This window comes from Hippoglossus stenolepis, chromosome 18, assembly GCF_022539355.2.
Source record: "Hippoglossus stenolepis isolate QCI-W04-F060 chromosome 18, HSTE1.2, whole genome shotgun sequence".
NCBI lineage: Eukaryota > Metazoa > Chordata > Actinopteri > Pleuronectiformes > Pleuronectidae > Hippoglossus > Hippoglossus stenolepis.
The window spans coordinates 14,544,650-14,688,828 of NC_061500.1; the positions used below are offsets into that span (position 1 = coordinate 14,544,650).

Genomic DNA, 144,179 nt, shown 5'->3' on the forward strand with positions numbered 1-144,179 from the left:
TTCTGTTTTGAATGTCCTCCGTCCACTGCTCTGGACACAGCCTCGTCTTAGGGCCAGTATACATTCTCTTTTTATTGAATATGTCCACTCACTAATGTTCTGAACTCACCAGTTTTCCTGGACTTGTTGTGCAGAACTTTGCACACGTACCTCTGAAGCCACTTTTTAGCTAACATATTTCACTCCGAAATGAAAAGAACAAAACAATAAAAGGTCTTTATGCGTGCATTTTATTTATCAACCTATTTAGAAGACTCTTGTCCCAATACGTGCATTAAATTAACATTAAAATAATTTGTATTGATTATTTATCCACATAAATTCAAAAGCAGCTTCTCTATTCAAAATAGAGTACATATTTTGAATGCGGCTGTTGTGATATTACTACCACACCAACGTGAGTTTTTATGACAACTGAAGGCTGCCACTTGTTCTCTCTCATGTTTGGAAGGGGAGGGTGAGGGTGAGGGGTATTCAGCTGCAACGTGCAACTTCACCACTAGATGTCACTCAATTCTACACATTACATTCAAGCATGATTTCACTGTATTATATTAGTATTGATTTGAAGTTTGCTTCGATTACTTTGAAGAGTTTTTCATATGCAGTCCATTGTTTTTCAGGACGAGGCTCCAGAGTTTCTTTCCTCTCACTGACAATGTGTGCAGCCTGAAGTTCACAGACAAGAACCTGAAGGCTGTTTAGGTTGTTTGTATTTTTACTTTATTTTTTAAATCTTTTTCTTGTGAGGCACACATTTGTATCTCAGCCCTGCTCGCTCTCCATCACCCTTCTCGTTGGTCTGCTGTCGGAAAGTTCACCACCTGAGAGGAAGACTGAGGTGGAAGGTATGAAATCAATTCCTGTGTGAAAACAGTCATGATGAAGAACAGAGGGGGTGTCACACAGTGGACTGCAGGGGCTCCGAGCTGACACCGTAGGGACAGAGTTCGATGACTCACGGAGTTTTTGATTCTCTTCTTTATCGACATCTTGGGCGGATGTGGAATCGGCTGCTGTAAATGATAAATGTCAGTCGGGTGTTGATTGAGAATGTTGAATGTTGGACAGAATAGAAAGTGTCACAGGCCAGATGATTATCAGATAATCAATCGTCAATCAAGTTTGTCAAATCAACCGACATTTTATCACTTCACTTGTTTACATTTTTCTTTTTATGTTGCTCTCAGCCTGAAGGCCAATTTCCTGAGATGATAAATGGCAATTTTAGCTTTATGAATTATGAACGACAAACGTAAGATGGAGAAAATGATGAAACACGGCTGTGTTTTCATACTACGAGTGTTCTGATCAAATCAGCTTCAAATTACTCAATAATTCATCACTCCATTTTCTTCCATTAAACACGTTTCACTGCTCTATTTTTCAATTCACACACATTTTATCACATCGATTCTAATCGGTTAGTTTTTGTTACTTCCACAACACATCTTTTTCTCATACAAATCCAGGGATCAAGGTTTGGTGCACATGGTTTTGGTTCAGCCACAGAGACCAGACAGTCACCAGTCATGTGCAGCCTCAGGTTCAGATCTGTGGAGACTCTATCTTTGCTGTCAGGACTCCCCATCTTGGGAATGACTGAGGTCAAGCCAAATCAATATAGTGCTTTGATTCACTATTTAAAAGATATTTTCAATTATTAAATTTAATGAATGATGCTTGATATGTTGGTTTTGTTCTACTGTTTCAAGTGTTATTTATTCATTTATTTTGAAGTCCAAACCTTGCCAAAATTCCATACAAAAATTCTGAATGACACTCAGTACAGCACATACCTCAGTCAAGGCCCACATGGAAATTCATTAGAACCTGATATTTATTAAGATCTGCACCAAATTTCACACATTCATAAATATCAGTCCCCTAAACATGCAACATTTTTCATCAAGATACATAAATTATTCTCTGAAAGATCAAGGAAAATTATGAAAAATGCTGTATCTTGCTGTTGCATCCAGAGTAAGGTGAGGACCCAAATGCGGAATCTTAATAAAAAGCAAAGTCAAAGTCCGAAAACTCAAAAACGTGCAAAGCAGCAAAACCAAGCTTCAAAGAAATCAAAGGAAAACTCAAACCAGAAGCACAAGGGATAATAAAAGAAAGTGAAGCACAGAAGGAGACAGGGCTGACTGAACTGTGACACATGAGAACAGGTGCAGGCAAACACAGGAGCAGGAAGTCAAACAAAGACAGGACGAAAAGTGAGAGAGAGACACAAGGAAAGAAGTTTAAAAGTTTAAAAACAGGAAATACTGAAACCGGGATGAATCCAAGCTCCATAACATAAAAATAAAAATGTCCATAGTACAGAATGATTCACAAAGGTAAACCAATAATCCATCAAAAAGTCAGGATACAAGGAGTCTCTTAAAAAGTTCAAAACGGGGCAGAATTCCGACACTTGTTATGTTAAAGAAAGTGAAAAAAAAAATCTTTTGTCCAGATCTGTACCAAAACAGAATCTTAGCCCAAGCATCATCCCTCCAACAAGTTTAAACGTAATCTAAAAAGCAACAACCAACAAACAGACAGGAGTGAAAACACAAGCTGTCATTCCCACACACTCACTGTCAGGTCACAGCTGAAATACAACAGCAACACCCGACTGCATCACATTATATAGTGAGACTCCACTCTGGGAGTTTTTTTTACATTTGTTAATTCAGTGTCAGATCGTTGGGATGCTTGGCTTTAAATAAATTATGACCTGCTTAGTCGACACTGATATGAAATAAAACAGACAGCGAAGCACTTTCAAATTAAAATATGTGGCCCGCCCAGTCGTTTTCCACTTGTGTCATGTTTCCGGTGATGATTAGAAATGCGCGGCCTGCGGATGCATTTAAATATTTTATAGTACATGTTGCCGACACGCGGACTTGTCACGCAAGCATCTCCACGGTATCCTGCTCATACTTTGCTCTCTGGAAAGAACAATATTGATCTCAGTGAGAACCAACACATGTATCTGAGTTATTTGTTGATGAGGTTTAGGAATCTCCAGCAGTTGAACCTGCGACAACTTTCAGGACTAAATGTTTGGAAAAGCTAGCGGCGAACAAGTAATTCAAACTCTCTCTATACCTTTATTTATAGATGGTTATGAGACTTTCCACCTTAGATAAGAAAAAAACAACACTTCAGTTGGACAGAATTCAAATTGAATGTAATATTTCAGCTATTTAAGACTGTTTGAGATCTACAAGTAAAACCAACCAGTCAACAAGTCAATCTTAAGGTGACAGGGCAATTCCACGAGCTCCCAGACGTATGGCAGCCCCTAAAACAACTGGAGCTGCTCTGATAGTAAGATTTTTTTTGCATTGTTAGCCAACAAATAGATTCAAATATATGTTCAAACACAGTGAAAAGGGACATTTTCAGGATATGTCCCCTTTAGATACATTTGAAATACCAAACACAGGTGATAGGCTGTTACAGTAATGTTAATTCTCATCAAGTTTTTGTAAATCTGGTTCAAAAGCTTCATGTATTAATCCAAAGTAAAGCACAACTTCTGTCAAACTTTATCATCATTACAATAAACCTAAAAAAAGCTTCATAAACATCATGTTCCAGTCTGCAAAAAGATTCAAGAGGTAAATAACTGAAAAAGAGGAAACATCTCATTCTTTTTAACAACAGTATATGGACGTTACTAAAAAGCACTTACTGTGTCGAACAAAGCCTTAAAACACACGGCTCACTCCTCTGTCTAATGACCTCCATTGTTGTCCAACCATTTAAACCGTGTCCTCTATTGAAACAACACTAATCAGATTTTGTATGTCACTGGAAAAAGTGACAAAATAAGTGCAGATAGTACAGAGGCTACATGCGACCTGTTTTCTGAGTGCGCTGTTGATGGACAATAATCTCCCACAATTCAGCTCACAAAGGAAATGTAGGAGCTGCTCACAGCTGGAAACATTTCCGACAATTTGCTGCTGCTGCTGTGACAGCTTCAGAGAGGTCCTAGAAATAGCTCAAAGAAATTGAGGCCGGAGACATTTTATTTTCTCATTGTTACGCTCGATAGGGAACTGCGATTCAAACGTCATTTTCATGTATAACGGCTAAATCTGTTTAATATGGAGATTAGTGTAGCACTTTCTATGTAGAATTTGAATGTGGGATCAATTTGCGACATGCTTACGAAAGCGCTACGGTTTAATATGCTAACATTTTGTATAATTACAGTAGTATTTTCCATGTTCAACATTATAGTTTTGCATCTTTACATTTGCATTTAAATCTAACAGTATGTATGTAAGCAAATTTGAAAGATTTACATTCTCAGTTGGAGCAGGTTGAGCGAGTGCCGCCAACAGCACAGCTAAGTAAATACCAAGAGAAAGTGCTTTGTGGTTTTTGCACCAGATTTGTTGACTATAAGAAAACACAGAAGTAGAGTAGAGCACATACCCCCAACAGTCCCCTTAAATTCTATCAAGCTGCACCAAATTGCACACGCTCATAGATATCAGTCCAGTTGATGTGCTAAATTTGTTTTATCAGGATCCAGGAAACAGTGATTCTTGTCTTGAGGTGACAGTAATAACCACTGATCTGCCAGTGATGTGCAAATGGTGTGGAATTATCCAAACAAACAGTTGCTGTAACATCTGAAAACAAGACCCATGCAGTATAATTCAAACTCCAGACTCCAACAAGAGAATACAAGGAGTTGGATATTAAACCTGGATCCTGAGAAATTAGGGAAAATGTTAATAAAAAAAAAAAACACTAACATAATCTCGCAATGTAAATAAAGTGATCTGAGATAAAAAAAATCCCAGATCCAGATCTGCACCAACATTATCTGAGTTCTTCTGTGTCCTATGCCACATCCTTCCAAGAAGTTTCGTCCTAATCCGTCCAGTAGTTTTTTACATAATCCTGCAAACTAACAGACTAACAGGGGGACATACCCTCCTCGCTGGAGGACTTATTAGGACTTCACAGAGTGAGACATGCTCCATCATTGGTGACTTTCAGTTCACATGGCCCCGGTTGTTGTTTATGTTGAACGTCCCCTGAGATCCCCGGGGTCAACAGCGAACATCTGGTGGTTGAAGGAGTCAAAGGTGACTGAGTGCGAGAGCCGAGGAGAATCAAAGAGCTCAAGCAGTGAGGAGAGACGGATCGGAGGGACTGGCTCCGACAGGCGTTAGCACGAGGAGTAATGAGAAAGTGTATTTGTGTCTTCAAATGTTCCAAAAGAAAATCTGCAAATTGATGTTCAGGACGATCTGACTCGTTGATCTGACCGCAAGGTGGAGGAGGGGGGAGGGTGAGGAGGGCAGGCGGCACGTATGATGAAGACGGAAATGAGCTTCCAGGCGACAGAAATGTTAATGCAGAATTCCACGGATTGGAGAAATTTAGGCTGCCCGTGAATTGGGTCAAGGGTCAAAGGGTAATTGCATCCTCGGAGGGTGTCAAACTTCTTCTCAGGGTAGAAGACAGTGAAGAGGGATGAATGGCTTCGGGGAGCTGAGGTGAGGAAAAGGTTTCAGTGTGAATCTAGAGGGAATGTGGTGGAGAAAGTGAGACGGGGAACAGGAGGGAGGGATAGTGTGCGTTTCACTGAGTTCTGATGAGGGGAGACATTAGCAGGGCGGCAGAGAGCAGAATGAGGACAGTGTCCAGCACGTGCATGACACAAAAACCAAGGAAACAGGGCTATTTCGTTGATTATTATATGTTATCATTATTATGTATTACTTTATAAATATATATCTGTTTGTATTATATATAGAGCATAAATAAAGTAAACCACCAAACCACATATATCAAGTCTCGGGGATGCATTGGCAGATGGAAGCAATTTAAAACAGAGTTTTTTTGTTTTTTTATACCTCGTTTCCACCCCTGTGTGTATGTTTGTTTGTTTGTTTATGAGCAAGATTATAGAAACTACAGGACAGATCACCATGATACTTGGTGGAAGTGATGCGGTGTGAGCCGGGATAGGTTCCATTCAATATTGGTGAAGATCTGGATGAGATAGCGGACGCAAGACTTCCTTTTTCATTTTCTTTAATAACGTGAGATAAGGTGTTTTGATTTCTGAGTGTGTGAAATTTAGAGTGGGTTTTACATTAGTAAGTATTACATTAGTAAAGCTTAAAACGTACTTTCATCCGACCACATTCCCTGATTTAACCTTATTGTGACGGGTGATCATGCTTGAATTTCTGACACATGTTTAGCATCTTTTAGTCTTTTATTCTTTTAGGACAGTTTAATGATATTGTTTTTCAACATATTCATTGATTTCCCAGAGAATAACTCATGGATCTTAATGACAGAAAATCAGACAAATTTAGGGGACTGATATTTATGAGTGTTTGCTGTTTGGTGTAGATCGTGATAGAGAAATCTGGGTACAGTGAATTTAAAAGTGGTTTCATAAGGGGACCGCTGGTATATCGATGCTCAAACACACCACATGAGGGCAGCATTGATTCACACTGCTGTTGCCCGTGTAAAAGTGGGGCTGTGTTCACGCTCCCCTGCAGTGATTTGTTTCAAATGTAAAGGAAATGAGACACCAAAAATATTGCAATAGACGCCGACATTACGGTAAAATAGGAATCATGATAACACAGAGGAATAAAGATGAGCAATTCAAACCTGTTTCTATGCGGGAAAAAAACATATTGATGCAAACTTAAACATCCAAGCTCCAGTCCCTTATCTATCACACAGGTCTACAGTGGCAGCCCGGTAGATGAATGTGCAGTTACATATGCTGGATGCTGAATACAGGGGAGGTGGAGAGACAGTGGAATTAGCATCCCGAGTTATTCATAAGGAGCGTAAAGGCCAGCTAAATCTGCGGGAGTCAGCGAGTCGTCTGCTAAGCACATATACTTCATGGAGGGAGCGACTTAGTTTGCTAAGTTTCATGCTGAGCTGCTGAGATGAATGTCAGGGGGGTACACTTTAAATTCTGCCCTAAATCATATACACGGAAATCCACATGGAGCCTATGACACTGTGGCAAAAAAAACCCTCTGCGATAATAATCTTCCTCCCACTGAACCTGTGTAGCAGAAAGATTAGTTTTCGACTGCACTTTAAGGTTCTCTGAGATAATCTGGCTGTATTTATGTTCCACAGCTCATCTGCTGGAGGACTTAGTGTTGAAGTAAGATGTGGAAACTTCACATGTTGGTCCTTAAAGGTCCTGTGTGTATCAATGAGCGGGATTTATCGGCAGGAATTTAATATAATATTCATATGTATGTTTTTATTAGTTGATAATCAAACGGAAATGAGAGTTGTTTTGTTTTCATTACCTTAAAATGAGCCCTTCATCTTTAACACACAGCTCCACTACGTCCTCCATGTTGCACCTCCATGTTTCTACAGTGGCCCCGGAAGGGACAAACCAAATACTGGCTCTACAGATGACGTTTCGCATTTTTTAACGTAAGGAATCAGATGCAATGTACAACTTTACCTCTAGGTGTCACCAAATGCTACACACAGGACCTTTAAATTATTAATACTACTTCCTAAACGCCTGTTAAACTTCAGGGTAACGCTCTCATATTAACTCGTGCTATCAAAAATGACTGGTTTGATTGACTTTAATTACACAAAGCAGATAACTAGGCTAATTAACTTAATATCATGTTAAATAATTACAATTATAATGTACATTGATGACATGAAATAACACAGAAAATGTACTTAATTTGTTCTAAATTAACTATGACACAATGACTGATGCACTGCTTAAAAAGTTATTAGTGTTAACAATAATATAATAGATCACTTTATATCCCTCATCATCATATAATCATTTTGCATAGTCGAAGCATGGAAATAATTAAAATATTGCTAATGATGTTTTTATCACTTATTAAACTAAGCTGGCAATTGTGCCGTTATTAATTAACCTCTCGATCCATCACATTCATTTTGTTAATGTTCGTCCAGGTAAAGGCAATAAAAGCAAAAAGCGGAACAGTCCTGAAAACCTCAATATGTCAGCAACAAAATACAAACTGTTTATTCTGGTTCAACATAATTTATGTGTTAATTTAATTTAATTTCCCACATGCTTCCACACACATCACTGAATATTTGATCATTACAAGGTGACTACTAGCGATTCAGACACTTTTAGGAACATATGGACGGATGAGGAGTGGTGTGATAAGGCAGCAGCTGGACCCGACGTCTTTTTGTACGACGGGACCAATCCAGCAGAGTGATATCAGCCGCCCTCCTGGAAGAATCTTCCCTTTTATCTGCTTACGTGCGCAATCTTTTGGTGGCTTCTGAGAGCCTGTGACTGGAGGTGATTGTCAAACCTGAAGATTAACCTGCAGACGGAGAGTTTGACTTTGTGCCTCGGCCCCCTGCGCATCCCCACGCTCTCCTGCAAAGTTTGTTTTACTGCGGCCGATGCCTTAAACCGAGGTCAGAGTTGTGATCCCCTTCTCCATCGCCAGTGAATAAACTGTTTTTTTGTTTTTGTTCAGACGCTTCTTGAATTGCAACCTTATTGTGACCCTGGGAGCAGTGTTTTCGGGAACAGGAGCTCCTGTTAGGGACACCTGAGGTGAGCTGGTATCAGATAAGGAGTTATTTAAGAGGACTGTGCCCAGAATAAACACACCAGGGGCCATTTTTGGAGCCGGGGTAGCGAACGGTGCTCTGACTGAGGCTGGTGACCCCTGTGGCGTGATCGGACACAGCGGTGTAGTGGTGCCTGGAGAAATGGGTTTGCTTTGAATCTATGCCACAGATTTTTTTTTAAGGGGCCCGTCCAGCAAAGCATAAACGTCACGTGTTATAAACAGTAATATGTAGGACGACTCATGATGACAAACTACATGATAATAGACATTGAATAAAACATATACCTTAGTCCTTCCACACAGGAAAATGTAACAATTATTGTCTCATCTTGCAAGTAATCTGAGGGCCAGTAGTTTCTTTTGTTAACTGTCACCTGGAACCGCTGATTTGTAAGAAATAGTACGGGCCAGAGTGTGCCATCGTTATATAATGAACATTATTTGTCAAGTGGCAGTTTGCAAAAATTACTGTATAAATAATACAGTTTGCAAATATTACATATATTACTATATTTCCGTCAACCAGGAGGTCAAGTGACGGGCAGGTGATATTTTCTCTCAGGAAGACAAAGAGGTATGACCTGCCCTACTCTGCCTCTGATTGGCTTACTCTGATATTATAACTGTCCTAACTGACCAATTAACACTCCTCAAACCTAAACAGACCAACAAAGGCAACGAGTACTAGCCAATCAGAGCGGTCATGCTTTCGCTATTGTAGGAAAAAAAATCTCGCAGTTCACTACTCAATGATTTGCATCAGAGGTGATTTGCAAGTGGGTGTACGCTATGTGTGAAAAATAAGTAAACACCATAAACCCGCGTATACTCTGCACAACACCACTGATTGGACATATTGTTGGAGCAAAATCTTCACCACTGTTGACACATTATCTTTGATTCATGCTCAGATCCGAGCATTTGTCGAATTTGTGACCTTGATTTTTCACTCTTCGCTAATATTACCATTGTAATGTTCCAGTCCTGAGTGAGCTGTCACCCGCGTGAGTAACAGCCACGCCGACCTTGTCTGAGTTTATTCATCAAGTCTCATGAGAGGTGCAGTTTGACAATGACTGAAAAACGCATTAAAAAGGAAAAGTTGACAATGGCAGTCAAACCTTGAATGTAGTTTTTTATTGCAGTTCTTTCGGAAGATTATGTCTGTGTACATGTGTGCACTTGAAAATGTCACCGTACCAAGATCACAAAGCAAAGTCTGAGCTCCAGCTATCATCCCTCTTAAATCTGTTCATTCTTTATGAACCTTTTTTAGCCTTAGTGACGTTGTCCTCCTGTTCTACCAGGATCTGGATATTCAGCCCGCAGAAAGACAATAATCTGAACCTTTGAGGGGCCTCGAGGATCCAGAACATTTTCTTCTTCACATCTGGATAGTGGGAGGAAGTGGAGACTTGTCCATCTTTACATGCAGTCTATGCTTTACACGCACATGTAGCTTTTGCCTCTGTGTTTCAGCATTATATCATGTAGGTAGCCGTCCAGTTCATATTTATGGATCCTTTTTTTACAAGATTCTTATTTAAAAACATCTCCAGGAGTGTTTTCAATCAACTCACGGCGCAAACATCATGGCAGGATGCAGCTGAAAGTTGTAGAAAGTTGTAGGAGCAGAAACAGCAGGGAGGTAATTGTGCTCTCGTCCAAAGAAACACTGAGCTCTAATGTCAAACACCATCATTCCTCAGAAATACCTTTTATCTATTCAACCATTTCACTTGATAATTGTCAGTGGATTACAGTAAATATGGACTTTGACCTAAAGATGAAGCAGCAGCAGCAGCAGCAGCAGCAGCAGCAGCAGCAGCAGCCCACCGCTCTAAGCATCCAACAGTAACTTCAACGCAGCGAGGATCTTCCTCGGTTGTCTGCAGGTGACCTGAGGAGATCTTTTGAGGTTGTGTGGTGATAGATTCTCTGGAGCGGAGGAGACACAGACCTCTGTTCATTTACAAGTAAATATATTTTCCAGGGATTCATAGAAGGGGGCAAAATCTCAGCTCCAGATCAAGCATGTCAGTGGTCGTGAGCATCAAACACTGGCCGGATAAATATTTAATGTAGCGTAGTGTTAGAAGTGCCTGCACATTCACTTGGGTTTCACCATCTAATGCTATTGCTATTTATTTACATGATACAAAACAATTAGAACATTTTCTGATACTTCTCCTTGCTCATTTTAATTTTTTTTTCCTGTAAAGTGCAAATAATAATTACCCAATGCCTCCATGTTCACAGACTGGCCTATAAACTAACGCATTTAGAAGAATTCAAGTAAGTATTAATGCACCTTCCTTCCTTCCCACATTATCATATCTTTTTTTATGTATTCTGTATTTTCTCTCCAAGATTATTAATACGATTATTTTGTAAGATTATTGTTGTACTGATGTGGTTATTGTTGGTAAAACATTATTATCATAGTGGTTAGATTATGATTATCATTAAAAGTAATCATCACGCACACGCACACGCACACACACACACACACACACACACAGCTTTGCGATTTCATCCTGTTAACTGGCCTGTATTCTTTGCTCTTGTCCCCCTTGTGTTGTTCTGTCAGTGTCTTGTCTTGCAAACCTAAATAAGAATAATAAAAAAAAAAAAGAATCCAAGGTTTTATCTTGACAACAGAGAAATGGAGAAATTACAGTTGCGGCATTTGCATCATTCCCCATGATTGTGCTTTCGAATAGACCTTTTACAGCTGGTGATGAGCGAGGCTGGATATTTAGTAGAAGATATTGAAAAGGTGATGACAGCAGGCAGCAGACAGTAGGTCCTGTTAAGCTCTCGTATTGGTGGAAAATGAAATTATTCTGTGCAAAAATACAGACAGCGACTTGTCTCCTTCTTTTTTTCCCCCTCTGAGTAAATGTTCGTCTCCCTCTGCAGTCTCCTGCTCCTCCTCAGTCTGTATCCAGGAAAGCCTGGATGAGCCGGCGTAGTGTCTGTGTCCAGGTGTCAGCGGTGCACTCTCACCGTGAGAAGGCTGAGAGCAGGGAGGGGATTAGCGAGAAGTGGTGTTTGAAGTGGGTGTAACACTCTGTTCACCTCGCGTGTATCTTTTTCGTCAGTTTCCCTGGCGTCCTCAAGCAGCTGGAGACAGAGGCGTGTCGGGTTCACGGCAGGGAGCTGAGATTATTCCCAATTCAAAGCATTAGAGGACCTTATTTCCACTGTGTAATGAAAGACACAAAGAATTCAGCTCACATATTGCAGGTACATTCATTGCTTTATTTTGTAGACCTTCTGGAGAACTGTATTTACACTGAGACTAACTTAATTTGCTAAATTGTTATAATTGTAAACCTGGATTTATATGCAGCGGCGAATGCAACACTGATTAGTATTTAAATTGTGTATCTAGTCCAATATTTTCTCTCAGTTAAAATCTACTTTGGTTTCCACCAGCTCTGGGTCTTTAGCTCCACTATGTTAATGATTATGTCTGTCTGTGGTTTGGTGCTTTTTTAAAGGTTTTTAGAGCTTTTTCTCTGAACAAAGCTTCCTGCTGTGACCAAGTTCACATAGTGTGAACCCTATGGTTCCATCCATCCATCCATTATCTGTAACACTGTGAGGGGGGGGGCTGGAGCCAATCTCAGCTGGACAGGTTGCCGGGGGACCACGGGGCCGAAGTGTCTGCATGGTTGATACAAGGAAGTAAAAGTTTTTCACATTGACAACATGCAAACTCCACATAGAAAGACCACAGATGAACATGTGAGTTCCACCTTAAGTAGAGAAGAGTGTAAAACCAAAATATCCATCCATTCCTACCCTTTATTCAAGCTTGGTCAGCTGACGTAGCCCACCAGGGTATTCTAGACATCCCAGGAGCCTGGACATGCTTTGTTTCAGATATGCCTTGAATGCAGATCCTCCGAATTCTCTCTGGAGGAGGTGCATGTTTGAACACAAATGTCGGAAATGTACGCAAAAATGAAAAAAAACTAAACTAAAAGAAAACAAATATCTCCCTGACGTAAAAAGCGATTACACACACGTAGAAGACACTGAAGAAGATGTCAGGCGAGTTCGTGGTGATAAGAGGCGACGACGATGTCATGGTGCTGTAATCATGATCACGTTATCTCGGCAGCGGGGGTTGATATGTCGCTTCCTGCCTCTGTCTGCTGCACCCGGCTGCTCCACCTCTCGCCTGAATAATACAAAGGATTTGATGCTGTTGTGAACGCGTCTGTGCAGGAAAACCTCCCGCTGTGTTGTGCATGTGTGAAAGGCAAACTCTGAGTAAACTCTGCAGCCAATTCTCCGGATTTTAACCGCAGGTCATGTGTGAAAACGACTGACCCCCCCCTCTAACTGCACACACTGAGTAGGCCAGCCTAAAAGGATGGAGGGAGGGTGGATTCAACAGCTAGATCACGTATAACTGAGCGAAAAACTTAACTCATAACTCAAAGCAACGTTCCGCTACACAAAATCGCTTAAATTGAATGATTACATTACTTTGCAGCCTCGTGAATAACATAAATACAGGTGATGGAAGATTATTTCTATTTCTCCCTTCATGTAGTAAATGATAAAAGTATTTCCAGAATCAAATAAAGAAGGCAGCGTGCAAAGCGTCCTCCATCACAATGAAGCACTGCTACAAACATATATATTGGCTGTGTGGCGCGGGCCTCCACGGCTCCATGCGGGCGGTTTTTTTCTCCAAGTCGAGTTATTGAGGCTGTACAAGTTCCCCTGATGGCAATAAGCGCTAGATAATGTAAACTGCACTTACCTGTCTGGGAGAAAAATAACCCGGCTTCAGTTTCCATTCCTCCTGTCTCCGTCTCAGGCTTCTCTCTCTCTCTCTCTCTCTCTCTCTCTCTCTCTTTCAGCAGGAACCTCCAGAAGTTATACGTTTATGAGCCGACTCTATCATCGCCAATTTGCGAAGCGTGATGGAGATATTATTTGGGGACTCGGAAACCGAACGTCGCTCCATCATATTTTGCATTGCACACCTGTCCCTGGGATGGCTCGCTGAGATAGTCTTGAGGTGGCGGGGAACTTTATGACCCAGTAAAATATACAGAGCTTAAAAGGTAAAGAAAAGAAAAATCACTCCGTTTCCTCAAAAGTTCCAGTCTTTCATCTCTATTTCTCTTTCTTTAGATCTCTTTTCTAAGTCAGAGCCCAAATGTTCTGCACGGCTCCAGAGCCCTATAAGCTTTATTTGGAAAAGATTTGGGCCTGAAGTACAGCACTGAGTCATACCCTCTCCCCATGGCGTCTCATGACTCGCTGAAGACTGTGGACTCTGGTTATTGCGCCACTTCATTGTGTCTGACTGTTCTGGCCAATTTTGACACATGGAAATGCGTGGTCGTTTTCAGATAATTTTCTGTTCCAGCAGAGAACTCCTGATGTTTCTCTTTGTCCACCACCTGAGCAGCAGCAGCCACATCACCTCATTTTAGGACAGAGTTCATTTTATACACGCCTACACTGAGTTTCATTCTCAAAAAGAATAAACCTTTCTTTTGTTATTAAATGAAACAAGAACGATACTTTCAGGACATTTGACTTTTGAATGACAAGCACAGAGACCTCAAGTCTCCTGAATGAGGAACGAACAAATAGAACTCAACTCACTGACTAACTAAATGTATTTTGAAAAGTAGACTGGCACATTCGCCAAGGCCCAAAAGTATTCCTGGTTTTATTCATCAGGACCTCTGCATTATTTCTTAAGAAATTAACAAAAATGTCAAAAACAACTTTACAATGTTAAAGAAAGCGAAGAATATACCTGTATCTACAACCTTACCCGAATCTGCTGGGGTCCTCTTTGGTTCATACTTCACCCTTCCATAAGTTTAAACAAAATCGCGTGATCCTCCAGACAAAAAGCAAAGAAAACACAACTTCCTACATGGTAATCACTACGTGGTATGGCACCAGTGTACATATGCAGCATGCTTTGCCAGGCTCTAAACCATTTTCAAGCTCTGTGGGTGTACAAATGTTAACACAACATGTTTAATCACACATAAGTGAAAGACGTTGTATTAAAAAAGGGATTGCTTTTGGAAAACACGACAATGTGTAGCACATTCAGAATCAATATTTCACAGTGTACTCTTAATGTTAATTAAAAAAAAATATTTGAAGTACTAAAAAGGTATTTACTGTAAGAAAATTAGTAGAATAAAAATTAAGCCCACAATGATATAATTTATCTGGGGAGTTTTAATAGCAGGAATTAAAATGAAAAACAGGTACTTAAATGAACCAGATGTTCAATAACATAATAAATAAAAACAATTTGTTACATCGAATTAGTTTTTTCCAATTAATTGTGTTCATTAGTCTCTAAGATAAGAAAAGTAAATATTGGGCCAACACATTAATATCAATGTGCCTGCTGGATATAAATAATAACTATAAGTTATGATTACTGCTATGTGGATTTCTCAGGGTAATGTTGAGTCAGAGTTGTGTGTTTACTTTCTTGCCTGCAAGTGCACAAGATATCATTTAGCAACAGGCTGAAGTGCATCAACTGTGTCACGCAAGGCAAATTATTAGTCATCTTCCCCATCAATCAACCGTCTTTAATATCCTGATTCATTCACCAGCTATTTTTAGCATATTCGCTGCAGTGAAGAGACACATCAGCATTCAGCAAAACCATAGATTCCATAGTTAATTTGTTTTCTGTCGGAGCTTAAGATTTCCCAACGGGACCCAGGGTTTATCTTCCTCAGTGGGAAATGCAACAGGACTTGAGGCGTAAGGTGTGATTATAAATGAGGTTACAATTATTTCATCATGCAACAAAACCGTTTTTCTTTATGGGTTTATGTCGAATGACTCCACCTGTTGCAATGCTGACAGCAGATTATCACTCTGTCCTCGGTCTGACTTCTCCGTGACAACTTATATAAACTGAATTATACATATTCATAGTAACCGAGGCTGCTGCTGGATATTTGGGGGGGGGGGCCTGAGTGGAAGTGCTTTGTGCTGCCTCCACCACTCACACATATATTAAGCAGTGCAGATGTACACATTCTTTTTCAACGTCAATGTTACAAATCTGAAAACCAGAACTATAAGATAACACATATTACACTAACTGGATCTAGTGAATTTAAATGTGGTTTCATAGGCAGACTGTTAGGACTTCTACTACTCTTCTACGATAAGAACGTACATGTGTAGGATTGTTCAGCCTTATAATTGAACAACATTTAATTTGTCTTTAAATGCTACTACTGTAAAACAAACATGCAAAAACCAAATATGCAATATTCTATAATATTCTATACAGGAATCACTCTGTACCAAAGTTATTTAAGCCTTATAGAATCTATAACCATGTGCTGATAGAAACATGTATAGAATCCTTTTGAAAGACCCAGCAGATAGGTGATAATAACGTAGGTGTGTGATGCTGAGAGAGAGAGAGAGAGAGATCGTAGGTTTTTCAGTAATGAGACAGAACAGACTCACAAACAGGAAAAGGAGCTGCGGGAATCAGAAACACCATATCTACACCATAATGATAAATGAAAAGTGTATATTTGCATATCCCTCTGCAGTCGTCTGCGCAGGGTTTGTTTGAATCGGTGGTCTCTGACATATTTATGAGTCAACTGACATTTATCTCCCTCCCCCCCGTCATGAGCCCGTTTCTTCTGCACACCGTACTTGCAGCGCGCCCTGGCCCCCTCGCTCGATACCAAAAGCAAACAGAAGAGATGAGGAAGACGGCAGCTCTCGGGTTGTATTTTTTTTCTGACAGCGCGCGGGGCAAAGAAAGGGTTTGAGCTGGAAAAAGTGAGAATGTTTTTTTTTGTTTTTTCAGGGGTGGTGTAGGGAGGGGGTGGGGGGTGTTCCCTTTCCTGAACTCATTTGACGACTGGCTGTGAAGTGGGGTGAGAGGCGCAGTAGGGAGGGTGTCAGTAACTATCTTTGATGTTCAGGATTTGCACTCGTGTTGCCTGCTCTGACCATGTCAGCCATCTGCGCTCCGTGCTGCTTTTTTGTGGGTTTATTGGCTTTTCGTGGGTTTTCAAGCAGCTAATTTGACATTGATGTGTTTTTCTTAAAGGAATGTGTGTCCAGTACATTCCAAGAGGTGAATGTGAAGGTAGATGTCAAAGCGGATCTAATAGTTATTTGAAGGGTAAGAGGTTAGTGGATAGAGCTGTGTTTGCCAAGTTGCTCCTCATCCTAAAAGGCTTTTTCATTTGTAAAGTTAAAAGAGAAGCTTGTTGATCTTTCCTCGGAGTTTGTCTTTCACACATGAGCAACACAGCAGGAGATTCTCTGATCTGTAAAATTATGGACTAACTCAAATATTGGGTTTGACTTCACTTCTAAATGGGCTCAGCAAACTATTGGTTGCAAAATGAATTGTTATAAATTATACATCTATTATCAGAAAATGTCCTCTGTCCGAAACTAGTAAAACAGGAGGTTGATGGAAGAAACAGAGGAAGGGTGGTGAGGGGTGGTTCAGGCCAATAATCAAAAACCAAACAGAAGCCTTTATCCCAGAAAAAACAAGACATGGGAAATATGCTTTATAGAAATTATATATATGTACATTGTCAGTTACTTAACAATGTATAAAATTAATAGTGACAAAGAAAAACCTTATCCTTCACATATATGTAAAGGTACACAATTCATTTCACAAGGAGCTACCCATTCTTTACCTTTACTTATTTCAACATAGATTTAGTTTTCAGGCATATTGAAATTTGAGAAAACAAAACATCAATGTCACCAACTAAAATCTTGCGTCATGAAAATATCAGAATTTCACATCTTCTGCATTGATACTAAAATATTTTCTGGTGTTTAGAACAGGGTAATAACACTTTGCTTATTAAAGAAGAAAGGTGAAAGATGAGTTACTCTCCATCACTTGATAGCACTCACTTGATGTCTCGGTTGGTGGTGGGGTAATCCCTCATCGGGGTCATCAGGTGGGTCCCCTACTCCTCTGGTGGTTCCACCTCTGCTCCTCTGTGACATCTTACCTCCTGGGGGAGCACCCGTCTGCTCTAACCCTTTCCCATGAACTAAACATTACCCAATTGCCTAGAAAAAAGTTTTTTATTCGATGTTTCACTTTTTGGCAACCGAATCCCTGCACATTACTTACTCTTTGCACATTCACAAATCACATCTTCAGCAGTGACAGTACAATAGAAATCGCTGCGGTTTACAATAAAACTGTGCTCATTAAAGAAGACAAGCTGAAGGGTTTGGAATTAGCAGGGAGTCACGCGGAAAACAACACATTTCTGGTGCAAGACGGATCGAGGGAGTCAAGCTGATGGGGAAAAACGGTGTGATCACAGGGAAGTGAGCGCTCCTCTCACGCTGCCATCTTTCTTCTCGAACCTTTAAAGTCGAATCACAGTGATTCTCTGTGACAAATAATTGCTTCAGACAGTTCTTTGGTTGACCCCCCCCCCACCCGGCCCCACACCTTTATTACTGAGTGAGAGCTGCACATAGCAGATGTGGTGAAAACATTGTGTCTGACAAAAAAAAAAAACTCCCACTGCAATTCCCATGTACGACACCAGCACAGCTTAAATTATTATGCTTAAAATTAATTAATGCAGAGTTCGTGTGTTTCAAGTTTAATTTGAAACTTTTTAAGACCGATGAGTGAAACTGGATACTTTCCCATAAATGCAGATGACGTGAAGCAGCATTGTGAAGAATATCCCATGACACGACATGTTATCTCTCAAACTACAGACACAGCAAATATCGTTTGCTGCGATAAATTCTGATTGGCTGTCAGTTCCACATTGGTCTTGTTTGTAGTTTTATTACAGCGAGCTAATATCTGTATCACTGAGAATTAACTACAACGGACTGCGACATCACAAACTACCACAAAAACATTTCTCATAAAGAAAAACTCATTTTAAAGCGTGACGGAAGTAGTGTTAAATGAACGTGAACATAATTGAAGCCTATACCTAATATTAAGGTCCCATGTTATGCGAAATCCACTTTCTGTGGTTTTCTGACGTAAATATTTGTCTACAGACCCCCAGAAAATTAGAAAAGCACACTCTCTCTTTCTTTTGCTTGCTTCACCTTTCAGTAAATAGATTCTCAAACAAGCCATTCAGATGTCTCGCCCTGTGTGACGTCTACAATGCTCCAGGTCGAACGCCGAGTTGCACCCACTAAATCCGAGTAAATCTACGTCGCAGGCGCCTTAATTAATTTCACCAGCTCCGGTAAACAGAGATGTCAAAGGTACGGGAAAAGCTCACCCGATGCTCTTCATGTTCGTTGGCTGCACAAACAAAAAACTGAAGTCTCTATAATCTACCGACATCTGACGAATTTGAAGACCCGGAGGATTCCTTTTATTTTGATGGAACTAACTAGCCCTTACCCTAGCATTTAACATGTGAAAGTATTTAAACTATTCCAGGCCTAGAATTCAGATTATTACATTACAGATTATTTAGACCCTCCAGAAACCCTGTTATGTTGATGCTGTTGATGATGCGGCCTGAAAATCAAAAGCAAAGATCGTTTGCAGTCGAGCAGATGTTGCATCCACTCAACGCTGACGTCTGAGTAAAGGGGAAAACTGGGAAATGACAACCATCCTCTGTAAATACCCACTGTTGGTCTACATTAAACTGTTGGTGCCCATTATTTCATGCAGACAACATTGTAATTAGCCCCCCCCCCCGGCTGCTTTTAATGTGGATGAGAGCAGGTGATGACTCCATTATTACTCCTGTTGTGAGCTCGTGCTGTGGTTTTGCTGCACTGGGTAACAAGTTATCACAAATCTAGGTAATATCACATCTGATGTTAAACAATACATTACTTCACATTTTATGCTCTCTAATTGTTCGATATTGATTCAGAAATAAGTATTACAACTTGACAAATAACGCTGCTATATTCACTCCAATATGAAGCATGGATATTGTAAAGACTTTAAAGAACTGTGCGCCGCTCTCTTCGGCTCGTCCTTATGCTCTCAACAGTCATGAATTCTGATTTCATTTTCTAACGGTAATGAAACTCGTCTCAACGCTGCCGCTAAACTGACAGAAAATGACGTCTCTTTAAGTCCTATAAAACCTCCAGCTGCATTCATCCACATGATGGATTTCCATGGATGTCCGCCCCTACGCCATCGCTGCCAGAATACTGGCGGACATTTGTAATTGCGGCTTTTGCTGAAATCAGAATTACATAGATTATCTCAGCGGAGGGTTCAACAGAGCCACATCTGTTTCTTTGACCTCGTGCGACATCAGGTTCATCTCCATGAAGCCGTCACATCACGGGACGAGCAGATTTTATTTAATTGCTGGTGTTTCAAAGGTAAATTGTTTTGTAAAATATTAAATTTGAGTGAAGCTTGACAATCAGTGGGTGAGCCAATATCTGGTACAGCGTTCTGTTGCGTTTAAAGTACTTAAACTTTGGGCCATTGCAATTTACTCAACAGTAAACACAGCACATTACTGAAAGAGCATATTGACTTCATGATTTAACTGCTCAGTGGTGTTACAGGAACAGTTTGACATTTTGGCAAATACACTTCTTTGCTTTCTTGCTAACAGTAGAATGAGAAGATCAATAACACTCTCACAGTTGTCAGTTAAAGTTAACCAAAGCTAAAAACTTTCACCCACCAGCACCTTTAAAGGTGGGAAAATTCACACGTTGTTGCTAACTTTGCTGAGATATAACGTTAAACAGAAAACTGCTCCATTTTTCCATGTCTCTATGCTATGCTAAGCTAACAGTCAGCTCGCTGTCGCTTCAGATTCAATTAAACGACATGACAGCTCTACAAAAGAGACCAGCTTCCTCCATGTTAGCAGATGGGACACAGATCAAAATAAAAGTCAAAGTATACATTATATAATTTTTCTCAAAAATGGTTTCTGTCATTTTGTTTGTGCAAGTGCTATTTTTCTGGTAGGTTTGATATAAAAACAGGGGTGAAACATCATGTTTGACAGCTGAGTCTGACTCATGATTGGTCGAGCATGTGTATCAGTGGGACCTCGCTATTGTGATTCAATCCCCCCCCAGCGCTATGCTGTGCAGACTCTGGCTTCAACTGTGCAAGAAACTTTGGCTTCATTTTTGGGTAGTGGGAGGGTGTGGAGACGTGTCGTCCATCTTCGTAGTCTATGGGTGGATGAAAGGAAAAAAAAATCTTTCCAACATGTTGCAGTTATTCTTTAACAAATCTTGGCTACTTCAGTGTCGCAGCACATAGCACATTAATGTTCTTTACCATTCTGTGAGATGAGTGCTAATAGATGTAAATCCCAACTTCAGCTTCACTAAAGCAAAATTCACAAACAACAGGCAGGTGTTCCAAGCATTGAATACTTCTTTTATTGTTTGTTTTCTGAGACTTCCTGGAACCAAGATCTACAATTTAATGCTTTTTTTATCAGTTAAATGTTCCTTCATTATCGTACAACACTTTCCATAACAAATTACATTTTGGTATGCAAGTAGCCCTCTCAAGTACACTTTACTTTGAAAAGGTTTATAATGATTACAATTAGATGTCGATGCGTAACTGGTAGTTCCTATTCTGATTCCTTATCAGTAATTCAGCTTTTGTAAGAACCGAAAAGTATCTCTCTTACATAATTTCAGTCTGTTACCATTTCACAAGTCTCGTCATCGTGACCAAACGTGACCCACAGGCAGGGGATGTTTGAGCTTTTGACAGAGGCAGAAACATGGAGGAACGATAAAAACAGAGAGGTAGGCACTGTAAGTAAGTAAGTACGACTCCTGAACACGGGTAGTGTGCTGTTGAAGCCTGACCCGAACCCCACAGAGGCCAATAGGACTAATTGTTAATTAAGCCACGCTGATGAAAAAGAGCTCAAGTGTAAATGAACGTGTCAGTCTGGAGGAGCACTCAGACACACCTTTTACCCCCGCAAAGGAAAATCAGCATTATTTTAAACTTGACAGTGCACTCCAGCAGTTCGGAGCGGCGGGTTATTATTGATGGTGAAATTAAAGTTTGGATGTTGTTTGTGCAAAGAGTGAGAGAAAAAGGAGAAGGAACACTCGGTATAAATCATAAGTGACCGTGTAGATGTCTGTAGCTTTCGGTATAAGTGTGTGTCTGTGTGTGTGGATGGCAGTGATAGTAATTGTACCTTTGGGCAAAAGGTGGAAAGAGGGAAGAATATAAAAGGATATCATTGACTTATTTGAAGCTGTATAAAAAAATGACCACAGATCCTTTTATTAACAAAATCCTCCCAGACTTTTCTGATGTTCAGCCGTCTTATCAATAACTAAATCCCCCCATCATCCTCAGCACCTACCCTTTGCCGGCTCCTGAGGCCTGGGGGCAGGACTGAGGCAAGTTTAAAGTAATATCCCTGAGACTGTCTCTCTCCTCCCTGATCTCCTGTAAGTCCTGTTCAATGAGGGACAGCCGGCTCTGCTGCTCCTTAGCAGCCGACTGCAGCTTCTGGATCTTAGAGCCCAGCGTCGGGCTCTCTACGCTTCCGCGGAGCATGCTCAGGCGACGCGCCGTCTCGTTCAGGATCCGGTCGAAGCGTTCCAGCGGCACGTTCGCATCTGGTTCGTCATGCAAGAGAGAGGACAGATGGAAGACACAGGCTTCAAGAGTTTGTTTTTCAGATTGTAATTGGCGATCCTACATCAATGATACATGATACATGATCAATGATACAACCAGTGGGTCATTCTGCCTGATTAAAATGATTCATCATTATTCTTGGTGTCTGATAATAACATATTGACCATAAATCTGTGCCAGAACCTGGTCTCGCCAGTTAATTCTACAAACTGTATAATATTTTATACAAGAAATGTGTCTGAATGAAGAGGTCAGATAATAATAAGCTAAATACACAGCTAAATTCTTTTATTACACTTAAATGTACCCACAAAGAAAATGCTCCTGGGCGCCATGAACTGCAGTTATTCTTGCTCTACCGTGGGGATACAAAATCTGGGAAATATTTCCATGTTAAATGAGGCATTAAAAAGCACAGAACTCTTTAGTGATCTGACATTTAAGGTATAATGAAGATTAATGGGTTTATAGACACATGAGAACCAAAAGGTGGCCACAGTGGAAATCTTCTATGAGAGAGTGACTTACCAATTTTACTGATTAGGTCAGTTAGTGTGACAGAGTAGGCCTCCAACTTGAGCTTGGCTGCTTCCATGTCGTCCCTCATGTTGGTCAGGGACACCTCGGACTAGGAGTAAGAAGACATAACATAGACACTGTGCATTAAGCCGCACACAGGAAGTACAGATCAATACTCAAAGATGAATCATGTGTCTGTGTTCAGTACCTCTGAGGGGATTTGGGACTTCGCTATGCCAGTTAGCATCTCCTGTTCGGCCAGCTGTTGTAAAGCAGAGTCAATATGGGAGCTAAGGTGAGCGGATGCAGTCCTGGTGTGTTTGGCCTTGGTCAAAACGGCCTTGGATTCCTGAACACAAAGAAAAGAGGAATAATTTAGGTGACTATTGACAGTAAACTTACTTAAGGGGAAAAGAGTCTATTCTGATGCTAGCAGCTCTGTCAGGCTGCACAATTTTAGCTAAATGGTAATGCTAATGTAATGTCATTTCATGCTGCTAACATGCTCAATGACAATCCTACAATGCTACTGTTTAGCAAGTTTAGTATTGAGCATGTTCATCTCCATAGTTAGTGTGGCAGCATGCTACTATTTATAATATTATTAATTTACAATATATACTTTGTTTTAAGTGCTAATATTTGCTAATTAGCACTAAAACAACAAAGTACAGTTAAGACTGACATGATTGGCCTGATGATGGCGTTGGATTAAAAATGAAGGAATTACCAATGTTAAACTCAAATAATTCATCCTGCAGGGACATTGATGAATTGAATATGTGTATAAATGTGACCTGCAAGTGGCGTTGCATGAAAAGATCAGGTGATTAGGATTCATCTTCTGGGGACCATAAATGCAAACGTTTCATGTCAACCAGTCTAACATAAACCTCACAGTGGTGAAACCATGAATGTCAGAAATAAATTTAATTGCCACAATTCCAATAATTGGTGAGGTATTTCAGCCTGAACCAAAGTGACCAGCCATGCCACGCCCAAAGCCACTATTAGCATGACTAATAAAAAAAAAACTCTCGTGCCTTTGCTGCATCCTGTGCTGTTTGTTTTGCCTCCTGTGTGATGTTGCTGGAGAGGCTGGAGTTTTCCAGAGCTGGTTTTATCATCTCCTTGATCTGCGAGACCCTTTTCCTGACATCAGCCAGGACCTTTTCCTCCAGGGGTCTCTCCTTCTTCATTGCAGCCTTGGTCTGGGCCTGCCGATGGGGCCACTCCCTCACCATGTCTGAGTTGAGATTGAGAAGAACGCAAATGGTGGAATTAATACAGATTCAGAGATGTATTAGATAAAAAAACATTTAATAGATTGATGGATCATTGTGAAGTCTACTTGCTGAATTTTATGCAGAATGTATTTCATATTTTCATTATCCAACATATACTTATTCTATTGTATGATCTCTAGTATTATTTCAATGAAAGTGTGAGCAGACAAAACTACTTCAGATTTTCTTCATGTTTCATAAACAGCCAACGTTTAACTCAGGAAGTTAATGCTTGAATTCCCTGTCACTCCATTACATTCTTCACATAAGCTGCAGCTGCATTCATGTGGAGCAGGTCAAAACATCACAGTGGGGATGACACATTCATTATAGTGATACTTGAATCTGCGGCCCTGTTTGTTTTCAGTCTCAGTACTTGACATTTACATTTGGACGCTCAACAAAAGCAATAGTGAGAAGGACAGATGAGCTAGATAGAGACTCACTTTCTACTTCTCTGTGAAGGGAAATGGCTTCTGATTCCACCTCCTTCCCGGCCACCACGGACGACAAAGCCAAGACCTTTGCACCTTGAGCGCGAGCCCGAAGCTTCAGAAATAGACACATAGGAGCCAACTGTATTCAAAGCTTATTACAACATACCTACTGTGGTGTAAACTGAAGGGAGGATAGCAAATTATCAAGAATTCTGACGTCATGCTAGTCGCGCTATGAGACTGAAGGGTACTTGGGCATAGCAGTAGTTTGAGCTAAACGTTAGTGTGCTAACATGCTCCCAATGCTATCTAGAGACTAAGGTCAGGTATAACTGTACAAATTACAATTTTGACCCGATCATGTTTTGTAGGAAGTTAAGGGATCATTAAAGCTTTTACAATTTATTCCCAGAGGAACATGAACATCTAAAACAAATCATTCCCATACTCTCAATACATATAGATTCCCTACAATATATAAAGATAGGTATAGGTAGATAGATTCTTTATTTTTCCTAGTAGGGTAAATTGGTTTGAAGCAACAATCCCGGGGCATTTTCCACAAACCCACAAAAAACATCAACAGACATGACCGACACTTAAACTTACATTGCACATTAAGCAGTCCAACATTTGATCCCAACCAGCTGGAGAACCTAACTTTGTGCACGTTTAAAAACATAACAGCTTTATGAATAAATTACATTTTTGATCGTTTTTTGTAAAGAGAGGGGGCAATAACATCGTCCAGATAGGAGCAGTTTCAGTGAGCTTTCACACCTACCTTGTTTGGTCTGGCCCTTGGGACTTTTCCGTTTAGTCCGAACCAAACTAACAGGTGTGAAAGGTGACGTGTTCCGGGCCAACAGACCAAAATTATGTCTGGACTAAAGACGTGGTCATTTTTCAGAACTTCTTTTTGGGGATATTTCTGTCTTTGGGACCAATTGCAGGAAGTTGAGACAGCAGTAGTCAACATCATTTGGCACATTTGGACTAGTGTGAAGCTCTGCTCCTGAAGTTGGTGACGCTGGTAGTAATACCATAATAAAATTACAGCAGCAACCAAAATAATGATATGAACCAGTTCATCCATATCTTAATTTCAAACGGAAAGACCAACCGACAACACGTCAATGTCAGGCGCACACCCGTCTACAAACCAAAGCAAAGTGGACGCATCCCACATAGGTGATGACGACAGGACGTACATACTGTATATCATCAAGTCTTCATCAGACAATTTTAATTTAATTAATTGGCTGTTGTTAAGACTAAAATCTATGTTTTTCTTTGTGTGTGTGTCTGTGAAGATGGCAATGAAACTAAACTCTAAACAAATGCAGTAGGTTAGACAGGGGTGGGGGCAGGGGCAGTTTGGGCTGAATATGTGGAGAATGTGTGGCCTTCACATAGTGACTGTTAGTAGCCGTTGCTGGCTGGTTTTAATCTTGAAGTTGGTTGGTGTGTGTGTGTGTGCGTCACATCGCAGTTCAGTCTTGCACCTGTCTGATAATGCCTGTTTGAGAAGACTGTACATCTGTGGCATACAATACACTGTACTTGAACTTGTTCTCATACCTAACTTACTATATTACAGCCTAAACTCCATTAGCTTTATTCAAACATCACACATACATGAATGCACTGTTTTCTTAAGAAACTGTGACATACCCTTAGAAAGAATTCAAGCAGCTTCCACTAGGGTCTGAAGGACAGATATGAAAGAAGGCCAACGGAATTCTCTAAGGATAAAAGAACACGACACTGTTGATAATGTGACATTTGATAAAAACAAAACAAACAGCAACCTGCTGGTGGCAGTAGAGATACTGTCTGAGGATCACCAAAGTCAGTCGACCAAAAATAATTGTACAAACTTTCACAGCAATCCATCCGGTAATAAAACCCTTTCCATTCCCTTTCCAAAGAGCATTTAAAAGATAATTCAATACACAGCAAACATATCTTGCTGTACTCACCTCACTGATGTCATCCTCGCTCTCCAGGTTCACACTGACCGTCTCTTTCAAAGGCTCCAGCCCGTCTTTGATTTTACTGATGAGATCATCTTTGGTCTGAATTTGCTGCTCCAGCTCTTTTGTCTTTTTAATCAAGTCCTCAACCCCCTAAACAGGAAGCAGGGATATACAGACTCAATGCTTTGGTTGAAAACAGCCTCATTTTGCTTCCACCCTCACATCTGAAGAAACATTTACACTGACATTCACAACGGGCACATTAGCTTCAGTGTTTTGTCTGCTCAGAGATGCCGCGGTGGTTAATCGGACTCCTAGGAACAGTATGTACCCCATGAGCAGCGCATCCTGCCAGAATCTTCTCTTGTGTGCCTACTCAGTGTCCCCCTCTGAAGGCTCACTTGCCAAATGTTAAATCAAGAAAAAAATTAGGCAGAGTTAACTGCCCACTCTTCAAAAATCAAGAGACTCTTTTATCCCTGCATGAGTCTCGTTAAATGACAGGGAAGCGGTTTCTTATATAAAGCGTGCGGCTTTAATTAGACTAAATGATTCACTCATTGATGGATAATGTGACAAGATAATGGTTCAAATCTCATTTGCGCACTGCAGGTGCTTTCCACACTGACCTGTGTTGTGTGGTTGGTGGGATGCGTTTGGTTGAGCTGTGTTTGGTCAGGCTCTGGCGATGGGCTGGCATCTGTCAGAGCCAGCTGATGTAAGGATGATGTGATGTTACCCAGGGCAAGCTTTATACCGGCAGCTTCCTTCTCCAGGGACAGCTGTTGGGCAACAGTAGCGTTCACCTGTGCTGTCAGATTCTCCTTCTGCTGCTGCATTTGTGTTATTCTGAGGTTAAAGATGATGAGAGAAAGCAAAGAAAATGAAGAAATATACACTAGTAATAATAATGTTATTAACCTTTATTCATTTAGCTCCTTTCATAGAAAGCTCCTTGCTCCTTAGGTAGTTAAAACCAGAAGAACAGATGCTTAAAGACAGAACATATTTAGACAATGAAGGATAATTAAACAATACAATCTCATATAGCTGAAAAAGAAGAGGACACAGGCAAAAACACAGGTGGTGGAATTAACAGCACTGTTACGATTACAACAAAAAGAACAGATAGGGTTGGAATTAATTAAAATCAGGACCATAATTGAAAGTTTAGACCAGCTTTCTTTAAATGCACTTACAGAGGTTGCTTTTCTAATGTGTGATTGGAGGATGACTAGAAAAAGTGGCTTCGCTGTACGTTCTGCAGTTTGTATGTGGCATATTCAACAAGCCAGCACCGATTGAGCTAAGCAAACAGTTTAGAACATACGCTGACAAAGTGCAACGCTCTGTTCAGACCTGGTGATAACATCCGTCTCACATGATCCAAACACATGTACAGTAGTGCCAAGTTACTGGTATGAACGCACCCAAGACTCACTGATGACGCATCTGAGACTCACTCACTCAGACCACATCCTCTCAGCTATGAGGCCACATTTGAAGGACAGCCTTCTCATCTGATGTCCTCTGGCTCGCTGCTGGTTCATATGAACCCATTATATAATCATAAAATAATACAAATATTTTCTTACACATACTTTATGTATGACCACTGGCAAAAAAGTTGTATTGACCAGCACATATTACTCTTCAATGTTTTTTTTCTTTCAAATTATTTCCTTATCTCTCTCTCTTTGTGTCTCTCTCTCTCACACAATTTGGTCTTTGAGATCTGATCATAGGTTCACTGGAGACGTGTGGAGACGGATATTTAAGAGATCACATCTTTCCACACACAGGTTCACAGCAGGTCTGACTCTGAACAGTGCCTGAGCGATAAAGATGGTGCCAGACAATTTTTGGCTTTAATACCAAGGAAAATAATTTAAAAAAAACTATTCTCAGCCAGTGAAGCAGTGCTAATACTCCTATCTTATCTTTTTATTTTTGGTTAAGATTCTTCCTGCTGAATTTTAACTAAGTTTAAAGTTGCAGCCGATCAATGTTTTACTTTTAATAAACCAACATAGAGCAGATTACAGAAAATTAAGCGTCAGAGTACACAAACATATAATGTAATGGCCACTTTTATATATATATATGTTTGTATTAATATCATGATGTCCTCTGATCGTTTGATTTAATAATTTTGGAAGAGAAGATTGAGATACTTTGCTTCAGCCTCACACCAATTACGAACTCATGAAAGGTGTGAGGCAAAGTGCAGTAGAAGTGTCATCTTTATCACATCTACAGGTGTAATTATAAACAATCTGTTATCCCCAGAAATGACAGTATACATTTCACTTCAGCATCATACATTTCTCAAGGGCCACGAAACTCATGGTTTTATTGCGCTTGAAACTTTACCCACACATATATAACAGGCATGTTATATATTACACCTGTTTATTATGATTATCTTTCAAACTAAACCACACGGTAGAGGTCTGGTTAAGTATGGACAACTAAAAGTACTGGTTATGGTCAGGTAAAGAGTGCTCATGGATGAAAAGGAACCAAGCTAACGTGTGTAGAAACTGTAGAAGAGGCTTTTATAACAGTGCAAGCAAAAAGTAAAAATAATTCATTGCAAGTAAAATACCTTTATCCAAAGTTCTTCATAAGTAAAAGTACAGTATCAGCTGCTAAATGTGCAAAAGTGACTGATAAATTGTTGTATATGACATTGTTAGTTAATAGTGATGCATTCAATTTATTGTTGAAACTACACTTGGGTCACTCAGTCTCCATAGACTCCTGTACTCCAGAAGTACTTTGTACAACACGCAGAAGAGAGGCGATGGTAAAACTGTCACTCTTTAAGAATAGATTTGATTTCTCAAGCTTATCATTAGATTTTAATGTAAAATCTGAAAAGGTATCTTGTGATTATCACTGCTAAATAAATGTAGCGGAGTGGGAACTAACTAATAATTTGTTGGGAAATTGATTGGTGTTGATGTATAAAGTAGAAGAAACTTGAAATTACTCAAGTAGTGTGTGAATGTCTCTAACGAAAAGTACCCAAGTAAATGTACTTGATTAGTTTCCATCACTGAAATGTGGTATGATGTCATACTGCTTCTGCTGCTACTAAATATATAAACATAGAGATTGACTGTAATAAAATATATATAATAAAAAGAATATATAAAAAATTGGTTATTCTAAGTTAGTGTTAAAAGAAATAAGTCTCAACTCCTGTTATTGGTCTTATTTGAGGCTTTGTAAAAAAAAAAAAAAAAAACTCTATTGTTAGGTTTTGAATATTGTTGTCATTTTCTCTGATTGGATGGCCGTCCTGTCTGTAAAACCCATTTGATCTGCAACACGGGTACATAAGTGTGGGAAATGCAATTTTTATGCTGCCTATCTGTGCATGAAGTGCTCAATTCACATCCTACAAAGTGACACAAACACATGCGTGCGCCGTCGTACAGCAGTGCTCCGGAGATTAACAGAACTGTACCGCGCCCCGGCTGACGACTGTTAGAAGTGGGTAATCAATTTTGAGTTCCTCGCCTCTTGCTCTCATCATGGCCACCGGAGGGCTTTTTGCATCATTCTGTCTAGCATTCAGGATAATCCTCAGAGCAATCACACGCTAGGAGATGCAGCGAGCGCGCGGCAAATCCAAGAAAGCAATAGGCTTACAGTGGAGAGGAGCCGTCCCCCTGTGGCTAAATGTCTTACTCCTAAACTCCGCTTTAAAAAGGCTGCTGAGGAGACCTTGAGCTGTAATACAGGGATAGGTGCACTTTGTTTGAAATATGCCGCAAAAAGCACAATAATCCGGGGAGTCATGCGACTTGTTGGGATTTCTCAACGAGGGATGCTTTATGAGAACAGGAGACATTCTTTCTGCTTGTGTTTGTCGCGTGGGCGTGTGTTTGGGTTGGCTGTGTTGTGCTCACCGCTCTGTTAGGTTCCTGATGTACTCCTCGGTGGAGTTGTCCTGCAGTAGATCCATCAGGAAGGCGAGGGTTTGCTGTGAGGCTCCTACGGCCCTGCGGGCAACGGCCTCGATGTGGTCAGCTGTTTCTTTGTGTCTTCACGGTACGGGAAAAAGAGGAGGACAAAAAGAAAAGAGGGGGGAGGGGGTGAGAGGAGCGTAGAAATAACAGACCATTCCAACTGCCTTAGGAGAGATGAAATGGATTTCGGCATCAATGACTTCCCATCGCTGGCTCTACAGTTCAGATTTCTGTAACTACCACATAATAGCCCCGCATACTCTGAGCAGCTGAGGGCATCGATTCACAGTGGCCTAACCACAATGTAAGTGACAGGCTAAAGGACGGAGAGAAGCCAGGAGAGACAAAGTTCCACAGATTGCTCCAGTGGTCTCTGCTGATAATCGGCCACTGAAAGTCTATTCTCGGAACTCACCTTTTCATTAGGACCTGTGAGTCATTGACCATTATGTTCCATTTGTTAGGTCCTGACGCAAAGTCAAAAGGAATGATCTGTGAGAAAGACAGAGACGGAGAGGGCGACATCGTGAGTAGGTCTCAGGAATGAAGAAACAAACAAAGATCTGGCCTTGAAGAGACGTCAAACTGTTCTGACATGTTTAATTCAATCATGTTAACTATCAGGTATCAAAAGAAGGTATAAAAAATGTATATATTATAGGAATGTGAAGGAACTAAGGAGAACGGGTTCTTGCCAACATTCCACTCCTTCTGAATCCAAAATCTGGAACCAATCTCATTGTTTCTTGAGAAACTATGAAACTCCTTTGAATATCACCCAGATGTAACCAACGATTATCTCACTGTCGAGCACTTAACAACACATTTCCTCCTATTTATTTCCTTTCCTCCAAGCCTGTGCTTGTTTCTTTTTCTTTTTGATAATGTTGTGCTGAAGACCCAAAAGATATTTACAGATAAAAGATATTATACAGTATTTTGCTATTTGTAAGTAACTAAATGCTTCACATTCCTCATTTTAACGCAGGCGACAGGCTGATCTTCTGATTATATATTCCCCTTCTAAAATGACACGTAGCTTAAAATGATGACTTTATCCTTGTAAATTTACAAGTTTCTTCAATTTCTTCTCCATCTAATTGGCCCCAATACACTGTTGTAGAATTTTGCATCCATGTGAAAGCTGTTAGAAGAATCTGGGGGCAGTCCAGAGAAGCAGTCGTGGTGTCTGCCTCAGACTGTCAGTGTGGAGGTTTGCTAACAAACAATAAACCTCTCCACAAACAATGAGCCTCTCCACTTAAATATATGTAATCAGGACGGTTCAAAGGAGGGGTATATGGGGAAAAACCCTCCCGCAAAATAAATCCCCTGAAGTTTTAGTCCTGATAAATGTAATGTGTGCACAGTCGAATGCAGAATCCTCCCCCGAGTGACATTTAATTTGAGAAAATGCAAATAAAAATGGGAAAACTAAATCAACAATTGACACAGTGGCATTTTTCCCCCTGCTAAATAATATGGAATTAAATTGCAGCTGCTTCAGGCTTAACCAAGTGATAAGGGCTACAGAGGTATTCCTGCACACACACACACGCAATCAGAAAAAGAGAGCCATCGTATATACTGGCAGAACAAGTCCTCTCATCTCCCCAATGCTAAATAACACGGCAGCGGTAACCATAATAGATTCCTGCGAGCGTCGAGGAGAGACAGTGAAAAGCCTCACGGTGGGTGAAGAACAAGTTGTTAATTTTAGCGTCCGTCAAACGCATCGGTTTGAGTTTGCCACTCACGAGGAGGGAGGGAGGGAGGGAGGGAGGTGGTGCGAGGGAGGAAATATTGTGTTGCTTTGGGGGATCTTTATGGATCCATACGAAGGAGTTTCCCCATGGGTAGTAAACCGCAGCTTCTCATAATACAGACAAGAAATCAATCACGTTACATACAATAACGGCATGCTTTTAGAACAGGGGAACAATTACATCATAGCCGCCCTTGAGCATTCTGTGATATTACCCAGAATACCTGCTACCTATGTGCACAATGAACACAAGGCTGAGGATGAGGTGTGTTTGATTCGCCTACCATGCTGTCCAGGTCCACTATTGCCTGCTTTAGCTGTTTCTGAGATATTCTGATCATGAGCACAGTGTCTGTGAAGGTCTGACACACAGCGCTGCTCCCTTCATCCTTCCCCGCTTCCTCTGTCATGCTGATGCTGCAGTTCAAAGTGGTTGTAATGCCATGCAGCTGGGCTAAGAGTGTGCCCGTAGAACCTTCCAGCGAGGAAAATTGCTTTACGAAGGCCTCCCGAGCTTCTGCGAGAACAAAGAGCACAAAGCAAATAAAACCATATTCAGACCTTGGCACATTATTTCACCAAGAATATTCTCCCTCCATCTCTTTGTAGCTGGTAAACTGTATTTTAACACATCTCTCTGAGCTGATGTATGAAATCAGACTCTTGTCCATATCTCTCTGTCTGCGGACGTAAAAAAAAAAAAAATCCAAACCATAATGAAATTCTGTCCAGATGTTGACGATTTGTCACAGTCTCACTTTGTATTCTGAGCTGTTTCTAACTAGCCACATTGTCAATTTAGAGCTGAGGACAATAAGTACATGTGTGGATGCTTGTTGCTTCTCTCTGACTTTGTATTGATCTAATCATTCCAGGAATATCTGTCTGTCTGTGTGTGGACTGCGCATCTTGAGAACTGGTCATCGTTTCAGCTTCACATTTGGCACGTCTGTTGTTAAACGAGGTGCAGTGTTGAATTTAGTGCGATTTGGACACACACTACATCACAAGTATTGATACAGTTTGAATAAACAATTACTGCAGGTCACTTCTAGACAGGCAGGTTTAAAACAGGCACTGCACTCCTTTTAAAGAGCGAGAGATAAATGCGTGCGGCTGTGAGTGTGTCCACAGTGTGAGCCTGTCGCTCCCACATACTCATTAAAACATTAGTGGGCCACCCAGGGCCAGAAGAAGCCCGGCTGGTAACTGTGTATGTGTGTGCATGTGTGTGTGTGTATAAGTATGTGGGAGGGGTATTCTCAGGGAAAAGGTTACTGTGATTGCAACTGTAATCATAATAAACCAGAGATTAGAGATGTGCTGCCTGTCATATAAATAGGGATTAAGTTGGTCACATGGCGCCTTGTTCTATATTGTTATGATTTGTCTCCATTTGGCCTGTGCAGCTGAGCCTGTAAGCCCCTTCCCCTCCAAAGATAATGACGATATATCAGCATTGTGTTAAAGTAATTGGGAGAGGTTTGCATTGTTGCCTGCCTCCTGATTTAATTGCTTTGTTGTGGTGTATCTGTAACGGCGTCACACTGAGGAGACACGGACAGAGCAGCAGCCCATTTGCAGAACGCCGGGGGCGGTTTCATGTCATTTTTCTGAGCCATGCTTGCTGGTCTTGTATGTACTGATATGGCATGTTATCATCTCGCAGCCAAAATGAGACACAATAGTTACAATGGCACATTAGAGTGAGAGCGAGAGCGAGAGAGAGACAGAGAGAGAGAGAGAGCTTCATGTTTCACAATGCAACAGCATCTCTTCAGATGTCATGACCATATAGGAAACATTAAAAGGAGTGACAGGGCGAGCGGAATTATCTTGGCTCGTGGCTGCTGTTACCTTGAAATGCCAGGAAATCCTCCAGAGCGTTGGGCAGAGAGTCCTCCCGCTGGTGCTCATGCTCAGAAAGCCGGGCTAGGTGATACTTCAGCAGGTGGTGCTGCTTCCCAAATCTACCTCGGCAATCAAAGTGAGCCAGGAGCTTCTCCAAATCCTGCAGGCGACTCTTCAGCTTTTCTGCCTGTAATAGCACCGAGATTTATCACTGACGGTGTCAATGAGAACACACATTTTGTGAAACAGAAAGAAAAGAAAAATCAGCCCCAACCCCACACACGGGGGCTGCTACAACAAATACCACAGAAAAATATCTATCCATCCCGATCTGTATTTATTTATTCAGACACAGGGATTGAGATAGGACTCTGATTCTTGCTACACCATAACATCAAAATGTAGTATTTCAACAAAAGCAATGAATAAATGAATATCAACAACGGGATAAGGATAGAATACGGTTTTCATACCCGCATCCACTCACACTGTTCCCTGCATAGCACGCGGCCCGAGGAAGGCATTTGAGGAGATAACTAGATTAGACTTCTGTGAGAATGGAAGTGCAGGTCTCGAAATGGAACGGAGGTGCTGGGATTGGCACCAATATCTTGACCCGGGCACTCAAATGGTCCAGACGTACAAAAAGAGTCTGTTAATGTGGCTGTGAACATGAATCTTTCTTCAAGTCCCGCATGTCGCGCAAGAGGATGCTAAGCGATCTAAGCATCAAGGTGTTAATGAGCTCACATCTTTAAATCCAGTCAATCCAACACCAGGTACCGCATATGGTTTATAACAAATCACATCCATCCCTGCAGTGATTTATTTTTGCCTTTGAACAAGTGTGGTATCCGTTTCATTATTTTCTCTCCAGTTTTTTTTTTAATCTCTTTCTTGATCATCGATCTCACATCTCTTGTCGCTTCCAACCTTGTTCTTTTTGTGCTTGTTAGTCTTTTTCTTTCCCCTCCCTGTGCGTAAGCCAGAGGAAAATGTGAGCGGAAAGATAGAGAGTGGGAGAGGCAGCGAGGGAGAGCTGGGGGGAGACCGAGGACAGAGAGAGTAATTGCAGGTGTTCGGAGCAGACAAGGCTCGGGATGTTCACTGAATTGCTAACACTGTGGAAATCACAGCATGCATTCACACAGGTACAAGCTTGTCCAGAGAGAACACACGGCCACTTTACCTCGAACAAGAATATGTACAGAGGGAAGACAGGACGTGCTGGTGGTATTGGAATGGCCTCATAGGGCACATCCAGGAGAGCAGCACCTTAGCAAAGGGACGTGGGTTCCAGCAAACATAAAGGGACAGAAAGACGCTGCACAGGAGATCATTAGGGCAAATGTCTCTTTCTGTTTCACTGCACATCCACTGTTTACTTCGCAATCTACAAATACAAAAGAGCCATATGGCTGCTGCGAGGGTCTACAAAGGCCGGATGTGCTGAGGGAATGTACTATTTCAAGAGCGCATTGCACCTCATCATAGAGAGAACCGAGACACAGTCTATACTTGATACAGGTTTGCAAACCATTGATATGAAGATGTGCAACTATAAGTGCAGCAAATGCACATGAATAGACCTGAATAAACACAGGGAAAGATGAAGAAGATAGAGATTCAAAGCAGAGGCATTAGCCCATTTACTCATGTATTATTTAAAATTACACTTATTTTCCCCACTTCATTTCAGAGGCTATGATGACACTTTGCCCAGATTTTATGTGACAGCTGTGTTTTCATATGGCTTTACATCAAGTAAAATGATCTAGATTTAATGATCTACAGGAAATTAATCAACATTTTTGTTAATTGAAAGTCAAATATCAAGGAAAAGTACTTGTTTGACACATCAAATAAAGTAGGAGGCATTTTTCAGTATTTTGGAATTCTATAAAAATAAAGATGGGAACAATTTTCCGCTGAGACCCTAAAATATATAATAAGCTCAAAATGTGATGCATTTATACACTTGATACCGTTCAGTAGTAGGTAGACAGTGGCTACAGTCAACACTTTTATTTGATCAGTGTTGTGTTATATTAACATGACCACTTACAGTGTGAGGTAGCTCTACAGAGCACTTATTTTTCTTTCACTTTTGTAGTTTTCCTGCCAGCAACATAAAGGGTTTGTTACACTCTGTGCTCTAATAGCTGTGTTTCTGGCCAGAGAAAAAACACAAAAAAAAACAACACAGAAAGCCTGTGTGTGAGAAAGCCACATTTTGTGACTATATAGACAATCGTTTCCCACATGAGTTGGTGGAGATCAAATACAGAGCTAAAAGGCGAGTGAGATTTATGGCTGCTTACACCCAAGAGGATTTTCAACTCTTGACCGATTTTAAAAACGTGGGAGACCACAGACATAATGACAAACTTGAAATCTCACAGAAATGTCTTCTTCTTCTTCTTCTTCAGTTCTTTTTATGGAGGTTGGCAAACGGCTTTTAGGTACATTACACCTTCTGAACTGGAGTGTGGAACACTCGCGTGATTAAACGTGACTTCATGACTTAAACATGGTTTTCTTTCGCGCTTCAGGGACCCCTTAACCGTCAGAGACCCCCTGGAACCCTCAAGGACCCTTAGGGGTCCCCAGACCCCACTTTAAGAACCACTGGTTTAAAGACCTTCAGCAAAGTGAAGATGAGCCATGCAAATAATTGGCTAAAAAGCTAATTTGCTGTTTAAGAATTAAGTTGAGTAATTTATTATTAACTACTAATATGTAATAACTATGTAATGTGTAATTAATAACATATCTAAAGTAACTTTATCTGCTGGAGGGCAATATTTTCCTTTAAAAGTTTGCTATATTATCTTTAAAGGTGATAATATGTTAAGGTTGCATTCACATATTGTTTCTGTAGGTTTCCGATTACTATCAGTGGTATTTTAAAATTCCTGATCCCTGAGTAATGGCCCTCAAACAAATATGCATCCAAAAATATTCACAAGCACCTATGAACTCACCTGTTTCTTGACGAGGCCATAGCAAACTGGGCACTCCTCACACTGGTGCGTGGCTCGGTTGTGGAAATAGTTCAACTCACATTGGTCACATTTGTAACCCACAAAGCCCTGGCGACAGTGGCAGGTGCCGTTCCCGTGACACTGCATGGAGATGGAGCCCATAGGGTCACAGTTACAGGCTGGGGGGAGGACAAAGGACAGGAAGGCAGGATGGGACCACAAGGAGATGGGGGAGCAGCGGGGGAGCAGAGATACACATTTAAAGAGTTAAAACTGCCTCCATGTGTGATCTGTATTAAGAGGATCAGAGGATGGTACAAAGTGCAGTTGTGGTGCATCGAGTTAAGTCCTGTACCTCTGCAACCTTGAGACGAGAAGCCAAAGAAGCCCACGCGGCAAAAATCGCACAATCTCCCCTCCACTCCTGTGCGACACATACACTGCCCTGTGATTGGATGACACGCGACGGACGACGAGCCAATTGGATTACACTTGCACCTTAGGGAGTGGCAAGAAAATTGTTTTTTTAGTGACAGATTTTGTTTTTGAGTCATATATTTTCATATAATGCACCATGAATGTTTTCACCTTTCACATCCTACACCGGCTTGGAGATGGAAGAAGCCAACTTCACAATAACTGCAATCCCGACCGGTCACGTGAGCGAGGCACGGGCAACCTCCTGTCTGAGGGTGGCACTCATCTACATGCCCTGAGGTTCCAGCAGGGTTGCAGCTGCAGGCTAGAGCAAACAAATGTAGTGATTTGAAAATGAAAACACACATACAGTATATTCAATTATTCATCTTAAATTTTACCCATGAATCAACTTGTCGCCCTGAGGATTTTTATTGATTTGATTCCATAGTGCTTGAGGCCAAATGGGAGGAAAAAGAAAGACAGTACCGAATAGACTTGTTGATCCCTCCCTGAGATTATTCTGTATTCAACAGTTACTGGTACAGGCATAACTTAATTATTATTATAATGAGAAGATTGAACACATAATTGCTATTACTCTTTGGTTCTGTCTGCCTTTTGTAACATAATTTGAGTTTTTACTCATTTAAAAAAAATCTCCCGACTCAATGACTTCAACATCTTCCTTTTCTTTCGTTGTCGGTATCTTTTAGACTCGCAGCCATTTGCCCGCCCCGTTTTCAGCTTTAACCTTTCATGACTCAAGACTGCAACACCTGTTGAATCTGAACTCCTCAATTGATTAGTCAAGTCCATTTCAATGAACCGCACTCTACGTCTCTTTAAAAGCTAAAACCCGAGGCCATGTAGGCCCTCAGTGGAAGTTGTTCTGGATATTCTTCAGACCATTACTTGACTTCACCTGTTCAGAGCAATCTGAGCTCTAACAGGATTCCTGGTGGCTTGTCATCACGCTGAGTGAGCATTCAAGACTTCTTAAAGATCCCCTTTATATACACGTATTAATGAATAGAAAAAAAGAATACTTTTCATGTTCTTGTTTATAATATATAATCGTTTTCCTCTTCTTTATTATTATTTTTCTTCTCCAGCCACTTTTGATTACCAACAACTCCTCTGACATCAATCAACTCAGCATTCACGCTGCATTTCCAACAGTAAAATGCATTTTCTAGTACAAAAATGCTTTTCCTCGCCAATTGTAAAATCCAGAATCTATGGAAATTAAATTTTTAAGTTAAACTACTGGACACAAAATGTCTCCTACTTCGCTTAAAAGTCAATTCTCAGTGTCTGTGCTCTTCGAGTTCAGACATTATACTTCAAGTTTAATACCGTAACCGAATTAGCTACAAAACTAGTTACAAAACCAAGCTCATATGCACACATCTTCAGCACAGAGGAAAATGTTTTCACTCTTCAGGTGATTAACATTCAGGTAACAGAAAAACAAAATACATTTTTCAAGTGGAGGCAGACTTAAACATTGTTTTACAGAAATAAAATCTTCTTCTCTCGACATTTCTGACAATAAACTATAAACATTATATTAAACAATCTGACCCCTGATCCTCCTCAGGTACTCACCATTGCACTTCTGACCAGCTGCCTGGCTCAGGGCATCGCCGTAGAAACCCCGCTGGCAGAGTTGGCAGTGCTCGCCCTCTGTGTGTCCCAGGCATTTCAGACATCTCCCGGTGACACGGTCACATATTCCCACTGCGTTGAAGTCTGCGTTGCCGTTGCAGTCGCATCTCACACATGGCCGAACTGCCCCAGATTGTCCCAGCGGATCGCCATAGTAACCGTCTTCACACATCTGACAGCGCATTCCTACACAAGGGGAAAGGTGAAAGAGATGGGCAGGAATTAGATGGATGACTGAGCCGGAGCGCTGCTGGAGGTCAGTCTCATGTCACAGCAAGAGTCTGTGTGCCTGAATCTCCGGTGGCACCCTGACACGACTGTCCCTGCGATTGAGCTGCTTTGAAGCAGAAGACTTTTCAGCATCAAGATCTCATGTGGAAATGCTCATATCAATTTGTTCTCGAAACCAAGCTCATTATTTACACGTGAGTTTGATTTGACACCATCGGCCGTCTCATCTCACCTGTCTGTCCGGGTGGACAGTTGGTACAGACCACCTGTCCCGTCTCCGCAATTTGGGCACAGCTGGTACGGTCCGGGCAAGGACAAGGCTGACAATCACCAGGCGTGCCAATCAAAGCGTTACCATAGTAACCGTCCAGGCAGCGTTCACAGGCCGTCCCGGTGGTGAAGTCTGAGCAATCGCACACACCTGAAACAGAGAGAGGAGTGTAACAACGACCTGCTCCCACTATTAACACACACACACACACACACACACACACCTGTTCACACACTGTACTTCATTGTCTCTCTGACACACACACACACACTGCAGTGGGTGGCGTTTCCCTGGTCTCCAGCAGAGTGTGCTGTGTCTCTGACCAATAACTGCAGCTCCTCGACAACAAATCCTCCCCTCCACAGCCCAACCCGGTATGAAAACATTCCCCACAAACCCACCATTGAGAGCAGAAGACAACTAAATTCATCCTGGCTATAATTGCTTTGGGAAATATAAGAGCCAACTGCAGTCCGAAAGACCTTCAAGAAGTAAAGCAATTCCCCCACCAAGCAGGAGAGATTACCAATTCTATGATGTCCTAAAAAGGAACTGTTGTTTCCAATGCCTAAGAAAAACAAGCCGGGGTTTTTTTGAGCGACTTTAAAGTTCTTCTCTTGGCATTGATTAAACAACTAAAAACTCTCTGTTCTGCAACATTACATATTTATGAGTTTTTATTTATTAGCCCTGCCAATCTCCTCCCACCCCTCAACTGCTCGCCTGCAGCGCCGAGTCGGTTCATCGCACACAAACCTCCGGCTGTGTTATGCTTTGATAGCTCGTGAACACTCCAAACAGTAAGGTAGGAGAAATTCAAACATACATGTTCATACTGAAAACAGACTCCAAAAGATAAGGATTGGTGAGGGGTCGCCTTCAAATCAATGTATCAGAATGTATTATATCTCTGCAATGTTAGAAAAGTATTATCTAACATGAGTCTTTGGCTCGACAACATTTTCAATACAGCTAAACAGAATGTCACTCAGAAGAGCACATACCTCCAGCAGGGCCCAGCAGTCCCCTCAAATTCTATCAAGTTGCAACAAATTGCACAAACTCATAGATATCACGGCCCTTTTTTTCCACCAAGATCCAAGAATTATTCACTGAGAAATAAACCAAAATATCAAAATATGCAATGTTAAAGAAGATCCAGCTCCATTCTGATCCTTTTGTGGTTTCGTGGCAATCCGTCCTGTACTCCTTGCTCCTTCTTGATTGACTTAATATTGTGTTTCTAATGGGAGATTAACCTTGGCCCTGATTGCCACCAATTCCTTAAGCTAAAGCTAAAAGGCTTAGCATGCTACTATCCCACCTGGCTGATACCCCTCGTAGTGCCAAGGCAAAACGAGGGCTATAAGAGGTATGCTATGGTGAAATGAAATGTTACGTTTTCATCTACCTTTGTTTGTAAATTAATATGATTAAGTAAAAAATACTATTTTGTGAAGTGGTGGGGCGAGACCCAAAGAGGGACCTACACAATTTTTGGTGCATTTCTGGAGATCGAGGATTTCTTTTCACTTTCTTTAACATTGCAAGATGTTTAAAACTTTTTCATTTCAGAAATTTCTCAGACATTTTAAGGGGACTGATGTTTATGAGCGGACAATTTGGTGCAGATCCAAATAAAAAGTCTGGATCTATTGATTTTAAAGGTGGTTTCATAAGGGGACTGTTGGGGACAGTATGAGCTTTACTGAGATCCATTCTAGTTTTGCTCATAATATGAGATAAAAAAAACACCATGTGGGCAAGTTAACAAGGTTAAAAACTTGATTTTCAATCTTTTAAGGATTTGTTCGTGTCCAACATGTGTTGATACACAGCGCACGTACACACACACACCAAATCTCCAATGAATTCAGCTCAGTTTATTGAGCAGATTTTCAGTCCTCAGTATGCCATATTTCAAATCCAGTAAGCTACAGGCAGTGCTGACTGATAGAACATGATAATCAGAGAAAATACCCACAGCAGTGAAGTGGTAGCATGACTGTAAAATAGCTCAAACTTATCTGGAGTAAAACAACCCCGTCTCCTGCTGCAGTTCAGTGACCTGCTTTGGCTCCGACGTCACGATCAGAGATAATTGGAGCCATATAGACCCTCAAAACTTTCATTTCACTGGTTGTTGATGCAAGAGTGAAAAACTGACATGATGTAATGTGGCATTTTAATCTTATGACTGAAGGACTAAAGTTTACAGAGCATCACAAAGTAATAAGCGTTAACATTCTTGGAAAACCGCAAAGACGAAAGCAGTTGCTCTGACTCCTACAAAGTTAAATCCATCAAAAGATCACAATGAGCAGATATTCATCACAGTTTAATCACCACTTTAATCTGCAACAAAACAATTGGTGCTGCAGAGTGTAACTGCAAGGAGATATTTAGCATTCCTGCTGCACTGCATGATTTTCTTTTTTTGCTTTCAGTATTCACCGAGCGTCTGGACGTCAGAGAGCCTACACCAATTTGAAACATTTCTAAAATTTCTCAAGTTTCTCAAATGACCCCAGCGTGTGTTGACAACAATAATTGCGCCGATTTTCTAGAGCACACCAATAAGATCTCAATGCAATTAATCGCAGGCATGCAATTTTTTTCTTTTGACTTCTCATTAAAACTTCCCAACACTCCCTAATAGCCTACGGTGTTATTCATAGAGAAGCTCTTCGCTGCATTTTAAAATCAGCCCACACCGCTGAATATTAGAGTAAAGAAATTCTCGCCTGTCGTTATGGGGGGGGGGGTCACTCCAAACCAAAGTTTCCCATCGCTCACAAAAGCCCTGTTAACTTCTGACCTGTGAGTCTAGTGTACGAGATAGAATAACAGCGGCAACGATCAATTGATCACATGGCCATTAGGGGAACAATTATCCTATTGCCTGATGAAGTATAGACGTCTGGGTGAAAATCAGTAGTTCTCCAGTTGAGGTGAGGTGAATAATACATTACTTCCAAGCATGTAAAGCAAGTCTATAAAGGAGAGTATCAATATCTAGTAATAATTATTGTTCCGAGCATAAAGAAGTGAATCTTACTTGAATTTCACAAGGCATTACAATGACACTGATGGTGTGGAGTGTCAATCCCCAATGAGCCATAGTAAATTTAATGGCAGCAGAAATGTGCTGACTTTACTGGGTGTGAAGATGACTGAGCATGATATGAGGCAGCGGAGCCACCGAGGGCCTCCTTGACACTATTATCATTCCGCCGGCTCCTCGGAAAAGCTAACGGCACGCACCACAAACTGTTGGGCGAGGGCGGGATCGGCGGTATTCCTCATTGTCATGCTAATTCTCACATTATACTACATAACATCCGCGTGGAATAATTTTTTATCAATGAATCAATGACCGTTCATTCAGATTTAATGAACTGGGATTTCTGTGAAACTCCCCCGCGGCGCTGCACGCTTTGAATTCTCTGACAAATCCGCACAATCCCACTGTTCTGCTCTCGCTCTCTTGTACTCCCTGCTCCTTCAGAGCTCGGCACTTCAGCTCGCTGCTCTCAGCCTCAACCCTGCGTGTGCGCTCTGTGACGGCAAAGCAATATTCCTGAATAGGAAATAAGCGTCTGAGTTTTTTACATTTTGTTATCTTGTTTTCAGTCCTCCTCTGTGGCCCCTCATTGCTCTCCACAATACACACATGTTCAGGACTAATGCACTGCATTAAGGTAGCCACTTGTGGAGGCTGTGAATACATTGCATACATCACTCCATGAAAGCCTCAGAGGCGCGGACAGGCACTGCAGATTGAATAAAAGACTGGTGGTTTTTGCATTCCACTCTTTTTCCACATTTCTTCTTTATTTGGGGGTAATTGTACTCCATCATTCGGTGTTCCTCTCAAACAAGCGCGTTGAGTACCTCCTCCAAAGATAGTGGTTATCTTTTGTTTGCAGAAGCCTGTAATAGCCTTATCACAAGATGGGGATAGAAAGAAAAAGGAGAAATGGATTTTAAATGAGTATGTTTTTGTATCGGAGAGGATCAGAGCGCACCATCTTCTGGTCTCGCTCTCAAGCTCTCCAGATTTATTTTCTAACCGAGGTGAGTTGCTTAAGATCACCCGCGCGTCATTCTGCACCATCTTGGGAGGTCTCTGTGAAGGAGAGGGGCAACATGTGAGGTCTCTGATGTGCGTGTAAAGCCCAGATACCCAAGGAAAACAAAGTCACACGAGTTCAAAGCAACACGTGACCGCTCATTTCTGTGACTGCTCCGACGATGTTTTGCTTTGCTCCGCAGCACAAATGGCCATGAAGTGATTTTCGAAAATAAATAAATAATAATAATTCAAGACTGAGCCCGAAATTTGGGTTATGTAAGCAAAATCACAACAAGGATGTCAAAAACAGGAGCTTTTCAAGACCTCCATATTTTTTCCAAGAGGCTAGTCTCCTTAGCCCACTGGAACATTAAAAAGCTCCGGGGCCGAGGGAATCTATTTACTAATGCATGTGAACACCCTGTTCTAATGAAGGGGAGAAGGAAGCAAGACGGAAAGAGAGAGAAACTTTTTGTCTGCCGCTCTAAAGCCTCCAGGGTAGAAAATCTGCTGCAGGACTGTTTGAGGGTGATGTTACTCTCTAATTCAACACAGATATGCTGCCAGTGCCGGCAGCTGCAGATGTGGCTTGTCAGTGGGGTCTGAACGAGTGGACTGCTGCAGAGGAGAGAGGGAGGATATGTCGAAGGAAACGAGGAGGGGCCGTATATTCTGTCCACCCCGTGCATAATGTGCACAATACGGATGACTGGGGAAATATGTTTTGTCACACTGCGACTGTGGAAAATAAATGCATCAATTCCTGTTTTGTGTACAGAGGCTGTCAGCCAAATTGTTATGGCCAAGGCCCTCGGGTGTCGGGGACGGGGAACACGAACAACAGTGGCTGTAGCTCATGTTGACTCGCCAAAGTTCTGGGTCACCTATAGAGGAGCCATGCAAACCTTTTCCCGTGTACTGTACACACATGTCAATGCATTCATGGAACTCATGGAAGCAGATAATTACCATAGATTAATTGTGTTTGAATAATAATATAGCTTTATTCATTTCATTTAACAACTAGGGTGAGACTTTCCCTCACAACTTTTGATTGCACTTGTGACTTTCTGCTTGCATTATCAGTCAGCCATGTTGGATTCATGGTGGCCTGAAGATGTCCTATATGAATTTTTTGATGGCCTGACTTTTTATCTACTACAAAAAGCAGTTAAAATGTGTCAGTTGTCTCATGAATAACCACAAAAGTTTGTAGTCATGCATGGTTCCCAGATGATGTTCCCTAGTGATTTTGGTGATACCCTGCACTTTCCTTTAGTGCCACCATGAGGATTACATTTGTGTTTTGGAGTTAAATATTTTGATAACTATTGTATTTGTTGCCATAAAATATGGTATAGACATTTCAGTTCCTCTATGGATGAACTTGCTACATTGCACTTTGTGCCTGAATTAAGATGCTAACATGCCAAGATTATAAATGTACTGTTATCGCTACACCTGCATGTTAACATTAAAGGGGACATAGCATGCAAATTCCACTTTGTTAGTGCTTCTACACGTTAATGTGGGTATCTGGCATGTCTACCAACCCAAAAACTCTGGGAAAAAAACACTCGCGCATTTTGTTATGGTTCCTCTAAGTCAGAAACGTCATGCTTGAGCGACTCGATTGAGCTTCCTGGGTTTTGTGTCGTAACAAGGCACTGGAAGTCTCCTACATGGCCTTGGCCCACCCCCACCCATCCCCCTGTCCCCCACACTCGTTCGCGGGTTTACACCGGACGCAGCGAGGCTGAGAGGCAGCGCAGCGCCGTTCCCAAGCGCACAGCCGCCTGGCTGTTCACAGGGGACGAGCATTTCTCCGCGCTGGTCAGCCCGCGATTCACTCACATGTGGCATTTGTCTGGATCGTTGGGACTGGGAGGCTGCAGCAGCTGCTCGGGAGCGACCGCTCGCTCTCCCATGCGTGAGCTGGAATTTGTGTCAACGCCACACAGCCAGCAGTGTGGAAGACTTCCGCAGTGTTCAGCACTACTGCAACACCGGTCAAACACACAGAACCCCCACTCGTTACGCCGGGTTTACACCGGACGCGGAAGCGCCGCTGCGAGCAGCGCAGCGCCGTTCTCAGCGCAGCCGCCTGGCTGTTCACACGGGACGAGCATTTCTCCGCTGGTCAGCCCCATAGACTGTATATATAAGGTCAGCCCGCGATTCTGCTTTCTCCGCTTGTTGTTGTACCCGTTGAATGTCGGGGTTCGGGGTAAATGATGGTCTTCATAGCCCCCCACCCTCTCTTTCTATCTCTGTCTGTCTGCTTGTGTGCTTGTAGTGGATGGGCAGGGGACATTTAATTATGTGATTGGGAAAATTAAAACTCCAGGACAACAAGGGGAATACAAAGTATGGGATGCATATTTGATAATTTATATCATATAAAATATGTAATTTATATCGTTTACAATCATGGGGGGAGAGGGGGGAGGGGGGAGCTGGCTCATTAGCATTTAAAGGAACAGGCACTCAAAACAGGTCACTCTGTGGAGGGCTGTTTTATACAGGGTAAAAAGGGTGCTGTTTTAAATGATCCTTGTGGTATTTTGACCAAAGTATGTTACAGACATTTCATTAAGACCCCAAGGAACCATATCAACTTGTGGTAAAATGGGCATGCTATGTCCCCTTTAAACATCAGCATTCCTGCGAGCATGTTAGCCTGCTAATGTTAGCAACTAGGTCAAAGGACAAAAAGAAAAGAAATCTAAATTAGCCTCTTCTTTGAGTCTCTGTCTCAGTGGCTTTCGCCATTGTCTTCAACAATAGAATACACCACAGTATCATTTACAAACACAATACAATGCTAATTTGGCACAGAACAATAATTTAATGTTTTTTGATTTCAAAAGACAAACAATCAAAGGCTACAGTGCAGCTTTTGTTTTATATTGAACCAATCAGACGGAATAATTTGATTAATTTCCTTTCAGCTTATCAATGACATTATAAAAGAGAAACATCAGTTGGGCTAAAAGTGATTGAACCAAATCATATTTTTTCATCATATCTCCTTCTCAAAATCCTTTTGTGTAGATTTATGAGGTTTGTATGATTGATTTTGAATGAAACCACATGTTTTCAGCCCATATCATGCGGTTATGAAGAAGTTCATCTTTAGTCAGCTATATTCTGCTGACCACAAGTACCTGGATGCCGCATGTGCATCCGCTCTACAAATACAAAAATAAGGACTTTGTGTCCCTTGTTCTGTTTCATAACAGCATATGCTTGTTTCTGGCTTTGACATTTGTGTGGGGCCAAATTTCTTGAATAATGCACAGTGGTTGTGTATAGCTAAATGTCACGCCCACTGCAGTCTGGTGGAAGAGGATGAGAAATGGAGGCTTACGTGGTCTCTGTCTGCGGAGGGGAACGGACCACCAGGGGCTCCTGCAGCGAAATGCATTGAAGTCAGCCTAATAAAGGCCATCACCCAGAATACCTGTCTCATTGTATCACTTAGGGTGCGGATAAAGAAATGACCAAACATGCTGCTCATTACAATACTCATTAGAATGCATGGGTAAAACGGAGGATACTGTGAGTCAGTGTTTACCAACAAAGGGCCGCTTTACAATGAGAGAGAGAGGAAGCCAGGGCGTGTATTTCCCACATGCCTGCTTAAATGCCATCTTCAGCCCTCAGAGGTCATTAGTTACAAAAATCTATGGGAGAAAGTTGAGGCAGACAAACTGATGCGGAGTGAAGCTGGCCCCTGCGCTGGCTTATTCAACCCGCTAATCTCTCTGGTGGGTTGTGTTTGTTGCGGGCTAAGCCCCGAGATGCCTGGCCTGTATCAGCCTGATGGGATACGAGCAGCGACAGCGGGGGGAAAAGGAAGTGAGAAGGAGCAAAAAAAAAAAAGATGGATGTAGTCAGCTTGAATGAATCTTACCATGTAATTTCTTCTGCTGATCCTATTCAGTACGCTTTACTTATCTGCTCACAACCAGCATATTCGTTTCTACACAAAAATAAACAGAAAGATAGACAATGTGCACACTCTGCCTGCCTGCCTTGGTTTCTAGGCACACAGTATGAGATCGCTGATTTGAAGAGGTTTCAGATTTTTCCCTCGGTGAGTTTAGGCAAAGAAAATATTTTGCAGAACTAAGCTGGTGCTGCTAAAAAGAACAAGTTTCTTGTGTCTAAAAATAGCCAATATGAAAAGAAAACCATCGAAATAACTACACAAGCGCTGTATCTGTGTATTAGGCTCATATTAAAGGAAAAAGAAAACTTGACAATTTGAGAATGATTTTATGATTTTATGACATTAAAGCTTAAATATTACAAGAATAAAGTCAGAGTTAAAAAAACTAAAAAAAGGTGTTTTAGATAAATATTCCAGTAAAGATACTACTGCAATTTAGTCCTGCACTTTCTTGTAGTTGGGAGACATAGACTGATTGAAGAAGACAAAGAGTCCACAGCCAGGCTATAGCTGCTCTGTGAGGCCGTAATTGGGCACAGAGGTGCTGCACGCGTCTGTTAAAAAGTGCAGCCCCCTCAACAACACTTGAGTAAATTTCTCAGACTTAAGAACGTGCTTCCCTCTGTATTCACATTGAATTTTCACAGGTTGAGGATTTGTGTGATTTGACTTTGAGGAGTTTCCCGGTAAATTCATTTTGGACTTGCAAGCATGCACCAGTTGGACTTGTTCCCCCGAGGATATGAGTGTGGAGGACTAACACAGGTCCATTAGGCGAATGGGCTAACAGAGGAGCTCTAATACAGCGCCCGAGCGCCTAATGTCCAGGAGAGAGCATCATGTGTTTCATTTGTTTCACTGATTAATGATCCCTCCCCCACAGCATGGCCTGCAGAGAAAATTGAGTGTCTCCATTTTATCTATACATTACAATCATCTCTCTTCTTCCTCAACACTCTCCCTGGAGCTTGTAAATCATGGCCTGTGCCCAATTTTATGGCTGGTGTGTATGCAATTAACACAGTGTCCACACTTTATGGATGCATATGCACTACACTGGTACACTGAAACAAAAGTTATGTCCAAAACTGTGCAACACACACATGGCTTAGTATCTAAAGGACATATGTTTGACTTCATCATCCCAGCAGCACCGGCGCTCAGCAGAAGTCGCGACACGCTCGTTCCACCACAAATATTAACATTTCCAATCTGTTGTGTTGCTCTACAAGCAAATAGAACCGACACGACTCAGGGAGTGTTAATAAATCATGATTATGAAGCACCATTGGCTGCGGCTTCCCTCGGCAGCCAGCGAATAAACTCCATCCCGGTTTCTGTCGGCGGGCACACCCTGCAAGATGATGCAAGTCGCTCGGTAATTATACAGCAATTAGGATTCTGATAGGAGAAACAGCAGGTTCGTCCGCCCTCCCGGTGACAGCTGATGAACAGGGTGTCTCTCGTCGGCTTACTTTGATAGCTCCCCTTGACCTGAACTTATAGATTTATGGCCAGCTTGTTTGCTTCATTCTTTATTAAAGGGGAGCCAGCGGGCCTGCGGAAGATGACATGCCATCATCCATTTCAAAAGGAAAGGCTAATTTTAACTAGCTTCCGTTTGCTGATCATCAGCTAATGCTATTCAACCCAGGAGCCTCATGCCAAAGGACGCAGCACACAAGGGATTCTTGATCCATGACTCATCGTGTTCCATATTTCACGCTCATTCATCATTTGTGTGGCGCTATAAATATTTTTTAAAACATCCTGAAAAGCACGTCAGAGAAATAATCTTTCGTTTACGGAGACGTGTCAGGTGCAAACTCTGTCAAGATGCTGCACGCCGCTGAGCTCAACCTGCTCAGTGCAAACCAAAGCCACTTTGGTGTTTAACAGGCTCATTAATAAATACTGCAGCTTTTCTTCCAACAGCTCAGAACGCAATCACAGTTTGTTCAGATCAACCGGGAACTATGAAGCCCCTTCCGACACTTTCAATCTTCCTTTCTATCCAGGGTTTTCCTCTCATATCTGCTCTCACGAGTTCAGGTTAGCAACTAAATCCTGTTCTATAGTAAAACAATTAAAAAATCCAACATTGCATGGGAAAAACAGCATGGATCCACCTGTGAGGATGTTGAGTATTAAGAAGACACCTGCGAAACTCAGGAGGAAAATCCAAAGAAGAGTAAACTTGAGAGGAGTAGGCACAGAAGGGAGTCAAGGACGCTGAAAACTAAAATGAAGGTGACTGAAGGGAGCAGTTGCAAATCCTATAGCTGAGGAAGAAGTGAGGAGAAGAGAGGCTGACTGGGGAGTCTGGGGAGACGAGAGGAGTCTGACAGAATTGTGTGTGTGTGAGAGCGAGCGAGACAACCAGATTGAGAAGAGACATAAGAGACACAGGAAATCTGCAAGCAAATTAGACATCATTAGCCGAGAGGCGGTTAACAAGTCTAATTAGGGGGGAGGCAGGCAGGCAGTGATACCAGACTTGCTTCCGGACCTCAGACGCACACACACTCGCACACACACACACACACACACACACACACACACACAGTCATATAAACACACACATAGTCACAAACATAACACACACACACACAGCCAAAGCTTCAGGCGTCTCCTAACTAGGTCAGATCTCTGAGACTTTAAGTTGGAGGGTGGGAGAGGGAGATCGAGAGGAAGAGAGAGATTGAGGAAAGATAAAAGACGGAGGGTGAGACCTTGGAGGGGATAGTTGTCTGCTCTTGGTGAGATGGAGAGACTTGTTTAAAGCTGCGAGAGTGAGATAGTGTGGAGAAAAAAAAAAGGAAAACTCCGAGAGACTGCATCTAGTACACACCAACAGATACACACATATATAAATAACTGCATCCAGGTTGTTTACACACCCAACAGCTGTTGTTTTACTTCTGTCATTTACTTGACGTTGCGTTTAGGATATGAACCTGAAAGGATGCCGTTGTTATCTCCCGTAAAAATGTCAGGTGCATTAAATTCACTCCTCTAGTTCGTCGGTTATTACAAAGATTAGCTGTGTGAGATGAGGGTATTGCTGTATTAGTACAGCCATCCAGTTCTCATTTTGAGTGATAGCTTGCCAGTGCCCCAGAGGGATGACTGAGTTATGTTCCCCTTGATGCGATGATGACTGAATGTCAGTTCCGGAAAGACAGAAAAATGCTTCAGTCGAACAGCCTGTATCTCTTTTCTGTTCCCTCTGCTCTCTCACAGGCGCAGTGACAGAAAATATTGTCTCAACAACCTCTGATGATCCCTCATCTCATGTTACTCTGGCTGGATGCTTCAGAGGAATGGCTTTATTGTCCAACTAGCAACTTGGATCGCTTTTATGTCATACAATACCATTGTTGCTACTGCAAATTGTTCTGTTACCAATAAGAGAATGTTGTCATATCCAGTCCCGAGAGCAGCAACATTGAGCAGTGACTTGTGAAGTGGTGGGCCTTTTAAATCACTTTGTGAAAACCTCTCTAAAGTTACTCGAGCTACAGTATGTTATGTGGGGATTTAGTGTAAAATGGGAAGTTATGATTTTTTCCCTGTGCGCCGGCTTAGCAGGAGGCGGGGTATTTTTTTTCTCCCCTGTCTGTGTGTGTCTGTGTGTGTGTACAAAACAACTCAACAACGTACGCATGGATGGATTTTTATTAAACTTGCTGGAATTATATATTGTGAGCGAATCTCCAGATGATTCAGTTTTAGAGCTGATCGGTCAAAGGTCAAGGTCCGAAAAACACATTTTCCAAGATTTTTCTGCAAATAATAAAGCAAGAGAGAGTAACTGAAACTTATATTGATCAGAAAATGATCCCACATCATATGATGTCATATTTTAAAAAGAAGCCACGATGACATTAAAGTCATACACAGTTCAAAAATGCCATTTTTGAGAAGTCTCTCTGCATCTTAAAGGACTATAGACACAACCTAAAGCTTATTAAAATAAAAATTAAAAATGTATAATCATGGTATCATAAAGTGTAATAATGCATCAACCAATAAGATATGGGACACAGTTTTTAAAAAAACAATCATTCATCATTGTATTACTACAATATAAAGAAGTCTGATTGGGGTATATACAGCGTACGTGCAGGATATTCTTTGCACCCAATGTTTTTCTATTTCTTTTCTTTAACAACTTGGGTCATAAAGGGATGCAACTGATTAACTTTTATTCTTAAATGATTCCTGCAGCACTTCAGTGTTATACTTCCATGAGGTTGGTGACATGCAAGAGATGGATTACAAAAAGAAAGGTCAGAGTTGGTACAGCGGAGGCTGCCAAATCCTGACTTTTAGGTCCGAGTATCGGTCAAACTTTAAAATGCTGGACCCCACACTTCCCATATTGCCACCTCAATAGCCTTCTCTCATAATGCACTGGTTACATAATGACGTGATAGTTATGAAATCCGTAAAGTTTGGGGTTTAACACCTCGAGCAACAGACTTTGTCGAACATGAGACTTCCGTGTTTGTTTGGTCACCACTGGTGACTCACCACATACATGTTGTTGGAAGATAAATCTTTCTGCTAATGATGTGTCAGCTGTAATGAGACTTAAATGCTACAAGATGGGAACTGAGAAACACAAACACAACATTAGATCATTCCTGATTGTAAAATGTAAACAAAGCTTTCCCTTATGTGTCAAGTTTCAGCCGACACTCAGCGATAAAGCCAGAGCAGACATGATACGGCTGCTTTCACACTCTTTGAAACAATGCCCATGACTACTAAATTGATTTATTATTTCACCTTTTCAGACTTTTCTACCTCAGCAGCAGTCATTGAAACAGAAACACTGCTGATTGTTTGTCAGTGAAGTGACACCAAAGTCATCATGCCTGCTGACATTTTCCAGATTTGCTATTTGAACACAGTTGTGTATAAGAGCCAAATATACTGTAAATGCTGAATTTATTACCTGTCTCCGGATGGCAGGTGCCGTGCTGGTGGCAGCTGCACGGCACGCATGTTGAGAAAGACTCCCTTGCGGGGACTTCCCACGTGAATCCCGGGGCGCACCGCTCGCAAAACTGCCCCGCGAAACCTGGGGGGCAGGAGCAAGATTCCACCCATGGAGCAGGAGGGCTGGCCGGACCAGGGGAGATTAAAGCAGAGGTCAGGGATACACCCGCAAGCTGTGATGTGTCTGGAGAGGAAGGGAGAAAGGAAGGGAGAAAGGAAGGGAGAAAGGGAAAAGATGAGATGAGAGTGCTTAGTCATAAATTGGACACTTAAAGAAGTCAGTAGTCAACTGATAATTGTCACCTCAGAGACTTGTTGAAGTGTTTGGGCACCTTTTCTCTGGAATGAGGGGTACGTATATAAGTGTGTGTGTGTGTGTATCTCATTAAACAGTAGGTTATTAGCATTTGTTGCAGTGCTGTCCCTCCCTCCCTGTCTCATTACAGGTTCTGGCCTATGTTTACAGTTTGCAGTCTGACACACACACTCACACACAAAAACACACAATAATAGGTTCATCCACCCACATGCAGGTAAATGGCACACTTAATGCTCACTCACACATGCACATGTAGGCACCCCCACACCCACAAGCACGTGTGCACACAGGCACACACGCATGCACACACGCATGCACGCCAACCAGGTAATCTTTAATATAGCAAATTAATAAATCGCTGCGGCCAAACAAGGCGAGAAGAAAAGGAGACAGAGGAGATTCGGTGGTGGTATGTCAGACGTGCAGCTCCTGCGGGGGTTTTCAAGATCCCTCTCTCCTCTCATGAATAGTGATGGGGCAGGACATCCTGAACCGAATCACTTTCACCCTGTTCTCTCTAAACCACAGCCACTGAACACAAATTTATATTTGGCCCCAGAGAATGCGGGAGACGGACAGATAGACAGATGGACAGATGGACAGATGGACAGATGGACAGATGGACGGATGCATTGATGGATGGATGGACGGAGGAGAGAGTGTGAATGAGCAGCTGCATAACAAGGAAAATCTCAATCAAAGAAACAGTGAAGAGCGAGAAAGTGGAAGAACCAGAGGAGAGGATGGACCTTGACTTCTAACAAGTCGTGATCCAGCCGTTCCTTCAGCGCTGATGGAACCCGGTCCGTGTGCAGCTCTGAAGGATAATGAGCGGGCGAGTCTGTCCTCTTCCCTTTTCACAACTCGCCTCGGTCTCCACCTTTCACTCTCCTCTACCGCTCCGAATCCTATTAGCTCATTTAAAAGGGGGATAAATTTGTGATTTCAGTTAATTAAACACTTTTCATTTTAAGTCACACTGTGACAAGTTCTACCGATCAATCCTTCCTCCCAGAAACCTTGTCAGACAAGTTGAGTTTAAGTTCCCTTGACTGCAACCCCGCCAATTAGTACACTTTAGGCCTCTTTAGGAACCTGTACATTAAGTCTATAAGCCACCGATTTCTCTTAGACGCCCGATATGGCCACTCTCCGGTCAAAATGTAATTTATTCTGGCAGAGAAAATGAACGGCTCACCGTGACTGCCATAAAAAGCCTGTCTTTATAGACTAAAAACAACTCTCATTTAAAATAACACGTTTCTGTTATACGAGTCACACTGCGGTAAAGAGAGAAATTTAAAAAGTAAAGGAGGACAAGAGATGGAAACAGGCGAAAAGACGAGATGTCAACTTCAAGGGAATTTGATATTAAAAGTTTCTCATGCAGCCCGCAGCGTTGAGGCAGCTTCCCCCCGTGATGTGCAATGGATCCGGTGCAAACTGTGTGCTTGACTTTGTTTGCACTTTCATGTGGGTGGTTGGGTGGTTACAGGAAAACAGTTTAATGGAATATGCATGACTGTGCTTCTGTGCCTCCACCAACTTCTGCGTCTGTCTTTTTCTGCACGCCCAAGTGCACGTAGCCAGCTACACGCCAGTGAGTGTCACACTGCCTGCACTGCCTGCAACTAATTAAAATGGGTGTAAGTAAGCGAGAGAGCTGGTGAATTTTTGGCCAGCTGTTCTGTCTTGCCGGTGCCTTAATCCGCCATAATGCCGCTCAGATCCTGCCCGTGCTTTACAATGCACACTATCGGATGGAGAGGGAGGAGGAACAAGATAAAAATAAGAGGAGGATGTTCAAGGAGGAGTTACAAACATCTGGGAATAAATGTCCTGTTTTCTGCTAAGCCAGATTTGGAACAGTTGAACTTGTCCCTGAACACAAACACTGACTTTGTTTAAGAAAGTATGTTTGGTACAAATTTAACAAGTCGTGCCGCTCGGGGATGAAAATATACATTTGTTTTCCATTGATAGCAATGTGAAGGATTTGAAATTTTCTGTGGCACATTTACTGTTGTTATTTGACAATGGCCATGCACCTTGGTATGTGACAGTGAACAACAACAACACATAAGGTATACTCTCAGTGCAGTACAACATGCACAGTAATGTTGTGATGGTCACCCTAAACAGCATTAAAAATGCATAGATCCCACACCATGTACTGTACATATAGATGGACGGCACATCTCCACTTCCTCTCTCAATCCAGAAAGGAAGAGAAAATATTTTTATTTTGGGCACTGCCCTATCCACCGGCATGGAGGAGACAGGATGTATGACCTTTGCTGCCGCCAGCCACCAGGGAGCGATCAACACACTTTGGCTTTACTTTGTGCGAGCTGCCATGTCGTCCATCTTTATATACGATAGCAACGTCTGTGCACACACTAGTACACACAAACACACGCTTACAATTGTTCCCTCCGGCGTTGCTGATGCTGATGGCAGTCAGGTTGTACAGGAGATGCTGGAACTGGAAGGCCGACAACGCAGGTTTGAATCTGGACTCGTGGAGCCTGGGAAATGAGAAGAGAGAAACAGAGAATTTACAGTGTGTTTGTTCTCTGCGTTCAAATACAACTAAACTATGATTAAACAGCAGAGGCGCCAAATGTTAAAAAACCTCAACAGAGTAAATTTGTTTGCGAGGCTGATTTATGTACAACTGGAGTGGCTTTTGGAGCTATTTAATTACTCTCTATAACTAACTAGGAGGATATAAAAATGCCCTGGCACACATGCGGTTGATTTTTTATGGTAGGCTATATAAAGCACTACCATATAGTGGAAGCAAAAAAAAAAAATGAATGTGCTGACTTCAACACATATTCAAGGTCTTGATCACTGAGCTCTGCCGTCTGCTGAAGGATGTTCTGCAAAGCCAGACTGTGCAGCGGACATCTGCCCGTTTTACTCCAGGTGTCATGCACTCTTTCCATCTTGATGACAGGTGCTGTGTCAGCTCCACACAGCTGATGTTGTGTTACAGTCCCCCTCACTATAGTTTGAAGGTCCCAAGGGAGAGGAGCACAAAATATATTAATATAATCTGCATGTAGGGAACACAATTATGGGTGACACTTTCAAACAGGGGGAAGTGGGAAACCAATATCAAATTATTATGAATACCTAAATTTCTGCTATGCCATCAAATCTGAAGATGCTGATGTATAGATTTATGGTCTAGATGCTCTGCGGTTCAGAGGTTATTCAGAGGTTAAATGGCATATTCAATATATAACTACTCTGGGTTTTCATAATCCAAAAAATACCAAAAAGCTTAGTTCGATGATGTTGTGGAGCAGCGTGGGATCATGGAAGTGGTTGAAGTTTAAGTTTACTTTAGTATCCCAGATGGGAAACTTTCAGTAAGGTACTCAGGACACACAAACACAAAGTGAAAAGAACAGCATAGATACACACAAAAAATACTTTACTCCTAATGCACCTGAACCACAAGAGAAATTCAAATTCACAGTGGAGGGGGAGGTTCTTGCAATCCCCAATAGACCTGGCCATATGGAGGACCTGCTGGTGTCAACATTGTTGGAAACACTTTGGATAATGCAAGTACACAAGTCATCAGAATATATAACATAGGTCTAGTCGGTTGTTTTCATTTTAATAAAGAATAGCTACATATTATATCTTAACAGGCTCCATTGTTACCCCATCAATAACACATAGTGAATAACTTCTAGATGCAGCACTTGTGTGGCTCCATGGAAAGCCATACTGGTTAACCACATTGGTTCAGACTGAAACTGAAACTATGGAAATAACAGCCATAAAGGTTTGTACAGACATGCAAGGGATGAACCCATACCACTTTTGTAACCTGTAAACCATATTGCATGAGTGTTGCAATTATAGGCTAAAAGAATCAAATGTAAAACCTCCGGTTTATCGGCCATATCAGCCTGAGGTCAGGCCTTTCATGTCTAAGTGTTCAATGGCCTCCATTTTATTAGGCCAATTGTTTTCAGCCATTAACACTTTTGCAAATGGCCTCTGTCTCAGATTCACATTTACACTGTTTGTATGAGAATGTGCATGTGTATGTGTGAGTGCACGTGCGTGTGCGCATGCACATTCCTGGCATGCCATGCAGACTCTCCATTGATGCGGCGGGTCCTTGTTCCCTGGCCTAACATGTAGGCATGGTAATAAAGAGAGGCAATTACAAACTGGGCCTGAAAGCCATGGTAATGGAGCTGGTCAGACAGCGATAAGCAGAGTGTGCATGAAAGTGAACAAACTCCATGTCATGCTTTCCCTATGGAGCGTCACTGTCCCTTTTAATCAGCCCCGAGCAGAGCGCAGAGAGCCACACTGTAATTAAGCCTGCTCTGCGGAGGATGAGTGGAGATCATCAAGAGAGAAAAGCCCAAAAGAATACTGGACACACACACGTACACACACAGTTTACAGAGTGTGTGTGTGTGTGTATCCTTAGAGAAAAGAACAGATGAACATGCAAGGTGAGCAAGAAAGCAAGACATAAACAGTGTGCAGGGGAAACAGAAACAAATAAATGATAAGGTACTGGGATGGTAAGTAAAGCATGCCAGGGATTTGAAAGATAATTAAAGAAATAAAATAAAGATAAGTTACAGAAAATAAAACATATATTGTGGCATTGTAATAGTCTAATTGTGTCAGTCTGCCTTTAAGAAACACTTTATATTCAGATTTATATAAATGTGAATACATATTGTTATGTGAATACATACTAAATAAATATAAAAAATTGGTAGCAGGATACATTCTGTACTTTTAGAAAAGTTAATGTGGTACGTTTACAGTACTTTTCTTGAGTAAATGTTTGTCTATTTATTTGTACTTTTACCCAAGTAAAATGTTGGAGTACTTCCTCCTCCACTGGTTGTATGTCCTGTACTCAGAATACGAACTGCCTCCAGCAGGTAGAAGCTACAAGATTCAAAATAAATACTGGAAGAGATACCTGAACTCTGAGTGCATTTAAATGTTTTAGTGAACTACCCCTCTAACGTCTGCTTATATTGTATATAATCCTTAGATATGGGAAGCAGGAGCTGTTATTCACATGAAACAATTTCTTCAACAACCCTGAGGTATTGTAAATACAAGCAGCACAAGGACTGAGTTTTTGGTCTGGGTTTGGAAGGGCTACAACATTAGAAATAAATCCTATAATAAAGCATATGGTAATTTGATGTTTCTCCTGGCTCTGTCACCTATAGCAAGCATTTCATTTTGGCAGCGACGTCTGTTTTCTCTTCAATATATTTAACCGGCCCTGATCTATGATCAAAGTCAGTGAATTTTTGAAAGATGACAGAAATGAGCTCAGTGCCAGATGGAGAAAATGCCCGCTCTACAATACTACCGCTCTCCTGACTGCTGTGAATTGGCCCGCTCCCATTTCATTCGAGCAGTTTTCTGAAACACTTCTTTTGGCCGTTTGAAAAGTGGACAGCTGATCGCCGGTGAATCACTGCATGTAGAACATTTATCAGTCGATTGTACAAAGTGGCTGAGCATCTGAGGGGCGCCTTGTGGCATAAATATTACAGCTTCCGAGCTGGAGACGTGCACACGCAGCCAGGAGAAGGGCAATAAAACCTCCCCGCCTACGGGTTCCAAGGAAACACACAGCGAACTGAGGGAACATCGGAGAATGGATGCTACCTTACAAAAGCCGTTCACCTCCTCCTCTCATCAATCCCTGCTGCATGAATCCCCCACGCTATAACATATTTTCTTCCTCATCAGATTCTGTAACGCTCCATATTTACCAGCTATGGATGCTAGTAAAAGCAACTCTGGAGTGTTTGTGTGTCTATGTTTAATCGTGCTTTCAAATGCCGTTAATGAAACACTTATTCCCTTTTCCTAAACAGGATTATATTTGAAGCACATGTTGCACCTGCCTGTTGGAAATCACTCTGCCAGATCCGCTTAAACTTGCAACAATGTGTGTGTGTGTGTGATTAAAAAAAAGCAGGAAGAGACCAAAGGAGTACGAGAGAAAGACATAGCATACGTGCATGTACTTGAGGACTGTAATGAGATCTGTAGAGAACTTCTCCAGAGAGGAACACTTCATGACAGTTTCTGTCTCCCCCCAAGCTCCACTGGGTTTCTCAGAGGGAACCACAGAGCCCCTTTAGCCTGTGCTCTTTGTGCTGAGGGGGAGAACTCATTACGGGAGCGCAGACACCAGAGTGCGCCATGGAAGTATTAGAGGGGACAGAAGGAGACAAGCTGTGTCCCATTTTTTCGGTTCAAGGTCAGGGCTTCGGGTTAAGAGGGTGCCCTCTTCTGGAGTCAAAAATAACCAGGCTCAAGTTAGCAAGAGCCTGACGCAAAGAAAGAAGCTAATGGCGCATCCAAGAAACCGTTATCATCAATAAATCATACTATATTATTATTATTATACAATTATTATTATTATTATTATTATCACTATTACTAATAGTGATAGAAAAAGTTTAACTTTAAAAACCAATGTTTCTCTGATGCCATTCGGCTGCTTGGCCGAGCTAACGTTAGCTCAGCTTGTTTTTAGGTTGGGACTTCTTCAGTGATCATGGTTCATGAGGTTTTTACAGAGAGCTGAATTATCCACTTTGTCCTCCTCTCCTGATCAAAAACACCCAATAATTAAAACCGACCCAATAATTGACATCAATTAACATTTCATACAGCAGTTTTATGTTAAAATCAGTGCCTCACTGATGCCCTTGGGTGGAAAAAGGATGAGGCCTGGTTGTTTGCTCAGACCTTTTCTCTGATAATGTAGGATCTAGAAGACCGATGACTAAAATCATTCATCCAGTAAAAGATTAACAGGTTTTTAAAAGTGATGGAGACTTAAAAGAGTAAGAAAGTATTCAGCTGGCTGTCCGGACAGCACCTGGATCTTATGGATCTTTCCCAACACCTGACGTTGGGGAATACCAAGTTTCTACAAGACTGAACTGTCCTTTGTCAAGTTCATTTTCCACGACCACAGAAAACAGCACGAGTATATCGACTCCTGCCCAAAACTGCCAACAATCATAGAACGATTCCAGACAAGCAACTGCTCTGTAGAGCCTTCGATGCAATCACAAGCCGATCCTGTAGGTTTCTTCTTTTATCAAATCAGACATTTCCTCGCTGAGGATTCTGCTTCATCTGGATTAGTGCGGCTCCTTTCATCGCAGACTACAACTCACTTACGATGCTAAAGACCTACATTTTCTTCAACTTATCATTTTCTTATCGTATCTCTGCCTTTATAGATCCCTTTCAGCAGCAGTCAACAGCCTGCTGCTCGTTGTTATCACTCAGTAAAAGAGTGTGATCCCAGAATTGTGTGGAGGCTCTATGGTTAAGTTTTCAGCTAATGGACTGGAACATACTTTGTGAAGCACACAGAGAAGACAATTGAGATATTCCCTGTGCGCAACATGTCAATTTCCACGGGAGGCCTTAAATTACATTAAACCATTTGCTCTTTCCCTTGGTTCGCTCTAAACAAACCCTGGAAAAACAAAGACAAATTAAATCCCTTCTTAGGAAAGAAGAGGGCTTCCAGGGCTGGCTACAGGGACGAAGTTAAGTTGTTCAGCAGGCGCTGGAAAGGAGAATTTAAGATAGAAATAAATTATAGACAAATTACAACAAAACAGTATGAAGGAGGTGCTGAGTGGGATGAGACGGATTACTGGCTACAAGACGCCATGCCAACCAGGAGAAGAGAACAAGAATATTGCGAATGACTTAAGCCTTTTTTTCCCCCCCAACAGGTTCAATGTGGAGACTGGGCCAGCTGATCCCACTCCCCAAGGTTGACAAGCTTATTGAGATCTCTCTACAACGAAGCGACTGATTACACTGCCGCTTCCCCACAGACTGTCACACCGGGGTTCACCTCTTCAAACTCAGACTGCCTCCTCCAGCGAGTCACGTCTCCGGATTGCCCACTTAACCATGGAGGGGGAAAAAAGGAATGTCTGCAGGAGTCTTTCAGGAGAACCACTGGAGGTCTGATGTGAGATGAAAGACCCGCTGGCGGATTTCCAGCAGAGAAAGTGGCGGTGGCACAATCGAATAGCTGGGGGGGGGGGTCATTATTAACAATAAATTGGACTGGCCTGAGAACACAGAATGATCAGGTCAGAGGAGACTGTGGCCTTTCGGCATGTTAGCTATCATCTCCTCACCTCTTGGCCAGAACTTGGACCATCACCTCTCTGCTCACTTCATTTTCTCATTCTCTTTACTTTACTTTGAGCCCCTGATTGTTGGTGACCCTGCGTTTCTACTTGCCCAGTTTCCGGCACGTGCTTGGTACACCTGACTGGCAAAATGCAGCAGGGGTGCGGGGAATTAGATTAGTTAAAATGTTATAGCGACACATTTTCAAATATAAATAAATTGTATTTTCAAGGATAAGTTAATTGCCTATGTCTTTGTCTTTTTTTATTTACAGGAATTTCTTATGGGGATACTTATATATTCATAGGAATTTGTCTTTTTTTCTTTCAGTGGATGTCTCTCCTCGCTAAGTCGATTCTCTTTTTCTTCGCCGAGCTATAATCTTGTCGTACGTGCAATGACAATAAAGGGAATCTAGCTATCTACATGACCTTAGCATGGGCCTGAAGGTAGCGCTGCTTTCAGGAAGGACAAGGCTGATATTGTCACTAAGCCTGACACAACAGCTCGAGGATACACGCACATCTTTTCTGGGTCTGTTACCCTCATACTCTGTGAGAAAAATATATTTAAAGTCAGGCTAAGGCTCATGTGAGGCTTTAACAGTCTCAGACAGGGAAATCAAGCAGGTGACTTTAAAAGTTACATCATTTTTTGTTTGACATTTTCTTGTGTTATTATGACTATAACTCAGAATGGCTCAGAAGGAGGGAGTTTTGCACTAAACCCACTTAAATGAATGTGTCAAATGCACACAGCTGAGGCATCATTATGTGTTTTATATGTATCTTAACTATTAGAATGAATTATTAAACAAAAAGAGGACTGTGGAATTCATTATCAGTGAGGACAGGAGGGGAATTACAGGCTTTTTCGGTATAAAGTACATAAGGACACGTGAGTATTCCTCAAAGAGAAAGTATAAAATAATACATCTATTTTTTTAACTCAACTGAATCTTGCATTAGCTCGGATAAAAGAAAATACACTTGTTTAGAAAGTAGCATAAATAAACTCAGGGACATGGCGCAGTAAAAAATTAAATGCTGGGAGTCTCGAGACCATCAGTGCTTTGGTTTCATTTTCCAAATAGAGATGCTAATCAACCATCTACAACACAAACATACTATTACAACTGACACGTGTACAACTTAATACAATCTAACAGCAGACAGGGAGCAAACAAGGAGCAGACTGCCAGCGGAGGCTAATGTAAACACCATCAGCTCTGTGTGACAGGAGCTGTGCCGCAGCTTGAGTTTGATTGCTGCTATCTTTATTACAATATCCAGCCTCTGATTGCTGCAGTATTCACAGAGGTGCACTTATCCTTAAATTATATTTAAAAACTGCAGCATACCTACCTGCAAAGTCGAAATAATAATATGTAATAATAAAAATAATATGTATTTCAGATAAAGTAATGGTGAAAAAATACAAAATCTGCATTCAGATGAAATCGCTCTATGAGTTTATATTTGTCTGTATATTTGGAGGTGTATGAATGTGAGTGTGCTTCTATAGCAGGTGTGGGAGGCTTTATTATAATCCATTATACCCACTTTGACATTTGAAAGCTACAGCTCTTAACAGCAAAGTGCTGTTGAAGGTCAAAGATGTTTCAACTCATAAATTTGTGGATACAAAAAAAATATGAACAAAAATTTTAATTCAAACTTAACTGTGCCATTAAGTAAGAAAATCGCTGAGCCAAAACCTGCAGGCTTCAGCGGTCCAAGCCATATGCATGCGGGGTACATCACACACACACACACACACACACACACACACACACACACACACACACACACACACACACACACACACACACACACACACACACACACACACACACACACACACACACATTCTCGTGAGGAAATACATCACCAACAAACCTCTACAACTTTTAATCTTCTAATGATAACAACAGTACTGTGATTTCACACTTTTCTCTTCATATATGTGCGCATTCAATTCCAAGCTATGCTCTGCGAGTTGTCCAGAGTATTAATAGTAATATAATTAGAAATAATCTTCGTTTCTAGAACAAATGTTCAAAACCCATGTTACACAGTGCTTCACATAACACAATACATTTAAAGCCAAAGTAGAACTATATACTTGCCCTGAGGTTGTATGTCCAAATTAAACTCAGTTCATCTTTGAGTCAAACTGAACATTTGTTTCAAATTTGAAGACGTTCCCTGGAGGTTTCCATGAGATATTGTGTTCACAAGAATGGGACGAGCGGACAAACAACCCGAAAAAATGATTTCTTCCCCTGCTGGCTGTCTCCGATGCAGCGACATAAAAATCCATGTCAAAAGGATGCATTTGTATTCATTTACATGCTTGATCTTCATGTGAGCATTTTGGTGCAATATCATTTGTACTCTACTTTGCCTTTGCCTCCCTCAGCAGCCCAGTTTTCTCATTGATTTCCATATTTTTCATTTCACTGGCTGGAGCTGCTTGTTTCCAGTAAGAAACCCTGGTTTTGGCATATTAGCACCCACTACCCACATACTGTACCTCCAGGCCATGGCCTCCACATATTGACTGCATCTATGTGCTCTGCGTGCTGTTTCCATAATCCACTTAGCTCTCCTTTCCCTGCTCCGACATGATCTCCGTTCCAGCAGGACCCCCCCTTTTCTGCCCCCTGGAGTCCAATAGTGGATCGTCGTCCTCACTTGAGTCAGAATATCAGACTGTAATGAACTTCATTTGCTGCAGAACGAAACCAATGTCCTCCTCTCTGCACTCACTTTACTTGTGGACCTGTTTTTGTTTGCCATGATCATTTTGGGTCCACGATGAATTTCTCTGATGAGTGTAAATTTGATTGTTGCTCCCGACTTGCGACTTTCCACCGCAGCACACATTTCATGTCACTCCGGGTCGAGTCGATCTGCTAAACGTATAAAGTGCAAAAATGGAAATGTAATGCTGCAGCTCTGTACCTGCCAGACCTACATGACAGCCAGCGCACGGGGGAGCTGGCTCATCACTACATTCATGTCCTGACATCGTGCAGGGACCATGACAGCACAGTCAGTGTGGGTGAGCCGCAGTCGCTACATGGGTATCCAGGACAGTGTTACTCTGCGAGGCTCGACATATATTGTAGCAAAGGAGCGAGTCAGGCAATGGGGAGAGTCAGATGCAGGGAAAAAAAACAAACATCACAACATCTATTGTTATGCACGGATTCAGGCAAAGACTTTGGTATTTTCCAGGGAGACTCAAGTTCAACGGTGGGGAAAAAAAAACTAAGATAGAAGGAAGAAAAGAAAGAAAGAAAAACATGTGCACAGACTCACAAACTGACAGCCGCATGCCTGCATCCTCGTACCTGACGACGAAGGAGTGCCACGGGGAGAGGCCGGGGTTGTGGTGGAGCACTGGTTGCGGTGAGAGGTCGGCGGACAGGTCGATTCCGGAGCCTTGGAGGTAGAGGGCGACGTGGTCGGGGAGCAGCTCGGGGGTCTCGGAGGTGAAGGTGATGGAGAGGAGCTGACCGTAGCTGTGATCATGGCGACCCAGGAATTTCTCTAATGGGGAGAAGGGGTGGGGTCAGATTATTGCTGAAGTCTGAACCAACTCAACATCAGCCAAATAAAAAAATGAAAGTACGACTTTATTCTTGTATTATTAGGACATTCTTTTAAATTACGGCTTCCTTCTTGTGATATTGTGACATTCTTTTTTTTAATTAGAAAAAGAAATTATACTGATCTTTTTCTTTCCAATATGGCCCTAATATTTCGTCGTGATTTCCCATACTACATTCCTCAAAACAATATTGTTAGATTATCTCGTAGATTCAATTTCTAGTTGCTGGCAGTCACATTTGCAGACTACGCTCCAACAACTTTGGCTCGATGAAATAAAGAAGGTTTGGCTCCTTCTAGCTCCTATGTACTGGACACATATGTGATATAACGCCTATTTAATGGCCTGATAACAGTCCAGTGGAACTGTATGTATGCAAGTGTGTTGGGGTTGAAGCTGAATTAGTATTTATTCAGAAATTAGAATTTAGAAATATTCTCCCTGCTTCTTTCTCTTCCACTCTCTCTGTATGCGTTTCTTGAATTCACACGGAGCACTGCTAGAGTCTAAGTGTAATTACCCACCCACTCATCTCTGCCTCATTACAGCACATTAACAGGACTTCAAAGATTCCCCCCACCCACACATGCTCCCTGTTCCCAACCCCCCCGAAAAGGAAAATCACAAGTTGTACTTTTCAAAAAAAAATAAAAAATGACACAGAAGTCTCTGCCGCCCTCAGTGTGAAAACATGGGACAACATTATTGCAGGGGGCATCAATTGTGCTCTGAGAAAAGTGAACAGATTAGAACTATAATGACTTCGCTGGCTGCCAGCTCTGGGTGAGTGAGTGAGGGTGCAGAAACTGACAGGGTGCATGCTTGGTTGCCACCTTGTTTTGGAGTGTAATCGCTTGTGAAGTTCATCCTGAGCTCCTCTGGGGGCCGGGAGGGTGATTTTTGCTTGGCGAGCGGCCTCCTGCGCCATTCGGAGCAATTCAAACTGTCATCTGATCGTCTAATATCTGCTCAACCATCAGCCCCCTCTTATCCTCTCTGCTCTTTCTATTTGACCTGCACCGCTGTTGTGAGGACCCAGGGTTATGAAACTGAATTGAGCTTGTTGGCTGCTCTTGGTAATGTATTACTCAGTGATGTGTTAAAGTTATGAGTTGTTACTTTTTAAATTAAAATGCAATTAAATTAGTATTTCAATGAAGTCTTTCTTTCATCATTTCATGAATTTCACAGTCCAGTACATAATCCCATTTTCTCCACCAATCACTTAATGTGCTTATTATACATTATATATACACATCATATTGTTTAATTAGTATTCCCACTGTATCATTCATCTGCTTTCGCAGCTGCAGTGACTTAAAAGCTTTTTTCTAAATGAGAAGTGACACATACTGTGTCCATTTCCTTTCTATTAAGCTGCGAGTCAAACACCAGCTGTTTCAGCTTCATTTTTACAACATGAAACGACACATCCCGCTTTCATCACAGCTTTTAAACCATTTCAATTTCACTGTGGGGAGAACACAAATGATTGAAGAGCAAGAAAGTTATTTATCATTGGGCTGTGGGATCAGTATTTGAGCTGAAAGGGGAAATGCTTCAATTACACGCCGAATCAATAGCACTTTCTATTCTTAGTCCAATAAGACATCATTCATGTCAGTGCGACTTGAGAATCAATAGCAATAGATAATTACAGCCAATCAGATGCAGGGAAGTGGTTCGCCAGCAACCAATCATCACTGGTGAGGACGAAACAGTTTCTCAGGGAAATTTCAGAATCGATACATATTGATGACAAGGAATAAAATATATAAATAAATCAGGAAGAGAAACACGGATTCAATTCACTCACAGACAGGAACGCTTTAAATGAGCCCTTTCCTATCTAAACATCTTAAACAGTGGAAAAACAACCAATAGAGGGCGAGAGTTCTAAATGAGATGAGTGATCAATACGAGTCTGACACCACCACTCTAACCAGGACCAATTTACACCCAAACATAAATGACTCAATAGGATGTGGTGATCGGAGATAAACAATGTGTTTATTTCACGACTGCTACAGAAGATGATTAACATTAGCTGCACTGGTTGATGTAGTTATATAAAGAAAGGTGCAGCTGGATAACTAGCTTAACCACAGACTTTACATTAAGATGGACGATGTGAAAAGTGAAGCCAAAGCGTCTCAATCACCACCTGGTGCCTGGCTGCAGTATAGGTTATAAATCCTGCCTCCTCCATGTCAGTGGATGGGACATGGACCAAAACTAAAAAGTCAAAGCACACATCATATACATTTTTTTTCAAGGAGGTTTTCTGTCATTTAGGGTACTTCTTCTCAAACTGATGTATGTCCAAGTGGTTAGTTTGGTTTAACTTAGTTCTTTGATGCTATAAAAATGGGGAGAAATGTCATGATTGACTGGCTCACGATTGGTCGAAGGCATGTATCAGTGGCTCCAAATGTGCAAGATGGCAGTGTTTATACCCTGGACATTTTGGCTTAATTTCTGGATAGTGGCAAGAGATCAGTGTGTTCAAGAAATAAAATGGAAAATTGTTAATTGTGTTAATGTCCACCAAAATCTTAAAAAATTTAAAAACTAATAAACAGACATTTGAGCACTGGAAAAACAAATAGATGAATTACATCGTGAAATAGGGTTTTATTTATTTGATAAAAAATAACATAAACAAAGCTCGATATAAAGGAGTGACATTAAGATGAATATTTTTTTCTTATTTATCTAACAGATTTTTTTATTGCTTATATTTTTAACGCATCTGATCTAATTGCCTTTTGTCAGTTTCCAAGCTCCATGCAGTACCCTTTTGCAACCTTTTTGTAAAACCTGGACATCATCTCCGTACTCTTGTCCCTCTGCTGTTTATTTGCCATTAAATAAAATGTGGCCACTCCAGTCAGTCATTCGCACACTCGCACACACACGCACACGCACACGCACACACACACACACACACGCTCTTTAAGATGCACTCTGATGTAGAATAGCATCTGCCCCTAGATGATCATTGTTGCATTAACTTTATAAATGAGAACAGTCTCAGCGGAGCCACCTTTTTTTTTTTTTGTGAGCAATTACCTATATTTGGGCAGTGACGCACTGTAATAGTGAGTAATGTAAGAACTCATGTCCACAGAAAATAAAAGTCAACGAATATTACTTTTGAAATGATTAATCGGAAATATACACCGCACATTCCTTGCATAACGGTGGGTAATGAGCCCAGTAATGCTATTGTGTGACTAAGCTAATATTCTCCCATAAAGTGCACCCTTACAATTGTGAGTGGTTATGTTTCAGGTATACCCTGCCGGCCATTACTCTGCTGGGGTCAGTGTGGCATCCTGGGTATTCTCCCTCTGCCTCTGATGATAGAGGCACCAAAGCAATAATTACTCACAACCTTAATAGACCATCCAAGAACGGCCCCACTGGCGGGCGCCTCTCCAAAGCAATGAATCACGATGAAAACACAATGAAAGGATTATTCATGTGTAAGTGATCAAAATGTCCGTTTATTGCCACGGATTTATATTCATTATTTTATCTCACATGACAAATAGGAGGGAATTAAAAAGTTTAGCCTTCTCTAAATACCACAGAGTACAAGCTCCGTATATGTGAGAACACTGTATATTTTTTTCTCCAATCATAATGCAGAGATTCAATTTCACTTTGTAACATTCAACGCACTGCTGGACCATTTGTCAACTAATTGAGCTACCATCATTTTTAAATGTGAACTATCATATACATTCACTAAAATACGCATATTTGCCTCTCTTGCAAAAATTAGAATCATTTGAAATTTATTTCTGAGTAGGATCAATGGAGAGCCTACGCCGTCACCTATGCCGTCACCTATGCCGTCACCTATGCCGTCACCTATGCCGTCACCTATGCCGTCACCTATGCCGTCACCTATGCCCTAACCTACGCCGCAACCTATGCTGTAACCTACATGCAGGCATGCCCTCTTGACTCATCAGTAAAGTAAGCCAGTAGTGCTACATCATTTGGCTACGGAAAAATATATTGGCATCATTTCTATACTTTGGCTTTTATACAGGTTAAGTTCCTAACAGAATATATATTTATTTGTTAGCTTTGGAGGTGCTGGTAGGTGGATTTAATAGCTTTTGATAGAGCCAAGCTTGCAGTGCTCATCCCCCTCGTATGAGTTTGGTATTTTCAAATATGTTCAAGTTATATTTTTTTGTCAAAACAGAAAACATTGTCTGGTTTCAGCGTCTCCAGTATGAGGATTTGATGTTGGTTGTCGGTTTTATATCCTTGGGGACAAAACAAGCTGTTTTAAGATGTCAACATAGGCATGGGATCTAAAGAAATTATCGGCAGATTATTCGACAATAGAAATTAAGTATTACAGCCCTGTGCTCCTCCAAATAAAAGCTGCATATATTTCAGTCAACATATTGAAAAAAACAGAATGGAAATAAAGCACAACTTCAGCCTGCGCCACTCTTTTTCCATTTTGTCTATATGAGTCTGTCAGAATGATGTGAAGTCCACTGACTGTGCTGCCGTTGACATTCTGCCAGGAACACATAAAGCCACCATCACAACAAGTGATAGATGCCCGAATAACTTTGGGGGAATGGCGGAGGAGCTCACGATCAATCAGGGGACTTAGACTTTCCTCCAAACAAATTAAATCAACTCCGTTTCAATTAAATCACTGCCGCCTTGCACAAACACTGAGTCCCACTGAGGCTCTAACATCGACCACCATGCAGACAATCTGGAGAGAAAGGCTGGACGGACAAACTTTAAACTTTTAAACATGGCCAGTACTGTCAGGACACAGAGTCCAATACTAAACTACACTGCCTGCAGTCGCATTATGGGTGACCCAAAACATGATTACATAAAAGGAAGATCGTTTTTATTTATATTCAAGGGAACTGCTAATGCAGGCTGACACACATGCACATTCAATACAGCTGTGAAACTGGCGATTACATATTTCTGTTCTTTAGTTGAAGTAACAGGGAACAAATTGGAGTGTGGAGAAGAGTGAACCCGGGGTCGAGTGGAAGCAGAGAACGACACAGCAGACTGGTCTCGTCTCGGCTCTGAGGGTTCTTATCCAACAAGCACGAAAGAGGTTCGGCACAAATGTAAATGAAGTAGTCGTACTGCTATTTTCATTTAAGTGTTTAGATCAAAAATAGAACTGCATTAAAATACAAGGTGCTAATTCTGTGGTCTGAACTTGAAAAAGAATGCTATTTGTCGGTCTTAACCATAGACTGTGTGTAGAAATGGACATACAAACGGGGTCTTGAGGTCACTTCAAATCAAGATAGCGCTGGTCAAAATGGAAAGGCTTGTCCCCAATGGTTTTCACCTAATCTGATCAGCAACCTCGTACCTTTAATGAAATTGCTTGTCAGATTGTCCAACAACACCTAACACTTTTCTGACAGTGTTTGAATTTGAGTACAACACGTTGAATGAGGATTGCAGTTGAACTTTGCCCAAATTATTTATTGGATACGGCCAAAGCAAAAAACGTAGAAGACAGAAAGATCTTGGCGATACGTTGGGGAGGTAGTGTCACAGGCTATTCACCAGTGAGTGCGGCCATTCGGAATGGGTACCAACATTTTTAATTTAAAATGTGCTGGGATGACACATCACCCCTCACTCATACCGAACTCCTTTCTCTCCCACACGAGCTGCACTCAAGCACTCGATTCAAATCAATCTTCATTTGCAACTCAATTCAGTTCCATTTGTACTGAGTCAAATCACATACTATCTCAAGGTAGTTTCCAGAGCAGGTTGAGACCTTACAGTATGATAGAGGGAAACCCAACAGTGACAGAGGAGAGAAAAGAAAACTCCCTCCAACCTCCGACAGACCCATGCTCAGGGTTATCTGCTTTTACCAGCTGCGTTAAAAGGACAATAAAAAGTGGAGAAAGGGGAGAAGCAGAGGGGAGTTGTACGTAGCACTATAGCACCGTCGGATTAGTTCTTATAATGACAATAATATCAATGCAGTGGGTGTAGGGGACCAATTAATAATATTAATAAGTAATTTTCCAAGTCAGGTGATGCTTTGTACTCCACTTTTCCTAATTTTACTCTCTTCCCTACCTCGCTATTTCTATGTCTTGGCTCAGTTCTTTGATTTCGCTTTGCCGCAGCGCCTTTCTGTTTTGCTTATTCTTCCAGATGACAAGGCCTCCAGACTGGATTACACGCAGACCCGGGTGCAGGTAGCGTTCAGGTTGTGTGAAGCTACAATTGCCGCTTGAATCGGAGTGACAGGTCGCCTGGAGCTGCTCTCACGGATCTTTGCTCTTCTTTCTCCCTTCCACTCCTCAGCTGAACACAAGAGCAGCCATATGCTGCTCTCTTGCCTTCTACTAGAGAGTGATCTCATTAAAATTCTGTCTATCTCTCCCTCCTTTTCTCTTCTAACCTCTTTTTTTTTTGGTATAATTCAGCCTCCCTGCTGCTCCGGGCAAGGCAGGTTGGCCTGTGCTGCAGATACGAAAAAGGATCAATGCTGCAAGCTTCTCAACAGATGGCTGCAAGGACTTATGTTAGATGATGTCCCCTTCAGCATGAAGCACTGCTCGGCCAAGAGAGCCCCGGTTACTGTCCAGCAGATTCAAGGGGTGACCACAGTTGCTGGAGGCAGGTCAAAGCAACTGTTTAGGGAGGTACTTCATGTTTGTCTATGATAGTTCCTGGCAGCTGCGCTCAAGTGTTCAGCCTGTTGAGTCACTGGAGGGGCTTGAACTCAGCCAGTGTCAACTATCAAGCAGATGTCCAGGATCAGGAAGGAGACAAGTGGTGATGCACATGTTTCAGAGGAGGAGTGTTCCTAAGTGCACACACACATACACATCCACACATAACTATGTACTAGCGATAAGAAGCTCAATGTTTTTTATGACCCCCAACCACCTCATCCATTATGAGAGCCAGCCCACACCACCTGACCCGCATAAATATGCATTAATCTACAACCTCAACCCAACAGACTACACCCCCGCTGCAAGACGCTTTGACCATAATTATGACATTTCTAATTCTACAATTATATTTCATCCAGTTTAGTTTCCATCTTCCCTCTCTCTCCCTGTTTTCTTTTTATGCCTGTACATTAAAGTAATAGTCCTCACAATACACAGGCCTGCAAGCGGGGGCCATTTTAAGTTACATGACCTTGAATTATGTAACCATGGCAGCTGAATGCAATCCAGTGACATTACACCAAACATCTATTGGAAAATCTATATTGGACCACAATTGCTAATTGATGAAAGAGTAACTGATGAGCCAGGACAAGACAGGCTCATTATAAGTCACTTTTTTACCCTCCCTGCACAAAACCCAGAGTAGGTTCTAGAAAACTGGCGTGAACCCAGTCCAACTCACTGGTCAACATGGAGTTAAGAGTCAACTCAAGCATCACAGCTACGGACAGATATGTACTATCAGTAGTGTTGTAGGGAAAATAGAGGGAAGGATTACTAAAAATGTAAAGTACCTTGTGCAGTGCCTGTTCTAAACCTGCCTGGCCTGTGGTGATGCTAGTTGCAGTTGCAGTTGTTGTTCTCTCTGAAATTGTTAATGTGACCTATGATCAATCAGATTGTGTTTTTGGCACAGACTTTAAAGTCAATGTTTGCTTTATTTATACTGATCACATGTGTGGTTTACATAAAAGTTTGAATTATTTACTAAACTGGTGTTATTTTTTTTTATACATTCCTTGTCGGCTATTTCAAAAGTATGTTAAGCAATTGACACAATCTTCAGACCAAAGTTCACAACTCTCTAAAATAAAAGCTCAATAACTCCACTTGGTATAAAGCTTTGCAGCGACAAAATCATGTGCTTTTATTTTGTATAAAAATTGTTAGATAGGAAGGGATTCCATGAATGTGGTTTCAATGATTGAGAGCCACACCCGCGACATCCGTGAATGTCTGTGTGAGTCAGATCTGGAGAGATAAAATATTCAAGTGATCCATTATCTGGTGGGATTTCAGGAATTAGTATATAGATTGAATTACTTCATGTAACGAAAAGGAGGGCACAATTCTGATGTCCTGGCACAAATACTGTGTTGGCACCGTGTTCTTGAGTTGAATTCTTTGTCCCTCTCTTTTTTTTCATGCTGTCTGGCCCTCTCTCTGTCTGGTCCATCAACTCCTTGTCAAACACAGTTGAGAATCTGTGATGTCTTGTCCTTTTCCAAGGACCAACTAATATCTCTGAAGCCAGGTGAGCCACTCAGAACCCAAACACTTCTCTCTAATGCTTCATCAGTTCAATAAAAAAAAGAAAAAAAATCATCCAGATTGAATCCTGTCTCCTGTGTGGCAGTTTAAGCCAGAGAAAAACTATGGTGACAAATACTGTACGTTCACAGGAATCACAGAAATTGCAGCTTGTATGATGTTTGACATTGACTTGTCACTCAGAATTATCTCTTACTTTGTTGAAGACACACAGTGAAGGGATTTCAGCGCAAATCAAAAGTGAAAAAGAGCAGAGGCAGCGGCTGAGTGAGAGAGAGAATTCCAGAGCTACTTCCAAAAGCCTGTGCCGCTCTGGTCTAATCTTTAAAGTAACTATACACATGCACCGCTACGAAAAAAGAAAGGCGAGAGAAAATGAGATCATTAATAGGGATGGCAAGGCAATAGATTTGTGCTTTTATTACGTGGCGAAAACAACATAAACAAGCACTGGGCGAAGTAGATAAGCAGGCTGCCACAAAGCTGTTCTTGGCCAGTTGGGCCACTAATCTGTGTGGCCTACAGAGACGTCACTGTGGACTGAGTGAAGAAGAAAGCGACTTTAAAAAACACTATTAGCTATGTGCATTTCTAATTACACATATATATGGGGGAGGATGCAAGTACTCATTATGGACTTACTTGTGCCTCGTGTATACAAACACCGGACAAAAATAAAACAGTCACACTTGCACATTCACAGCGGATGCATTTAGAATGATGTTTTTATAATTTATGCCTGACCACCAGGGTTTGTCACATCTTTCAGCTGCGAGCATTTCATCGTTCTAAAAAAAAAGACAGAAAAAAAGAAGACGTCTCCAAATGGAGTCGTTCTCTGTGATTGTGCGTTTTGGGCATTAAACCTCCAAGATGTGGAGTTAATGGGATTGCTCCTCTTTCGCTTCGGGCTATGGACAACTCCGGGCCTGGAGGGGCTGTGAGTTGATGTCTAGAACCGACTTAGCAGAGACAAGAGGAGACCAAGCCAATTTTCCCTTTGTTGCCTCTCCAGCATGGCCGAGACATCCAATTCCATCAGGCCTTTAGCTGCTGGGGCAGCTGATAGAAATGAGCCCTAAGTCCTGTAGCTGGGCCAACTTATTCCCTTATCTTCTAATGGCTCTGATAAGGGCTTGGAAGGAATGGTGTCAGAATAACCGCCGTATGACCCACTGCCAAAGAACCTGATTAATCTCACTAAGGAACAACAGGAACAAGCTATGGGTATTACAGATGCTCCACTAACACTAATATAATTCCCACATTTGCCATGGGTGCAACAAGAGAAAGATTTATTATTAACTAACCCTGGAAAACACACACTCACTCACACACCCTCACCTCGGTTGACCCAACCTGAGGTGACTATCTGTCCTCGTGTGTGAATTTAAATGTCTTGTATTCTCCATTGTGACTCACCAGGAGCTTTGTAGAAACCGATGTCTTCCTCGCTAAGAGGCAGCAGGTAGACTTCTCCTTCCTTCCACAGCAGGGGGTACTCTTGTCCCAGAGAGAACTCTCCCAACCAGCCATCTTGATCTGGAGAGTCATAGTAGACATTTCAAAACACGAACATCCTATTCTCCTCTGCCTCAGAGAAGATCAGGATGTTTTATGTTTTAGTTTTGTTCCTTTTGCTAGTTAATAGGAATAACTATTGGATGGATTAGCAATGAACATTGTGGAAGGATGCAGTATAAATCAGGAAAGAACCCATTACATTTTGAAGTGGCTCTGAATACATATGGCAGATCCAAGAATTTAGTTTCAATTTCTCTGCAGCGTTTCCCACAGTATTCATTCAACCAGTGCCGATAGAGGGGAAGCAAGCACATTAACGTCCCTTTCATGTAAAATGATTCCAGATGGGAGATAAACAGACTAAAGGGTGAAAGAGAAATTCTCGATTGAGAGAGAACTGTATTGCAACTGCAGCTGAAACTATGCTGTCTGACTGTCTGCATGGATGGGAACAACTTTGGGGCAATAGCATTGCACACAGCTATTCAATTCAGCAATTGGAGCAAACCACCAAGTTAGAGTTCTCTTATGTTATTATAAGAAGTGCAAAACATTTTTGTCGGTTGGTTCATTACGAAACTGTGGCACGGCAGATTAAAACATTTTGGGCTGCCACAGTCTAGACCATTTTTGATATGGCGAGATAGGGAATTACCCTAAGCTGAGGCATGTGCTCTCCAAATGTCCTGGTAGTGTTGTTATTGGTTGTAATTATCCCTGATTTAGCGGCAGCAAAATACATTTTAGTTAAGGAAAATGAAGAGGATGAGGATTCAGAGATAATATTACTGGTCTGATTGACTTCAACGGATAATCTTGTTAATTAGAGAACCTTATTAATGGCTGCAGCTTGAGAGAATACCTTCCATAAAGTCAGAAGTGATGTTGACAGCAGCAAAGTGACTGGACGACGTGCAGGCCAGCGAGTGGCCAAAGCAGAAACAAGGCTGGCAGCCCGCTGGGTTTTCTTGTTGTAGGTTGAAAAAGCCTGGCTTGCATCTGTGGACACACACACACATATACACACCTAATGCATAAAATGTTATTAACACGCTAATGCTGCACACTCTCCTCGGTGCAGCTATAAACCACACCCTCGGTGTAATGTTATTCTTACTAATCTCTTTAAGTTGTTCTCACTGCAGCAGCAGTGGAGGCTGGTCCCCAGAGCAGTAATAAGGAAAAAAGAGCCAAATGGAGCTCTGCCGCACAGACCCTGACCTCTGACCCACAGTCGCTAACCGGTACATGGGTGGGAGAGGAACACTGCTAAAAATCAGGAAATACACAAGTCACATTACACAGGAGAGGGGCCTGCCCAACGAGCCATGAAATCAGGAAAAAAAAAAGTCAACAAACAGGGAGCACAGAATTATTCAATAGTTGCAGACCTGGGGCTGTGTGCATTGCCAATGTCCCAGTGAGTTTATCTTGTATCCCAGAGGAGCAAGATAGAAACACACAGGGAGAAGCAGAGACCCGGCTGCTGACATATTGTAACTGTCATATTCGAGGAGTCCAAATGACAGATAGCCCCAAAACCACATTTTTACCAAAGCTTTTTTGTAAAGTATTCTCCTGCAAATCTGATGTGCCGACCCATCTGCTGTAATTTAGTTTATTTATATAATTACATTACTATTGATTTTAATGTAATGTAGATGCTATATTTATTTAATCAATATGTTGAACAGCCATTAATATTAATAATTACTATTATGTTCATAAACCAGTGAATGACTAACATTCTTCTGTGCTGCAGGAATTCAACAGTTGCCTAGGTAACCACGCGTCATGCGTCATGCAAGCAAAAAGCTTATAACACACCTGTCACAGCTCTGCCCCTCCACGTTGGACTTGCAGTGACAACGTCCATCCAGAGGAGAGCAGACGTCCACAGTCCCAGTGGGGTTACACTCACACGGCCTGCAGACAAAAGGGGATGTGAAGATGGCAGATTTCTATCCAAGACACTTTACAGACATTTGTATATGGGCGGTTGACAAACAGGAACCAAGAATGTTGAAGACAAGTACATTTTGATGTGTTGACTTCACCGATTTCCATAAGTATATTCTCAATTTGCTTGCTACAAAGCATTTCTCTGCAACCAGTAGGGTGTCTTGCTCAAGAACACTTCAACAACAAGGATACTTGTCCTGAGGCTCAAACCCGGGGCGACCCCGGTGACTAGCCGACCCTGTACACATGCTTTTTGCCATGGCTGCGCTCGTTCATAAAGCACAACAAGTGTTCGTGGAACAAATCATCAACGCTGAAATGCTTGGTAGCACACAATCCATCATACCAAATTTAAAGGCTGTGCCAACAACCTTGATAAAAGCAAGTGAGTAGGTGTACGGGTCAGCTGTGTCTTGGATCGTGTCAAACTGGGTTTGATCACCTTCATTGATTGATTACTTTTGTTTGGAAATGTAACACAGGATCTATTTTTAATGAGGCGCTATTACAAATAATTCAATTATCCCAGGGCAAGCTGTCTCTGCTTGTTTCTGCTCCACTGGTCTGAGTAATTCACAACTCAACAGCCTGATGTTGCTGCATGAATGAAAGAAAGGTGTGTGCATGTGTGTTGCATGTGTGCATGCATACATGTGTGTATTGCGAGAATAATTATGAGTAAATTCAAGGCTCAAATCTAAAATTAAACTATGTATTTATAATCTTGTGATTGCCAACCTTGTGATATCTAAAAAAGGGCTAAAAGTAGGATGTTATTCCGTAAAGATTTTCAATAAAGCTGCCTTTTTCTTGAGCCTCACTGAGGATTGCACTATTGATGTTTTTGGCCATGTGTGAAGAGCGGAAATGAAGTGTAAACAAAACACCGACATATTCTCACCTCTTATGCCGACATGTTAGCTATCGTTTCCTCACACATCCATCAGATATGGAGCAGCGTCGCCATGTGTGTGTTTTTGGCAACTCTGGCAAATTCAGGTCAAATGTTTACTCTCATTTTAGATCGGATTTGGTCTCCACCAGCTCCTGAGAAACGTATCTGGCTTTTTATCTTAACCTTCTTTAGTCTCTTAATGTTCCACTGTGTTGACAAGCAGGCCACTCACATTGTCAGTCTGTTGGGGCTGGATAGGAAGTGTACAATAAGATTTTAGAGCTGAAAGAGGGACCCTGTTGCAGCTGGAACAACATTGATGAGAGCCGTGAGAGTGAACCTCAGGAGCTGTAAAATCACAACAATTAGAGAGACGCTAAAAAGCCCAGATGAGCTGAGGGAAGCGGCAGAGACTGGTAATCGTCTGCGGTTCACCACCATGAGCGAACCCTTTCACGTTGCACGCAGTGATTAGATTCATGTATAAATATTTATTACAGTGGGTTTAAAGTCACGAGAATAAATATCAAGACCGTTTATCGCAGATCTTCAAAGCGAAAGCTGAATGTCTGTTTGTCTGTCAGCCCACCGCCTGTTGTCACAGTGTCCACAGTTAGGTGCTGGTAGAAATAATATTATCACCAAACAGTCATTGATATGCGATTCAACACCGTCACAACTTAGCATTCCCTCAGCGGGTGCAGGGGGTCAGGGAGAGCTGGGATGGTATAGGAATACAAATACTGCATCATACTTCTCACACACACATATATGCACTATAATGGGCATTTAAAGATAGGATCGTATGTGCACATACTTAGCGAAAGAGCTCTCAGGTCAGAAAGTTAGAATGTGCTTTTCATCCTCCAAATGTATGCGGCAGGTCACTGCATATGCAAGCTGCAACAATGGACGTAGAAAATCACCCAAACTGAGTGTTTGTGTGTGTAGAACACTCTCATGTCTTAGGAATGAAAGCGACTTTGCTTATCTCGCAAGGAATTTAACCGCCTGAGCTTAGCGTAATGAAACGATTAAAATCAGAGAGAAGCACAAATACAGAAAAAAAACAGCATCCCAAACGATGCACTGTTTTGTTCTTATCCAGGGTGCCAGCTCGCCTAATGGAGAACATTTACAATCAGCCATCAATCTGGCCACTTGATGTTAGTGATTAGTTTGTCTCTGCGAGAAAAAAAAAAAACTACTTTCCATGAATAATTAGCATTTATTGACAACACACTGTCATGTCCTGTTTTCCATTTGTGTGATATTTCCTGTTTTATTCTGCTGTCACTTACCTCTTTTCTCTCGTCTAAGGCCCCACTTGAGTGTTTCATGCCTCTGTGATTACCATTTGTTGTTTCTGGCTTTTAACTTTGATTTATTCTGACCACCTCACCTCACATGCATATTCCGTGCTATATTTGATTGCCTGTTGTAACCATGAAATGAAAATTCGCTCATTATCCACTCACCGCTATGCCGATGGAAGGGTGGGTGAAGTGTTTTGAGTCCACAAAACACTTCTGGAGTCTCGGGGGGAAAACAGCGTTGAGGTCGAATCTAATACAATTGAAGTCAATCGCGACCGTTTCTTCAGACGTAATCCATCGGCATAGTGGTGAGTGGATAATGGGGACATTATATTTTTCGGTGAACTATCCCTTTAAAGCTGTTCCGTTAAGTTTCTGAAGTCGGCGAGGCGGGATCCAGTCACCATGACAACAGATGGAGTAAACCGCATCGGTCTCTGGCTTGGTTCTAAGGGATCTTCAAACGCCAGATCTTCCTCTCCTGTTGGTCAAGACGGCTGGGTGACCAACCAAAACACTGACCATGTGCAGCAGAGGAGAATTCACAGCAAAGGTCGGGGGTTGTGGTGTATTTGTAATCAGACAGCAGCAGGCCGGTCTTTGTCTTAAAGTCATAAAGGTTTACTAAATCTCAACAATGCAAAACATATGTATATAGAAAACATTGGTTTGTTTTGGACATTGGATAAGATATTTAGGTATTATTTCTTAACGCTCAAATAACCAGTTTTTGGCTCTATAGTCGCAATATAATTTTTAAAAATATATATATATACATATATATAAAGAAATAGCAAAATTAAGTTGATATATTTACAAACCCACCATACATAAAAAAGGATTTGGTGACAATATTCATCCTCTTTGTAGCTCTGTTTCGTTTTCAACCAACTCCTGAGGCAAGTATCTGGCTCCTTACGCGCTAAAGGGCTCCACAACGTTTGCCAGCTAGCAGCTGACTTTTATCTGCCTGCCTGTTACCTGTAGGGTGTAATGAGAGCAGAGAGACCGGACCAACACAATAAAGCCGCGGGGCCATAAAGACAACACAATCAGATGAAAGACAGTGAAAAGCTCAGGCTGTTTGAAGGGGGACTGCAGAGTCAGATGTTAAATCTCTGTGGGTTTAACACTACAAGCCAAACCTCTCATATTACACATAGACATTGATCCATGCTGGGAAATTCATATTTAGCTTTATACTTCTATAATATTTGCACAGAATGAATATGATCGTTTATTTGTAGATTGCTACCGAAATAAGAGAAATAATGACGTATATCAAGTTTGCTTCATGAAATTCAGACAAATGTATTTGTGTAACAATGTGGAGCTGTGATGAACTGTGTTGTCTCACAAAGTGGAAAAAAACAACACAGCACGCCAGAGGCAGGACATAACGTGTACGTTCTGCGGAGGGGATCACGTGTTTTTGTTTACAGCACATCAACAGCATCAGCTCTTATCACCGAAAGCTCTGGGATCTAATTGTCTTTCCAAGTTGACATCTTCTACAGTGTCTTCTCCGTGCGTCGTGCCACCTTTTCATCCTTAAATATTTGTATATCACTTTTGTCGTTTTCATTTTTGCGTCTGCTGTTTTCTCATATGGAATCATTGGGACATTATCCAGAGTTTTTTACCAGGGGGCAGGCAGAAAAACCTCTGGAGAATGTCCACAGCAACTGACTCAGACATTGGCATTTTCCTTTACAGCCCCTCCGGAGAAATGTATTTATTCTCGAGTTCGGTGCATGTCTGTAAGCAGCGTTACTGTAGTGAGGAGTTGATATTGATTTAAGAACTCAGCGAATATTTGCACACAGACCAGAAGAGGCAGAGTACAATTATATATATCAGCATTTTAAAGATTAAATGACTGAATGAATAAAATGTGTTCTGAGTTAGATTTAAATGTTCGCTTAAATCTTTAAGTTGAAAATTTAATTTACCCCTTAGTTCATGTTGGGCGTGTGGAAAAATAGACCAGTCTGGGCAGTGGGAATAGTTTGATACAGTATTTTGCTACACAATGATAAGAGGGTCGCGAATTCACAGTGGTGTCACTTAGAGAAATGAGAGTCCTCCTGTTTACAGCTGCCTTGTAGTTTGATAAATTCAAGCGGGGGGGGGATCCATCTGCTCTTTCCTCAGATCCTTTTTCTTTGTGTTTGTCTTAACCCCGTCTTCCTTTTAAAAGCTTAGTTCTTTGCAACATCTTCAGTTCCCTCTCATTGCATTTGCCTCTTTTAAACGTGTCATGTGTGTCAGCATGTGCGTGCAATCTGTGTTTACGACTATGTGTGTTGCTCACCTGCAGCCACCAGGACCGAGCGAGTGAAAGCCGGCCCGACACGTGTCACACTTCTCCCCTGTCACGCCGACTCGACACGCACACCTTCCTTCTACATCACACTGCAGACTCACTGAGCCTGAAGGGGACAGCCGATGAATAGTGCAAGAAGAAATTTAAAAAAAAAGAAAAGAGAATGGAAAGGGGTCAAAGGGGAAAAGAGGGCAATGAAGATCAATTTTAAAACTTCAGACTCCATCTGACATAAAATGGATCGATATATTCATTAATAATTTGTCATGGCAGGGATAACTGAAAAGCTGTTATTGGATTCCTTTTTCAGAAACCACAGAGATGAGCTTGGGAGATCTGAATACAACCTTGCAACCATACAGTCGCTAACATGAGAGAAAAGTGAAGCCGCGTGGAGTCCGCTTTAACCTTTGATCAATATAATGGACCCCAACGGCACCGTGCAAACACCTTACACTATTCAGGAAAAACACAGAGGAAACCAGAACTAATGCATTTGTTCTGTCTCTCCCGCTGGTTCTCCCCTCTTCACCCCGAGGACGGCGTAATTAGGGGCACAAACATTTAATGTCCCCTTCGCCTAAAATTAGACTGTGTTTAACGAACACCGGGCCTCTCCGCTGATAACGCTCAGTGACTCGACTGGATCAATTTACAACAGCGGGGCCGAGTCGAGCCATGGATTTCTTTAATGGTCCTTTTTTGGGAAGCTAAAGAGATAAATCTGATGGGATGAGCGAGACATGAGAGGAGATTGTATAAATTATGAATTAGAAAGGATTCTACTCTGAGGCAAGGTTTGGTGGTTGAGTCGTCCACGAGTTGGGCTAAATATGAAAGTAATGTTTTTAATGAGCATTTGGCTATAAAAGTTGCAATGATTAATCCTTTCTGTCCTTTTTGCCTGTAGCTAAATCTCACTTATGGCGCCTTATTGTGCCCACACAGCATCCCAGTTTAACCATAATTATTTTACTCATCCCAGGAAAAAAAACACAAAACAGTAGTGAGTAATGATGTTGGCGTGGATTATAATTGGGGGTTCTCTCATTGTTATTTGAAACAATTACGTCTTTTGTTCCTGCAGCTTACCGTCGATATCACAGTCGCAGGGAAGGCAGGGCTCTGGAGAGGATCCCCTGTGGTGGTTCTCTCTGCAGCGCTCGCAATGGGGCCCGTCGGTGTTGTCTCTGCAGCTCGCACATCGCCCCCCACTGCCGGTGCTGCGGTACTGCTCCATGTCAAACACACACCGCTCTGATCTCCCGCTGCAGTTGCACGCTGCGTGCGAGGGAAAGGACAAGCAAGAGAGGAGCGAGAGCAAAGGAGTCAAGTGAGGAGAGACGCGAAGGACGCGGAAAGAGCAGCCACAGGGGGAAGAAGCAGGCAGCGAGGAGGCAGCAAGGTAGAAAGACCCGAAATAGACAAAAGGGGAGAGACAAGGGGAGGGCATATGTGTGAGAGATTATGTGTTCTGGGATTGGATCATAATTTAGAGGCTCGTTGCTAATCCCATTTCACACAGGCCTAATGAGGAGCCAATCGGCTGTCAGGGGGCACTTAGATAACAGTAATTCATGTTTATACAAGAGCAAATTACTCAGCTGATAACACACCGTCCCAGCTCTCATACCCCTCACATCAAATCCCTCCTCAGTTTACCAGTTACCCTGAGGGGGGATTTAGGTGAAATTGCCCATTTTATTATGAATCAAGCTGGCATCGGTAAATTATTATTTCTTCCCTGTTAATAAGGAGTCTGAGCAGGCTCACCTGATTTGAACGATGACTAAGTATCACTAGTAGTGAAGAACTTGAAAGAGATAAAATACAAGTTCTGGGTTTCACTTGACTTTGACCAAGTTTGCTCAGAATTGAATTCTAATCAAACAAGAGTTTACAAAGTCTAAAACATGCATCCATTATAATTGGACACCCTTTATGGCCAGCATGTTGGCAAACATTTGCCTACTTATTTGCCAACCATCTTATTGACCACTCAAAGTGCTTTAGATCACAAGCCACACTCACCGATTCATTACAAATCTATTTTCAATCTATTACTCACTGCCTGCAATTTAGGATTCAGTATTTTACCCAAGGACACTTTGACTACAAGAGCTGGGGATCGAACCATCAACCCTCTACAACCCCTGAGCTGATTGCTAGTTACTCTTTGTACATGTGCTAAATAGAGAATGTGACAGATTTGGCTCATGATTCATTGGGATTTTATGTGTGATTAAAGAAAGAAGTGTAACAAATTGTGTAATAAATTATTTTTATGCCGTAATGGACTTACTTTTTCAACAGGTGAAAACGAATTAGAATTATTTTTTTCAAGCAACTTGTCTTTTCAGAGCCCTTTTCACTGATAATAGCTGTAACCCATGAGCTAAAAGATGCAAAACAGCTCAGTAGAGATGAGGAGAACAGCAGATTTGTGTGGGTTCAGGCAACTCCTGACACATTACACACCATTACATCCTATTGTTAATATAAAAATATGAATCGGTGCAGCTTAAAGGATACGTCCTGAAATTGTAGGTCTGATGAATAAAGTGAGAAGGTGCTGTAGGAGCCAGCCTCTGCTCTGCTCTGAGTCGGGTTTGGAACACAACACGCATCCTTTGACAAATGCTGAATCCCGTGTTATCGCATCTGCAATCCCTCTGCCCATGGGGCAACCGAATCTGACAAACCTGACACCCCACATAGAAAGGCGCCGCAGCACGACTCAGGTCTGATTGGCACTGGCAGGCAACTAGTGCACAAATACCAGCAGCCCACTCTACTTTCCAGCTCCCGTCCGCTCATATCTTTATCATAGCAGCTATGGTTGTGCTGCCACTGACGGTCAGGCTAGCTGTTAGCCAGGTAGCAGCGCTGCCAACAAGTGCCCGAGCCTCTGTTGAATTCACTTCAGTGGGAGAAATTCATGTCGACTCCGCCAACGTCTCTCAAAATGTGATTCTGGAATGTACGTTGCTATAGATTCTGGGGGAATGTGTGATAGTCTGACGCCATTCTCGACAATTATATTTTATTTAATCGGTTTAAGAATTGAAGTGGAGAAATGTAGTTTACTTTTGTATGGTGGTTTATCATCCTATGCCACCTTGAAGCACCTTGTATGTAACTGTATAGCTATAGATATGAAGATTATTTATTATTATTAGCTTTAGGACAAACTAAAAAATATGGTTCCTGATCACGCTAAGCTTTTATTCTTATTTTCACTATTTGTATTTTATTTATATGATTTGATTTTGTGTAATAAAAAAAAACAATCTAAAATATGTTTTATATGTATTTTTAATGTGCGTATTTTATTAAAATATTGTAAATTACATTACCAGATTTTGATCTTTACATCAAATTAGCTGTATCAACCTCCGTACTTCAACAAAAATACACTAAAGCATTACACACATTATCATAAGCATGTTTCATTGCTTTTGAACAGGTTTAACACAAAGACCACTACACTGCACAGCTTTACGTCGCCCGTGTTTGGCCATCTTCACCATCTTTATTGGTCTGCCCACACACAACCATCACTTCCACATGCTGCTTCCATCAATCCTGTTCTGGAGACCACACAGCGTGTGCGTCACTGCCACTGTGGAGAGCTCCATGCAATTAAGGAGGCAGACTTAGCTTCAGACTATAGGACGACTGACGCCGGATCTTTACAGGGCGACACAGTGACGTCAGTCTGGAGCTGGACAAATCTGATTCAAAGCCGATTTAATATCCTCTCACCTCCCACTGCGAAATCAGCTTTTCCAACTGTTACCCCAGGACCACATAGGTATAGCTAACCTCATCGCCAGAATAATGCAGCGAAGGTTTTCTTTTTCAAGGAGCAGAAAACTGCTCTCAGAAGTAGTCGGAAAACGTGATGTAAAGCCTGAAGCACAAAGAAATATAAAGGTATATAATACAAATACCTCTAAATGTTACGTGGGTGATGAACTGTAGTTTTCAGGTTTGTTTTTGCACTTTATGTCTTCTATCCACTCCAACCACATCCCTGTGACCTTCTGTGTATTACAAGAAGGCGACACTTCCTCCTCTCAAAACGGTGCTGCTGTTTATCAAGTATTAAGCAAATAAACTAGAAAAACACTCGGTAAAGCTCCACCAAGGCCCAACAGTCTCCTTAAACTACATTTAAGATACATGCATTATACATACATGTTGAAAAACACTGTATCTTGCAATTTTAAAGAAAGTTAAGAAAAAAAATAATCCAGGAAACACCTCCTTATTCAGATCTGCACCAAAAATGAATGGCTGACCCACACTGCATCCTCACACAGGGTTTCGTAGGAATCCAATTCATTGTTTTTGAATAATCTCCGGATACAAACATACAAACAAATCAATAAACAAAATATAACCTCTTTGGTGGAGGTAATTCGTAATGTAGGAGGCAGGGTAGGTGTTAAGGATGATAACCTGTCACAACACTATCGTATGAATAGTCAAAAATGTATTATCCTGTGACAGACAAGAGAGAAGATCAAGGTCAGGATCCATCTTAAAATATTTAAATCAACCTTCGCTACAGATTCTGACCAACCTAACTTTAAGTGTATAACTCTGCTAGAGAAAAACTTCCGGCAGGAAAAGGGATGGACTCTCAGCAAGTGGCACGGACCTCTCTCTAGAGGTCGGTCCTGTAGCACTTAAGACTTTTGCTGAGGGCTTCTAAGGACATTTCATTTCATTATCGTGCCCATTTAGGTGCCGACGTTTCCCTCGCATTGCTGCTTGAGGCTTCGTCAGACAAGCTCTGTTCATACTTGGTATTAACATGTATCAGAGTGATGTGATCACAAGTTTGACAGCTCTACTAACGTCAGTTCACAGCTGGCATTAGAGATGTGTCCCAGACCACATCCAACTGACAATGTGTATGTTTGTGTGAGAAACAGAGAGAGAGGGGGGGGAGAGAGGGGCAATGAGGAGCTGAGCAAATCGACGTGCTGTGCACAGCTATACAACGAAATAGGATTCTACCCATTTGAAATCCATACGTGGCTGTCAATGTAAATATTGGACCAGGCCGACACAAATAAATCAATGTAGGGAACACTGGGAAGTGTACAAATATTTTTGGTTAATTATAAAACTGTGGTAGGTCAGGAGACCTCAGCTGAGTCAGCTGTCCTTCAATGTAGCCCAGGACGCATGTGCATTGACACTAGGGCTGCAACGACTAATCGATTAAATCGATTATATTCTATCTAAGGCAACATCTTCTGAGGTGGGGTCAGGAAACCAGCCAATCCCGTGCCTTGTTTAGCTCATGTCACGACGGCGTCTCCTCTCTGGAGTAAACATTTGAAAAAAGGCAGAGGCAGACATCGCTCTCGACCGAGCGGAGACAAATCTTTCTCAAGTGTGGGAATACTTTACATTCCTTCAGAGACTGCAGCTGCAAACTGTGTAAAGCTGTTTTCACATGGAACAGCAGCAGAACATCACTGTGGTATGAACCTGCTTGGAGTTGGAGTTCTTCTTCTTCCTCTCCTCCTCCTCCTTTACTATAAAACTATATATCGACACAATAGCACACAACTTAGAGGCCAGAATAGATGACACAAAATCATGAGAATTTAAAGCTAAATAAAGTCAAAATAAGGTCGATTTCAAGAAATACTGAACCACAGACAGCTCACTTTTTCTCATCGGCCATAGTCGGACTGGCCATTGGGAGCACAGGGAGAAATCTTGTTGCGTCAGTGAGTTGGTGGACCCTCAGAGAATCCATAAAGTTTTCACTGTCCTCGGCAGGCAGACCTCGGTGTAGCATCAGTAGTTTCCACTTAAGCTGTACTAGTTTCCACAAGGAAGCAAGCAGACCTCAGTACAAAACCTACGTCTACCCGTTAAAGGTGATGCAACCCAATCTGCTTGTTGTCTTTTGCCCTTCACATGAAAAGTGTCTCAGTACTGTTGCGGAACACACTGCAAACCGAAAATTCAACCCCTGCAGGCCCAATGATTTCTCACTTTTACATCTAATTTGCCAGATGAATGAGATGTCACACCAGCCAGGAGGATAGAACGTCAGCAGTGATAAGAACCATTCTGTAAGAGACTATGCTGCGGATAAACCTACACGGCCTTTAGTGGAGAGCTAAAGACAATTCTCTACCTACCTCACACATTTATCTGCTATTTTGGTTAAGATATCACTTTTGTTAAGAGGACTTGCAAAAACAGCATTTGCAAAGTTAAATTTTTTTAAATTCTGTAAAATTCTCATAATTCATGTTATGATATCTCAAAGAAATATGTCTACAGTGATATATAAAAACTGGGGCATGTAATTTTACATATTTTTCTACTCTTTAATGTTTTAAGCTTTTCCATATTGGCAGCATTACATGTTTACATATACAGTCTCCATTGCCATTTTACAGGTTTGTGGGAGTATCAAAGTCATTTACTCATACAGTATGTTTACATAATCAAAGTGGAAGACGAAAGTCTATGTGGAGCATTTTAATGTGATTTTTGTTTTGATGGCCAAACAATAGCCTGAAAGAAAGTAATAAGCGATCTGGGTAGACTGACTACATTGACACTCAGTTTTTCCTGTCAACACAAAAACAATATAAACTGTTTATGAACATTTTTACCCTGAACAGAGTTTTGGTAAAGCTCAGATTTTAGCGACCTAAAACGAGGATTAAAGGCAAAGAAAAAGCTAAATTTAATCTGAATTTAGCCTGTACATGTAGACAGGGCCTGTTTCTTAATGATGGGGTAGTGCTAGGTTATTAGCATTCTGACTTCAGGAGATATCGCTGAACAACACAATAAATAGGTCAATTTGTTCAATATCTACTCACGACTTACACATAACGTCAAAACCAATATTTCTTTACATTCTTTAAATAATTTTCAGAATTATTTGACTAAAATACTTAAGTAGTTTTCCCCTTGAATAAATAACAATAAATGAACAATTAATCATGTTTTAAATAGGGCGCCACAGTGTGAATGTGACAGTGAATGGTTATTTGCCTCTGTTGTGATCAGCTGCTGACCTGTCCAGGCTGGACCCTGTCTCTCCAATGTCAGCTGCGATTAGCTTCAGCCCCCATATATGACCAGTATATAAGTATAAACAGTTCAGATGATGTATAAGATGACAAATGTATTGACAGTTTCTTATGAGTGCACTTTTGCCCGATGAAATCTATGGGTTCTGAGGACCATATGTTTTTGTTTTGTCCTAAATTGCTTAATACAGTAGAGTCCACAGAGCAAACACAAAGAAAATAAAAAATACAAGATAATACAGTAGATTTTTTGGCTTAAATCTACTTCTATATCTACTACTTTCAGGAGGCTTAGATTATAAATATTGGGGTTTATCTACAGTATCATATTCCTATCTGAGAAAATGATCACAGTCTCCCACTTACAGCTGCAGCCTTCAAACTTAAATCAGCGGCAAAAAAAGGGTTTAAAGTGTCTACCTACTGGAAAAGCCTCGGGCTAAGCCGACGACAGCGTCAAACAAACAGCGGAAATCCTGAAGACCTGCGGGGACCTGCTCAGGCTGTAAATGATTTCAGTCTCGGAGGGGGGGAATCTTGAGGAGAATGACATCCCATTACACACACAAACACACACGCACCAGGCAAACTGCACAAACCTTTGCATATGTTTCACCACAGCTATTGTAGGACCATAAAGCAAGAAATAAAAATCAGCATTCCAATCTCAAATTTAGACAAACAACTTCAAATGATCGTGAAATTACAAATAAAAACACTGAAACATTCACGTGACCTCAAGTAAAAGGCCCCCCAAGGCTTCTATTTACCACCTGCTACTGCTGTTCACACATTAACAATAGCGAACGTACTTGTAATAATCACACAAGATTGTCACAGCTTCTCCACGTTTTTGCTTTTGAAACAGTCTGCCTAGTATTTACTTCTTCAATTACAAATGATAGCAATCAACCCGTGCCTGTTTTTAAAGGTCAGAACATTTGAACGTGATGTTTCTTTATAATCTGGGGAAAGAAAAAAAGGGGAAGGAAGGACCGCCATCTGTCAGTGTGGCTGTCAGATGGCGTTTAGTAATATAATATGATGGAACCTTGCTGTATCTTTAAAGTAGGTCGGTACTGAGTCACAGCATATGGAAGGACAGAAAACATTAAACCGACACACTCCATCACGGGTCACACCAGTGGGGTTACTTCAACATGTGTGAGCTGCTGTGATTGTTCACTGCCGATTCAGACGCTCTGCTTGATGTATGTTGTCTTTCACCTATAAAACAGCACTATTATTTCTCCCCGAGTAGAGGACATGGATGCTTGATTCATATCAGTTGCGGACAGATATAAATTTCCAAATACATACTGCAGAGATGGAGATAAAAACCAAATACCACAAACAGAGTATTGAAATTAGTCTTTTGAGGCTGAACGGTTGTCACGCGGTGCTGCATGCAAGTTCATTTTGTGAAAGAGAAAATTTGAGCAGTAACTTTCAAAATCCTTGCAGTTAGAGCAGAGCCAGAAGAGCGTGACAAAAAAGACTCAGATAAAGAGATAAAGACACCAATGCAAGAAAATAAGTGGTAAATGGACCATATTTATCTATAGTGCTTCTCCAGTCTTAATGACCACACAAAGGGTTTTGCACTACAGGTCACATTCAGTACTTGTTCTACATATGGAGTATTTCTCCAACACACACGCACACGCACGCGCACGCACGCACGCACGCACGCACGCACACACACACACACACACACACAGGGGTATTTGGGCCCAAGGAGCCGACAACCCGCTCTACCTCCTGAGCCACAGCAGCCTCGATAATACGTTATTTATTGAGGGTATACCACTTTGTTTATATTTTCTAAAGTTCAGGCTTTATCTTAATTATTTTCTAATTGTTGGGTTTCATGGTTTCGTAATCCTCCAAAGGTCACGAGTCTGTTGCGGTTTATTCTCCCCGCTAAAGGAGAACTGTGTTTGCTTGAGAGAGAGACACTTGACATTCTTGGCAGATTTGTTGGAAGTTGTCGGCTTCTATCAGCAGTGACAGCAGTCATCACAAATAGCCAGTATAATTGCACTGCATGTGGTTTGTCTTACCTGCACCTTTCAAAATGTCTCCTTTGTGCTTCAATAATTGGCGGCGATCTGTTTGTGAATTAGTGAATTCAATTACTGCTGCTTATTTGCATGAGTGCACATATACATAACTTTAATGTCCCTGTCAGCTTCTGCTGTTGGAGTGTCGTCAATCGTCGTTGCTGTACTCTGATCAAGTGAAAGAACCTCACAACAATTATATACACAAATCTTATATAACCTTCTTTCATGCTTCTTTAATGCATGCATTGCAATTTCTGGGTTTTTTTATGTAAAAGAATAATGTGTTATATACACACACACCCACACACACATACTTGAGGATGTAAATGTATGCGATTAACTTGACATGCCCATTTCGTCAGGGAAAAGTTCCACATTATGGATAAAACGCTTCTTGCAGGAGGTTAGTTGAAAATAATGATATCCCTTTCATATCCGTCAGCTAAATATACAGCTACAGTCAGCACCTGGTTTGAATGGTTTATAAGAAAGACTGGAAACAGGAGGACACAGCCAACCTCACATTGTCCAAAGACTAAATTTTTCACTCAAACCACTTTGGCAGGTTGTATAATTCACAATGAAAGTCTTGTTACTAATTGACAGAACCACAAAACTAACTGTGATGCAAGTGGAGAGGGGCGATGGATATAGGGGGCAGCTGGACAGTGAGAGACACGGCAGCATGACTTTTCAGAATTTCTTTGGCCATTAAGAGACCTAAAGCTCAACATCGAACAGCGATAGGGATGAAGGAAGCGAAAAAGAGACGGGAGAGGGCAAATATGGGAAATACGTACTAATACACACCGAAAAATATTCATAAAGTACACTACAAACCCAATAGACACTATTGATTTTTAAGTGTCTTAAACCATGTCTAAATATGTGCAGTATACCCGATGAAGGGCAAACAGAAAAGTATGTGAGCTGAAACTGTGCGTACTAATACTCAGTAGAGTGTACAGTGTACAGTGTACCTCTGCCAAGGCCCAACACTCCCCTCAACAGTTTCTTCCTAGATATCCAATTTTTTTCCATCACGTTTCGTGAATTATCCCCTGAGGGAATGATGGAAATGTTGAAAAATGCCCAATCTCACAATGTTAAAGAAAGATCCTGGATTCGCACCAAAATGTAATGGGTTCTTCCCTGACCCCTACGGCATGCTTGGTAATCAATTCACTTGTTTAAGTGTAATCTTGCTGACAAAAAAACTAAGCGACCGACAAACGAACAGACAGGGAAGATTTAACCTTCTTAGTGGAGGTAATGAATACAACACAATGTGTGTGTTGCAGCCAAGTGCAAGTGAAGTCTCATTTTTACGCAGCCATTCCTACGTCAATATGAAAGTCTGTCAGGTCTCTGTATGCTGACCATGTACTTTGAAATAACATGGCACTAAGTAACATCACAGTCAAACTCATTTTCCCTTCAACAGTGTTAATAACAGTGTTCTTACACAGCCATACAAATACCAAAAGGTCATGCTACGAGAAAAGAAACAAACATATGTTGTAACAGTCTTGTTGCACAAGTCCTAATCACACACCTCTTGATGTTTGAGATTAGATGGAGCCCTGCATATGAAGAAGAAAAGAGTAGGAGGTGTTAACTTGTTGACAATGTGCAACTAAATGAATGCAAATTACTTGCTACAAACGAAACGTTCCACGGTGAACGCAGGCACGACTGGAAAAATAAGTATGCTCACCCACATGGTGAAACGTGGCAGGTGTGAACAACTTTAATTGCCTGAATTAAAACAAATCAAGTAAAGGTGTGTGCTCATTGTGTAACAATGTATTTCTTTGTTTGATTTATTTAAATTTATGCATTTTTAATCTTCCACAAACTGGCAGCATAGTGTGAACATGAGAAAGAAGATTAGCATATCCATATTGCAAATACAACTACAGTATTTTCTTGGGTTACGGACCAGTTTAATTAAATACACAAAATATGTGAAACACGAGACCCGCTTGGTTCCCTGTTTATTTTCTATGGCTCCCGGATTTTTACAGGTCAGAACTGACTGCTGAGCCAGGTGCTGTATCTGCCTGTAATCTATATGGTATCCAGAAGTATAGTGTCCCCAGTCCAAATATATCAGCAATTAAAAAAAAACGTGAGTTCATTAATGGCTGCACTAAATATAAAATCCTCAGTTCCTGCAGAGCCAGAGATCATGTTCTTTATATTCCATTAGGGCTTATTTATATGTTCTGAAAATGCAACTTATCCACATTACCTTATTGCAGGGGAGTCTAAAGTTTCACACGGCCGAAGCAAACGTCTCACACTGGAAATGCTGCTGCTGCTGCTCAACCGTCTTAGATTTCTGGTGCAACTAATGTCTCATCCCCCTCAAGCCCACAGATGTTTCAAAGCAGAGACCTCTGACAGCTCGGCCTGTATTCGTTAGCATGAAGACATCGCTCCCATAACTAGCAAGTAGAGGAGCGAGACCATCTTGACCTTGTTTCACATTTTAGTAACAAAATAACTGTGTGTGTACGTGTTTTCTTTATGGTACAAAAACATAGCAGCAGAACACTTGATACACAATGTGGAAACAAGTTATAAAAGTCATTTGGTCCGTGCAAAATATATGTACCAAGATTTTAGACAACGAAACAAAGGAAATCTGTAATATTTAGAAACTGTATTCCAACACAGAAACCTATTTTTCCTCATCATGTTTTGTAATGCTGAACTTATTTATAATCTTTATTCTGTTACATATAAGGCAAGTTACTTTTAAGTATTTTATATTAACAGATGAAGGAGATCCTAGTGTTAGAGTAAAACCAATCAACACACTTTGTGTGGTCTAACCAGCCATAACTGGCATAGACTGTGTAATAAACCATTACTACTATTATTTTGTTCGAAACACAAAAACTACTTCCGACCCTCTGACAAGGAGGTTATGTTTATAATTTTCATGTCCCACATTATAAAATACAGCCTGGTTCAACACAGCAAATATCAAGCTCTCAATCTTTGCTCTGTATGAAAACTACAGCCAAGCGGGGTCACCCACACAAATGTCATTGCTATTGGTTGAGGCTGTGAAGCTCACCAACAAAGGAAGTGAATGTTTAACTTGTCCCTCTCACTCGCACTGAATGGAAGTGACTGGGAGTCTATATTTGTTGTCGCCTGAGAGAGGGAACTGCATTGAATCTCATTGGCCCGTATGTGCACAACTGCAGCTCAAATTATGAGGGCTGACCGTCTGCATGAATGGTAACAACTTTACGGATTTAATAGTGCGAGTGAGAACACAGCAAATATCGTGCACACAGCTATTAAAAGCAGCAAGTAAGAGAACTCTTTTGTTATTATGAGAAGTTCAAACATTACTTGGTTAGTTATGAAACTGTGGAAGGACAAATTATAATATGGTGGGCGGCCACAGTCTAGATAATTAATGGGAAACATTGCTTTGACATGGCGAGATAGGGCATTAGCTTTGGTGGAGGTATACGCTGTCGGTGTTTTTATGTTTAACATATTTACAAACACATACAGGGTTTTTATTTATTTAACTGTGTACATTACCACTGAGCTATATTTCATGAAATTAATATCCCTGATGCAGATTTGCTGACAAAATTAAAAATGTCTTTGTTCTGGCTGAACACAGAGGGAATATTGTAATTGCTGCTCTGGTGCCTAAGACAGAAATATTACAGTTTGGTGCAGGCAAAAATAATTTTGTGCCAAATAGCCGGATAGAGATTTGCAATTACACTGAGCATTCGTTTTTATGCTTTCACATTCTGTCTCTTTTATACGGGCGTATGTTTATTTATTAATATACTCTATTAATTGAGTCGGGTGCTGTACTCTATTTAAGATGCCATCTGCTTGGAACCAAGAGTAAGAGTAATTAAAACAAGCTTGCTACTTAACAGAATTCCTGAAAAAAAGAAGTGAGCCACTCTCCTTTTATGGTTTCTATCCCTCAGCCAATTACAATTACTCCTCGACAGCATGCAAGTGCAGCGTGATGAGGCAGACCAGATAAAGCTTATTTATACAAACATTTAAACTAACACACATCTTCCAAGGAGCCGTCATTACCAATACTTGCCTGCATATTCATATAGGCTTTACAATAAAGCAATGTTTACTAATTACTAAGATTTGATGGCGGACAAATAGTTAAATGCTGTGTGATGCTGAGTTCAACATAATAAAACACAATTCAATTCGCAGAAAAATGCGAATCAATAAGGTTCAGCTTTAATAAACAATTGGCTGCCGAACAGACTGCACTCCATCACTTTGGTGAGGCAGTATCTCCTCACTCATGCAGCAAATATAAAAGCTGCACGTGAGGAAATCAAAATGTCAACATAGACTGGAGACTGATGGGAGGTGGTGAACAGATTTTTTTTTGGTGGACCTTTGAGAGCCTGACTAGAGCTTGACACTTGAATTTAACACTGCCCTGAGGATTTTGCAGACGGCTGCACCCGATGGGGTTTGTGACAGCGGCCCAGAAACAGGCTACTCACTCAGACACTCGTTGGCGGAGTCCCCAGTGGCCCTGGCCCAGGGTCTGTCCTGGTAAAAGGGGTGACATCTCTGGCAGTCGGCTCCCACTGTGTGATGCTGGCAGGAACAGACCAGGCCACCATGTTCCCCATCAACGCACTCGCTGGCGTGACCGTTGCACTTACATCTTAAGGGAAACGTAGACAGATAGTTATGTAAAGGCTGCGAGTAGTTTCCCCCCCACACACACACACACACACACACACACACACACACACACACACACACACACACACACACACTTCTCTCTCTCCCTTTGCTGATTCAACTTATACACACAGAGAATGGAGTAGATGGCTGAGGAGAGGGTGAAGTAAAAAGGTATTTCCACTGTAAGTTGTCACTTTCTATTATCCTTCATGGGCACAAACATGGCCTGAGATGAGGTGGGGTTTTCACTCCTCTTTGACCACTGCACTATTTATTTGTGCAGCCAGTGCAATAAAATACCACAACGGGCATGTAAAGCAGCTCAGTCTGGGCATTAAATATATCATATTTACATAAATATATCTTTTGTGTACACTCATCTCCATATAAGTGCATGTTTTTTTTAAGGAGTTTTTATGGGCTTTATTTGATAGGACAGAGAGAGAGAGTTCTGGTGGGGAAAGGGGGGCAGAGAGAATGGGTGATGACATGCAGCAAAGGGCTGCAGGCTGGAATCGAACCCGGGCCGCTGCAGAGGTGTACAGCCTCATGGGGCGGCATATACCTCACCCGGTAGAGCTGCCACCCCATTAATGTATGTTTTAATATTTTCAATTGTATACATGTAATTACACAACAAGATACAAAGTATCCGCTAATAGAAAGCCCATAATGTCCCCTGAGCCACGGTGGCATCTATGCCGCACTGTGTGTACCGTTTCATTGCAGAGTTGTTGTTGACGAGTGACGGTGAAAGGGGACGGGGACACTGAGTGGCAGGTTCTGTCAAATTTAGCCAGCTGTCCGGGATCCAGACGTACGCTCGCCTGAGGCTCAGACCCACTTATTTCTGTGCTCGTCGAGATGACAACAGCCTTGTAGCTCAGGATCCACAGATCACATCTCTCTGCTGGAGCAGACTTGAGCTGCTCAGTCATAATTCTAACTGAATTTGTTATGAGGGAGGTGACCTGAACTGTACAGGCAACATATGTGCTGTGCAAAAAAGCGATGAGCAATATGCTGAGTCCTCACATACTGCATCTTTCCATATATGTGGATGGTCACCACAACAACGTATTTTTATAGAAGTCCAACTTTGGTTGTCCTTCCATTGATATTCTGTAAAAAATCACATCATCTGTGTGTAGGACAGGTCGAATCGCTGAGGTGTAGCACTGAGGTGTAAAGGCGTGTGTACACGTACAGAAAGCAGTGGCACAAAGCTAACATGTTGTCATGAGGGTCTCTCCCCCAGGTGTTGTGACATTGATGGGTAATTTGTCATGCTGCTGCCGTGATCCTAACTGTTTATGACAGGTGTCAGATCACGTTTATATTCTTTCTGAAGGCTTCATCTCAACTATTTAATCGTCCACTTCTTTCTGCAGTACTGAGGTGCAGCCGGGTCCTTGGCGCCACGTCCTCTCTCATTACTTTGAGTTATAAACTAAAAGAACTGGAAGGAGGGTGGAGAACTATCTTGGTTTACCCTCCCTGATGGCAACCTGACAGGGGGCAAGTTGTTTTTTGATCTTTTTTGAAAACAGCTTTCCTTCTAAGAAGTTTGTTAACAGCTAATTTACACTATCAAATATGTTTTGAAGGAATTGCAATTTTTCCTGAGAATGATATTTAGCAAATGTAACAATGACAAAAAAAAAGGTCCTGAATGTATCGGGAAAAGACAGGTATTAAAAACTGGATGAAAAAGTCACCCTGCCTCCCATGCACTGTTATAAATGTCCCTAGGATTTGGGGTTTAGTTTAGCTAAATTTAAAATAGGAAATGCTGGACAGCAGTTGTGTTTCCTCATAAGCATATCTGCCCAACATAGATAAAACGTGGTTAGTTATGCATTCTGGTTGAGATCGGAAACCATAAAAGCCAGAAGAAAAAAAAACACCATAACATAAAAAGTACACATGGACACAACAAAGCTTTTGAGGTCTTTGGTCAAACCTTACTTTCATTGGACATGTCTCAAGATTAAGCTCTTAAATGACCCATTTTGAAAGTTTCAGTAAGGTCGCTGATAAAGCGTAATGACTTTGCATAGAGGGCACATTGTTAAGTGTCTCTTACCTGCCTCCCACAGAGAAATCGGAGATGGCATAGAAGTATGAGCGTAACACTTTAGCGTCCTTGAAGAACTCGTCTCCAAAGGTGTTAATCCTGTCCAAAGAGATGAGCAGGTCAGTGGCGGTCACCCATTCCTGGGAAAAAATAAAAGAGAAAGGACCAAGAGGGTGAGAGGGATGTTAGAAACACCTTTTGATGTTGTCCACTTAAAAAAAATAAATGGAATGAAAGCGAACCAGAGGGGGGCAGTGTATCGGCTAGTGCCACTCTTGGAGACACAAGGACGCAGACGGTAAGAAGGAACGAGAAGAACAGAAGCTGGGCGTTAGAGAAAAGAGACCAGAGATCCAAAGGATTTGTGAGAGACGTTGGCTGAGGGAAGAAAATAATAATTTGGAATGGAGAGTTGGTGGATCAAGGAAAGGAGACAGGGGTTATGGTGTAATGGCAGGAGAGCGAGCAGATGTAATGGTGGGATAATGAGTGTGGTGTGGTAAATGGAGTTGATGTCAGGAAAACGGGAGAAAGAAGAAGGGATAAATGGAGACAAAAGCCAAAATATGAAAAACAAACATGAGAAAAAAGACAACACCGCAGCATTACTTCAGTATAATGGATAGCACTTGGCAAAGCTCCCTTGCCCGAGATGATTCAAGCTCCTGTTTGAACCCACTGCAAAAGGTAAAGACTGGATGAAGAGTGGGAGAAGAAAGTAAAGAGGGATAACGCAAACGGAGGAAAAGCAAACGGGAAGTGCAGTAGTGGGTGGAAGATAAAAGTGAGGCCAGGTAAAGGGAGAAAATGACATGAGGAATCTCTTACCTGTGAAGCAACTTTAAAACAAATAGCTGGAGAGAAACTTTCTGTCAGATTCTTGGCTGGCTTGGGACTCTGTGGCAGGTCTGAAAAAGCTTGTAATGCTGTACGTTTTGAAGCGTCTCCCAGAGGTGCCTTTGAAGTGTGGCAATGGGGAGAGAAGGCGATCTAAGCGGATGGGCCTCAGACTAAAAACATGTGTGATGAGTTCATTCATTCATGTTTTTTCTCAGGAGCCACACTTTGTCTGTGGTAGTGCTTAAGCCTATCATATAACACCTGTCAGGTAGGACTGGCTTTTGCCTATATTAGCCAATCCATATATAAACATTGTCATCTTTTGGAAAGTGTTACACTTATTGCACACTATATCAAGGCTTAGCTCTAGACCACGGAATCCATGCATCCATGGACTTATGCAATTAAAAAACACCAAGAAACTTTCATAGATTATCCATCTCTGTACATTGATTTCTATACAGCAGAGAATGGAACAGAAAACGGTGGCTGTCTAGAAAATATGAAGTGCATCGAAAACCAGTTGAATTCACAGTATTTATTGTTAATAGACCAAAAAGCACGGAAATAACTGATATACTCAAATGCCCTATCATAATCTGTATGGTCCCTGGGGACCACGGATCAAATGTAATGACATTTTCATTCATTTGTGTCACAACGACAACCGTGTAAAATAATTCTGTTTTACCCTTTATTCAGCAAGTAAGGCATATGGCTTAATTGGTCGGTCGCAAGAAAAAGATGACACCGCTGAGCCCTCTGAGGCTCTCTTCATAGGTACCCACCATGATCTCTCACTGCTTAAAATAGCTTTAGCAGCAGTGCAGTAAAGTTTAGAGCGGAGTTATCTTGAAAAGAGGTGCTTCTTGGGGCCTTCTTTCCTTCCCTTTTCCAACGAGAGGTTCTTGGGATTCAGACCACCTGTGTGGTCTGTGTGCCTGCAAGAGATATAGTGCTGTGGCATCAAGAGGTCACAGCCCCTTATTGGAACATCTGGTGTCAATCTGTTACGCATGTCTTCCTGATTAGGTTAACCCTCACATGGACGGTGGCAGAAAGGCTACTGGAATTCGGTGCCACCTGCAGGTTATACTTTTCGTAAGAGGTTATAGGAAGAATTTTTTAAAATGGAAAATATAAATAAGTAGGGCTGCGTTCAGACCTGATGAAAATGTGGCAAAATGTCTATTTAATTGTAAACAGTCCTCAACAAGCAGTTGAGGACGCTGTCGTGATACACAAGGTTGGTAGAAGACATGCATTTAAATAAGTGTTGCAACACATAGCACATGGTAATTATATAGACAAGGCCTGCATTACAATGTTGAAACGCTTCAAATAAGATGAGAATGTTGAAATATATAAAATAAGTTAAGATTAAATAACTATTAGCTTATTATATTAAATACCTTCCAAGCAGTGGCTGCCACACTTGTACAGAACATTAGAATCCATTTTGTGCACGGTCTTTTAAATATGGCAGCACTTATATACATGTACATGTCGCTGCTGAATGGATCATAGCCACTGAATGAAAGAAAACGTACCTTGAAGCCTGTTGGTCACCGTTGCAAGCAAGCAGTGTTATTAAACCTGGAAACTGTGGCAAAATGGTGCAAAACATTTCTAAATTGAACATGTCCTAGGTCTTTGTATGGAGATAAGATGTTTTTCTTTTACAAGGTAAACTTGTGTCTATCTTTCAACAAAAACTTTGCCAGTTTTGCTGCTGTAAGTCATCCCACCTTTTTTTTTCTTGAAATTGCCCCTTCACTTTACCTCATCTTTATTTTCTTCTCTCTCCCTTTGCCAGCCTTACGCTCTCCCTCTGGCTGAAGTGCACTTCAGGATTTCCAGACAGTCGTGTGCCTTGGCAGCCCATTCAAAGCTATAGAGCTGCTATTTTGTAGTAACCGTAACTACAGTGTTGCAGAATTGAGTGCAGTTGGCTGGCGCGCTGTTGTTCCGGCTCTTGCTTATCGACTTTGCCCCTGCTTGACATGGCTCCACTGGCTAATGGGGTTTGGACAACAGTGAAGGACCCTGATGCACTGCTGTTGCCAGGGAAAACAGATGCTCATTCTTCATTTTGTGTTACGCTACCTGGACATGACAAGAGTTTCTCCCATGGTTTATGAGAGGGGCTGTGCAGTTTGAGATGTGAAGCAAAGTAAAAATGAGGGGCAGCAAGTTTGACAAAATTGAAAAACAAATTATGCTTTAGCTTCCCGGTGAGGAAAGTGGTCAGAACAAAGAAAGAGAAAGCACAAGAAATTACTCAACAGCAAAATGCTCACTATCCATACTTCGACATTTCTACATCTAATATATCTCTCCTGAAATTCAGTGAGATGAGAATAATCGCTGCCTTCAAAGGGGTTTTGTTTATTGTGTCCACAAATAGAGTCCATATGAACGCCCTCTGAGTGTAGTATTCACAACCTCGCACCTCTGAATTGTCTAAAAGCTTTGAGATGTGACGTGTTTGCTTGAGACTTCGTCTTTGTAATTCAGTAGTACATATAAGGAAAATAATAATATTCCCAAAAGCCTCATCATTATCTTAGGCCTTTGTATTTCCTACATCACCTTACGCAAATGCTAGCTTGCTACATTTTTAACCTCTGCCACATCCATATTGTGGAAGACAATGGGGAAGAGGACAGTGATGTGGACTGGTTTTATACAGTATAAATTGTGTAGTACCCAGTTAAAGCATGTTCAATTTTGTCTATGTCAAGTAATAGATATTATTCATGACTGAAGTTTGCCCCTAAAGCGCAAAGAGGAGCTAACTAAAGACTAAAACGCTGTGGTGAAAGTATGATGAGGTACGGCTCCTGTGTGAATAGAGGGTCGACCGACAACACATTGAATGTTAACAAGACATAATTGATGCTGGAATCCTTTCTGTTTAGTTAAACAGCCAACCTCTTTGAGGTTGTACTTGCACAGCAGCGCTTTGGGCTAAATTCAAACATCCTGACCCCCCCATTTTCTCCCTCTCTCCCCCATTTCTGTCCTTCTAACCCAACCAGAGGCAGATGGCCGCCCACCCTGAGTCTCGTTCTGTTTCAGGTTAATTCCTGTTAAAGAGGAAGTTCCTGTTTTTTTTTCTCTACTGTCACTAAACACTTGCTGATTATGAGAACTATTGGTTTCAACCTAACTATGTAAAGTTCCTTAAGATGAATGTATGTTGTGGTTTGGTGCTTTACAAATAAAATCGAATTAAACTGAAATAATTTGGATTCAATGTATAGCAGCGTATAAAACCTATTGTTGCCATCTGAGTTGGTCCTAAACCATGACCAGATGATGACAGCACTCGATGAAAACTCAGAATCGCCTTGGTCCTTGGTGTAAGTGGGAGACAAAAGTCTGCAACAAGATTCTTGGCAACCAATTGAGTACATGTTGAGACGTTTCACCTTGAGCCGAAACCAAAAGTCAAGTGATCACAAAGATCAATAAGACTCTTGTCTGAATAAATTTCACAGTAATTGACCCAAAAGTTGTAGGGAGATTTTAGTCGGGGCCAAAATAATGGATTGACAGAATGACATTGATGTCTCAAGAGCCTCGCTGCTAGCTAGTGGTTAAGAAATACAAGCAGACATAGCCTTTGAAAAAACAAATAAAGAAGAAAGTCGAATATGCCAAAAGTCAACACTGTCAATTTTTGGACTGTCCAAGTGGAATGGCTTTATGCAAATCGTTGGTATTCACAAAGGTGCCTTTCTGGTTTTGATGACAGACAGACTCTGGGACAAACAATTTACAACAAGAGAACTGTGTCTCTACTCTTTTAAGGTCATATTTATTAAAGTGTTGGATTAGATCCACTAATGAAAAATTATTCATTTGTGTAACAATTAGTGAATCTGTGTACCGCTCCTCTTTTTTATTAATTGTTGCTTTTATGTGCTCTTAGGTCTTTTGCTTAGCTAGACAAACTTCCTTTATTCCATTTCGGAAATGTGATCAAGCCTCAACTTATTGCACCAATTTATAACAAGTAAAGGGCATAGTGGACATGACCTGCCCTTTTGTTAAATTATTAAATAAATGATTAGCATATAGTGATGATCACAGTGTAAATGCATGCGTTTCACGCCTCTGTACTAATGAGGGGACATTCTGGACGCTGGTGGTGCATCGCTATTGTTTCCAACGGCTCAGCTTTCATGCCTTAACACACTCATAGATGATGAAATGATTTAAATGCATTGTTAGCATTTCAGGATTCGTCCACGCCATTAAAGGAAATACTCTCTTCCATTTATCATAAGAGTATGAGACCATTATCGTATGGAAGAGTTATTAGTTATGCTTGGGAGAGCATTGCTAATTGTGTAAGGAAAAGCAGACATAGTTCCAAATATCACTTACTCCACTGAAAGGAAGCAGTTTCTTAGGGTTAATTAGTAGTCAGCCCATTACTTATTATTTGTGCAAACCGCAGCAAAAGCTTAATTAACTTTGATTCTCGCTCCCTTGGAATTTGGGCTCACAATCCTACAATGATGCTGACTTAGGTATAGGCTGAGGCGTTGAGGGTGGCAGTGAGCCAGTCCTTCGCCGAAGACAAGAACGGTCTCACGAGCAAATTGGCAGCTTCACACGTATACGTCACCTCGCGCGCAGCAACGTTTTGGAGGAATCAAACGGTGTTTTAGAGGTCACCTCTGCTCCGGGCCGTTGTAAACCTTCACCCTCACCTTTAAAATCTATCTTGTCTCTCGCTCCCCCTGCCTGGCTCCTTCCCCTCTCCCCTCTCCGTCTCACTGTGTTTTCCTGAACTCTGAAGCCCCTGGCTGCGGGCGGTGACAGGAAAGAGAGCCATGTGCCTCATTCCAAAGTTATTAACTTTTTAATATAATTGCTTAAGTTCACTGTGCCCTCAATATATATTTTCCCCCCTTTTACTCATTGTCATTCAATGCTGGAGCTCCAATTTGCCACACAGATTTCTAGAGAGAGAGAGAGAGAGTGTGTGTGAAAGAAAGAGGGAGGGAGGGAGAGGATGGACTGGTGGCAGGGGAGACAGACAAACTGTTTTAATGGATGGCTGAACAAATTAAATTTGAATTCATACAGCAGCTTTCATCTCCTTCCTGATTATTGAAAAAAAAAAAGAGAGAAAGCTTTACAAACTTGACAACAGACCTCCCTTTGAAGTAAGCCATTACTTCGGTGAGAACATCTAAATGCCACCTTACGAGATTGTTTATTCCAAATCAAATCATTTACCAATGAAAACACGACACATAAGATTACTAGAGTAACACAGACCCCTTTGTGCAGATGATTTACAGCACACATGACAGACAGACTCACCTGCAGATTTAAGTGTCACCCGTTGTCTTTTTTCTTTTTTTTTTTTAGCGCAATTTTGCTTTGACCTCTCAAAATGACAAGGAGATATATTTTAAAAGCAGCGGATGATGCGCGTGAAGTCTCTATATTGAAACGACGCACTCCTCCGACTGAGGCACAAGCGGCAAATCTGCAAAGGGATTAAAATGCTAATAAAACAGGCAGGATGCAATTCCTGTTTTAAGCCTCATGAAATATGCATAGCTCGGTATGAGCCATATGCAGAGGAAATGGCACACTGACATGCCACAGAGAGGGAACAGGGATCATTTTATGCTCTGTTGACAATCTGTATGTAAAGAGTAGGCTTTTAACCCCTGACACAAATGCCCAATCTTTGCCTCCCAGCAAGGAAAAGCCAACTGAAATGTGAATTCAGAGGATAAAATATTCCTTCTGTGATCCGTCCGCATTATTATCTGTCACTAAAGCAATTTGAAAACATGTGTTTCTTAGAGGAGGGGCATTTTTTTTACATAATGTACTGTATGTGCAACTAGACATCAAAACTATTCATTGGTGCTGATGTTGAATTTAAAATGCCTTCCTTGTCTATGGTCCTCTAAACAGGTCAAAATAAAACCCACACCGACAGTCAGATAGTCTAAATATGTTCGGCTACAGCCTCGTATGTACCTCCAGGCTTGGTTTTACTGCATTAGCTGGATCAGTGCTCATAGAAATGTAATATTATTACAGACAATTGAAAGAAAAAAAACAACCAGGAGAAAGAGCTTGGGGTGTTTACTCTGATTACATCAACTTTATGAAAAACACATTCCGGCTCAGCAATGTTTTTTTTCTCAAATTCAGAGATTAAAGCCTGTTTTATTGATGTGTTTTCATAGAGGAGCATCCCTGATCACTGTTACTTCACTGAAAATGTTTCGGCTTCTCCGCCATTGTGCGAGAGCTCTCGTAGGTTTGCTTTCTGAGGAATGAAAAGAGTTCAATCCAAGTCCTCTTACTGCGGGGTATTAGAGTTCTCCAGCTCCTTTACCTCAGTTCCACATGAGAAAAGGTCAGCTCGTAACAATGGCAATGTATGAGCACGTGTCATGTGGCCATCGTGAGGCGTGTGGCGCACTGAAAGTAGAAAAGTCATAAAGGTGATAAAATGTGACACGTGTGCTCCATTTATTACCCTCATCCCATATAAGCCATACAAAAACCTCCCAGTCAGACAATATCAAATGCATATTGCGATATAATCATATTCATACAGACGAGGTTTGGCTTAATGAAGAGGTATGTGAAGATGACTGACTTCTTCAGGGAGTGTGAGTGCTGCCAAAGTGCTATTTAGCAAAATTGCCAGACCCATCTCGAGATGACAGCAGATGTGCATTTGATATGTGGACGAACAGACTGGGATTCACAAAGCTCTTTTGAGACTGAGACATGATTAAAGTATCATGATGTCTTTTCTTGGAGTTATGTTATTCAAAAAACACATTTCACACAAAGGCTTTTGGTGCTTAAATTATTTAAGACATTAAATCAGCCTCAAAGAGAAAGGAATTCACTTCTGCATCATTACCTGACGTCGGATAGAGCACAAAATCAGGAAGCTACAATAGCTCAGCTTTGCCTGTGTCTTACATTGAAAGGTTTTGAATTCCTTCTACAAGAAAGAAGTCAGTTTGTTCAGTTTTACCTTGAGCCACTGCAGCCACAACATGCCACAGGGACTTGTGCTTGAACCCTTCCAGATCTGCATATACTTTACATTAAGTGACCCTCCAACACAGCTGACAAAGTACAGACTCCATATGTATGCTGCTGATACCGTTCTCTACTACTCAGCAAAAATGACAGACAGATGTCAGCAAGTGCAAGCACAGGATGTGGACACTGCAGGTTTGTAGTTAATGAAATGTCTAAACCTCAAAAACCAGACTTTATATATGCTCTTTTAACTTTTTAGGAACTTTGAAGCACCAGAGAAGCCTCAACAATTCGTCATGGGATTAACATCTGTGGGCTTCTTGTTTACATGCTCAGGTCTGATCCTTGCCAACAGTGGAAGCTAGATAAGACCATGGTCATTAAACATTTAGTTGCAGGTTTGGATGCAATACAGTAAAGGTTCACAGGAAAGTCCCCCTCCACATCCTCATCCTCCCTGTATACAATCCCCTCCACCTTCCTAAGAGTTAGACCAGGTTCAGTGAGTGATCAACAGAGATTCTCGTCTGAAGATAAGCCACAGTGTACAAACCCTGACAAAGTTCACAGACAGTGTCCTTTACAGATCACTGCATCAAACTGCCTCCCACACCTGGATAGATGGAACCGTGCAGGGGGCTTCTACCACCAGCACTAATGGTCACACGTTGGCAAAAAAAGGTCTGGAAAGCACCATTTATTAAGTATTGATTTAGTACTGGTATCTGAACAAAACCCCAAATGATACCCAACCCTAGTCACCACGCTTTCCCATACAAAATTTTAATCTGGACACCAAAACATGTTAATCATCAATGATAATCATTAATAAGATTAACATGTCTTATTATTTGTCATATGTTGTATGTACCCGGGAAGATTCCTTGAAAATTAGCGTTTCTAAACAAACAGAAGGGGGATGAGAGATTTAATGAAAGAAATGGTGAAATTGATCCACCTTTTTATTCTAATGGGAGAACAGATCACAGTAAATTATGGGCCTTCTCATCTCGTTGTTTAAGAGGAAGGCTGAGAGGGAGCGGTGGAGTGAGGGAGAGAGGGTGTTTGGCAGGTCTGTTGAGAGATTTGCAGCCCAATCTATGTATTCTTGGCTTATATTGATCCCCGCAGCTTGATAATCACTGGGTCGATGACATCCAAAGCATACTGAAATACAGCCAGGAGCGCCATTAGTAGCCTGCTTTTAATGTAACTAAGGCCAGTCACACGTCCATAGACAGACTTTGTGTCTTTACATGACCTCAACGTGACAATTAAATGAGACATTACAATATTCCTGGGTATTTAGGGATATTTAAAATCGAAAGATCTGCCGATTGAGCTGGACGATATCTGGACATTCAGCATGGGAGGATGCCACCACTCATGAGGCCGCTTTGCACAAAAATGTTTGAAGGCATTTATTTAAAACTTTTTTCTTTTACTTCCACCAAGGAGGATATGTTTTAATTGCCCTTTCACTCAGAAAGAAACTACTAAATCTATTTCCTTAGTACTTGGTGGATGGGACATGGGTCAAGGAAGAACCTACTAAATTTTGGTGCAGCTATGTTAAGCTATTGATCACTTTCTTTCACAAAAAATCGGGCATATTTAATGGACTGATGTGTACTACTTGGTATTGATCCAAATACAAATCCGGGTTTATTTAATGGCTCAGAGTGTATCCCTCCAAGGCCCATTTTTCATTTTAAACAGGGCTTATTTATTGATCAGGTGTTTACATATTTTAAATTAAAAATGTCGAGTGCAGATTACTAAAAGTCTTTGGCTGCATCCTGTGTGAACCATGAATGTCTGGATGTCTCTCCAATTGTTGATGACATATTCCAAAGTGGTGGCAACAGTGTGACGATATTTGCCATCTGCAGAACGACTGCGTGGTTAAAAATAGACACTAAATCAGTGTCATGATCGTTTCATGGCATGTTCACACATCAACGAGGTGCTTTTTTTGTACGAATTCACTTAACACGGAATGGATTTTTAGATACCACCGTTTAATTAACAGATCAAGACGCATACAACTAAAAATAGCCTTCTCTTGTGGCTCAAATCAACAAACAAGTGAATATAAGCAGTGAGATAACTTTGGTTAAACTCAAGTTAAGGTTAATTTTGCTCAAACAATATCTTTTTTCGGGTTTTTTTCCTTCCATGATTTGCAAGAGGATCCATGTCATTAGAGATTAAGGCAAGTGTCCACCCTGAAGTCTGCTCTTCTTCTTATTACGCTATTGACTCAACCTGCTTCTCGCCATGCCTCCCCTAACAAAATTTCCTTAATTCCTTAATCCCACATAATCTTTCTGTAGTGAGAAAAAAACTGCTCTGTAAACCCAGGGAGCATGTGTTTCCGACTACAAAACACTGCTCACTTCGCAAAACTCCAGCAGAACCAGGGGTCGATCCAGTACGTCGTGACAAACCCGAGACTTCTGCTTGCCATTGTCCCAGCCTGCCAGATTCCACATTTATATAACAGAGAGATAGAGGGGACGGAGTGGCACAGTGGCAGAGGGCGAGTGTGAAGGGATTAATCAGAAAAGAACAGTTTAATAATCTCTAAACGGGAGAAAAGCTCCGCAGTTAGAACTTTTTCCTGTAAGCACTTTAAAACTGCTCTCAAGCAAAAAGTAAAATGTAGAACTAGCAGAGCAGGAGGTGAAGCAAAGTAATACACACTGAGCAGGAAGAAAAGGGATGAATCAGGGAATAATGGGGTGGATGAGAGAAGATCCAAGTGGAAACTTTCAGAGAGTGTGTGTGTGTGTGAGTGGCTATTGCTAAGCCACATAAATATATATTTTTTTCCCTTTAATTCACACTTATTTTAATTCACTCTCTTTGTTGTCCTTGCAAGACAGATAGAGCAGAATCTCTGGACTTGAAGCTCAGGAGGCAAATCCAGTCCAGCGCGCAGATTCCTCTTTCATGCGGCTGCATGTCGTCTTACTGACAGCAGCCTGCCACACAATGTGCCCAGCCCATAGCGGCGCTGAAGCTAATCCAATAGTGCACTTTATTTCTATTTTCACATGCTGCAGATGCACGGGGACCGCGCGTATAGCAGAGACGAGGAGGAAATGTCTTTATCCTGCTGCTCAGCGCGGCTTAGCATATGCTTGAGAGCTGATGTGGCTTCACCACTTCTGTCTTCCCTCCATCCTTCCCCTGTTTAAAAATGGGATCGCTCTTGAGGAAGGCTGCCTCGTTCTACTCTGTCGGAGGTTGAAGATATGTCACCCACTCTCAGCGCCGTGCCTGGTGAGTGAGAGGTGTGGGTGGGGGTTATGACGAGACAGCATCCGGCACACCAGGCATGTGTGTGTGTGTGTAAGGGTGGGAGGGGTTAAGGCATTTGTGCAGACAGAGGTACCATATGTAGCCTCAAGGACTTGTCAGCTGCATCACACTGTTTACCCTTTAAAACAATAATTAAAAGGAGCTTTAATAGTGTAAATGTAACACGATGAGGGTGTCACAATATATCCTCATCTTTTACAAGCGGTTAGAATCAGCTGATATACGCTTTATGCCTACAAATATAAAGTAAATGTTTGAAGATTTAACCTCCATTTATTATAATATAACTTCACGTTTTTTAATCTTACCTAAATATAGCTGCTTTTATTTACAAATTAAATATATTTTGGGGGGAACGGATGAAACATTACTGGAAAGCAGCAGCGTTGGTGAACGAAAAGCCAATTCTCTGCTAGAGTCAGGCTTCAGCAGTTTCTCTTTTTCAGAGATTTGAGACACGACGTGTTTCACAGACCAGTTTCAGGAGAGAGCTGGGGAGGAGAAATATCGGTATTTTGCGTTTTCTATAGACAAATTGTCTTTAAATTGATTTATAACAGTCTTATTCAATAAACAGGAAATACACTGGGAGGCTGAGCGATGAACATTCTCCAAAAAATTCCCTCATTCTTATAGTGAAGAAAGATGTCTTTTTTTCCTATAGGGCTGGGAGCTGGTTTCGGTTATGCAGGCTTGCACTGCAGATCCTCCACACATCCTCCAAAAGACATCCTTACGCTTCGTATTTAATGATGTGGAGGAGGACAGCTTCCCTTATAGAGGTGGCACTCTTGCATTTCCAGACATACCTCTACAATACATGTGAGGAGAAAGGTCAGCTAGAGGAAGGTGTTATCATTATTATTGTCTTAAGGAGCGTTTAGCTCATGGCAGGACTGGGGCATGACTGTGGACGGATCAACACAACACAAACCTCCCTCTGATATAATGGGAGATTACTGTAAAAGATGTAATGTAGGAGTTTTTGTTGTTGCTGGTTGCCCACATCCTGCGGTGGAGGAAGTTGCGCGACTATGAAATGATGGATACAATTCTGAATGAGGTTTGTTCATCAGGTCACTCCATGCTGGGGTCATTTATGTGGGGTCACAGACTTGTATTATTATTGCCTTTAGCTCATCTGTGATTGATGGCGTTTTTGATTGATTATGTTGTACCTATATATTATATAATCTCTTGTGTTACAGCCCTGTGCTTTGTATGAGCACCATATTACCCTAACCACTGCAGGGTTTGTGTGGTACGCAAACTCCAAACATAGCCCTGATTGCCACTACATTTTCCACTCATTATACTTGGCAAAACAAATTAGTAGAATTAACACACAATCATTCTCCTACAGCTTTGGCAGATCCTAAGAAAATGCGACATCAGCAATGGCCAAATGATTGGTATATATTTTGGCTTGAGACTGAAAACCAGAGGAAACCAGACGTCCCTTTGCACGATCATAAATTTATATCCTGATCCGCTATTTCTGCAAAGATATGCACACGTTTCATCTGCTCAGAAATGGGGATATTTCTTATGATTAATTCATTCAGCAACATGATGTATCTTCCTGCAGTGGATGGATCTGTGGGATCCCTGCTCTAATACCCTCACTTATTTAATTTGTCACGACAAGATTCCATTTACTGTACATTTGGTCCATTACAAGTCGCTGCAAGCAATGAGGCAACCTGGAAATACATTTTTTTCCCTCATGGCAGATACTGTATATATACACACACAAACACACACACACACACACACACACACACACACACAGGGCAGTGCGATGCTCAATAATTAATAAGGAGTCGCCAAAGATTTTTCAGCAGATGAGGAGCACATCCGTGGACAAATGCATGCATGCACACTCAGAGCCCTGTCAAAGGAAAAGGAGTGGCTGCATTAAGGGCTTTATTTACATTTTTAGTCTTGCTTTACTGCGCCCGTCCCTCCCAGACTCGCCCTCGAGAGGCTGCCATTAATTCGGCACAGCCCTCTCAAGACTTCATCAATGTTAATCAGAGCTAAACATAACATTAGATTCAGCCGCCTTGAAAAAAAGGCTCAGAGGCATGCATATCTGTGCGGCAACATTATGTTTGTTTGTGTCAAAATGCTGGGGAGTGGAGAGGAGGGGGGTTCCATGAGCCACACGCGAGCTTTTTGACCAGGAGCATTATAGGCAGTTATTACCTACCTAGGTTATACAGCAGTGAAATAATGTGCAATTAATGTTTGTGACGAGATCAGCCCCTAAGTCTAGAGATTAATAATAACTATTCCTTTAGATAAAACTTGTTCACACTGTCAAACTGAGACACATTCACCCACAAGTTGAGGGGAAAACACAGAGAGAGTTTGAATTGTAACACAAACAAAAGAAGTTATTTTTGTCCAGGTTCTATCTATACATGTCTTTATTTTAAGCAATTATATTTTCAATTTGTACGACAGATTGTAAGTTAGTTCTTTCTGCAAAATCAATGGAGTGGTGTTGATTAATATATGTGGAAAGAAAATCATGTTTTCTCAAATACATAGGAAGATGCTGCCTCACCTGTAACACCACGCTTTGGTCAAAGTTGTACGCGCTGGGTCGTCCCTCCAGGGTGGAGAAAGCCACGTTTCCTCCACTGAGCGGGGAGATGTCGCTGAACTCGTCCGTGCATAAAGCGGTCCTCTCGTCATCTCCTGGGCGAATGAAGCCCTTGGCGTCCTTCCGGTAGGTCTTCCCACAGGATCCGCTGTAGTATTGGTAAGGCAGCCAGGGCCCGTTCTCCTCCGTGCGCTTGTAGATGGCGAAGCTCTCCGGCCGACTGGTGTAGAATTTCAATCGCAAGTAGGTTATCTCAAAGGACTTGCCTGTGGAGAACACACACGATAAGATTTGAATGGAGTCGCCGAAAGAATAACTGTATAAAATACATTCATTGTAGTCTCCAGTTAGATCAAGGCTGGTTATGTAAGAGACTAATTCTGTAGGGTGATAGTTTAAGGCCCTGGAGCAAACGGAAAAAAAAACAGACATAATTGCATTATAGAACCAAGGAAAACAATGGGGGACAGGCTTAATTTCCCATGCCTCGGAGCAGGGTAAAAGAATGTCATTCCTGTAGGAGTCGCAGAATCCCCAGGATTATTTTCTTATTATCCAGATCATAATGAACCACAGAAGTGAAACATAGGTCAAAGGGAAAGAAACAAAAAAGTACTTTGTCTTATATTAGCTTGAACATATAAAAGGCCAATGAGTGCAAAATCCCAAAGGGAAAAAGCGCAGAATCGTTGGGACACGGCCTGATGCAACATTTGAGGTGTGATACGAAAGCAGCCGATGTGATCAACAGAAAATTGGTTATTCAAAAATGCAAAATGCTGACAGCCAGGAGGGTTGAATATGTCCTTGACTGAATGATACAGCTCAGGTGTTGGCAGTTCACAGGCACAAGGAGAATCTTAGAAGAAGAGAAGCAAGACTGTTTCATAGATCTGCATTTCCCCCTTAAAACGGTGATTTGACTTTAATCTGTGAAAAGGGGAAAATTGGTTTCACTTTCAAAATGGGTCCGTTCGTTTGGAGGGATCTCGACCAAATGAGGAGATATAACCGGATTTCCATTTGGGCCTGTGATAAGGGATTCAGCAGATCAGACTGCGTTGCTCTGTAATTGGTGTTGCATCGTAACAGAAGAAAAAATCTGCAAAGTACTTTTTTAAGGTGGAGGCACGTGTCTCTCAGGTCGACCCTGTGTCATGAAAATGATATTTCTGTACAACTTAAATGCAACAACTATATTTTGCAGGAATTGTCATTATTGGCTGGATTATGTATTTTTTGAATGAATGAATAGATTTATTAACAACCAAATAAAGGGAATTGACAATCTAAGTGAATAGTAACCCAGTCATTAAATTACAATTCCTTTGCTGAGTTTTAATGTAATTGTAATTCTAGACAGGATTGTCCAGGTACATTTTAATTTAAATGAGAGGGGAAATGCATTTTTGCATATTTCACAGTCAGAGGACTTGAATTAATGGGATGTTGTTGTTTTTTTTGTCTTTAAAATGCTTCCAAATGTGAGAGTCCCTATTTTGGTTTTGAAAGAACATTGACATATTCTTCCTCCCCCACTCGCAGTTACACTTCCCGAGCGCAAACACACGCATTCTGAATTTGCCAAGTGTTGTGCAACTCGAGGAGGGGATTAAGTGAGCAGACACGAACTGAAGCCATATTGAGACCAGAGTCAGAGGTAACATGCAGAAACTCTCCTAACAGGCGTCTTCTTCGCTGCACTCTTGGGGATTTCTCTCTACATCATTAGATACTAAGTCTCAGTCACTGTGCATTTCCATGCAGGGATGACATCCTCGGGTACAGCCGTAATGACATCTGTTGCTTTCCCCCTGCCAAGTCAGAAACGGTCGACTCTGTCTCTCGTCTCTGCAGCAAACTCTAATGGTATCCTCCCTTATAAGAGCCCAAAGATCATTTAGCTTTCATTTACTCCCTGCGTGAGGTGAGCTCAGCCCCGCTGAGACGGAAGCAAAAGAAACATAAAAGAGACAGAAGATGAAACATTTGTTGAATATCCCCCTGTGATGAGCTGCAGACTAATTGCAAAGGATATTTGTATGTTTTTTTATGCACAATTGTAAATGAACCGTGATCCAGTGTCTTTCAGGAGTGATACGGATTATATGGGCACGGCAGACAGGTTTCTTAGCTGTTAGATTTTAACAAAGCAAAAGTAACTGATTGCAGAAATCCATTTGGACATGTGCTCTGTTCACTATTCAGTATTTCTCACAGAATTTGTTAAATTCCAGTCAATGTACACAAACTAAAGAGTGAAAGGTGAGTTCAGAACTGCATTGCATGCCACAACTGCAGCTAAGAATATGAGGTCTGACTGTCTGTGTGGATGGTACAGACTTTATGGGCCATTGTGCTGACACGCAGTAGCTCGCTATAGCAACAACGCGAGAGAGCATGTGACAAGTAACGCAGCAAATAGAGCTGAAGTCTCCAACTTGTGTTATTATGAGAAGTGTGAAAAATGTTTGGTTCATTATGAAACTGACGGGACAAATATGGCAGTCTAGATAATCAATGGAAAACACTAATATTCCATGAATTCAACAACTGATTCTCCAGTTTAGGATTCTGCATCCTGAGGGAAGCTTCAGTGAATTTTGAAGAAGCTGGTGAATAGCTCTGTGTGCAGCAGTCGGTCTTTACTGCAGGTCACTTTTACAGTTTTCGGAAATCAAACTGCTGCAACCAGCATTTCCACGGGCCAAGCAAACGGCCCGTTACTAACAGGCATGTTGAGAACGGGCACTGCAAACTATTCTCCCCTCAGTTTGGACATCTCACTTTGACCCGGAGACCAAGCTTGAGGTCTTGGAGGACTGAAAAATGTAAGACAAGTTAGGAAACCCAGTAAAAACAGCCTCGTGTGACTTTACAGGGCTGAGCCAGAACTTTGTGACCTCACATGTCAATCCAAAGCCGTTGGTTAGTGCCCAGACACAGTAATTGAAGGACTGTTTGGACGTAGAACACTTTAAGAGTCGGGGGTTGCAGGAGAACAGCGTCTGGCCTGTTTCTGAGTCACTCGTGTCAGCTCGACACAGCTGCTCTCCTCTTCCCATGCCGAGGCAGGCTTAGAATAAACTTGCTACAAGTACTGTAGACTCAATATTTACAATGTGTTTACTTCGAGCTGGGAATTATTTTTGTTTTGTGATCAGCAAATACACAGATGAGTGGATTTATCCTCTCTAACCTCGCAACGTCTCAAAGTTTTAAAAAATGAATTCTCCCTCAAAGAGCCGTGTGTCTCGTACGCACACCAGTGATCGGACTGTGAGCGCGGCACGCCGACTGTGGCAGGACTTTTATCATTGTTTTACATCGGAGACAGGATGTTGCTTCTCTTTGACGGCGCTCAATTAGAACCAGCTGTAGACATCAATGTGCGCTGGTTGAATGTGTGTGTGTGTGTGTGTGTTTTATCTCTCACCAAGTCTTTGTGGGAAAACCCTGACCCCAATTCCTCACCAGCAAACCACCCTGCATTTCTTCCCCCCCCCTCCCTTCACTCCTTCTTCCTCATTATGTTTTGTTTACTCCCCTCGAAGAAGCCCCGACTCCCCGTCTTGTTTCTCCTCTTCCACAGACCCACGCTGACCTGGCTGCAATATGTGTCCCCACATCCTAGTGCTGTGTTTATCATCCCAGGATTTGCCTGTCTCCCCCTTCACAGGGACTTTGTTGTGTTTGGAGAGGCAAAGGAAAACATTAATGCCCCCCCCCACCGACAACCCAGATGGATCAGAGAGCTTTCGAGTGGACCACAAAGACGCCACACATACAACATTTAGGGGTTTTTCGGTTACATAAAATCGTAGGTTATGAAAACATAATCATCCTTATTTTTAGAATGCCGAGCGCAGGTAGGATAATCCAGAGGAATAGAAAAACATGTCTGGGGAGGAAGTGCGGAAAAGGGCAAAGGTCAATTCAGTCTGAGTGAGACTGACTTGTGGGTGTTTGGTATTTCTGAAGAACAACAAACCCTCCAGACGATGCAAGAAAAAGAAGAAAAAAACTCCTCTGCGGCGGCGCCACTCGCAACTTTCTCCTGGAGAAAAAGAGCTGTGGCCAAAGATTATGAACAACAGAGCCTCAGAAACACTGCCAGACATCAGGTCGCTATTGGAAATCGATATTCTGCGTTTGACAGCAGCACTTCCTGCTTCCAGAGCACGTGACACAACAGTCCGTCAACATTCAAAGCTCTGACATTTCCAACTTCTGTCGTCATTTTGTCCCTGTCTCTCGTTGCTTTGAAGCAGAGCTTTTTGATGGGGAGCGCCCACTCTCCACCTACTGAGAGGGGGAGGGAGGAGATCTGACCTGTCAAGAAAATTTCTAGTTTTGAGCAAGAGCTGCCTTCACACACACACACACACACACACACACACACACACACACACACACACACACACACACACACACACACACACACACACACACACACACACACACACACAGTACTGAGCAAAGTTTTTAGGTACTAAAGCTGTTGAAATGGTTGCACCACCATCAGGACATCTCAGTTCAGTTCAGTTTAATTATACTGTGACTCATAATGCACATTATCTGAATGTGCTTTGAAGAGTAAGGCTAAGATCTAACAATATGAGCAATCATTTCCACCACGAGCAAGCACCCGGTGTCAGTTAAAAGGGAAAAAAAAGCTGATCACCACAGATTCATTCTGTGGCATGACAACAACAAACCAGAAACACAAAATCAGAGTCGTAAATGTATTCAGATGTGAACTCTGGACAATTGGGTCAGAATATCCTCCTGACTTTGCCTTTCAGGAGGTCATCCGAGTCAGACGCGTTAACAACAACAGGACAATGTCTGGAGCATTCGGGGGGGGGGTGGCCACAGAGCATGAAGGAGGCAAAACATTCAATTCTGCTGCATCATCATGCAAGTTTGTTTACAGCACATCAACACCCATCTTGGCCCCAAAGCTCTTGAATCTCGTCGTCTTTCCAAGTCGACATCTCCTGCGTGTATGGCACTTCTCTTTCATACTGAGATATTTGTATTCTATATGACACTCCCACTCGCTCACTGTGAATTCTCCGGACATTGTCCTACAGTATTCCCACATGGATACCTTAGAGTTGTTACTATGGGGCCGGCAAAATGTCCAGAGCAACTGATATTTGCGTTCTCACATACAGCCCCTCCAGAACATTTCAGTTAGATGTCCCGAGTTCAGTGCATGTGTGAAAGCAGCAATGGAGAACAATCTTTACTGACGACAAGAACAATGAGGCCTGCGAAGGATGGTCTGGTCCCCACAGACCTGTAAACCCTCCACACTGTGGAGTCCTGATGCATTCACATAGGGTCAGAATCATTAAAAAAGTTCATGAGTAGGAAGATTTATGCACGCCACCTTAACAACAACAAAAAAATTGGCAATAATCGATATTTTTTACAATAACACACTGCTTTTAGCATGTAGCATCGTTTAGCAGCATGTAGCATCGTTTAGCAGCATAAACAGAGCTGTCCCCCTTCAAGAGCTGGTGGAGACTGAACAGAGCAACACGCAGCTCCGACTTACATCTGTCAGAAGACACGAATAGTGACGTAGTTCGTAACACCAGTGACCACAGGTGAGTGTTTGCTAACAAGTTCTCCATGTTGACAAAATGTTCAGGTGGGGTGTTTACAGCTCGTTCGTGCTGGCCCCCTAGCGGCTAAAAACAGCTACTGCAGGTTATAACACCAACTCTTTTAACAATTCACCTGAATTATTATCCAACTTATAAACAAGATGGGAAACAGTTCGATCTACGGGTGATGGGGCCCGTGTGCACTGGAAGTTTGAGCAAAGAAGATCAATTTATCAATGCATTAGTGATCGGGTTGACTAGACCACTATCAACTGATCAGCTGGGATGGATTAGCTCTGCTCTAACAAGTAGATTTTCACACGTTAACATGATCACTGTACTTTAATCTTTGAAAAAGACAAAGTCGAGCAGCACTTGTTGCCTGTGTAGGTTCATGTGTTGTGAGTTTGCTTGATTGGAAACAATCTGCCTCACACACACACACACACACACACACACACACACACACACACACACACACACTTGGTTTTCATACATTCTCCTATGTGTTGCTTGCAGAACCAGATCGGAGCTCTGTGAATATAAGCAAACACAAGACAGGGTAAACAGCAAGGGGATTGCTTTTTCCAGGCCTCCGTATACAGACCGAGAACAAATTCAATTTATTAAAATGTACTTTTTCCAAAAACTATTAATTAAATTTAGTTCGATAATAAAGGAGGGGCGAGAGCAATTGTTTTATTACGGGGCCCCAAATTGGTGTGAATAGCCTCGTCGATATAAAACCCTCTGTTACAAACACACACACACACATATTGAAACATATGCACCAAAACACAGCTGAAGAAATAAATGGAAGTGGGAAAGGTAATTTCATAGAAAGATTTGTATTAATTCTTTGTAACATTAATCGCCACAATTTAATTTAGTTAAAGTGACAAATGTGCTCTGTTACTTATTTCAGCAGTTTTCCGCAGCATGGTAATGGGATAATGATGCTAATGGCTCAGGCTGCGCTCATAAAAATTTGTAAAAAATGAGCAATGTCTTCAAATGCAAATATGTGTGCAGTGCACAAAAAAGTGAGGCGAATGCATTTCCTCAAAGGAAAAGAGTGGGTGAAGGAGGAAATCCTTAAGGTTGTTGCGCTGGCATCCAAATAATGCAGTGTTATAAAAAGGGATGCATGGTTATATACTGGCTGTCAAGTGAAGTTCAAGTGTTTGAACTGGTAGGTTTCTCATTTTACCACAAATAAACCAAACATCCAAACATTTACCTTGTGTGATCTTAAGAGCCAGGTGGCACAGGGGTGATGTTTGCAGGCTGATGCTGATAGCGATATTGGATAGCAAAAGATTCTTGCTATATCGGCCGATATATTCAAAACTGCTACTATTCGTAAGACGCTTTATGTAATTTAAGTTTTATATTTTACAGTTTATCCATGAACTTAGTAGCATTGATAGATATATATTGAACCGAAACAATTTTTCAGATAAAATATAATAGTAAATGCGTCTTTTCTGCATTGTTTGTTCAGTAAAATAAAAGTTTTGATATCGGCACATATCAGCAAACATAAACGCCGATACTTATATATCTGTAAAAAGCTCATATCGGCTTATATTATTGGTATTCTGTATTACTCTGGTCTGCTTAGGTTTTTTCTGCAGCTGTGATTGGCTACAGCCACCCTTGAAACCCTTAAAGGATAAGCTGCATAGATAAATGGACGGATCTTAACAGCTTTAACATGGAAGAGTTGATGCAAATGTTTTACTTGCATATATTTGACTTGTTCAAGCTTTTCAAGGGCTATTTCTCTGTAGCTGTACTTTTTTCTCTTTTGGTTACAATTGACTTTGGCATGAGCTGTAATAACTACAGATGATTGACTACATTTTAAAAGCTCCAAACACTGAATTTAGCTTGAAATGTAATGTGTGTAAAAGTTCTGTGACAACTTTCATTGAAGTGAATGGAACATGAGCATGATTTCAAGTGAGAGCCGACCTGCTTTCCAATTCCTGGCTTTACGAAAACAAAAATTAAATTCACCACCCTGAAAAGCAATTGTAGTTTTTGAATTCCAAATTTGTGACAAACAGTTGGAGCCTCTTTTCTCTTTGCAATGACTAATCCCTGCAGGTTATCATCTGTTTACGACCGGAGATATTTAGCAGCTCCTGTTTCTTTCTCAGGCAGATGTAGTAAAACCTTATGATTCATGAAATGAGAACAATGAATTGAGCTTGTAGTAAAAGATTAGTGTGGAATCTGTACTGTGATATGATGTGAGATGTTGATTTCAAGCTAAAATGATGAGGTATAGGTTGAATTTATGGCTGTGGCCTATTCGCGAAAGGTTTCTGTGTGTGGTGACTTTATTCCAGTCACGTTAGGGCCCAAATCGTACCTTTTAAAAAAGCCTCTTGAGATTAAATTGTATTTTCCAGACAGATTTGGATGGTTTCATCATCAATACTCTATTTGGGCTGAATGAAATTAAACGTGGGCCTTCACTCAGTGTTTCTTCTTTATCCACTTTAAATCTATATACATTCTCAGACATGCCCTTGTGGCTATGCACGCACACATAATCCTTGTCTGGGCCAGGGAGATTTCTTTTTTCTTTTTTCTTTTATGAAGACAGCTCAGAGCTGCGAGTGAATAATACCCATAATGTGTTGTTAAGGACATCTGCTTTGTATTAAAGGTTTCCCCATCAATACTCCTGCAGTGCATGAAACAATGAAGTCCGACACACGGCAAATAAAAATGAAAAACTGATGACACTCAAATGCAGCTACCTTGGAAACCGTTTGCTTTGAGTCGACATTAATATTCTATTCCTGGACACAGAAAGTGATGTGCACATCAAACGCTCCCAGGCACTTTGAAATAAAGCAGGACATTATATGTTATATTATATAAAGAAACCACCATGGAACCCTGAGCAAAAACATATTAGTGCGAGATACACATCGATCTAAAGTGCAAGTTGAGGTTTCTGGGGGGGGTCAGACCAAGCGAGGGATGCTCTTACCCAGGTGGAGGGTGAGGTTGACAGAATGTGGGTGCTGGATCCCATAGAACATGGACTGGCTCTGCCACCACGTAGGCTCCTCGTTCCTGTGGAAGTCCGTCAGGAGGCTGGAGTTGTGGCTCAGCTCCGGGTCCGATGCGTCGCAGCGGTGGCAGGAGCGCGTCGAGCCGGTCTGCATGCAGTAGTCCTCAGGTGGGGAGCCGCACACGTTGGACGCCTCCACGGTGTGATTGAAGGCGACGTTCTCGAACTTGGGCAGGCAGCGGCTGGGCAGGCCGTCCTCATCGTAGCAGGAGTCCATTGCGGCCCAGACAAGGAGGTGGCAGTGTAGGTGAAGGGAGAGCAGGAGGGCCGGGAGAAGAGGTCTCGCAGCAGAGGATGTATCCATGTCTGTGAACACTTAAAAATCCCATTCACACTTCACACAGACACTCTCACGCACTTTGACACAGAGATGTGGAGACATAAAGGCCCAGATTTGACAGAAATACTCCAACGACAGAGAGAATAAATCCAGTCTGCAGAGAGCTTTGTTCCTCTACTCTGCCTGCACGTCCTGCCTCTTGTTAAGTGTCCAACATGTGTTCTCCCTATGTGCACTGGAATGAAGTTGGTGCAGGAACTCACCAGGAGCAGCATGACATGAGACAGAGGCGGGACTGGGAGGGGCGGGGGTTGGTTGGTTTGGAGGGTCCCAAAAAAATGAAAAAAACTCCAAAACTTCTCCACCTGCTGGTCAACCCAAGCACCGCACCAGCTTTGGATGTAAAGCAGACGTGGGTGAAGTAATCTCATTTGACGAGGAGAAACACACAGTGTAACACAGTTTAACACCTTTTAAACGATGCAGTCGTCAGGCCGTTACACCTCTGGGGCATTCAGGTAGCGAATGCCAAAGCACCTGCCTTCGCAGTTTATAAGAACACTATTCACACAATATCATGGATATGGTGGTAAATGTACTTGGCAGTTGGCCCCACAGCGGGACATTCAGGTAGATGCTGACTGTGGTGATTCCCAGTGGAGATGAGAGGTAGAATAGTTCAGCAGGATAATAACAGAAAGAGATGTCATCTATAAGGAGGGTTTTTGACCTAAAGGGACCATTTATTTAGAAAAGGTCTGCTTGGCTCTTTAATTCTCGCAGAGTGCTTGTGGTTTTATGTGTTTGATTATACCTATCAATGATTTAAAGGTGGCATATTGAATAGATTAGAATAGAAAGCCTTTGAAGTCGTGTTACAAAAGACGGCAGTACAATGTAATTTGAAGTGCTACTTCTGAAATACAATTTTAAACTCTGACAAAAGACACAAACCAATTCATACACAACCAATAAATAGGGGACTAATGAATATTTAAAAATGGAAGAGTGCCTGGGTATTGCACTTATGTTTTTATTGAATACATGTTGACATATTTATAAATGACTATGACAAATAATTGTAAGTCATCGTAGTCCCTACTATAGCCAGCAAAACTGACTTTTTTGTTGGAATCATATTTTCACACAGATTGTAACTGAATGTGGTTCACTGGAAATGAACATGTGGAATTAGGGATGCAAATATTCACAACTATGACACATCAGATTACATATTAGCTGGTGTGGTCGCATCAATAGTCCCAACAGTTTATTGTGAGGGTTGTAGAATGAAACATGACCAATGCATATCTGCACTCGTGGTACATGCCGGATTTTGCAGCGTCGGTGAGAAATGCATTGCAAAAAGCGCGGCTGTATTATCTGAACACAAATCCACCTTGATGATTGGCTCCTGGTTTGTCCAACTAATCAATTGCTGGTCACTCATGATCCCATTTCTCATCATTTCATGTTTTTTAACTGCTTTTTGGAAATGTGAAAGATAAAAGATCACACTGATCTGTGCATTGTACACAATCGAATGAGGAAACACAGGATGTGAAACAGGATATAAAGTAATAATAATAATAATGATAATAGCTAAAAACAATGAATTAAAAGCCATTTGGTAAAAGCACGTTTTGAGAGACGATTTAAAAACAGACAGTGAGGTTTTAAGTCTGATTTCTTCAGGTAAACTGTTCCAGAGGGTCTGGGCCCTGACAGCAAAGACCCCGTCACCTTTGGTCTTCAGTCTTGACCGAGGAATATGTTGACCATGACATAGTGATGAATGCTGGTCCAGCTGTAAACTGTAGAGGTGTGTGTGTGTGTGTGGGATTAAAACTAATGACACTGCAGAGCCAGGCGGCTTCCAGCTTCTCCACAGGTCTGAGCACGGCTCCGACTGCCGTGTCAAAGTGGATTTGGGTCTCACGAGTGCAACAAGTGCCTGCAGAGAGCCACGCTCAGCGATGTGTAATACTGTGCACTCCATTCCTCTTTCTGTGATTTCACTGTTTCTAAATTCCATTTGATGCTTTGACACAATCATCCAGGAAGCCTGTGAACATTTAAAGTGACGGCGCGAATCAGCACCGGCACAGCCAAAATAATGATGGGATCGATGTTGACACGGCAGTGTTTGAAGAAATGAAAGAACTAAGAAAGAAAAAAACAGCAATCATAAGACGGAGTGCGTGGAACACACAGGTAGGCAGGCGGTGTGGACAGACACATTTAGACGCTGTACATTTATGATCCTGGTGGGATTTACTGCAAAGTCTTTGCCATATCTCCTCGTGATTGCCTTGATTTATTGGGGATCTATCAGTACTCAGGCGGGGACATTGTAAAAGGAACCACATCAATTTGCAGTGAAATCCTCTGCTGGCTCTGGATGAGAGCGGGACGCATTTCAAATCCCCTCGGCTGGATGTGGATCATCTATTATAATGAGGAATCTAACGCCTCTGCAAACAGACTTTTAGTCATCAGGCAGGTTCATTATCGCGCCACCTGTATGAGAGGACACAACTGTTGCACGGGACAACATGTTTGGACCGTATGGAAATAGAGCGTCGTGTGCTCCGGCCAAGGAAAACGCTCTGAAGGAAGAAAAAGTTGAGGTAAAATGTTTGAATGCACTGCAGAGCATTGTTTTTCCTGAGTTTGCTGCAGTTGAGTTTGCCTGTCAAGGTCTCCTACTGCAAATTCATCTGCAGAGAAGAAAGGGCCTCATTCACCAACCATTCTTCAGAAGAATTCGTTCCTAAAACCCACTCACACAGCTTTCACAAACATTCTTACAAAATGTTCTTATCCGGGATTTTTTCTTATAGGTTACAACAAAGAGCACTTGACTGCTGACATGCTTGAGCACAATTTTTTATCGTTGTGTTTTCTTCAATTCTACTGTTATTTATAATGTGGTAGAATTTAAATTACCATCTTATCGTTTACAGTATTTTTGCTGGTATGAGGTTCTTTATAGTTCATAATTAAGAAAAACATCCCTGAAACCGCTCCACACAGCACCCGGGTTCGTAAGCTGCACTGAGTTTGTGTTACTCTGTCCCCGACACACATGGTTATTGCTTGTGTTTCAGCCCATCCAACATGACCGACCTGACTCGAACCTGAATATCATTTCCCAACAGGGTCTAGATGCTCAGCTAAGGGTTAACCCGCAAGTGCTGTGTTTCCAATGATGGCCCCACACACTGGTCCAGCTCAGATAACTCTGGGCAAGCCTCCCGCTCCATTTTCCTTTTTGGTCTCTCTTCGGTCTTTGACAATATTTCAGATTTGACATTAAACATTTTATTTTACTTACAAAACGTGTATTTGCATCCCATTTATCAGTTTTCTGCTGACACTACCAAATATAAGCTCACATTTATTTGCCTTTTGAGTCCCTTCTTCGGCCGTCTTTAATTTGTTCTTTAGACATTTTTTACTTCCTAGATGTTCTTCTCAGTTTCTGTGATTTCTGTGTGTGCACAAGGTCCTGCAGTCTCATGCCCTTTTAAGGGAATTGGCATTTACCTATGCTGATTGAGTATAACTGGCACACGCTTTTAACTTGCAAAGACGATGGCATTTATCAATATAAGAACAGAGGCACGAACAATTGTGAGGTTTAAGAACACATCATGAATCTGACGTTGAGCTTTGGAAAGAACAAATTTAAGAGAAGAACTTACTCAGGCCCAATGTTTCTGACTTAACTTGTGGCACATCTGGGAAGCTGGAGAATCGTTTAAAAAAAAAGAAAAAAACTTTCCTTCAAAACCGCGGCCGATATATGAACGAGCTCAGCGTGGAGCCTGCTGAAACTAAAGGGGGGAAAGGCTGTGAAGCACCTAGGGGTACTGCCGGGGACCCCCTGCTGTTTTATAACCATGACAAGTCAACCACACACTTTGCTGTGACGCCAGGGGAGAAGATAGACCCCACACTCGGAGCATGAGACTCAGCTTGTCAAAGTCACTGCGCCGACATCATAAAAAAAAGCAGTTCTCTTTGAAAGCCACATGTCAAATACAAGCTGTAGGACATCACTGCAGAGACAAAGCTACAACCTGCCTTCGTGTACTTTCTCGGCATCAGTGTCACAGTTGTTTCACCTGGGAGTGCGTAGTTTTGCTTGAGAAAACACTGCGAGAGGAGATATCACGATGTCACGACGTAAAGGAATGCATCTCTGTTCAGGGCCGTTTAAGGTAACACAAGGCGTCGGCTGCCATCTGGCTGCTTTGGGTGAGATTAAGCGGGCTCCTCTTGAATCCGCGCCTAAGCCTTGTGTTCGGACAAAGTGTGCGATCGCCACGATGTGCGTGCGCGAACACGGGCAGAAAGTAAATTTCAAATGGAGTTCGTCTTAAAGGAGATTACGGGCAGCCTGTTCAAACTTCATTGAGATTCCATCCATCTGTTTTCTCTGCATTGACCTCTGTCTCTGCCAGTGCTTTTTTTTCTCCTTTCCCTTTCTCCCTCGTGTCTTACTCCCTCCGTTCCATGTAACACCTCCTCTCTGCCCCCCTCGCAGTCTTTCTCCATAACCCCTTTGCATCCACCCCCCCCCCCACACACACACACACTTGCCACCCACACCTTTTCATGCCGCAGATCGGTGCAGCTGGCTGTCATGACGTGAAGCTTGTTGCGCCGAGACTTGCAGGTATGGCCTCCTTTTTATGATGACACAATGTCGTAGCGATGAGTTACGCTTCCAAACAGTGACTTGATGTCACAGCTGTCAGCGCTTCACTCGGCGATGCAGGAGGCGGCTGCCGAATCCCCACGGGGGAACCGCTATCTGACAAACTAATGAGCGCTGCACAACCGCCACGTCGCCATATAAATTACATGCCCTCGCCTCCATTATGGAAGTCTTTTCTAGCCCGAAAAAAACGACTAATGTTTATGTTTAACAACCCCGTTTATGGTGTGCGATGCTTTGGTCACAATGTTCATTCACACGTTCCCACAGAACTATGCACAAAGATGAATATTTTTTAGATTTACAACATTAAAATGGGTGTTGCAACATGCAAGTAGCAATATGTGTCATGGAATAAAGACTTTTACATTTTTCAATTTGGTCAAATATATGCTATATATTGGTAAATAAATAAATTCTTCCTCCAGATTCAAATCAAGGCAACATTCCTTTTATGCATTAGTATAATCATTTGAATATGTTCGGCTTTCTAGGGAAATTCAAACTGAATATAGTCAACGTGTGTCATTACTGTTCTCACAATAAATGATTACCTCAAAGATGAAAGCTTTATCAACAGAAAAGCTGCTTCACGAACTTGTGGCACAGACTTGGAAAGATGTACCTTCTCTGCCTTGACCGGGAAATGAAATGTTATTATAAAGAAGACGATGCATTATGGGAATTGACTGCTTTGTTTTTCTAGTCTAATCGACCACTCAAAGCTCTTTACAGCACAAATCACATTCACACATTCATACAGGGTTTCTATAGGCAACGCTTTCTCTATCACACACCATTCATACACTGCCGGCACAACCGTCACGGGCGATTTGGGGCTTCAGTGTCTTGCCCAAGGACACTTCAACATGCAGACTAGAGGAGCAGGGGATCGAACGACCAACCCTCTGGATAGCGGACGACCCGCTTTAGCTCCTTAGACACATTTTGGAAACTTGACCCATGACGTCAGGACCAATGCTTTGTAATGTCTTTATATGAAAGTCAACACCCTCTTATCCAAGGTGAACGTCCCCCATCCTCTCCAGTCCTGCCAGACACAGCTGCCTCAACCCCGGCACACGCACAGACACACGCACAGACACACGCACAGACACACGCACACACACACCATAACTTAGGGGTGAAGCAAACTAAAGAAAGACTAACCCATTGCATCTGCCTTGCTGTTAATCCATTAAGCCACAGACCAAAAACATTATACTGCACTGACTGTATACACACAATGAATCTACTTGAAGTAATACAGGTATTTACAATTACAGTCGGTGAATGGACATTGACCATGAGACCAATGCCATTTAACTTGGATAAATAAAAGTCGTCTTAAGTGCAGTCAAATCAAAGTCACAATCATCTGTCATGTTCAACTAATCAAAAGATGTCGACTTCATTTAGATTTGAGTTCACTCATGGAATGCATACATAAAGGGATTTTTCATGTGGGCGTTCAAATGACTAAAACACAAAAATGCTTTCAAGCTGTCACAATGAGCGGCCCCTTCTCCGTGAAGGGAATGTGAAAGGAGACAATGCAGCAAGCAAAGAGCACGAATGTGGGCAACGGTGAAAAAAGGCCAAATTGGACCATCGAAATGATTTGACTGGTGGAGATAAGCAGCACTTGGATCATGTTTAAAGCTCTGTAGTAAAAAAAAAAAAACAATCACATCTCAGCACACACCAGAGACACAGTGTCATGGATCAGGAAGCTTGATCACCATGGATCCTATTGCAGAGTTGTGACAGAGGCAGAGGAGTCAAAGAGTTTTCATGTGGTCAAAGATGAGTCAGTAAAATGCGGGGCAGCACCAGGCACACAAACATAGAACACTACAGCAGACACACAAGTATCAAAAACATTGCGTTCAAAGCATGTTCTGCATCTCTAAATTAACTAAAGCGCTCTTAATGCACTCTATCCCTGAATAGCCTTATTATCCTAATTTAGTCGTGAATAGACATTAAAAAAAAAGCAGCATAACACTTAATGTGATGTGTTTGCACTCAAGGCCTCAGTGTAAATGAAAGCTGACGGAGCGTCGTAACGCGGACAAGTAAGATCACTGTTTTTTGATTATGTGTCATGTTCGTTGTCGAGCTGTCATGTGAGAACGGTTTTTGCACGTTTTAAAACGTACATATTTTTGGGTCGTTTGCTGTAAGAAACAACAACGTCTTTGACAACAACTTCTTTCACAGTTAGTCTGGCCCAAAAATAATGGAATAATCCTGGAAGGCTGTATGTGTTTCTCTCCTAATGAAACTGACATTGCTGATTAGCCAACCATGTAGCACTTGGATAGATGAGATGAATAACCAATTTTGTAGTCGACCAGGGATCCTACGGTGTTGAAAGCTTATTAACAGACCACAAAAGCCACAGGAACTTTCATTACTGTCTTTTCACAGTTGCCTCATGAACCTGACAGGTGTGTTTTGTGGACAACTTGAATCTGAACGTACAAATGAACTCGAGAGTCTAATTCAGCACCAAAAAGTGGACGACGTGACTGCTCCCCAAAAGTGAAGTCAAAGCGCCTCGGTTGCCACCCGGTGGATGGCTGCAGTATAGGTCGTAGTCCTGCCTCCTCCATGTTAATGGATGGGAGAAGGACCAAACTAAAAAGTAGACATCAAATTACCTTTTCTTAAAGTTAGTTTCTGTCATTTTAGGTAGTTCTTATCAGACTGATGTTCAAGTGTTTATCTTTCTTATAAAAAGCATGACGGGCAAGACGGTGGGAAACAGACCAAAGACATTTGTCGAGGAAGCGTGTCTGAGTTTCGTTATTCATGCCACTGAGATTAAACTGGATAAGCAGTGCCTGAAAGTTCTGTCAGAAAACCATGACACAGGTTGAAACAGCCATAATTATCTTTCATTTTATGTACACTGGTTCCATATATATACTTTTTGGTTCTTTCAGACTCAAACAGAGCTTGTCTACAGCTGAGTGTATTTAATGAGCTCTATAAAGCTTAAACCTCTGACTGTAAACCATGGAATTAATGGCGCTGCGGACAGAATTTTAAGCTTGATAATTAAGTCTCTCTTACAACAGCGCTCGCGGGGACTTCTATTTAAATTCAAAAGTTGTGATTCACAGTTTTGGACTTGTTTTTATAAAATAATCAGTTCTTTTCTTTTTCAACATGGCTACAAATTACACACATTCATCTGGAACACGTTGTGCTCATCCCAACGTTGGAAGTGCATTGTCAATGGGAGATAATGCACAGGCCTCTCCAGCATGCCTGGTATAACTCACCCCACTTTTCCCTGCACTATAAAGTGTTAGTCCACACTGTATCTTCCTTCAAGGGTGATTTGTCAGCTTCCAAGGCTGATGTAAAATGCCATTCCAGCATCGGGAACACGGGGTGGAATAAACAGATCGATTTAGAGAGTTCTCCAAGACTGTTTCAAGGAACCGTGACACCTGAAAACATGGTAATATGACACCGCCGCACAGGGGTGTCATTAAGGGGAGAAATCTTTTCAAAGATTTAGGGAGGCGAGAGCTGGACAGAGGCCCTGTAACAAACCAGGGATTGTAGATATTTATTGTGTCGGAGCTGTTGTTAAGCTGTTGTCAAGGGCCCAGAATTTGTGGCTTCGCCTCTGCTATACCTCCCATTATTGTAATATCAAAAAGAACAATTTTTTTTAGACCGGAGAGGGGGAGACCAAATTTTCCTATCTTTTCGTCCACCCATCTTCTTGAAACCAACAGCTCTTTATTCATAACACCCCGAGGTTTAGTAATTAGTGGACTGTTGATTAAAAAAGGGCTTTGGAGAGAAAGGAGAGATCCAGCAATTACCAAGCATATTAATCCCCTTCAGTGGCTTCATTAGAATGCTCCACGTACCCTGGCCTCAAGTTTTACATTTAAATTTGACTCTGAGATTTTTACACTGCAATTTGCACTTTTAATTCGTGCCTCCCATAATTGGACATAGCTGCTTTGTGCTTGAGTTGGTTTGTGAGTGGAACCGCTGTTCTGTTCGCTTGGTAAAAAAAAAAGAAGAAAAATCTTAAATTTACAGCTTCTCTGGAGGTCTGGAGAAAAAGGGACGGAGATTCTCCTGCAAGTCACAAACACAAACGCTAAAGCAAATGGAGACTCTTCATTTCTGTCTGGTTACAGCCACAACATTTAAAACAGGTAATGTGGGGCGTAGAGACAAGCAGCTGCATGCAAGACTCTACAAAGCACTTTGCGATGACGCAGGGAGTTAGTGGGGTGTGAATGAACGATCATACGTCAGAGCTGAATTTCAATTTTGGCTGAGAATGGATAATAAAGTGAATTCACTTCCAATTATGGCTCCAACCCAACAATTATCATCCCATCACTGTGATCCGACTAATGCAACAGTGCATTCTCCATCAAATCCAACTCCACTGTAGTATATAGTATAGTAACAATGACCACCCCCTTTTGGAACGGCTCTGGTTACTTGAATGAATTTCCCATTTCCCATTCATTGTCTCCATTGGCGTTTTAGAAAATCCTTTTTAAGGGGGGAATTGTGACCATGAAACATTTGATTCCGAGCGAAAAAAGGAAAAAAGGTACAAGACTGTGTGCATAATTATTTTAACAGTGAAGGAACTACGCATCCCATAAACCATTGCTAATGAACCATGCTTGAACCATTCGATTGTATCCGACTTGATTTCCACGGTTGTGCTAAACATTTCCATGGTAACGGTGAGCTCCACCAATCAGCTATGTCACCATTAAACTTTAAAATGCAGTTGAGATCGTGTGGACTTCTGGCTTCTCTCTACTGGCGATATTGGATAAATTTCCAGGAGAAAAAGCGAAAACACATGAGATTTCATTAGTAATCCTCCAGGAGTAAATGTCTATTGTGACAGATAAACATAATATGTTATATATGATGAATAGCCAGACCTTGGGTTGTTTTGCGGGGCTCCGTAAATCATGGTATCATCTTTCATGTAACCATCTTTCATGCAGTCATTTACATCATTTGAGATTCTTGTTTGTGCTCCTTCATAACCACACACATTTTTTGACTCACACACACACAGTCACGCGCAGGCAGAGAGATTTAATGGCTATTCTACCTTAGATGAATGGAAAAGAGGAATGTGGGCGTTTATGCTCAATCTTTGCAAATTTGACCTTAGTGGTGTGTAAACACAGTCCACCCACACATGTAGTTAATACACACACACACACACACACACACACACACACACACACACACACACACACACCCCTTCCCTACAGTCTCTGCCCTTCTCTCTCCTCCTCCTTTCCCCAAATGCACATTCACTACACCAATGTACACAAGCACGCATGCACGCACAAACACACAAGGCACATAGTCACACTCGCACCACGCTGCACCTTCAGGCTACCAGTGTCTGCTTAATGGAGTTAGTGATATATCCATTGGGCGCTCAGCTCATTTAAAAGTCAGTGGAGGGAGGACAGGAAGGCAGGAGGCAGGGATAGTGGAAGGCTACAGGCTACAGAGAACTGCAACACAAGGGGACAGGACATATGGATAGGAGGGGGTGTAGCAGTGGTGATGGGGGTGTGAAGAATAAACAAGACCACGAAGGTGCACTGAATATGGTGAAGATCTCACAGGGCCTCACCGTGCCAGTGTTTGACCGATTCTGTGGCGTTTATTTAGTCTCACACAAAAGAGAAGATCAAAGATAGATTAAGAACTGGAGTGTTCAAAGTGAGCAATCAAAGGAGAGGATCATCAGCTACGGTCCCTCCTCCAAAATCAAAGAATTCAACTTGACAAGCGAGCGACTGTTGGGCGACGTTGGGCAGGTTTGAGTGCATAGGGAAGAGCGACTACTGGAGTTGTGCACGCAGACTAGAAATGCTCCCTTGTGAGTGTTGTTTTGCGTTTTTTATGTGCGTGAATTTTGAGAATAAATAAAAGCCATAAGTCTTTGTGGGCCTCAACGGCTGAACCGAAATGAGACATCAGTCTGGTCTATGGAGAGTTTCCTTGATCGGTGTCACTAGCTTGTCCCGCCCTTACTGTTGTTGCCAAAGCAACAGAGCTGCAGTTGGACATCAGGAGAAAATTTAATTCCGTTTTGTTTTTTAACATGTGAACCGCTGTTCTGTTGAGTTGAAACATGACACTCAAGCATCAGACGTCTCATCGTTTGCCGGCGTCATTCCCTCTCTCAATCACAGGTTGTCACCGGACTGCAATGAATCATGGGGCTGGTTGGCCAGAGAGGGTTCCACCCATCGGAGCCTTCGCTTCTCGGTGATGGAAAGCCGCATTTTTGAGGAGCCTTTGAAAATGTGTTCAGTCTTCAGATGCAGCCTCTGGAGGTTTCTCACCTGGTGTGATTATAACACAAAGCAGAGATGAGAGAACACGCACAGCTAGAGGAGGAAATAATTTGAGCCGGATTCTGGCCTCATACTAATGGCCACCTTCCCTTCAGTAAGAGCTCCGAGCCTGGAAACATAGAGGATTAAAGCTTAGAACCATAAATGAAAGCACCGCAATGACCGCGGCCTCGCATTTACATCTGAGTAGGGCGACTTAATGACCATCTCAAAGTGAGACGTGCAGGATTATAACCGGGAAGCATTAGTTTCAAAGTCTCGGCTGTTGTTGTCCCTTTTCATGTGTTGCATGCATCCTCGGATTCCAACAGGCCGAGTTTATAATGACATTACAGTGGTGGCTATTTGTCAGCTAATGATTTTCCTCATTGACCTCTCAGAGTCTTATCTCTGCGTGGTGACTGTGATCACTCCCGAGGCTAAGTGCTGTGCTGTCCACCCGTCAATTTTCCTCTTTTTCGCTCTCACACCCACCCCCATCTCTCTCCAATGTAGAAAATGTTACGCTACATGCTTGACCTGACAGGGTTCGGCCCGGGCGCGTCATTAATCTCCCATTTGTGTGTGTGTTGTGTTTCAAATGCAGTGTGTTGTGGAAGTGCTCTGGGTGTGATGAATAGCCGCGAGGTGATAATTCACACAGATGTTCCTGCAAAGTGTCAGCGCTCTCCTTTTTTTTGCAGTGGAAAGGATGTGCATTTTATGGCCATGCGCCTGCTCGATTGTTTGTTTGTGGTAACTGGCCCACTTTGCATTTAGCGGGGAAAGGAAAAACACATCTCCACCTTTTCATGTGTTTTCTTGCTCAAAGAAAAAAAAAAAACCTTCATCCTACGCCAGCCGAGAGAAACAAGCACTGTAACGGCAAATAGAAAGTCATTGCGTTGTTCTCACAGTGGCTTTAAGAGCGCGGTAGAAAAAAATAACACAATCATGGTGAAAATTGATTTACTCTCGGTGTTTTAGGTTGACCCTGGGAACACTTGGCAGAAATGTTTTGCCCCGTTTGCAGCTACATGTCATCCTCCCTGTATACTGCACACCACTTCACCCGGCACTCTGCCCTGGTGGCGACGATGCTGAAAGAAAAATACCAATGAAAGACGTTCGACATGATCTTTCAAATGCGTGTGTGGTGTTAAACTAATGACTAATGTCGATATTTCAATCCTCTGGCTCACTGGCCCTATAATCTATCTTGAAGCCATAACTATTGTTGTATGTACCTGGTTTGTATGTGACAGGAAAGGCAAAGCAGGTGGTGTATTGATTTATGCAAAAGCTGCTTTATTGAAAGTCGACTTAACTCTTCATCACTCCCTAATGAGTGAGACTACATGCTCTGGACGCTCTGCGGAGGACAATGCTCGCATCACTTTCTATTGATATTAACCCCTTTACCCAAATGTGCAATTTGTGATTATTCCGGAGGGGATCGGGAATTTATGGTAAACGTATGCACCTCTGAGCTGCTGATCATGGAGTGACCTTAAAAGCCTTCAGAGCTTAGCTTGAAAATAGATAAATGAATTGTGGCTGATTTGATCCAATGAGACCAAATATCACGTAGCGTAAGACTTGATTTGTCCTCACGCTAAGGGAGGTCGGTACAACGATGTCATAGTCATTGCCGGTGTGATGGTGCACCACGACTCGCATTGCGCTAGACCTTCATCACCGTGATAAATCAGGCACCTAATCATAAAAATGAAAGCCTTTTATGTTCCCTCAAATTCTCAGTTATTCTGAATACATGTCCTTATACAGTAGGAATTGAAAAAGTTAGATATAATTGCTTTATGCCTTCAGGTGCGTGGGTAAAAAGGGAGCAGCCCAACTGATGGTGAATGGTCTGCATTGAATCATGGTTTTCTAGTCTCAATCACCACTCGAAGCGCTTTACAGAACAGTTTTGCCATTCACCCATTGACACACATTCATACAGAGCATCTATGTACAGCACTTAATCATTTGTCACTCATTCACCGCCGGCACAGCAGTTTGGGATTGAGTGTCTTGCCCAAGGACACTTCGGATGCACAGTGGGGGATCGAATGGCCGATCTTCCGGTTAGAGGACGATCCACTCTACGCCCTGACCCGCAGCTGCCAACTGCTCAGTTAAAAGTTGGTGAGGTCGCATCAAGGGAAATAAAAGAAACAAAAGAAACAGCACACTAGTTTTCTAAGAGGTCATACTGCACAGTCTGCTGCTGCTGCAAGAGAGAGAGAGTCCCTGCCCCTTCTAAAATAGGTTGATCCCCATCAGCCAAACTCTGAAGAAATAACATGATAACCATGATTAGGGTGGTAATGTGACAGCTCAACCAGCGGGGGGAGATAAGGTGTAACAAAGCCCAAAACGAATGTTTTTCCGTTTTGTTTTTTTCCGAACCTGACCAGAGCCTGGTGCCGTTAATGTAAGCTGCACTGAGTTTGTGTTAGCCTGCCCCTAACATGCATGGCTATTGCTGACTAGTCATGATCAGTGTAAATTTTTCAAGTTGTAGATTGCCCAGCCATCGTCGAAGAAGCCGTCACGAACCGGAATGTAATTTAAATATTTTGTCTGAATCCAGCGCACATCCCCGATGGGCTCGGGCCGACTATTTATTTGACAGGCTTTGTCGCCGTGTCATGATCACAAAATGTGGAAGTACAAGAAACTTTTTCCATCAATTACAAAAACACGTATGTTCGTGAATATGAGAACACAACCCGCACCAAAACAAAGAGTGGACAACCAGAGCCCAAAGAGTTCATACCAAAAACCATACCGTGTCCCTCCGTGCCATTTTTGACAAGACTCAAATGGAAAGATGTCACGAGACAGAACTTATACCATGATGTAATACCTTTCACTGTATTAACTTATATAACGTGAATTCATTCCATCATTTATAGTAAAGGTTTTCTGTGGGAGAAAATAATGCCATTTGCAGAGATTTGTTGTTTCTGCTCTTGAGAGACCTGAGGTAAATGTTAAGTTATTTACGACAAACGTTGAAGAGTTCTGAAATCTAAACAATATTTTTTTGCCGTCCGATCATTCACTTCATGTACTGACATTTCGCGCACCAGCTGCGGGGAGAGATCCGGTTTAAACCCAGCGTGTCAGACATGCGTCGACTCATGTGTTCTGTGGGTGTCGTGGGCGTCGTGGGCGTTTTGTTTTTTTTAACCGGTACAAACTTTAGTTGAGTGCGTTGCGTAAAAGCACACTTGTGATGATCTCAGCACTTCTGTGGCTTGAATCATTAGGGATGCTGCACTGGGAGAAAAAGTCATCCTGAACTCAACCGGAGGACAGTGCAGGCGCCTCAGCATGCATCGGCATGCACCCTCATTCTGTGCCATCGAGTTCATTGTTATTCTTCCCCTCTATCCTCTCACTCCATCACTTAATCAGTCGGCTTCAGCTTGTTTACAGCCTCCTTTTCTCTCATTCCAGACTTATCTCTTGTGTAAATGATGTCTTTTTCATGTGTGTATTATTCTCATTCAAAGATTGTGGCTAACACATCCCCAGTGTTGCCCTGGTGATATTGAGATTAATATTTTTTTTCTGTGCAAAAGGGATTCAAGTATGTGTCAATCAGTTTAGTCAAATAAAATAAAAAAACTAAGCAACACTTTTGTGTAAATACTACAATTCACAGATCAATACTGTGGACTGTGTTCAACTAATGGTCTTTATTTACAGCATCCTGAGACAGACAATGCACTCAAGCCTCAGTCAGGTGGTGTTTTGGGGTCATTTTCTATGCATTACATCACCTAATTGATAATAAGTGAGATGGAGCACTATGGGGGTGCACCTCAGCTCACCCATGAGACACCTCTGCACCCATGCAGTAACAATGTCCTCACCCGACACTGCTGGTGTCACATCTAATGGATGTGAGGTTCATCAATGACTCCCATGTCTCCTCTGTACATGAGTTCATCTTGTTCTCTGTCATCACGCACATTTTATATATAGTATATTACAGCCTCAGGGAGCTTTTAAAGTTATAGATGTACTAGCATCTGGCACCCTCCATCATTAGACCCTCTATGCAGATAAGAATGACCCCAGAAACCTCAGAGATCTCAGGAGAGGGTTACAAAGGGGCCATCTCTCTTCGAGGAAATACAGATATGCTGTAGAAATCATGTTAGCAGAGTAAATCAAAAGGTCTGTTTTAGTGGCACCAGCCACAGCAAGACTTTGCCATGACGTGCTGAAGAGCACAACCCTACATTGCTTCCCACAGAAAGATGCTGGGTTATCCTATTCACCCGAATGCAGGGTGGAGCCTGCCAGGCCATTTTTCTGGGTTATTTATTAGGAGTTGGGCAGTTTTTGTGTTACACAGCTGCTGGTTCAGCAGTTGGTTCAGCCCTAGTGACGTGTGACACATCATCATCTACCCAGCCGCTGTGTCCGCTCTGCAGTGTCCTCTTCTACGTAATTTGAAGGCTCTTTGAAAAACACAAACTTTTCAAACCTTCCACAAGTGTTTAAAAACCCATTGTTTATTGCACTTTGAATGACATCCTGGACATATTTCAGCTAGATCTAATTTAACTGTTCACTAGTGTGTAGCATATCTGTTTGATATTGGTCGGCTGTAGCTCAGGAGGATGAGCGGGTCTTTCATTTACCGGAGGATCAAAGGTTTGATCCCTGCCTCCTCCTCCTCGCAGAATGAACCCAACCATCAAGTTAATATGAGCCAACATGTAGAGTGTCTTGTTTCCCAGTGGTGCAGTTGGAAAATACCAGTATTTCTTATAGTGCTGCAAAATGGCGAAACTTGTACTTACTGCATCTTCGTAATGAGCACCCAGCTGCTTTTTGCTTAAAAGCAATTATGTAAGCTCAGAAGAATATTTATTGTCTTTAATATTGTTAAATGTATCTGACGTACATTTACATGATGTTATCTCTGTGGATTGTGGGTCATGGCTTAGACAGTCCTTGACTTCACTCTTCACTCAACTGTATAGGGTGTAATAGGTACTCACTCAAAAGCCAATACAGTTGTAGAAAAGTTGCTGTTTCACATATTGAAGTTTTGTACCCTTGTGTTTCAGGGGTGAGGATGAAGAAAAGGATTTAAAAAGAAAAAGATCCATTAAACATCTAGTCGGTGTTTGTAAGTTACAGTCCAATTTGTCTTTTTTTTAATTTCGCTTGGCAAACTAATTTGAAAGTGCAAGTCCTGACAGGTGTCTCATTAAAGAGCCGTATGAAAATTCCTTAACTAATCATCAACGTCTGTGCACTTCTTTTGACTGATTGACTGAGGCGTATGCTGCGCAACATCTGTTTTGTGCATGTCATCTATTTGGTTTGAAAAGAAATATGAGCAGTGTAGCCAATATGAAAACTCTTACTGCACAACGGTCCGGGCTGGGATTGAGAGATTTGACTACCTCCTACTCACCAGAACTTCATACACGATGAGTCAGCTGATAACCAGGTACAACGCACTCAGGAGGAGGCAGAGGAACAAAGGCACTCGAGTCAAGTTAGCTTTTCTAATCTTATCTAATATTGATGTCATACTTGACGTCAGATGTGAGCACGTAGTACGTTTTCTTTTTTCCTCCTACCATCCCATAGCTGCTCTTATTCTACATTTTGATAAAAAGTGAATTGTTCTGTTTGTTTATAGACGTTGTATTATAGACTCTCAGATAACATTTACCTTGTCTTTATTCCATCTGGTTTATAAAAGACTCCTTCTCAAGGAGTGCATGGAGTATAATGCATAAAGCCTAGAAAGGTGTCACATTTAAATCATTAATACTCCTCACTCTGGAATAATCCCAAAATACGCAATGGGAAAAGAATTGTGTACTGGAGAGAATGGCAATTTAAAGGATTGAATACAATTGGTGATTTGTATGAGAGAGGGGGTATTTAGTTCTTATCAGAATTAACAAAAGGATTATAATCTTGCAAGTAAAGGGAACTTCTGGAAATATTTACAAATGCAACATTATATTGAAAATATTCCCAAGGATGGTGAGCTACTGTGAAACCCTTTACCCTCGAAATTTGTCTCAGGAAGTTCAAAAAGATTTGCAGCACAGTGATACCCAATACGAGGAATACATCATTCAGTATTTCAGTTAAAGTTAATTTTATCACAGCTGCAGGACTAATATTACAAAGCTGGAAAATTATTTTGGATTGGAATGGTTAGAATAAAAAAATGGTGGACATGCATTGGAGACATGGGAACACTTCTGTCCTCATGTCAGGCTGAGCTTAAAATAAAATCAATCGCCATAGTGTCCGATGTTTTATTAGATTTCATTAAATGTAAATTGTTCTATTGTATTTGCTGTGGGGCACATTGCAGTGTCCATCAATCCATCAAATAGTATCCGATGTTAATTGAAGCATCGTGTCAGTCATCTATTATGTTAAAGCATCACATATAGTAAACTTACCCTTTGCATGTGGGGATGAACTCATCGCTCTGTGGAGTCCGGCTCCATTGTGCAACTTCCAAATCTATAAGAGAAGCATCAGTAGTGTATAGAATTACTGGGGTGGAGCACTGTTGAGTCTGAGGAAAGATATCCACAATATTTACTTCCACCACTGTGCTTCGCCAGCGCCATGGATGACTTGGCCTGAGACAAACTATCCAATAGATAATTGACATTTTGTTTCTTCACGCTGTCTTCAACAAGAACCCTTCTTATATGTGGCTGAACAAATGCACTGTTCATTGGGCCATCGCTGGGCTTTGCTTCAAGTTTATATACTTATATTCACTTATATTACATAAGTATATAAACAGGGCATTTTGCACATGTTGGATTATAATAATCATTTATTTAATAATTATCATTTAAGGGATGTGTCCAGTAGCTAACTTCAATAGTTACCTCCACCAAGCAGGTTATGTTTTCACCAAGCTGTCCGTTGGTTGGTTGGTTAGTTGTGTCATGTTTAGCAAGAAGGAACCAAACATAGGTATGGAAATAAAAAGCTGGTCAAAGACATCCAGAAACTCAATTTTAGGTAATCAAAACTTAAAGCATCAAAACATAGGTGGAACAAGACTGAAGTGAAGTGAACCGAACTGAACGGACAAAGTGTCGAGGAAAACAAGGGAACACAAGGGTATAGATACAGAAGTAAACAAGACCCAGGTGCTACTAGGGTGGGGAGAGACACAGGTGTGACACCTTGATGTGCAGGTAATGAAGGAAGTGGGAAACCAAAAGGAAGTGAAGTGACCATCAATGGGACATAATGTGAGTTTCAAAATAAAGCAGGAAATGAGCCAACAAACAATAGGGATAAGAGGTCACTTTTGAGGAGCAAATTAAAAAGACACAAATCTAAAAATTAAAGCACAAGGAAAACATCAATATAAAAGTGCCGAAACAACAAAGTTGAGTCCAAGAAAAGATCCAAAAAGAAAAAAAGTCCTAACTTTGTACAAACCTTGGTGGAAGAATGGGATTTGGGCCACAAAAGAACCCATTAAATGTTGACTCGGATCCCAACAATGCTCAAATCTAGAAAACATGTTCTTTCCCGATTTCCCAGGGCAATATTTATGGGTCATGATGAAAATGTTTTTTTTTTAATATTTAGGGAACTGATATTTATGAGTGTGTGCAAATTGGTGTGGCTTGATTGAATTTAAGGAGACTGCTGGGCCTTGGCGGAGGCATGCGCTCGACTGAGTGCCATTCTAGTTCTTAATGAGCTTTGGAAAGAGTAGAGTCATCTAAATGTTTGGCCGCATTCAGCCGTGCATAATTAATTTGAAGTTGTTGATTTTGGGACTTCAGTCTCACAAAAAAAAGTCTGAGCTGAGTGTGATGGGCACCAGAGGAAAGGAGGGCTCTCACTGTGAAGTCCCAGTGTTGTAGCTACACAAAGTTAGTTGTATGGAAAATGTGGCCACTTGTCTTCACATATTTCTTTGTTTCAGCCGTGAGCTCACATGCTCCTCACAAGGCCCCATTTCACAAATTGTAAGGTTGTTGGTCTGACTTTGATGTGTTCATGTACTTTGAAGTCGGAAATGTGGAAGAAACATGGCTGCTGTAAACAAAATGTGTTGTTTTTACGTGTTTAGAGCATTTAAAGCAAATCTTGACACCTCTTTCCAATATTTGCATGATAAGGAAGAGCAGAGAAAAAGGATCACGCAAATGAATAATTTAAGACGTACGCATGTTAATCATAAAAACGTCTCATGGTAGTTGCTTGTTAAAGATGGAAAAGCAGTTTGAAAGTAACAAATCTAACATTTGACAACTTAATGTTAGAAGCTGCACTTTAGAGCTTATTGTGAAATTATGTTTTAATTACTTTACAACTTTTGCTGATTATCCAATTTGATGTTCTGATTTGAGTTGACATTCACCTGAATTTTCCCAGTTGGTTACACATTTTTTTATTATTTCTACACCCTGAGAATACAATATGATCTAAGCATCTGCCCCAGCTTTTATGCGAATCCCGTGGTGGTGGTGTGAGCTATTTAATGGAGCGTTCACACCCAATGGGAAGACATTTTTTCGCACATTGAGATAACATACATTGTCAAAGCTAAGATGTGAAATTCACATCATTCCCTTCACACGCTCAAGTTGAAATATTTGAATTAGAGCGAAAAAATTTGCATGACGTAATGTCGCAAAAAACTATGAGCGTTGAGAACGAAAGTCACTTCAGGTCCTGGCACTAACCCGAGCTAGCAGGGGATCAATCTGGCCACTGGTCAGCTTGAGGTGGCGCTAGAAATGGTAGACATCCAGAGGCAGTGAAGAACACAGTGAAATAGTCTGACCTGTGAGCCTTCAGACGGGCTTGAGGACTCTGCGGTGTTTCCACAACAGGAACGTCTTTCCGGAGGAGGATGGATGAATACTCACGGGTTGCTTTTACTCACATTTAACACAAATTATCCTGCAGCAAAAACGAGATGCAAAAATGTAATTTGCGTGGCAATAACGCAAATAAGTACATTTTTTTATGCAATTTATTTTAACACAAGTCTTCAATGGATTCCTGGCAGCATGTTATTTTAACGTTAACATGCAAAATGCGGGACAGTGTGCAGTTTTCCACCCTGTCTTGCTTTCCTCCTGCAGCCCAGAGGAAACGTGAACTCTTCTACATTATCTGCAGTTGGAACGCACGCCATATGGACACTTACAGTCGGGCAGAAACAGCCCCTGTGCATTAATTGCATACCGGGGCATTAAAATGTAGTGCATTATCATAGTGTGGAGTAGTTCAACTGTTGTAAAGTTCAAGTGAGACAATTAAGTGCCATATGTTCCTGGATGATATACTGCAGGTTGAAGATAATATATTCATTCCCTCTCTTCTCTCGCCCCTGCGCCCACTGAGTAAGCGGGGAAGTAGGGAGTGGAAGGACAGATCATCTACCAGGGTGAAAGAAGTGTATCCTCACTGATACTCCTCTGTGTCACATGCTGAGGCTTTATAGCATATTTCAGTCTTGCCCTGCTCTCCCTCTAATGATTAAAATCCTATAATCTCTCTCTCTCTCTCTCTGTCTGCCCCACCACCAAAAGCCTCACACTGTCTCAGTTCAACAATGTCTGCCTCCTTATTAGTCTCCCCATATCAACCTTAATATTTTCCTTTCCTTCTCCTTTTCTTTCCTCCTTCTTCAATTCTCTCATCTCCCGCTGTAGCCCCCCCACCGCTCCCCTGCTCTTCAGGTTGTCAGATAAAGGTGGAGATCTTCTTTCTAGAGTGCTTGGCTCTGCTTTTCCCCGTCTTTGGGTTTTAGTTTTTTTCCCCCACCGCCACATCCCCTTCTCCCGACTTTAGAAAAAGCTCTTGTGGTGGCATTTCTGATTGTGCTGGACTGGAGAGGGAGTTCTTTGCAGTGAGTGACCTTTGTGGATTTCTAAAGCTCATTATTCCTCATTGGGCTCAGTTGTGGCACTGTGGGGGGGTGTCACGAGTCTAGTGACAGCTGCTGCTGGGCCAGTGCAGATCCTGGTGAATCTCTTTTCTTTGCTCTTTTGTCTCTCTCTCTCTCTCTCTCTCAATCATTCTTGTTCTCTTTCCCTCCGCTTCTCCCTCTGACCTTTTTCAGTCATTCCACGAACTTTCTCAGTGTTTCAATTTCATCAAACCATTTCTGTGTCTTTGCTCCGTGTTGTCCTGCCGATAAGCTCGGCTAACTCAAACTGCTGATGACGGAACTGTTACAGTCGGTCATTCTACTTCACATATCTGCATCTGCTTAGCACCTAGATTGTATCTTTAACAGCACATGAGCAAATACAGGCAGACCAATAGAGATTATTAGGAGATTTAGGGTATAGAAAATTCCCGAATTTGATAATATTTAATCGGCAATGAATTGAAAAGATTGTGTTACCAAACCCTCATGACAAATTATTGTAAGTAGGCTTTACACTTAAAACATAAACTATATCAAGCTATAGATAAAAAGAAAACACAAAAACAACCAAATAAATACAAGAGAATAAACCTGTTTTTTATTTAAAGTGTAAACACTAAGATTATTTTTTATAAAATTGGGGAACACACACAACAGAGCGCCGGGTCAGAACTGAACCGGCGGGCTATTGCAGCAGTAATCACACCTCCGTGAGCATCACAGATTTTCTTTTCTAAATGGTTTGGTTTTTATTCGTCTGTTTTTGGGATCTAGTGTTGATAATTTATCCTCGACTCCAGCTGGTTAAAGTCTACACCGTAGAGCAGGGAAAGTATATTTCAGTCACAGTTGACATTATGGTTTTAGCACCAGGTTCACTTGTCAGTAACACAGGTGACTTCAGGGAACACCATGCAGGTGTGGGTTTGTGTGTGGATATCTCAAGGTAAGAGTTCTGTGACGGCTTTCAGCATGGTCCCAGGGTTACGAAAGAAAGAAAGAAAGAAAGAAAGAAAGAAAAAAAACATGTAAATGCTACTACTGTAGCCTGATGCACACAATCTTCCATCTGTTGTGACTACACTCAGTTTAGCAACTTTAATTAACAAGGTTTTAAAAAAGACACCTACATATTTCCCTGTAAACATAATTCAACACCATCTGCCAACAAATTACATTTGTACAAGTGACGTACTTTAAATAAAGAAAACTTCACTACCCACAGCACACAGTGAAGCTAAAGGTCCAGTGGTGATAAAGCCACATCTTGCTTCAAATCAAAGGTTGCTATCCATCAAATGCATGGATGTGTCTATGCTAATTTCATGCTAATTAATTTCAGTAGCTATTAAATTAATTTAAAATAATATAAAATTGTATTATTTATGTAAAATAAAGGATATAGTCTATATATAGATTTATCAAATATACTAGGTCATTGTGTTATGGGGGCATACAAATCCAAACAATAAGACAAAGTATTTTGTTATTATTTCCACCTCAGGCTCATTGGCCTCGGCTCATTTTCTGTAAAGAACCAAGGAAAGAACATATTTTCAGTGACTGCAGACTGTACACCCCCCTTGTATACCATATGTTGTGTACGGGTTAAATAAAAGTGTGGAAATTGTAGGTGCTAGGTAGTTTCACTCTGTCCTCCTCCTGGGCCTGCTGTTAGTGTGTGCGTGTGTGTGTGTGAATTTTGTCTTCTGTCTGCACGTGCTATTCCCTCACAAGATTACATTCCAAGCACCTACACCTCTCTGCTCCCACATTCCCGCAGATTTTGCCCTCCATCTTGACGGAACCATTCTGTATTTCCTCACACTCTATCCCAGCTGCAAATCGGGGCCGGGATACAGGAAATAAATAGCTTTACCTGTGTGACTCCTTATCACAAGTGATCAAGATGGAGAAAAGATTCTCTGCTCAGAAGGCCATAGAAATGATGAGAGGAGCTTTAGAAAACGATAAAGAGGCAGAGTTTTATATACGACTATCACATTTCTGTCAATTCCGAGTGAGCTTGAAGGAGAGGATGAGATTGAGCCCTGCCTTTAAACCTTGAACTTTCTAGAAAATCAATCTGGATTGAACTAATTTAGACGGTCAGCGTGTTTTTGGAGGTGGAAGGAAATAGACCAAACCAGGTAGCAACAAGAAGAAACGCTGCATTGTGTGTGGACCCAAGACGGAAAGGAAGAAGAAGTATACATGCTTCAGGTGCAAGAAATACATATGCAACACACACACAGAAAACCTCTGCCCCTCGTGTGTTGTAGAGGCTGGCATGAATTCAACGGGGCTGATGTGATGTGCAGACCGACTTGTGTGTTCATTTTCTAATTAAGTTCAAAGTAATAGACATCAATAGTGACGTAAAAAACCTTTTTTCAAGTCATATCTTGATTGTAATAGATTTTTCTTAATATTGCATTTCATCACAAAAAACGAAAACGCACCTATATTCACAAATGTGATCTAACAGAGGTAAATGGCAAATCTACTGTCCATATCGCATGCAAGTGGGATAAAGCTCGCAGCTAAGACCATTCGGCTTGTTTGGTGTGTCACACGAAATATAATTCCTGTGATTGTGCGAGTGAACGTCGGATCAGCCACCGTCTTGGTCAAATGACAGCGACTGGCCTCATTACCGATGCAGGCTTGGGCTTGTTTTACACTCAGATGTGTTGGCTGCAGCATTGACCCGCCAGGCAATTAGTCCGGGAGCCGTAATGCAGTTATGACATCAATTCCTTGCTGTCGGACTGTGATATAATCCATATAGACACTCCTGTGATTTTACAGTGACAACGAATGACCTTGGTAAACATCCTCAGTGTACTCGGTGCTATTTAAGGTCAACAGCGTCATATTTTCAGTGTCAGCTGAATGTATTCGCACAAAGCCATCAAGGGGCTAGTAGGTCAAAGATCAACAGGGCATCTATGGTGGAGCGAGCATGAAAAGATAATATACATGACTTCAACGCAGTCACTTTGGAGAGGCGCCACTGATTAAGTTCTCTCCAAGTTTGGATGTAGATTTTGTATTTATTAAGAAGCTGTTTCCAGTTGGAATCAGTAACAGCTCTCACTCCCTCCCCACTGAGGGAAGCTGTCCCGCTGCAGTAATGGTACAGCCATGCTCGTAGACATGCTCGGCCAGATCCTTGCATGTAACTACGACGGCTGTAATTGGGAGTCATTGAGCTACATTTGC

At 41.7% G+C, this 144,179-nt stretch overlaps 1 protein-coding gene across 1 annotated transcript; it reads right to left on the reverse strand.

The window, feature by feature from the left end:
* Nucleotides 1-21,015: 21,015 nt before the first annotated feature.
* Nucleotides 21,016-120,180, reverse strand: lamc3 (laminin, gamma 3). Its single transcript, XM_035141640.2, has 28 exons — nucleotides 119,557-120,180; nucleotides 110,887-111,191; nucleotides 97,107-97,237; nucleotides 94,831-94,997; nucleotides 82,243-82,431; nucleotides 81,139-81,256; nucleotides 76,479-76,577; nucleotides 75,514-75,650; nucleotides 74,550-74,669; nucleotides 64,586-64,784; nucleotides 55,450-55,553; nucleotides 52,663-52,890; nucleotides 39,631-39,819; nucleotides 39,108-39,353; nucleotides 37,668-37,821; nucleotides 37,435-37,577; nucleotides 37,080-37,258; nucleotides 34,102-34,282; nucleotides 32,529-32,761; nucleotides 30,895-30,971; nucleotides 30,420-30,554; nucleotides 27,129-27,348; nucleotides 26,503-26,649; nucleotides 24,530-24,632; nucleotides 23,841-24,043; nucleotides 23,006-23,146; nucleotides 22,807-22,906; nucleotides 21,016-22,256 (listed from the first exon to the last, which is right to left on the reverse strand). Exons 1-28 carry the CDS (start codon nucleotides 119,942-119,944, stop codon nucleotides 21,994-21,996), a joined length of 4,899 nt encoding a protein of 1,632 aa, XP_034997531.2. The 5' UTR covers nucleotides 119,945-120,180; the 3' UTR covers nucleotides 21,016-21,993.
* Between the last annotated feature and the right edge of the window lie 23,999 nt (nucleotides 120,181-144,179).

Coding starts and splice junctions, on each gene's coding strand:
- lamc3 (XM_035141640.2), bottom strand. CDS start 119,944: ATGGATACATCCTCTGCTGCGAGACCTCTTCTCCCGGCCCTCCTGCTC. Junction 81,257..82,242: donor CTGCGACTGTGATATCGACG/GTAAGCTGCAGG, acceptor TGTCCCCTTCAG/GCTCAGTGAGTCTGCAGTGT. Junction 26,650..27,128: donor CCACCAACCACACAACACAG/GTCAGTGTGGAA, acceptor CTTCCTGTTTAG/GGGGTTGAGGACTTGATTAA.